The sequence below is a fragment of the Telmatherina bonti genome (genome assembly GCF_933228915.1).
Source record: "Telmatherina bonti genome assembly, chromosome: 14".
Lineage (NCBI taxonomy): Eukaryota > Metazoa > Chordata > Actinopteri > Atheriniformes > Telmatherinidae > Telmatherina > Telmatherina bonti.
The window spans coordinates 20,267,523-20,392,522 of record NC_136612.1 but is presented as its reverse complement, the minus strand read 5'-3'; the positions used below and the strand labels follow the sequence as shown (position 1 = coordinate 20,392,522).

At 39.0% G+C, this 125,000-nt stretch overlaps 13 protein-coding genes across 23 annotated transcripts in view; 8 read left to right on the top strand and 5 right to left on the bottom strand.

The window, feature by feature from the left end:
* Nucleotides 1-2,986, top strand: part of LOC306765095 (sterile alpha motif domain-containing protein 9-like) — a 7,900-nt gene extending 4,914 nt beyond the window's left edge. The window contains exon 4 of the mRNA XM_079252453.1: nt 1-2,986. This exon is cut by the window's left edge and continues 1,741 nt beyond it. Coding sequence (XP_079108579.1) covers nt 1-2,902 — 2,902 coding nt within the window. The 3' untranslated portion in view covers nt 2,903-2,986.
* Nucleotides 2,987-3,722: 736 nt separating this feature from the next.
* LOC306765732 (BUB3-interacting and GLEBS motif-containing protein ZNF207-like) lies at nt 3,723-10,512 on the bottom strand. 4 transcript variants are annotated; one of them, XM_079253224.1, is made up of 10 exons: nt 10,431-10,512; nt 9,960-10,086; nt 9,728-9,866; nt 9,472-9,654; nt 8,587-8,662; nt 8,440-8,492; nt 8,097-8,257; nt 7,709-7,930; nt 7,362-7,518; nt 3,723-7,184 (listed from the first exon to the last, which is right to left on the bottom strand). In XM_079253224.1, exons 1-10 carry the CDS (start codon nt 10,469-10,471, stop codon nt 7,021-7,023), a joined length of 1,323 nt encoding a protein of 440 aa, XP_079109350.1. In that variant the 5' UTR covers nt 10,472-10,512; the 3' UTR covers nt 3,723-7,020. The 4 variants fall into 4 exon arrangements, with proteins under 4 accessions (XP_079109350.1, XP_079109352.1, XP_079109351.1 ...); XM_079253226.1 differs by having other exon boundaries at nt 7,380-7,518; XM_079253225.1 differs by having other exon boundaries at nt 7,709-7,927.
* Nucleotides 10,513-11,314: 802 nt separating this feature from the next.
* On the top strand, nt 11,315-16,060 carry cUnh17orf75 (chromosome Un C17orf75 homolog). Its single transcript, XM_079252887.1, has 10 exons — nt 11,315-11,594; nt 11,892-11,966; nt 12,435-12,560; nt 12,697-12,827; nt 12,946-13,004; nt 13,100-13,219; nt 14,339-14,403; nt 14,503-14,642; nt 14,718-14,821; nt 14,938-16,060. Exons 1-10 carry the CDS (start codon nt 11,452-11,454, stop codon nt 15,151-15,153), a joined length of 1,179 nt encoding a protein of 392 aa, XP_079109013.1. The 5' UTR covers nt 11,315-11,451; the 3' UTR covers nt 15,154-16,060.
* Nucleotides 16,061-21,116: 5,056 nt separating this feature from the next.
* Nucleotides 21,117-35,987, bottom strand: LOC306766035 (mitochondrial Rho GTPase 1-A). Of its 7 annotated transcripts, none has more exons than XM_079253618.1 (20): nt 35,611-35,987; nt 33,938-33,996; nt 33,749-33,830; nt 33,517-33,560; nt 33,359-33,412; nt 33,155-33,207; nt 32,809-32,917; nt 31,945-32,046; nt 31,324-31,422; nt 31,065-31,173; nt 30,837-30,957; nt 30,566-30,650; nt 30,150-30,295; nt 29,862-29,962; nt 29,609-29,739; nt 29,204-29,287; nt 28,918-29,040; nt 28,625-28,827; nt 27,591-27,713; nt 21,117-22,121 (listed from the first exon to the last, which is right to left on the bottom strand). In XM_079253618.1, exons 1-20 carry the CDS (start codon nt 35,645-35,647, stop codon nt 22,004-22,006), a joined length of 1,983 nt encoding a protein of 660 aa, XP_079109744.1. In that variant the 5' UTR covers nt 35,648-35,987; the 3' UTR covers nt 21,117-22,003. The 7 variants fall into 7 exon arrangements, with proteins under 7 accessions (XP_079109744.1, XP_079109742.1, XP_079109743.1 ...); XM_079253614.1 differs by lacking the exons at nt 21,117-22,121; nt 27,591-27,713 and adding exons at nt 23,433-25,743; nt 26,525-26,609 and having other exon boundaries at nt 29,585-29,739; XM_079253619.1 differs by lacking the exon at nt 21,117-22,121 and adding an exon at nt 26,162-26,609.
* A 599-nt stretch (nt 35,988-36,586) lies between these two features.
* adap2 (ArfGAP with dual PH domains 2) lies at nt 36,587-40,367 on the bottom strand (the record flags this gene model as incomplete). The annotated part of the gene is made up of 11 exons (XM_079253047.1): nt 40,246-40,367; nt 39,398-39,522; nt 39,204-39,295; nt 38,870-38,958; nt 38,466-38,578; nt 38,069-38,218; nt 37,863-37,946; nt 37,603-37,665; nt 37,220-37,297; nt 36,886-37,114; nt 36,587-36,615 (listed from the first exon to the last, which is right to left on the bottom strand). Exons 1-11 carry the CDS (start codon nt 40,331-40,333, stop codon nt 36,587-36,589), a joined length of 1,140 nt encoding a protein of 379 aa, XP_079109173.1. The 5' UTR covers nt 40,334-40,367.
* A 927-nt stretch (nt 40,368-41,294) lies between these two features.
* Nucleotides 41,295-51,587, bottom strand: atad5a (ATPase family AAA domain containing 5a; the record flags this gene model as incomplete). Its single annotated transcript, XM_079253046.1, has 21 exons — nt 41,295-41,373; nt 41,579-41,737; nt 41,843-42,684; nt 43,487-43,632; nt 43,755-43,941; nt 44,055-44,119; nt 44,198-44,425; nt 44,498-44,662; nt 44,798-44,975; nt 45,073-45,209; nt 45,299-45,381; nt 45,496-45,592; nt 45,989-46,324; nt 46,590-46,740; nt 47,233-47,381; nt 47,539-47,797; nt 47,899-48,033; nt 48,293-48,448; nt 48,543-48,627; nt 48,740-50,460; nt 51,537-51,587. 21 exons carry the CDS (start codon nt 51,585-51,587, stop codon nt 41,295-41,297), a joined length of 5,409 nt encoding a protein of 1,802 aa, XP_079109172.1.
* Nucleotides 51,588-53,363: 1,776 nt separating this feature from the next.
* On the top strand, nt 53,364-57,756 carry LOC306765566 (GTPase IMAP family member 8-like; the record flags this gene model as incomplete). Its single annotated transcript, XM_079253045.1, has 6 exons — nt 53,364-53,394; nt 54,733-55,446; nt 55,759-56,472; nt 56,576-56,709; nt 56,802-57,483; nt 57,569-57,756. 6 exons carry the CDS (start codon nt 53,364-53,366, stop codon nt 57,754-57,756), a joined length of 2,463 nt encoding a protein of 820 aa, XP_079109171.1.
* Nucleotides 57,757-58,425: 669 nt separating this feature from the next.
* On the top strand, nt 58,426-65,664 carry LOC306765565 (far upstream element-binding protein 2-like; the record flags this gene model as incomplete). Its single annotated transcript, XM_079253044.1, is given in 19 exon segments — nt 58,426-58,554; nt 59,199-59,301; nt 59,407-59,466; nt 59,627-59,663; nt 59,783-59,835; nt 59,937-60,008; nt 60,109-60,166; nt 60,352-60,523; nt 62,969-63,067; nt 63,157-63,255; nt 63,341-63,443; nt 63,603-63,724; nt 63,930-64,223; nt 64,369-64,475; nt 64,562-64,577; nt 64,579-64,669; nt 64,938-65,144; nt 65,331-65,512; nt 65,656-65,664. Coding segments are annotated over 19 exon segments (2,013 nt in total).
* A 4,394-nt stretch (nt 65,665-70,058) lies between these two features.
* Nucleotides 70,059-81,773, bottom strand: rfx1a (regulatory factor X, 1a (influences HLA class II expression); the record flags this gene model as incomplete). The annotated part of the gene is made up of 18 exons (XM_079253294.1): nt 81,647-81,773; nt 79,595-79,976; nt 78,299-78,408; nt 78,105-78,200; nt 77,457-77,554; nt 76,935-77,361; nt 76,040-76,221; nt 75,353-75,472; nt 74,929-75,062; nt 74,471-74,589; nt 73,126-73,232; nt 72,844-72,995; nt 72,348-72,445; nt 71,864-72,013; nt 71,371-71,579; nt 70,434-70,587; nt 70,303-70,348; nt 70,059-70,219 (listed from the first exon to the last, which is right to left on the bottom strand). Exons 2-18 carry the CDS (start codon nt 79,953-79,955, stop codon nt 70,059-70,061), a joined length of 2,724 nt encoding a protein of 907 aa, XP_079109420.1. The 5' UTR covers nt 79,956-79,976; nt 81,647-81,773.
* Nucleotides 81,774-83,758: 1,985 nt separating this feature from the next.
* rln3a (relaxin 3a) lies at nt 83,759-84,800 on the top strand (the record flags this gene model as incomplete). The annotated part of the gene is made up of 2 exons (XM_079253278.1): nt 83,759-83,918; nt 84,523-84,800. 2 exons carry the CDS (start codon nt 83,759-83,761, stop codon nt 84,798-84,800), a joined length of 438 nt encoding a protein of 145 aa, XP_079109404.1.
* Nucleotides 84,801-88,120: 3,320 nt separating this feature from the next.
* Nucleotides 88,121-97,879, top strand: il12rb2l (interleukin 12 receptor, beta 2a, like). Its single transcript, XM_079253043.1, has 15 exons — nt 88,121-88,135; nt 88,359-88,447; nt 92,133-92,280; nt 92,408-92,556; nt 92,771-92,913; nt 93,113-93,254; nt 93,454-93,530; nt 93,618-93,855; nt 94,356-94,544; nt 95,064-95,168; nt 95,313-95,447; nt 96,333-96,494; nt 96,600-96,660; nt 96,949-97,045; nt 97,242-97,879. Exons 2-15 carry the CDS (start codon nt 88,378-88,380, stop codon nt 97,581-97,583), a joined length of 2,058 nt encoding a protein of 685 aa, XP_079109169.1. The 5' UTR covers nt 88,121-88,135; nt 88,359-88,377; the 3' UTR covers nt 97,584-97,879.
* Nucleotides 97,880-100,015: 2,136 nt separating this feature from the next.
* Nucleotides 100,016-116,222, top strand: LOC306765010 (transportin-2-like). Of its 2 annotated transcripts, XM_079252332.1 has the most exons (26): nt 100,016-100,080; nt 101,501-101,600; nt 101,886-101,961; nt 102,852-103,001; nt 103,218-103,324; nt 104,040-104,173; nt 104,748-104,829; nt 104,949-105,071; nt 105,347-105,465; nt 105,601-105,661; nt 105,827-105,998; nt 106,231-106,383; nt 106,910-107,135; nt 107,332-107,503; nt 107,592-107,678; nt 107,801-107,908; nt 108,020-108,178; nt 108,302-108,389; nt 108,548-108,646; nt 109,209-109,244; nt 111,667-111,762; nt 111,855-111,930; nt 114,971-115,070; nt 115,178-115,252; nt 115,736-115,876; nt 116,094-116,222. In XM_079252332.1, exons 2-25 carry the CDS (start codon nt 101,502-101,504, stop codon nt 115,841-115,843), a joined length of 2,706 nt encoding a protein of 901 aa, XP_079108458.1. In that variant the 5' UTR covers nt 100,016-100,080; nt 101,501; the 3' UTR covers nt 115,844-115,876; nt 116,094-116,222. The 2 variants fall into 2 exon arrangements, with proteins under 2 accessions (XP_079108458.1, XP_079108459.1); XM_079252333.1 differs by lacking the exon at nt 109,209-109,244.
* Nucleotides 116,223-120,072: 3,850 nt separating this feature from the next.
* On the top strand, nt 120,073-123,659 carry fbxw9 (F-box and WD repeat domain containing 9). Its single transcript, XM_079252385.1, has 7 exons — nt 120,073-120,334; nt 120,420-120,564; nt 120,717-121,704; nt 121,869-122,017; nt 122,110-122,313; nt 122,400-122,465; nt 122,673-123,659. The coding sequence occupies exons 1-7, from the start codon at nt 120,204-120,206 to the stop codon at nt 122,745-122,747; spliced, it is 1,758 nt and encodes a 585-aa protein (XP_079108511.1). The 5' UTR covers nt 120,073-120,203; the 3' UTR covers nt 122,748-123,659.
* Nucleotides 123,660-125,000: the final 1,341 nt, after the last annotated feature.

The following is a 125,000-nucleotide window of genomic DNA, read 5'->3' as shown; positions in this document are numbered from 1 at the left end:
CATTGTTGACATGCCGCTGAGTCACGTGGATGCCACAGTTCAAAGCATTCAGCTATCAAAGAACCAACCAACAAGGAAACTGCCAGCCTCAAATGGAGGTCTGTGCTTCCTGAAGTCTGTTGAGGAGGCTTCGTTGGATTCCTTGGAAACCATCAGTGTTGATCAGTGTGATGATACAAACAACGTGAGTGAGGAGGAAATTCTGCAAACTGAGCTTTACTTCTATCGAGGTGGAAAGATAGACTGGATCAACTTCTGGCTTGCAGACAAGCATAAGTGTGGAGGGATCATTGAGCGAGACGCCTACAAAGAAGCAAGCAAAATCCTGGACAGTGTGGTTCATCGCAAAGTCATACGCCCCATAGAGAGTGTGAACATATACCATCAACCTGGCAGTGGTGGAAGTACAGTGGCACGGCAGATCCTCTGGCATTGGAAGGAAAAAGTGCGATGTGCAGTTGTAAAACCGAGTAAGGAGGTCACAAATGTGTGTGAGCATGTTGTGAAACTGAGGGAACACAGTGAGAAGGACAAGAACAGCTGTCTACCTGTGCTGCTGCTTTTGGAAGATCAAAATCCAGATTACATTGATGATCTGAGGCGGCATCTTGGAAATGCCATTGCAACCAAAAAGATAAGCTCCTCTGTCTTGTGCTTCATACTGCTGATCTGCAACAGATCAAATGATCCAGAAAAGATGACCAGAGCATCCCCATCTCAAACAGTATCAGTCACCCACAAACTGTCTGACGAGGAAAAGCCTTTGTTCATAGACAAGGCTGGACAACTCCAGCTGCAGTTTAAATCAGACTTCATCCTCACATTTGTTCTGATGACTGAAGAGTTCGAGCCAAGCTACATTAAGGGTTTTGTGAAAAACGTTTTAGATAAAATCGACATTTCAAGACCCGTCATACCCCTCATCAGATTCGTGGCTCTCTTGAATTGCTATGTGAAGGATTCATACATATCTGTGTCGCACTGTGAGGCCTTTCTTGGCATTGCTCTCCATGTGGTTGGAGCTCGGTACCACGCTTTTGTGGATCAACTCGGCGATGATGCTAAGCTTCTTTTCATCCACCTTAAAGAAAGAACAACACACATCCAGTCGATTCGGATCATTCATCCAGAGGTGGCAAAGGAAATCCTGAGTCAGCTCTCTGCAGATTTGCCTCAAAGTGTCATTGCGATGAAACTCGTCAAAAATGAGATTCTGATGAACCACAGGTTTGACCGAGATGAGTACCTCAACGTGATTAAAGCTCTTTTCATTAGACGCAACAAGAGAAGCAGAGGAGATCCTGTAGACACTGCTTTTTCCCCCCTTATTGAACATGTCATCAGTAAAGAAGGTGATGTTCAGAAAGCTGTTGATCTAATGAAGGCGGCATACATAGCTTTGGGAAAAGACGCCTATGTCGCACAACAACTTGCCCGTCTGCTTTACACATATGAAAGGTTTGAGGAGGCACTTGAGTGGGCAGAGACGGCTAAATCTCTTGCTCCACATGATACATTTATCCTCGACACACTGGGGCAAGTTTACAAGAGGTGGTTTTACCACTTGTACGACACCCTCGAAGAGAAAGAACCATCTCCTGAACGGGCTGTCGAAATCATCAGCATTGCACTCAAAGGAATTTCTGCCTTTCGTGCTTCTGAAAAGACTCCAAAGAAAGAAACTGTCAGCCTTAACAGTTCATACTATGGAGAGGTGGATGTTGGCTGCAGACTGCTACATTTTCTGTCAGGAGTGGACGTTTTCTCAAACACAACTGGATACTCAGAGTTGATGAAGTACCTGTTAACAGACCACATACCAGAAGAGGTCAGAACTCCCTGGCAGAAGTTTCATCAGCTGCTGAAAGGGTTGGAAAGGAGTCTGAGACAAGCGCTCGAGTGCATTTCTGAAGACCTGAGCTACTTTCAAACTGACATTAGTGAAGAAGATGAGGAACTTGACGCAAGAGATCCTGAGCAAGTATACAATCCAAGAGAATGGCTAACAAGAAAGAGTGCTGTATATGCAGGATTTTTTTGCAGCACGCCACAAGAGAGTGATGCAGCAGGTGAAAGCAGCAGCTTTGATGTAGTTGCTCCAGGTGAAAAGCTTTCTCCATTTCAAAGACAGATGCAGACCTACAAGCTTGGAGGGGGAAATGTTACAGCTATCCTCTCATTACTCTATGATCAGAAATCCCAAAGAGCAGGGAAGAAGCTTGAAAAAATTATGGCCCTGTACCCAGAAAACCTGACATGGAAAGATCTTGACCAAACAGAACTGACAAACTTCATCTTTTGCCAGATAGCACTTAACTGTATTCTACCTGGTTCCTCAAAGCTATTGTCTCTTCAGAATCTCCAAGGTCTCAGCAAGAGATTCATGACCAAAGGAAGAAACATGTCATCAGCAAGTGCTCTCTTCCTTCTCTCTCTTCTGTTTTGGCCTGAACAAAGCAATGAACTCAGTGCTACCGATGCTCAGATCCTTTTATCTGCTATTGATGCCCTTCAGAGACTTTGTGAGCAAAAAATCCAACACATGGCTCAGAGGAAAAGCAGAATAGTGACACACTTCTTTCTGGGAAAAGGAAGAGGTCTCAACAAGATTGTCCACAGAAGCGATATTGAAAAGGAGATTAAAGGCACTCTGAGCGAAAGGAAGCTAAAGTGGCTCGGTGGGGAAGTGTGGAAAACCAATGAAGTTGTGCAGAAACTGAAACGGGTTGAAGGATGGACAGAAAATGAAAACCTCTACGTAAAATGTGGAGAGAAGGACAAGAAGATTAGGATCATTCCTCGCTATTCTGCGTCCCTGCCACATGGAAATGAAAAGGTCACATTTTACGTGGGATTTTCATTTGATGGTGTGGTCGCCTTGGACATCCAGGTGATGGAATAATGGTCCGAGTGTAACACTTTCAATATCAAAATCTGGACATAAGATGAACTAAAACCAGAGAAAGTTGGACATTTGTTTTGTTTTTTTTCTGTTTGTTTTTTTTTGGGGGGGGGGTCTGAGTCTAGTCAAAATAAGAAGTTACATTTTGATGTTGGAAACTGGCACTTACCTTTAATTTGCTTTGAATATTCTTATTTTGTATTGTTTTGAAAAAGAAAAAAGGTTAACAATTGTGAATTATTTTAGTCAGCATGTTGTAACAGGAAATCTGGCTCATATTTGTAAATAAAAAGCAGATTTGTCACATTAGTTGTATGAAGACAGTTTTGAGATGGCTGTGGAGAAAGTCCATTACTGGTTTATGGCTTTCGGTATTTTTCTTTTATTATTATTTTTTTTTTTTTTTTTTATTACACCCAGAACTCATGTTTAAATGTTTTTCACTTTGGATAAATAAACCAAATACAAACAAAAGCTCTGTATTGTCTTTTATGCAAATATAGAAAATGACTGAATTATTTGTGCAAAGTTTTACAGGAGATCATACATTTGTGTATGAGTGTGTGTCGCAATATATTTTTAAAATAAATTTGTTAAAAATATATAAAAATGACATACTTCAAAGCATATTTCCATTTTAAGTACAAGGCAAGTTTATTTTTATAGCACATTACATGTACAGAGCAATTCAAAGTACTTTACATAAAAAACATTCCAAGCATTACAAGATGGCGCAAATCCCAAAAATCACAGTGAAATAATAGATTAGGATAATTAAAAGCAAGATCAGCTAAAAGTTGCTGTGCAGATGTATAGGCGCATGAGAAAAGATGTTTTTAACCAGGATTTAAAAGTGAGAGGGGTGAGAGTTTAATCTCCACTGGCAGTTTGTTCCACTTTGCAGCATAACAGATTAATGCTGCTTCTCCATGTTTTATTCTGGACTCTGGTCTAGACTAGTTTAAGTCTTTGGATCGAAGAGCTCTGCTTGGTTTATATTCTCCGAACATATAACAGATGTATTCTGGTCCTAAACCATTCTGGGATTTGTAAACAATCAGCAGGGTTTTAAAATCTATCCTGTGACTGACTGGAAGTCAGTGTAAAGATTTTAAAACTGGTGTGATGTGTTCAGATCTCTTAGTTCTAGTTAAAGCTCTAGCAGCAGCATGTGGATGAGCTGCAGATGTTTAATGCTCTTTTTAGGAAGTCCTGTTTAAAGACCATTACAGTGATCCAGTCTGCTGGAGACAAATGCATGGGTGAGTTTCTCCTGATCTTTCTGGGAGACTAAACTTTTAATTCTGTTGATCTTTATGAGTTGGAAGAAAGCTTCTTAGTGACAGCTTTGATGTGGCTCCTGAAATTTAGATTTGAGAATCAATACGCCAAGGTTACAGACTTGATTGGTAGTTTTAAGAGCCCAAGTTTCTAAGTGTTTACCAATCCTGACCATCTTCCCAAACAGAATAATCTCAACCAAAAACCACTGCACTGTGACAAATATGCAATGAGGGAAAGAAAATGATTTCTTTAATTTTAACTGTTTACATGCTGGAAAATATAAACTCCTTTCAACTATTTTTAGCGAAAACTTCTCATGAAGATTTTAATCTTTTATTACCACCATGTCAGTTTTCAGCTGTGCCAGCTGAGCGAGAAAGAACTGGTCCTCCACAGGTCCAACATTTCTTCAAGTGTGGGCTACGTCATCCTCAGTGTGAAATAAAAACTTGGAACATTATGGGGTAAATTATCATGTTTTCTCATGCATTTTTTACACATGTTATTTAAGAAGAAAAGATGGCAGAGAGTAGGGGAAAAAAAGCAGCATGAGCCACAAGCCAGGAGTCAATCTAGGTCTCGCTGCATGAGGAATTTCAGTTTTTATTGTAAAATAAGTTATACATTTTAGAAGCAGCTTAAACACATTTTTCCCCTTCCTCTTTTCATCATAGGAGCCACAGAGATGCTCAATTTTTCTTTTTGAAGCAATGCAAACCATGAAAATGTCACAGCAGTTCCACAATTATATCTAGTAAACTGTACACAGCATCACGTTCGGATCCGATAGTTGTCTCCATTTTCTCAACTTAACCGCATCTATTCTGCTACGCCTCATTGCATGCACCATGGCTGCATCTGATCACTGATCAGTATACACTGTGAGGACTGTCAAGAGGAGGAGGTGAGTTTGAGCTTTTCATTCGTATGTTTAAAAAAAAAAAAAAAAACTTTTGCACACAGGGCTCTGTAGAATTACTATGTGGTGTTTAAGAAATTGTATGAGGCCATACTTACCAGTTAAGGCCCTGTCTGTAGCACGGGTACTTTAAACTCTTTTAACAGTTTGACAGAAAACAATGAACCAGGATTCATGATACACTTCCTACCAACGGCTGACTGTGTAAAAATACATAAGGTTCTTTTCACGTTTAGAAACCCTTTCAGTTTCTAAACCCTTTAAGTCACAGATAATTACAATCTCGCAAGCACAGAGAACACAGCTCCATAGAAGTTAAAACGATGGAGGTGGTACTTACAGTTTCAACTAACCTGTTTTTCAGCAGAGATTTTCCTTCAACTGTAGTTACAAACCAAAATCAAGACTGAGGACAACTGATGACAAAAACAAGATTTATGGTAAAATCATTTTTACAAACATAAGAAACGGCTTGTTTTCCTCCCAACACATTAAATGAAACTAGTTGTAGGAGTCAGACTGGTCCTGGTGGTCCTGATGTGGAGGTATGTGTGAATTAACATGTTAAATAGCATCAAGGCTGTACCACTAACCAATATCTTCAACTTCAACCCAAATAAGTTTCATTTAAAAGCTCTACATGCCCAGCAAAGAGCTACTAAATGAAAAAGTAAAACTTCCTAGTGCTCTCACTGGGAAAAAAAAAAGAAGAAAAGAATAAATGAATGAATAAGAGGAGGCTGATGTGGTAGAAAACACCTTAACATGAATCATTTTCATTTACATGAGTTAACATGCCTGAAGAACATGAAGCCTAAAAGCAACATAAAAAAACAAGGGCCTTCACCAAACTTGCTGCAAGTTTGGGGACATTGATATCCAACAGCACATACGCTGTGAGGGCCCCTGGTAATGAATGAGAAGACAGAAAACAGTGAGACTTGCCTCAGGCTGAAACAGGGCTACACTGAGACAGGGCCTCAGCCAGTCCCCCATGGCATCGCTACAGGGAGAAGAGAAATCTGGGTTTTAGCACTACAGCCACGGTTGAGCCGGATGTTTCTGCAGCTGTACAGTACACTCTGTTTCAAAGGCCAGTCAGCCAGTGCCATGTACAGAGCAAGAATAAAGAGGTTTAATGTGTTAATTTCAGCTAGAGGAAAACATTTACTGGCATTTTTCTTAAACAGCTCAGCTTTTAGGTTGACAATCAAGACAATAAAATTTTAGGTTGACAATCAAGACAATAAAAGCATAAAATCACATAGTTCAGGCTACAAACCTGCTGCAACATCTCTTGCAAAAAAGACTCTTAAACATTTCCCAGACTTTATTAGAACAAAGTTTCACAACAGTACATGTAGCTTTTTATTTTATACTTCATCTATTGATGATTAAGGGGGAGTATTTTCACCAAACGTGATAAACATAAAGCAGAATCCTAGCAGTTACTGGAAGCCCTCACCAAACTAAGTTGGGGACATCAGTCCAACAGCACAATGTGCTGTGAAGGCCTTCCCATTTAGCTTAGAACAGAAATATATTTACATAAAACTTGCCTTGATAAAGGATGGGAACTGCCAATGTAACTCCAGCGCCTTCACAACACTACGAACCAAATCTACTACACTTCTATACACCTGAATGAAACATGAGAAGGAAAAACAGCCACAAAACAGATATGGGTTGAATCAGAATCAGGTGAAACAGTTCAGTCTTTGTTAGACACAATGTAAATGTTTCCCAAGTGCTCTGTGATGCCTTTATAGCTCTTCAGAGTCTCATCCTCATAGCTCAGTAGGAGTCTGATCAGTACATTGTGGTACTATAATACCAATACTTCTTCTCTACTAGCAGCTGAGGGCATTAGAAAATAGTTGAATGTCCAAACCTATAGAAGAGAGGGAGGCAGACTTCAGTAGTGGCCTCCAGGAGACATGGCAGGGGGTCTGATACCCACTGGTGGCCGCGATGGGACTCCTTGATACCCTGGAGGGACCACGGGAGGAGCCTGTCCAAATGAAGCCATCTGGCCCGGTATGTACCCTGGTATCCCCTGTGGTGGACCTCCATACTGACCTGCAGGAAAACATGGAATAAGCAGCAAGTTTACTAAAGAATGGAATGCCATGTGGGGACTCTGAGAAGATCATGTTAACTAGATGAGATGGTGGTTTAAATAATAAGAGGTGTCCCCCAGTAGAAATATCTTGCAGCTCTGCTGGATAATGTTGCAGATGAAGAGATTGACTGAACTAGAAGCACAGTGTGTACCAGGGATGGGACTCCCCACGCTGACTTGCTGAGGAGCCATTATGCTGCCCACAGGACCCACTGACGGGGCAGCAGCACTGGTCTGGCCTTGGTGGGGAATACTGCGCTGGTACCTGGGCAGCTGAGCCCGCAACTCTTCCTACAACACGCAGAAAGAAATGAGAGCAGCAATGATTGGCACTGTAGTTCTGCCACTCAACCACAAGAATATCAATCAAATTGGTTTACGTAACACATCATCAATATAATGCTGACAGAAGCTTTTTCTCAATCTGTGCCTCTCTTTAACTGTCAAAAGCAATAAATACAGTTAAAGTTGGACTACTTACCAGTGAGAGATCCTCATCAGGGTGGATCAACTTACTGGTTGCACTGGAGGTGGTGAGGGTGGCAGGCTTACTGGTCACAGTGGAGGGAGGTTTGGAGACAGTACTGCTGCCAGCATTGGGGCTGGCCACACCCACGGTGCTTGGAGTATATGCTGGGAATGTGGGCTTTGAGGGGTCAGAGGTAATGGATGGGGTGGTGTGGGGGGACCCTGATACCACCTGCTGAAGGAAGAGATGACAGCACATGTGACACTTCTGAGAGGTGTATCACAGTAATAGTCAATAATAATAATAATAATCCTTCATGTTCCTCAGACGGCAACTCAAATGCCACTTAGTCAAGAAAAGTCAAACAGAACGGGGTTATATGGCATCTTTAAGACTTTACCTGTGCAGCACTGGGGAACAGAGGTTTTGTGATATCAGACTGGGTTGATGGGGCAGAAGCAACAGGGCCTGCAGGTCTGGTGATGATGCTTGCAGCAGGAGGGACTTGAGGCATGTGTGTGATGCCAGGACGATGGGCCACTGGAGGAGGAATACCTGATACTAGCAGAATAAATGAATTTGAATAAGACAAAATGCTTGACCAATGTAAAGGTATAAGGAAAGATCAATGTAAAAAAGAAAGTTTAAATAAAAAAAGAAAAGAAAAAAAAAGGTCATGAAGGTTTAGTGAAACAAGTACATGAAGGTTAAGTGTAAGGATAGTGTAGGCTTGTGGGCAATACCTGGTGGCATGCGTGGCATCATTGGTGGTAATATCCCTCCCACTGGGATCATCCTTAATATACAAAGAATAAAAATGTAGTAATTAATGCAATGCAGGAAAATGGAAAATAATACAAAGTGACAAATAATAAAAAGCGGATGTTTACCCTGGAGGCATTCCTGGCATTACACGGGGAAGACCTGGCATCATCGGTGGGACACCTGGTATCATCGGTGGTATTCCTGACACAAACATACTAGTATTTCACATTAATGTGTATTACCACATAATAAAATATTCTCCACTCCTGCACCAACCAATTCAATCCTTAAATTATTTCAGCTTCTCACTTTTACATAATGAATAAGAAAGTTTTATCTTTACCAGTAAAATATCTCTCTAACAGCATCATTCGAAGCTTGATTTGATCATATTTGAAAAGACAGAAATTGTGACCAATCTACTGTAATGTATTTTATTACATTTCATTGGCTCACATCATAAAGTAGTTTATTTTGTTTTGAGTGTTTTTTATATACACATTTTGATCCCAAAAGCATCCTACAAGTAATCATAATAATTAAATAAGAACAACCTACATTGCAGCAGTTTCAAAGCCAAATAGCCAAGTATAAGTACATTCTGCAATTAGCATGACTGACTAACTGTTTTCTGACTGTAACCCAGGAGTGCCCAAAGTCAGTCCTTGAAGGCCGCTGTCCTGCAGGTTTTCAGCTTATCCTTGTTCCAACACGCCTAGCTTCCATGAAATGGCCAATGAAGTTCGGCACAGTGACTGATTCATTTGAGTCTGTTCTGTTGGAACAGGGATACATGGAAAACCTGCAGGATTGTGGCCTTCGAGGACCAGAGTTAGATACCCCTGCTCTAACCTCATATATGGCTGAAAAAAGAAAGGGCAAAGCAAAATGAATGGGCACTGTAAACCCATTGTTATAAACACAAGAGAATTACTTCAGAGGAATTGGAGGTATATAACACAAAAACAGGTTATTTAGAATTTTGCTGCTCGAACAGAACCGTTTCCCACCTGAGTATCCACTTGGTGGTATCCCTGCTGCAGCAGAGCCAGGGGGCACGCATGACAGGTTCATATGTGGGATGTAACCTACTTGAGGCTGACCTACAGCAACCGCCTGGAAGGAAGGACCAGGCTCATCATCCTCATCGTCTTCATCAGAATCATCCTGGTTTTGCTTTTTCTTCTGAGAGTCTGACATAAAGGAAGAGCAGAATCAGACTAGTCTTGAACAAAACGGAATATTTACTTTCTTTCAAATAAATACCTTGATTCTTGTGTTCCAGCACTCGTCTTCTCTCCTCCATGTCTTTTTCTGGAATACCCTCCATGCCGTAAATCTCCAGTTCAATATCTGTTCTTCCAGGTATTGCATTAGGAACTGCATCAATGGTTTCTTTGTGTACCTACAAAAGAAGTGGCACTTTTAATACACAGAAAAGACTTTTTTTTTTTTTTTTTTTTTGCCTTGATGAGAGTGATCTGCATTCTGCACTTACCTGCATACAGTGGATAGCGAGCCCAGGGCCAGTGTACAGCTTCTTGTGACAGATGTGACACTTGAAATGTTTCGCCTTCTGGTGCTGAATGAGAATTTTTTCATCGTCAAAATCTCTGTTACAGTACCTGAGACGCCCGTTCAGGAAAGTTCAGCTAAAAACTTAATAGCTATGATGGCTTTTCATAGCTATATGTGTATTATTGATTTCTGCAGTGATTGTTGCAAAAACATAAAAACCTTTTCACTGACTGTTTTGAATATTCCTCCATAACCCCCGGTGCTAACTAAACTCCCACTCTACAATGCAGACAATGTAAAGATTTGACTTCTTACGTAGTTGAGAGACAAGTGTACTTATTAATGGTTAGCAAGAAGTGAACCTTAGTTAGCAGGTAATAAAATAATCCATCCCAAAGACAGGACCTTAATATGAGTAACATATCACCAAATAGAACATCAAAAAGGATACCAGCACCAAGGCTTCATCTGCTTTTTCTTCTTCCTTCCCATGATTTCTGCACTGTAAGACCCCCGCTTGCTAAGGAAAACACACCAGATCACAGGAAGATGGCGTCAGGTTTCCAACATCCCAGTGGAAAATGTTGCTGCTCACGTGCGTCCTCTGGTGGCCACGTGGTCATCCTTCGAAACTCTTGGTGTCTGGTCACTAATACCTGAATAATAAAAACGGACAACTGGCTTTGTTCAATTATACACCTGAAAACACATACAAAAGAAACATTTTAAATTTAGAAGTATAATCTCTATACAAACATAATTACACCCAATACTTATAAGTTTTTTTACATGCTTTATTTAAACTCACAATATGTCTTTCAGATCACAGTGAATGACATTGCAACAATTTATGAAAGAACTCAATTGAGGAAAACAAAAGAAACCATTGTTTATATATTTAAGACATTATTAAATATCATTTTTAAATTCTTAAAACAACAGAATAAAAAAATAGAATTTTGTTCAGGGGTTATTTTAAATAAAATGTTTAAGCGTGTTCAAGGACATAGGATCTGACAAGAGACTCCCAACACTAATACAGTTGGTCTCCGTGGAGCCCGAGCACGAAAATAATAAAAAGCAACATTTACATAGGATATTTTCTACTACTACGCCAGAGATATATATTTTCGTTTGAAATTACTTTAAAACTACGAAGTTTCCTTCAAGATATGTACGTTTAGTATTAAGACATTAGATTCAGGAATACATAGCAGTAAACTGTGTTTACGTCGGACATATTTTAAAACGTACAAAAAGGGACATGCGCGATACTACCTAATAAGCTCATTGGAGCATTCCAGACATGCGCAGTCGGTACACAAACGAAAAGGTTGATTAATAGTGTACTGATTAAAAATATCAAACATTTGTGGCATTTATATACAAATTACGCCAAATTAAACCATACACTACTTCCTTATATCAAGCATTTTCGCTGATGTTAGCTACCTCCGTGCGGCAGTAGGACCATGTTTACCTCCCAAACGTCGTCGTTCCAGGATTCAATTGACGTGGAAGATAGAGATGACTTTGACAGCGAAGAAATTACTGGATTCAGCCAGAAAATACAGCTGAACTGCTACTACACCATCTATCTTTATCAAGGCACAAGGTAACAGTCAATATCCCTCGTCGTAGTTTCTGCTGGGGACATGTCTCCTGCAGCTTTGTGTCTCTTATCTTCTGTATACATCTGATATGACGGGGAAATATTGTTCTAAAATGTGTTTCTATACTGCCTACTTTGTTCGTGAATGTAAATGGGGAAATCTTTGGTGTAACTGTTGTGTAGCCCATGATTTTCTTGGGTTGTTGGAGATAACCTGCTGGCAGTGACACACACGTAGGTAAAATCGGGATTATGGATAAAAATCTAACCAGGTGATGAGTAAACTGTCAATTGTCTTAGATCTGAGGCTTCTGGGGAAAATGTGGCATGGAACCAGAGACGGGCAGACTCCACAACAAGTCAGGATGACTTTAGGTAACACGGGAGCCATCCACCTACATACCTTCTACTTGCTTTCAGTGGTCGTTTCTCCTTGGCTTTCACTTTTGTGCGTTGGTGTATCCACGGGCTGCCACCAGAAATCCAATCAACATGGAATCAGTGCTTCATTCATGATTTTGTTGTGATTGGTCATTGCTGTACTGCTGAGTTACATTGCTTCCTATCTGAATGGTGTCTCCACTTCCATGTGGCAAGTGGAGTAGGTTAAAAATGAATAAAAGCCCTGAATGTCTGAAGACAGTGTTGTGGAAATGTATCTGTTCCATCAGTGACGCTCGGATGCAGTTACAGCTTTGTGACTCACTTGTGTGTTGTGTTAGATGTGTGACTATTGGTCATCAGCTTTCTCCATCTGTTCTTCATTGACTTGAGTGGCTTCCACATTCCTCATCGCCTACACTGGCTGCTTGTGTGCATACTAACTCTATACTTCACTCACAGCTTAACACTGATTGACAGCAGCCTGCCATCAGAGGCAGAACCAGAGCTGCGGACTTACATATCAAGGCGGCTGAGCAAAGGAGCCCTGCTTGGAGGCATGGGCAACATTGCCACTGTGGAGCTCAGGTATTATTTATATATATATGTATTTTTTATTTATTTATTATTATTATTATTATTATTATTAACAGTTGCTTTTGTATTGAAGCAAACAAAAGTTGAAAGTTTGTGAACAAAGTTTCATTAGATGTCTTCTTCGTAGTATTCCAGAACAGGCAATTGGCTGCTACTGCTGTCTGCTGGAGCAGGAAAGGTCCCCTGAGCAGCCAGATGCTGATGGGAACGGATATGTCATCTGCTTTATGGGTGGTTCTGAAAAAGGACTAAATTTATATCCTTCTGCAGTGTAAAATCATTTGCATAAAACCCTTATGGTTTTGAATGTTTTTGTCCCAAAATGCTTCCCCATCATTTCAAGCCATTTTTAAAAATTCTTTGACCTAGAACACATTTAGATTAGAGCTTGATAAATATGTCCAAGGCCTGCATAGCAGCCTGCAAACCCCAGAGGTATGAGAAGATAACAACTCTGTTATAAAGCTCAAGCTGTATTGTTGTTACTGTAAAATTATTGTAGTGTTTAAGCATCTCTCTTTGTGTTTTAGCTGCAGAATCTTGAGACAGAGGTCCGTCCCTATCTAAGCCGATGGTACGAGGAGTCTGTCATGCACATTTATCGAGTGGTGCAGTTGGTTCAGAACAACATCAGCTTCATGCTGCATGCTGTGAGTCATTGTTTTAGCATCATAATGTCTAAAAGAAAAGTGGTTACTAATTAAAACAACTTTAAAAGAGGTTAAAATACAGTTTAAAATGACTGAAACAGCAATCTTTGTTGTTCCGTGTAATAATCACCTTGTAAATAACTTTCATAAGATGATTATTATATAAACACATTTTATTATAATAAAAGATCATGTCTTAATTCGCCTCTAGTATATACCACCAAAGCAAAACCCAAGCTACTCCCTCAATTCCAAGGCTTTATTAGAGACCCATACAAAAAGATCTAATATTGTCCAAAAAGCTTTTGACTTTGAAAAAATATTATCAATATTAAGGCAAGACTACTAAAGCTACCAACAGAACCTGTGCCACAGAACTATAGCGTGGTTTGTAAAGGTTTACACAGAGAAAGCCTGGGATATTTTATTGCATTTAGTAAATTAACCAAATTTTTTTGTTTTGCTGGATCTTATGTTGATCAGTATATTTCCTCTGAGTTCTGTCTTTAATATTTTACTGTCAGATTATGATCAGGAGTATCGTAAGTAAATATGTCACATGTTTAATGCGGTTGAAATGGGTTGAGCCAAATGTAATAAACTCAAGAATCCCTTTTTATTTGCAAAGCAAAAAATGCATGCGTAGAATCAGACAGGTCTGGTCAAATTTGATGTAATTTATTCAATTTGAAAGTATTACAAATGCAACATGTTACATGGTGAAACTGAAATGTGTTTTATATGTTTATTTTGATAAACATGGTCATTTCGAACTTAATGCCTGCTGCACATTTTAGAAAAGTTTGGCAAGTGTCATGTTTACTGCTGTGTTACATTTTCCAATATTTTACAATAAAAGGATTTCAGTTCCTCCTCATTATACACAGTTTAATTATTCTTTAAGGATATACTTTTGATGTGGTTTCTTTTTACAGTTGTCATTGAATATGACACTTACATAAATTGGTAATCATTTTATACTTTATTTCGGAAAGGTCTTGCTGTAGTTCCAGAATCTTTGCAGAATATTTTCACTGAAATACAAACCAGCAGAGTTTATGTTCTGTTTCTCTGCAAGATGCATCTTTTCCAACCTAAAAGTAACATTTCCTCTTACAGGCTCTGAGTCACACACATGTGGAGGTCATTAATTCAGATGACAGAACTAAGGCTGATGTGTCCAGGTGAGTTCTTTATCAGTCCTTTCATTAAAACCGCATCTGTAAATATCTGCTTGTGCGTGTAGTGCAGTATGTCGCAGCTGTTTTTGTTTTCTGTATCAGGTTCATCAAAGCGGCCAGTCTGCAGGGCCTGTCCCAGCAGGACACCACAACAGCCTCTCTGTGCAAAGCCATCTCAGAAGATACACAGTCTGACCTGATCATAGACTGCTCCACCTGCCCACCCACACTCACCCACACTGGTAAGGCATGTTTTAGGATAGACAAGTATACTGTGTTTATGATTTCTGTCTAATGAAGCTCTTACGTCCCCTCAGTCAGCAATCGTTTCTGTGATGACTGGATTCAGGCATTCCTAAATGCCGCAGAGCGTTGCAATCCCTTCCTGCTCCGACAAATTCTAGAGAACTTCAAACTGAAGGTGAGAAATTGATGCTCTCGTTCGCTAATCTCAACCTTTGAAGTGTAACGTTGATGTAATTTTTTTTATATATCATATACTTCCTCTCCATCCAACTTCTGTCTGTTGGTCTGCAGGCCATCCAGGACATGAACAGCCTGAAGCGCTTTGTGCGGCAGGCAGAGATGAGTCACTACGCCCTTTTTCGCTGCAGCCAGTTTCTCCAGGGCTGTGGCAATGGGGACGTATTGCTACAGAACGCCAGAGCAGAGCACAGTGATCTTCCCGAAGCCTGCAGCATCATCACTGTCCTAGAGGAGTTCCTCAGGGAGCAGTCTCAGGCTCAGGCCTAACTCCATTGCAGCCTCCCTGTATGTCTTTGGTGAGTTAATCGAAACATTTTTTCCTGTATAAAGCTTCAGATTGCCTGAAATGTTAGAAAAAGTAAACTACTGAAGCAAAAATGTGTAATAAATGTAAATGATAAACCATAAGTTTAATGTGGTAGAACTACTGTGGCTGCAGCTGAAATTAAATGGAGTTGGTCAGGTCTGGAATATATGATGTACTGTCGCACTGATGCCTCACACTCAGTTTTCTCTACCTAAAGTGACTGTTTTTGGTTTGTAATAATTTTCCACTTCTGTAAAATCACTACATAAACTTTCTATCTTTTTTGTGTTGTGCAGCTGTGTGTATGAAGATACTAAGAGCCAAATATTATTTGTAACATTGCTGACAATGATCACAACAAAGACTTAATCTGAAAAAGAGTTATCTTTTAATTTAAGAGTTACTTTCTAGTTATTTTAATGTCCAAATATTCCTGTACTCGTGTGTTATTGAATTGTTGTCTTTGGAGAAGAACGCACAAATCACTTTTATTTATCGCTTGCTTACATAGGTCTTGCTTTTCTTTCTTACATTTCGACCCAAAATCTGCACTAGGGTACAATTTATCTGATGTGATATTGTGTGTTTGACAAGCTAAATTCTGTGTCTCTTTAATCGTTTTCTGTGCATGCAGCATTATAGATAAGGTGTAATTTATGGGTGTTATTTAAACATAAATTCCATTTCTTGTTTACAAAAATCTTCACAGCCTTTTCAACGACACTATGTGACCTGTTGCTACTTTCAGTGTCGTTTATCACCTGCATGAAAAAAAATTTAGGACAAAGATAGAACTGAAATGTAGATTACAAGCTCAGAGTAAAAACAAGTCTGCTCATGTTTTATTAACTTTTTTTTTTTTTTTTTTTTTAAATCCCACGAAGTCTATGAAAGTCTATACATTAAGCTCAGATCATTCCCATGAAGTTCAATCCAAAGTATGTAATGGAGCAATACCAGTGCAGATGCTGTGTTCTTAAAGCTGTGACATGTAAATGGGTAATTTTGCTGTTGTCAGCTGCTGTGTGACTTAGTCCACAGTGTGTGCGTGTATACATTTTTGTACAGCAGGGTCTCTGTAGCTATAAAGGATGTTGTGGTTCTCTGACTAGAAGGAGCTTAAATAAACAGTTGAGTCTCGTCGCTGTGGTTTAGCCTTTTTTGAACAAAGGTCAAGTTTTTTTGCCAGCTTAAATGCAGATGAATTTATCGGGTAACAGTGCAGTTTCCTGGGTGGCTATCTTATAACAAGTTAAATGAATGATGCTGCTGATGTCCTTGACCTGGAGAACACCTCATATGCTGTCATAGATTCCTTCGTCTGGTTGTTCATCTGCAATCAGACACAAACAACAGCAGCTTAAAAATTACAGACATAATCATGTTTGGAGTTGCTTCTAATCCAATTAGACCAGATAAATGTATAAGATAAATTAGGTTAAGACTTTAATAAATGTTACCTGTGGTTAGATCACATGTCTTTCTTAAAAGACAGCTTGGTACGTCATAGATGCTGTCTGTGGGGCCTAAAAAAGAAAAGATATTTTATTATTTATACTATACTTCCATGAAAAGCATCAATTCATTTTTTAACTGCTTAGTCCAGTAAAGGGTTGTTGCGAAGCTGGAGCCTATCCCAGCAATCATCAGGCAAGAGGCAGGGTACACCCTGGACAGGTCGCCAGTCCATCACAGGGCCAACACAGAGAGACAAACAACCATTTACAATCACTCTTAGGGGGACGGTTTAACCAACAAACCTAACATGCGTGTCTTTGGATGGTGTGAGGAAGCTGGAGTATCAGGAGAAACCCCCCCCCCCCCCCCCCCCCCCACACACACACACACACACACACAGGGAGAACATGCAAACTCCACACAGAAAAGCCACTTAATGAAAATCACACACAATAGTAAAATAAATCATCTGACCCTGATGTTCAGTAGAAGTCCTGTAAGACACAGGGGTGTCATACACGTCCTCAAGCGTCTCTGTTGAAGGGTCATCACATTCCAGTATGTCTGGAAATAACACATGGCAGGACAATGTGACACATCTGCACATTCTAGATGTCATTGGACAGTTAATCTTATAATCCTGATCCACCAGTCACTTCTTCCCGAAAAGCAAAACCTTCCATGTAATCCCCTAAAATAGACTAGTTCTCCAGGCTTTCTGAAGGTCTTCCAAAGATTTCCTTTACACATTGTGTTTGAATGAATTTTTAGTCCAATTCTTGTACTTTTTTTTTGTTTGTTTAATTCTAAAGAAATATAACGCTGACACACAACAGTCAACTTAGCAAAAACAAAGCAAAACGATTATATATAGTTTCTTTTGGCACTTTTTAAACCGCAGTCTATTGTAAAAACACAGTTATTTATTTTCTCAACCGCTTAGTCCAATTAGGGGTCGCGGTAAGCTGTAGACTATCCCAGCAATCATCTGGAGAGACCCACAAAGAAACAACATTGTTTAAATTCCTTTGATTGTATCTACAACCAAATGCCTAAAATAACACTGTATGAAACCTATAAAACGATATTCTTAGAAAAATGCAACTCCCAATAAGCTATTAGCCAAAACTACTGAGCAGAACTGACAAGAAATGTCAGGACTTTATTTAAGACTTTTTTTTTTTTTAAAGGCTCAGTAGGAAAATGTATTTGGGTCCTCATATGATCCACCTACGCTACACTGCAGCTTCATCAGAAGTGCTCTCCATGAAGAGGTGGTTTTGAAGACAATTTTTTTTTTTTTTTTAAAGTTAGGGAAACAGAAAAAAAATCCTCCTGGATGTCATTATTGAAGCAGCGTGGGATCATTTTTCCAATGAACAAAAGATACCCAGTTTCCTAAGGAAAGCTTTGAATGTCATTCAATAAGCCTCAGGGAGTATTTCTGAAAATATTACAAGAAAACTTGTAATCAAGTTTCAGGATATGTTAAAGAACAAAACTCATGATGACAAATATTGTTTTCATGGTTTAATACTATACAAACTATCTCTCCTTTTCCTGTCAATATTTAAAGATATGATGGATGAATCAGGACTTTTGTTCAATACTAAACGTTGGAAATTGATTTTCTAATCACACTACTTCTGCGAGGTAAAACATCGTAGACTCCGTCTTGGGTCTCATCTGTTGTGCTCATCCCACTGGACCACTGAGGATTACTGAGGCTGTAATCTGAAATCAGAAAGCACAGTGTAGCTGAAGCAACTTAATATGAAACCTGAAGCTGCAACCATTAATGCCTACCATCCAGAATCTGGCCGTTAGAGGGTTTTTGTATGCGGCTGTAAGTTATGTTCTCATTGTCCTGTTCCTCAGGGAGGGAGATGGTGGAGGTGGTGCAGCTGGCCTCAGCGTAGATGTAGTCTGAATTATCAGGAGCAGAGAGAGGCCCAGCAGGCAGCTCCTCCACCACGTTGTCTCTGTGTGAGCTTACGAATGTCCTGCTGTGTAAATCCTCTTCCTGTTCACATACATCAAGGCTGAGAAGCAGTAGAGTAAGCTCAGTATTGTGCAAAGGAAAAGTAACTTAAAAACACGCCAGCTTAGACGTCCCATGAGCCCAGTCTCCTTCTGACTTACGATGTGTCTGTAAAGTCTAACATCCCAGAGCCGGAGAGATGCATGGCCTGCCAAAGGTGTGTAACCCACTCCTTTCTGAGAGCTGCCGTCTCTGCTGCCTGCGCATACAAACACATAGGCCGCGGATGGAAGGCAGTGTAAGCATGATTTGGTTACATTTGACATCTTATAGCCACACCTGCCACATTTAGCTGTCAAAGTGCAGCGGCGACTCACCAACATTTTACTCTTTCCGTTTGTCATTACGATTTCAAACATAAAGTGCTTCCTGCCAGTTTTCTGGACTTCTCGCACTGACTGCACCTGGTCCAAGAGGTACATGGTTACATGGTTGATTAGTTCAGTTTTACACAACAGTCAAGGAAGTACTGAGAAAGCAAAAACATGTCAGTGGTAGCTGCAGTCTGTGGCAATGTCATGCATTCACAATTTTATTTTATGGTTTGTGTGACACTGTGCAAAAGGTTGTCACACAAGACTCTGAGACCTTTTTTGTCTTTTCATTTGTTTCAGAAATGGCTGATTGGTTTTCCTTTTAAATAGATGTGCTTAATTACATTAAATTAATTTCAGATGAATATTTTAGTTGTTTTTTTTTACCTAAAAGACCATAACATATTCAGCAACATCAAGTCAATGTCAAACATACAGAAATATCAGCAGTTCAAGAAAGAACCCAAAGTCCAGCAACATGTTCATTCCTCAACATCTCAGCCATCATAATAAGCACTCAATTAGTGACCACTGGCGCCCACCTAATCTACAGAACAATGGTAGTGGACATTTCATGATACTCATAGCCACCTATCTGCTCAGCTTGATAAAAATAAAGATGAAAGTGGAAAAAAAAAAAAAAAACCCTACTTACAAGAAATAAGCTTTGTGTTTTTTTGTTAACAACTTCCTTTTACTTCTGTCTAAAACAGCTGAAGTCTACTTTAAACAACATATAAACATGAAAAATACCAGCAAACGGAAGTGAAAGTGGCTGTTCTGCAGAATTGCCCACCACAAAGGCATCATTTGATACATTTAGATTTCATATTGGTCATATTAACATGTCTTTACATTTTTTAAAATGTGATTTCAATTAAATATGTCGAAGTAGAGGAGTGAAAGTACATCATGACAGCACAGTCAATCTTCAGGATTTCCCAGAACTTCACCATGGTGAGTACCACATAAATACTGATTTATGATGATTTCACTTCCCTGTCACACTAAATCAGATTGCTAAACCTTTTTTTTCTCAAATTTAGCACATAGTATTTTACGGAAGACAGACTAATGAAACAGAAACACAAACTGAGCTTTATTATACACAAAACTATTTAAAAGTTTACTTGTTATCCTGTTATTGTCTCATAAAACATGGTAATTGCAGTCAGAAATGGTGCATGGGAACATCAGTCCCTGAAAGCGGTCCATTACTTCCTAAAGCAAATTAACAAACTATTAAAAAAAAGAAGAAAGAAAAACTGAATAGAAATAATACAGCTCTAAACAATCAAGCTCCCTTCCCTTTCTTCATCTAAACAGCAAACTATTCAAGAACAATGCAATTCCAGTTTTTACCTCTGCATCCAAAATTACAGCACTTTTCACCTACTTTGGTTACATACATCTACTCTTACCCAGAAATAAAGTAAAGAAAAAGGAATTAGAATAATACAGTACACAATACAGCCTGTTTACTTCCCGTAACAGTAAATCAATCTCAGTTGACTTACCGTGTATATGTAGTAATGTCCTTTTAAATGTGACTGTGTAGAGAAAAACGTTGACTATCAATCGCATGAATAAAAATCTTTAAAAATGTAAATAAACAGTAATGTGTACTTACAGCACTGCCATTCTTCTTAGTATAAAAGAACAAGGTTGTGTTTTGAAGCCTGAACCAGTAGGTGACCCACATTATTTTCTGTATACATAAGAGCATTTACTTTATAAATACTTTGTTTGGTGTAATACCAGTCCTAAAGAGTCTGTTACTTACCAGAGTATCTTTTCTCTTCTGCAGAAAGCCCTCAAACAGCAACTTGGTCCTATCTACAGACATGTTAACTTCACAACGTGGCTACTAGTCGTTTTCACTCCATCTACCTGTAAATCTAGTGCAACTTCCTCCTCACTCAAGCTGAGAGCAGTATTGTGCATGGCCTCTTCACTTGCTCACTTCTCTATTTTAGTCCATGAAAGTTGGTCACAAAACCGAGAGATGTAGCAGTCATGTCACTCACCGTCACAATGACGGCTTTTATGAAAGTGCTCTCCTGTTTAGCTTGCTGTAATTTCCCCATTGAGACACACGCACACACAGCTGTACCAGGTCATACAGTTCTTTATTGTAAATGCTGGAAAAGAACAAGAAGAAACACTTTTATGGGTTTAAGGTGGGAAAAGTGTGCTGAATAGCTGTTAATAGAGTCTCTTGTTTCATGGTGCTGGCATAAAAATGGGGGGAAAAGCTCTTTTTCTTTCTTTGAAAAGCAGAAAAATAAAAACGGTCATTAATAATGAGCCAGGAGGACAGTTTTGAGAATACTAAATACAAAAATACATGAAAAATCTGTTCCATGCGGTGCACTCAAAACAGACAGGTTAATAAATTAACACACAAATGAAACAAGTGTGTGGCATTCGTGACCTTCCTAGTGTTAGATGAGGAGCAACTTGTCCGAGCATGTCCTGTTGATGGCGCAGTCTACAGGTCCTAAAATTCTTAAGAAATACATACATAATATACTGCATATGCATCACTATAAACAGATTCAAGTCCCTTTGCAGTGTCACCGTTTGTCTGCCTCTTTCTGATCTTTAAAATTCTAACTAAATGTACTGACCTGAGGAATAAAAGGAGACCTGGATCAGATGATAAAATCCAGTGACTTTGACTGTCTAATCTCACCTAAGCTAGACCAAAAGATCAAAGAATGTCTGCATCTACAAAGTGAATGATTGACAGGTACCCTTTTCCACCACAGCATACACACAAAAAAAAATAAACCCACATTCCAATAAAAAATACACCCATTACTCTCATTTGTTCTTTGCTCATGTTGCATTATGAGGAAGGGGTGGGGTGGAGATGGGGTTTGAGGCCTGTTTGCTTGGTTTGTCAGCCAGTCTTTTAGAGTCTTTCAGGTAGGAAAGGGGGGGGCAGAGTCAACACAGGGTCCAAGGAGGAAGGAGTCATCTCATGCCGCCTCATCACCGCTGTTTGAGAAGTGCTCTGTACATGGCGAAGCCCAACACGGCAAACACTGTGGCACCGACACTCGCTCTAAGCCAGAAGGTGGAGTTCTTCAGGTCGGCCTGAGCCATGTGCCTGTAGAGCGAAGCCAGAAACATGGAGAAGGTGAGGGCGGGACATGGCACAGAGACCAGCAGGAATCACAGTGTGCTGAGGCATCATATTATCTCTGCTGCTGAAACCAGAGCAGGGTGAGCAGTCCAATGACCTATCCAGCGAAAACTTCTTTAGTCTGGAGCACAAATGACAAATCAGCACCCTGTGATTGCAGCTTGAAACAGGAACATGCTTTGCTTTAACATTTGGTTTTGTTTTGGTTTCAGGAACAGAGTGGGAAAGAGGTTGCGAAGCAGCAGCTCTAATTCACACTAAAAAGGAACTAAACCCAACAATGCACCTTGTATTTAAACGTAGCTCGGGAGTAGTCTCAGGGGAGGAACCGGCATAAAAAGGTAAATGATTTTGTAGTTTTTGCTTTCAGTTTGATGTTTTACTGCTACATTTACATTCAAATGAATATTTAGCATCTCTCTGGTATAAAACTGCCTGATAACAAGAATTAACACTTCACAAACAAAAGAGCGGGAAGGAAAGAGTTTTGGATCCAATGAGCATCCTATACAAAGGGGTCTTCTGTGTAAAAGTAGTAAAAAAAAATGTCAGACAAAGATCATTTTAAAACATCACTTATTGCACTTACTGAAAAAAGGCAAAAACTTTGGCATTTTTAACCATGTGTTTTTTGTCATACACTAATTGAGAAGAGTTAAACCAATACATTCACCTAAAAAATTTAATTTGAAATTTAAATCTTAATTTTCCCCTATGACCCCTCCCATAGCTTCAGATGATTGGGTTAACACCAGAGCTGTCCAGAAACAAAAGCAACGGTCCCCTATGTAGGCTGAAACGGAAGAAAAAGCAAGTAAAGGCGGAAGTAAACAAGAGAAATAGAAGTTCAATTCTGATTCATAAGGGTAACTCTTACACACTGACTGTCAGACTGCATCCAGTCACTCATTCCTTCTCTTGTAAATATAGAGAAACATGCCTGGACACAAATGTCGTAAGTGCTGATATCTATAAAATGACATAACCTTCTGCTACACACAGGCCATCCCTCCACATATACAATTATGAAACACGCCTCTCTCTTCACATCGTTTCGTCCTTTACCTTTCTGGAGAAACTGGCTGCTCACCTGAAGCCTCCATATAAATGGACTCCTCCACGTGGGAGACGTCTGTAACCTGCTGCATCAGGCTGAAATCCTCCTCTGACTGCAAGCCAAAGCAACCTCCACCCAGCGCAGCAGCCTTCCACAACCACAGTCAGTGTCACACAGAGGCCCTGGCTGTGCTCACGCACATTTAAATACATCTGGTGAAGCTGGGAGATGCTGAGGAAAAATAGCTCTGATTGCAACTATTTAGGACTGATAAAGAATTATTTGTGTAATCTGGATTAAACATTTGGATTATTAAATACAGTTCAAATTTTAGTTAATCCTCTGACAGAGAGCAAGACTAAGAAAAAAAGGCAAATAATCAGAACTGAAAACTAGACAACTTTATTATTTCATTATGTACAAAAAGGAACTGAAATGGTTCAGTTGTTAAAATGTCATTGCAATAACATGCTGGTATACAAACCGGTTGTTTAAGTCCTGATGTTACCACTGCTTACTATCAACAACATTTTGCACAATGGTGCATTACCTTATATTTTCATAATTTCATAGTTTGCATATTAATGAATTTAATTAGAGAAGAATAGTCTTTTCAAAGTTGGACCAGAGAACAGATGGTATATTTGTACACCTTTAATTTTTGCTTTTATTGCTATTTGTATCCTTCTTTATTTTGCTAAATACCTTTATCACTGTATAATATTCAGTCTTTTACATTGTTTTATTGTGTCCTTTCCTATTCTGTTCTCTGCTATGTAAAAATGTACACATTTTAAATTAAATTAAATTCATTACCTCCACCAAGGTTGTTATGTTTTTACCGGTGTTTGTTAGTGTTCAAGATAACTAAAAAAGTTATGACATTTTCAGGAGTTGTTGGAAATATGAAAAGAACTGATTTCATTTTGGTGCTGATCCGGATCACCGTTTAGATCCAGGAATTTCTTTTTTTTTTTTTTTTTTTTTAAAAGGTGTCACGCTGAGCTGCTGGGAACCGCAGGTCAGTGCGGAACCGGTGTTATTTGTTGCGCCTGGAGCGCTGGCTCTGATGGATCCGCAGGTATGAAAATAAATGACAGGTTTCATAGTGGCCATGAAGTGTAACCGTGCAAAAAGTACCTGCAAGATTATTGAAGAGGCAGCTGGAAAGGACATCTGTTATGTTTATGTGGAGGCTTTTGATGTGCTTCTGATTCACGTTTTGATGCACTTTATTAGAGCACGATGTAGCATTGCCTGTATTTGGGCTTGTTTATTTATTACCTCCACCAAGGAGGTTATTTTTTTACGGGCGTTTGCTACCTCTGACAACGAGGATATGTTTTACCCTACCCGGCGTTTATCTGTTTGTCTGTTTGTGTTCAAGATAACTCACTAGAAAACTTAAAACAGATTTCCATGAAAATTTTCAGGAGTTGTTGGAAATGTGAAAAGGAAGAACTTATTTAATTTTGGTGGCGATTCAGATCACCGTTTGGATCCAGGCCTTGGCGGAGGTTTGCGCTTTCAATTTCTAGTTTAAAACTAAATTGTGTTGAATTTGAAGTAGAACACTTAGAGACCCAAACTTTTAAAGGTAATTTCATCAGCTTCCCCCAGCTCCATGCAGCCTAATGGTGGGTCAGTCCTTTCCCTTAAAGAAAAAGCTCAACCATGACTGCAACCTTTACAAATCAAAGTTAACCACAATCTTGAAACAAGAAAAAGCTCCTGAAATACATTGTGAATAAAAGCAGAACACACCACATGGAAGCCAAAATGGAAATGTTGACCATTTACTCCTTATATAACTATTGTTGTCATCTGATAAATAAGCTCACAAAATATATTTCTTTATTTATTGTATGCGTTTGTATTAAGAATTAAAGGGAAATCTTCAGCCACTGGTAGGATTTCTTACATTTGACCTTATTTGTTATTGTTTGTAGTTTTAAGCTAAAAAATTTCATGTGACATGCCAGGCAAAATGGCAGAAATCACAATGTCAACCGACCAAATATGAAGAGTTATGAGAATAATCTTCACCAGCTGTTCAGTGTGGTGTGTCAGCCTCATCCTCTGCCAGGCCTGCCCTGTTTAGAGTCATGCTATTAATAGAAACAATTCCCAGAGAAGAAAATGGCAACACAAAAGGTTAGTGCAACATAACACGCAGCTACTCCTGGGTCGTTTTCACAACTAAATTATCACCAATAACTGACAAAGACACTGGCAAACACGCCACATGCTTCTACCCAATTCAAGAACTTAAACATCCACACTGTGTTTCAACAAAACTCCTCCATTTAATTCACAACACCAAGCTCCCCATTAACATAGACAGACAGATGCAAAGCCTTTCCCAACCACCAGCAGATGACAGTATTTCACCTCGGACTGAGACCTTCGGTTAGAAAAGAGTGGAGATTAAGTGAGTCATGCAGCTTAACTGTGAGTGGGTTAAAAGAGGGCGAACACATGCAAAAGGAAGAGGAAGAGGGGCAGCCAGAAACATGTGTACGAACACCTACAGAGCAAAAGAAAAAAAAAAAAACAGACAGGAAATAGCAAGACAGGAAAATCAAGATGAGATGACAAGTGATTGGTGCAGCAGAATCAAACAACATTAAAAGAAACACATTCTGATTTAAAAACAGATTATCAATGTGATTTATCAAAGTCTAAACCAACAGGAGAAGAGCATCTCATGTGGGTTCAGACTTATGTGCTAAGCATGAAAATGAGGACAAAATGAGACTGAAAACATCACTTATAAGCAATCAGGTAAATAATGAAAGATGCTGCCAGAGAATTTAATCGACCCCAAGCATTTTTAAGAGTATCGGACTAGAAATTAAGCATGCAGGCCACAATGAAGTTTTCAGGGTAAATAAAATACAAACAGAAGGGACTGGTTGTATTTCTCTCATTTTGTATGCAAATGATGTGCATGTTAGTCAAAATTTTCTCTTTGCATATCCACTGCAGGTCAGGAGGCAACAAACATGCTTCTAACACAGAGAACAACGCTTTTTCAATTTTATTTCAATTATAACTTACTTTTTTTTTTTTTTTTTTTTTTTAAGGGCTTAATCACTAAATATATACTGTCAAACATAAAATATAAATAAAGCTTGTCTCAAATTAATGCAGTTGTGTATCGCTGTTATTCAGTATTGATAAACTATAAAACACATATTTTTACTGAAAGTTAAATACCTTATCTTTTAGAGTAACTGTGTGGAGTTAAGTTGGTGCTGCACAAAAAAAAACATGCAACAACCTCATGCAGACACACTGGTACTTCCCTGGCTAGCAGCCTGGGTGTTAGCTGGCACAGCATGGTCACACCTCGCTGTGTCAGACTGTACAGAGAACGGCTCGGCTGGCTGGAGCTGGAGCAGAAAGTAAGACACCTGACATGACCAACACACTAAAGGAGTTCCCACTGAAACGTTTACTGCACTTTTACTGGACTGAGTAAAGGAGAATGTCCATTACAATTGTTTTGTTATCATTGTTTTATATATATATATATATATATATATATATATATATATATATATATATTCCCCCCCCCCCCCCCCCCCCCAAAAAATGGTGTACTGAATCAAATATCCAGCTAGTTTGAAATTATGATTTTTATAACTGTTGTTTATAATGGGAGATAAATAGATTAGATTAGTAAATGAGAACCATGTTAACAGATAGTCACTAAGGCCAAAGTACAGCCTAAATTAATCATTTTCGGTATGTGAGATGATTTCCACACATTACTGAGATAGTTAAAGCTTGACAACACTGAAAAGAGCATTCCCCCTCCGCTGCTGAATGCATATTTACTGCATGGTGGGAATTTGTTGGGGATAGTTAATTGTTTGTTTGCAAATGACCAATTTGTGTTCTGTTAAGAAAATATGCTAAATCAATATTTGTTTTAAAAAAGAATTTTAGTTCCTGTTCCTCCCACCATTAATGAAAATACTAATTAATCAATTCTGGGGCAAATGGCCAGGTACCTTATTTAAAACAAAAAAAAAAAACAGTGAACCTCCTAAGAGCAGCAGGTGCAGGACAGATTCCAGCAGCTATGGGAGCTAAAAGTAAAATCTTCTACATCAACAACATGTTGCAGTCGGCAGCAGCTTGACTACCATCACATTTATTCTCTGTTAACACTCCCTTTACTTGCAGTGGATATGCAGTGTAAACCTGACTACTAGGGAAGCAGAGGAGCAGTCACCAGTTACAGAGCTTGGGTAAAAAAAAGAAGCCTCTCAGTGGCCCATCCTGGTGGTCCAACCGAGGAGATGGGAATAAGAGAGGGGGAAGAAGGAGTCTATGTTAAAACACTAGAGTTGATTCTATGTATGAACCTGTTGTAAACGACCCTGCGGAGTTGGGCCTTAACACTGCGCAGCAGCTCCAACTTGAGTAGGTTCTGACACAGGCAATAAGTGCACCTGTTGCAGGAACACATGCAGCGGAGGCGGGCATGACTGCGGAAAGACACACAAAAATGCCTGTATGCACTTTTATACTAGAAATTTGCACCAAACAGACAAAAGTAAGGAGGAGAATGAAGCCAATCAATACATTTCTTTAACCACCAGGTCCAGATCTAGATCTGAGCTGAAACCCACATCACTTCATCTATACTAACTCAAGTATTCCATTAATTAAAAATAATAATTAAAAAAAAGATCATAAAAAGAATTAAAAGATTTAAAATGAGACAGCAAGGTAACATTTACAATTCTAAATGTGGAAATAGAACAAAATGCACTATTTGAGTCAGATCTTCCCCTCAAGCACCAAACAAACCTGCTCCTTGTAAGCCTCATTTCCGATTCAGAAGCCTATCTTTCATTAAGTACCTCTGTTTAAATTGAGATATTGCTACTCAGGCTGATGACTTAAGAGAGCAGGAGATCCACTGATTTCAGATCTGGAATAAGATTCTGAACTGCTACAGTGAGATTAAGCAGGCTAATCCCCTTAACTACTAATTAATCTACATTAAATTCTAATCTGAACAAAGAGCTTTACAGAGTTAAGACACCGTACAGGCCTTATGCAGTTAAAACCTTTGACCCCAAAATCTCTCTAACAGGGAGCTGAATAACTGTCCAAACATCTAACGCCAACTGAGAAATTATTGACGGCAAGAGTCAATTACTTCTGGCCCCAACATTACCAAGCTCAGGAAAACAGTTTGCTAACACTGAAAAAGATTTTCCCAAAACCAAAGTTTGACATTTCTAGCAAGAAAATGATCATATTTACACACTATAGAATATAGCACATTATGTTGGTGGCTGGTATCGTTATAGTCAATGTTTGTTCACACACTAGAGATGAGGATGTGAACCTCACAGTACAGAGGGTTTACTTGGGTTCTAATACTCACGGATACATGGCCATGGTGGTGAGTCTGGTGTAGAGGTCTTTGCTGGGCGCTTCGGTTGTGTTGCATGTGAATGGCTGGGGTGGGTGGAGCTTGTGCTTGCGGCAGAACTCGTGCGCCGACAGGCTGTAGTGCTGCCGCACTTCGTGCAGGTCTGACTTTGCAGCAATAACCACACATGGTGTTTTGCTGTCTATGAAGTATTGCTGGAAAAACAACAAGCATTTAATGTAGACTGTTAAAACATGATTTCAGCACATCTGGTGAAATGCCTCCAACATCCTCAGATTACACACCTTGTACACTTTAGCACAGTATTCAAAAGAGCGGGGGTTGTTGATATCATACACCAGACAGACGACGTCACAGGCCAAGTCTGTCTCCGTTAGGAAGTCGAAATCCGGCATCACCTCATGCAGCTTGCGATGAACAGACAAGACAGGGAACAGGAAGAGAACAACAGAGCGTGCAGATGAACGGATTAACATTCAGCTAGTGCTGATGCTGTAATACACAGAGATTATGTAACAGTAATCCACAGATCAGATGACAAGATGCCCGCTCAAAGTAAATGGCTCTTACCAGCAGGTACTTCTCCTGACCATAAACATAGGTCGTACTAATGGCATAGAGGGACTTGTGATCTTCTTTGATTCGCCTCTGTCGCTGTGGAGGAAAAGAAATCCAACAATATTCCTCCTGACTCCTATACATGTGCTTGAAGGTGTTTTCTCTATTTAATATATACATTGAACAGAATGTTGCATGAATGTATGCATTAATTTATACATGTTTATCATCATTTAGACATAGTTGGGAAACTAATCAACTGTGGTGTATGGCTGTTGTGTAAACAACCAAATTTTACTTAGCATAAAGTCAAGTTTTGCTGCTTTGTAAGAAATACTTGTGGCTCAAAGTAAATTAAACTGTGTCTTGAGACAAGCAAATACAATCAAACACCTTAACATCCTTGATTTCACGGACCTGCAGGTTTCTGCCAAGAAAAGCTTGGAGAAAGCCACTTTTTCCGCTGCCTCGTGCTCCCAACACATTGCAGCGGAAGACGCTGCGCTGGGTCTGTTTCTTCTGCAGATCAATGCGTTTGTTACGGGTCACTGGAAGAGCAGCAAATACACATTTTCAAAGTAATACTAACAGGATAAGATATTTGTAATTTCCTCTTTGAAAAAGAGATTTAAAGCCTACAAGAGGTATGAATGAAGTAATAATCTGTTACCAGTTATAGCAGCTGCTTGGGACTCCTGTTCATAGATGATAGAGTAGCCAAGGTAACCTAAATACTCCAAACTCCGCTGCACATCCAAATATGTTGTTAACCTGCCAAAAAAAAGACTGTGTTGAGCCAGTTAGCAAAACTGTTTGAGATTAGTGAGACTGTGTTGTGAGTATCCATGTGGAAAACCCTGAAATTTGTCCTTGTGTGAAGGCATTTAGGCTGAATATTAAAGGAGGGACAGTCCATCTGTGTGCATTTATTAATAAATCCAGTATGTTCCACACTCACGTCCATTGAGAGAGGTATCCTTGGTATGTGATCCAGCCCTGATCATTAGTGCACACTGTGTTGTTGACATCTGGACCCCAGGGCATGTAGGGAAACACTTTGAACAAGTCCTTCACCTCCTCTGGCGACAGCGCACAGTCTCTATCCTGGATTATAGCAAGAGCACAAACATTAGCATGTAATATGAAACGTACAAGGACATCTTTTAAATAGATAAACAAATGGAACAACAACATTGCTGGCAAGGAAAGAGTGTAAAAATTAACACAGACAGAAAAGAATATTCACATAAGTGAGCAAAAAAAAAAAGAAAAAGGTCTCATCCTTCCAGAAATACAACAGTAAACTAATAGTAAAAATTAACAAAAGTAGCTAAACAAATTAATAGCAATGCAAAGTGTCCGGTTTTCACTCACTTTGTCATGCTTGTCAAAGACACTCTGGAGAAAGAGGTAAGCATTGTGGTTAAGCTCTGTGGTACAATCTGGAGGGATCTTTATCCTGGAAAAGACAGAAAAGGACCAAGAATTATTCTACAGAAAGCTCTGAATCACCAACACAGAATTACTGAATTTTTAACACGCGCGCGCACACACACACACACACACACACAAGGATTTAGTATTAAAAAAAAAACTTTTAAATTGAAAAATAATGATTAAAAAAAAAATCTCAGTGTAAACTGACATGGGGAAGAGGTATTCCTGCGTGAGCTCCAGATCATCATCATAACCAAACCTCCTCAGCACAGTCCACGTGGTCTCGTGTCGACCTCGCTGTATGAAGAGTGTGTGGAGGAACAGGAAGCCTGAAAGAAAGCGTCCATGACAGAAGGAGAGAATCTCCTACTTAAAGGAAAATGACAAGGGTTGCACAAGATTTACTGCTACTATATAGCAGAATGGAGAGTCTGACCTTTGAGCGTGAGTCCATTGCTCTTAACTCCATCAGTCATGTTCCTCCTGACGACGTTCTTCACATCTTCTAAGGCCTGAGGTGCCAACGGTGTATTGAAACATGTCCTCTATAAACATGCACAACAAGAGCTTGTTAACCTGAAGGCACGTTTCAGATGAGGCAGCGTTTTTCAAGTTTACTTCATGTCTTCTCTGTAATATCACACAGCTTACATTTACATTTATGTAAACAGCCACACTTAAAGGAGAGACATTACCTGAAAGAAGTTGAGCTCATTGTCATTAAGTATCCCATCATTGTCCAGGTCAGACACTTTGAATATTCTTGTTAGAGCCTTAATGCAAGAAGATTTCAGCTGGAATACAGGAGAAATATCATTTTTATCATGCGTGTCTATGAAGAACAGAGGTTACAGACTCCTGTTATTACTGCAGCAACTAACAGTACTGCTTCACAGCTGTGTTCTTCCCTAAACCTAAACTGTGAAACCATCAAATAAAAACACATCTGACAATACCACTAACACCCATTTCATTTTTTCACTTCCACTGTCCTCAGTGCAAATCTCTATTTTTTAGTGACAGCACAAAAACTCAATCAGATGAGTAGAAATTACAGACGTCTCGCTTTGCAAAACACCTATATTTATTTATGAACGGGCTGAAGAATTTGAGTTAATACTGAGTTAAATCTAAGTACGGTCAATAAAGGGTTAAAAAAACAAATGAACGTTTTGCCAGCAGATATTTAAGCCTGTTGTAGCACGAGTTGCCCATGTGCAACTCGCAACATCAAACAGGTGCAAAAAGCAATAAGTCAAAATGGCTTCACCTAGAAAGGGTGATAAGTAGCAAGTATTTAACTGTGTCGAACTCACCTCCTTCTCCTCCGGGCAATACAAGGGTCCTGTCGGGTGGAGAACAGCTTTCTGGGCATAGTAGAACAGCTCAGAGATGTTTTTCAGGTTTTTGGCAGAGCACTGAACCAAATAACAGAAATGTCTTAACGTCCTGAGCAAAGCAGATCATCTCCACAGTATTTTACCTCAAACTGTGGTAGATTTGATGAAACTGATCATGTTATTAGCATACTTTAAACCCTAAAATGCTAAATGAAACCAAAAGACCAAAAGAAAAGTTGTAAACTGTGGATAATTATGATAAAATAAAATCAAAAACAGCCAATTTAAATCATCATGAGCCATTTACATGCTATTTTTAAGCCAGCAGTAAAGCACAGGTTCACATATTTTTAATACGAGGTATGTCTGTCCTGATCTGTGCCAGCTGTGTATGAGCCACTCCTCACGTCCACTTCATGTCCCCATTTTAACCTTGTAACTAATCTGTTTGAAGAGGGCATGACTGAGCCATCTCATGCGACGGAGGGAAATTTGAATTAAACAGTAATGCAGACAGATCCCAGTCAAGCCTCTCAACATGCACAGTCTAGCCGTCAGCAAGTCTCGGCCCTGGTAACTCAAATCTACAAATGACTCAGTCAGAATGTAAGTGGAGTCTGGAACTAAACTCAAATCTAAGAGCAACTGGCAGTCGATGCAGATATTAGATTTTTAATCTGAATTTTTAATTTCACTTGCACTTTGGTTGTTTTTTTTGCTCTCTGTGTCTTAACAAAAGCTCATCTTTAGATTTTAACTGAGAGGGACTTTCACACAGCTCTACTTCAGCAGATGCAATAACCTTGTGTGCATGAGGGTGCAAGTGCATTGAGCTTTTACCTCTACACAGGTTTCGATATCCTGGTATTGATTCATGATTGGTAGTATGGTCTCCATGCTACTGTGTTCTACCAGGTCAGACTTGTTCCCCACAAGAATCAATGGCACCCTGTAACAAAAGCACTTATTTACAGTGCTGCAACGCTTCGTTCAACTGACATTATAGAACAGCTAAATAAATAATCAATATATTGACTGATCTGTTTTTTAAAGCCAAATAATACATTCTTAGTGAACTTTATAAATTGCCAAGATGTTTATCTCTGCATCCTGACATTTAATGTACAAAAAATAAACCATTCAAGCAGAAAATATAAATTATACACTATCAATAATGCACACACACCTGCTATCCTTATCTGTTCTGTCAGTTATGAGAGGAATCCAGTGGCTTGTCACCTTAGGAAGAAAAGAACAACACTGAACATTGTAGTTATGCAAACATTCAGTAAAAACAACATTTTCACAAATTAATAAAAAAAATATCTGAGGGAGGTTCCACATCCACTGTATTTCTGCTTAACTGCACTTACACAGGAATCCTGCTCACCTTTTCAATAGACTTCTTGTTGTTAACAGAGTAAACTATACAGATAACATTAGCCTACAAGAAAAAACAATAGTATTAGTTTGTGAAGCAGGTGATAAAACACATGGCAAACTTACACTGTAAGACCATTGGACCAGAAAAATTCAACTTAAACCAACCTTTGAAATTTCCTGATACAGCTGCTCATCTGACTGCTCTGCTTCTGAAAGTGACAAAAAAAAGGCTCATGAAGGGAGTAGTAAACACGTCTGCCAGGCCTTTGTAAAAGCATATCTTTTTTTAAACGAGACAGGGATAATTGCGTGCATTTCTTTTGGTAAAACAATGGGCTGTGCTCAGCTGATGTTAGTGAGACATCTCTTGGTGTGCGACTGTGTTAAAGGGAGTTACCTGAGTAGTCCACAATGTGTGTGGGAACCCTCTCTGGTGTGACATCAGCTGGGATGGTTATCTCTTCAGCTCTTAGGGGAACCTGCAAGACAGACAATATTTATCCGTCTGTCTCTTAACTATGCAACTTATGTATAAAGCTAGGATGTGTGTGTGTACAGTCTCATCTGACTGATGGATGATACACACCTCATCAGGAAACTCCTCACTGACCAGCGACATAATCAATGACGTCTTCCCCACCTTGGCTGTATGGGCACAGGAAAAGCAATCCCATCATGAATACTAAACACAACCTTTACAGGTAATAGGTCAGCTACACATAAACCTTATGACATTTTACTGACAGGTCTGAGTGGTGCATGAAGTGACAGGAAACAGATAAGAGCAGCTGAACAGGGTTAAGAGCTGGAGCCAAGTGCCATTATTCCTGAACGTGCGCGCAATTCATTCCACCACGGATCAGATTCACAACATAAAACTACAACAGAAAGTCTCAAAGAGTCCATCGGCTATTCAAGAGAGATTTCTAAATAGCTCACCAAAAACACTGCCCTACAAACTTTCAGTTGCACCGACACTGTTTTCACTTAAACTACAGCAAAACACAAACACGTTAGTAATGAACAAGTTAAAATAACAAATACTGTAATGTTATTACTAAGCCTTTATGTTGTAACGGTTCACTTGCAGATACCAACATAACATACAATGTTATTAAATCTATTCATCAACTGATCAAAGATATAACTTCACTCTATAGGCCGATACCAGTGATCAAAACGTTGATATCTATATGCAACAAAACAATTTGCTGAAATAGACTATGTGCAATGAAAAATTCACAATTGTGTGTCTAAATGTCTTAAGATGACAGCCGAGTAACCCCACAAACTAAACTCTACTGAACTTCACAGAACACACCAAGTGGCATGTAGCTTTCTGGCAGCACCTCTTCAAGTAACAGTACCAGCTGATCTGATGTAGTAATGTAGGCCATCCTGCTGAGCCACAACTGAAATATAAATAGCGCTGAAATCATGTCAAAAAACAAACAGACCAGATTAAACATAGTTTGATAGAGTCAGTAGGTTGCCTTTCTGGTATAGACCCGTTATCGATTTAGAATTGAGGAAAAGGTGGAAATATTGTAAATCACATATTATGCAAACTAAATCCAAAAACAAGAAATTCCTGATTAACTTTTTTGATAAGTCATTCATAATTTATTAGTTTGAGGAAAGTGGGTGTGTTTGAGTTACTGGCTGTGGGAGAGGCTAAATAAGCAATGTGAACACTTCACTTTGGGGTTTTAATGAGAGTTACTCTCTATACTGACCTTTTTCAACAAATCAGACAAGTAACATACAGACAGTAATATACAACATTTCTGGAGTCTTTGTGCTAAAAAAAAAAAAAAAAAAGATTCAATTTAGTCCTCTATGTATTTAGCTTCTTTGTTGCTTTTGGTAAAGGAAAATGAGTTTCCATACCCGTGCTTAGCATTTCCTGAGAGGAATTACTGACATTTGATTTTACACAAAGGAGCTTGTTAAGTGTTACGTTACCGTGTGATAGTTATCATAACCCATGTGAAAGCTGTGTTGCTAACATCAATTAGTCAGATGCTAAACTCTGTAAAAATGTACCTGAATCATAAATTTAGAATATCTCAGTCAAAATGGATGGCTGAATTAGTTGATCAAATATGCTAACCCACTTTTCTTTTCTTTATTTTTAGTTAGTCAGATTATTAGTGCACAAGTCATAAAACTGTCAGCGTTACATGGCGTGATTCAATGTTAGCGGTAGCCTCTAGCATATTAGCTTCCCACCACTATGGGGTAAGAACTGATACTTACGTTCCCCAACAAGTAGTATCCTCACGTCCTTTCTCATGTTTGAGCTCACTACCCTCAACAGAAAGGACCGTCTTTACTGTTTCATTTAGTCTTCCTCTAGCCGTGCTTCTCCTCCTCCAACAGTTTACCTAACGCTGGGCCCTCCCGCTGTCAAACACCCGCCGCCTTTGTAGGGCAAAACGGACAGACAGTTATCGGCGCTCCTTTGAATATCCTTCGCTGTTTTGTATAGCTCGCAGGTTATCAGCCCGACAGTAATACGGTTTAAAAAGTCGTGTGTCCTACATATCTCTGGCAATTCATGTTAATCACGCTTTTTTCGGAGCCCGCAGAATGTTTCGCATTGGACATTTCAGGAGCATGCCCGACCTCCAGCACCGGGCTACTACGGCAAGCCCGACAGGACAAATTTCAGCCAACCCTAGAAAATGAAATAAGCCAGTTGTGTTGCTCTCTGGCTCCACACAGTGGTGAAAACGTTTTCATTTAACACATCATCTCCAATTTCCTTATCATGAATTGTAAAAACTTTTTTTTTTTAAAATTACATAAAATAAGATTAAAAGCGCAGTCAGTGAATTTATACATATAAATTGTACCCATCATAATCAATAATCCATTAATAATTTAAAAGAGTAACTCTGATCTTATTGTCACTAAACATATTTAATGTTTAATTTAAAAAAAAAACATGTTTTATTTAGGAACAAAATTTAGTGTGTTAAAATTTATTACGTTCAATTCATATGTTGATACTGGAAATCCTCAAAGTACTATCAGGGGACACTTTGTCAAAGTGGTAGATTGATACAAGAACTTGAGCCTTAGGTGGAAAAGCCAGGCCTGCTGTCAGTTCAAATGTCTCTAAGTCACTTTGGTTCAAAAGAGTTAAATGTGATTCAATATAGCAACAAGAGGTAGCTGTTCATCTGCTGAGTTTTCTCATGGTCGTCCTGTTGCAGCACCTCTTTGTTCTTCATCTTTTATACCTTAAATTGGCTTCAGCTGAAATGAGAAAAAATAATGGTAGATTTTAATCATACATATACATCATTAAGTGTTTAAGTGATTATTATGCATCTTTGTTTGGGGGTTGGATGATTTCTAAATAATAAATAAATAAATAAATAAACATGATCACAAGTATGTTGATGCCACAGAAGGTGTGTTATTATTGAAATGACAGATTTACAGATTTAAATTTGAGAAGTAACCATGAGGCAAAAGATGCTGTATGTTTCTGACACATTTCTGGAGCTCCAAAGTCTTCCTCACCTGTATAATCCTGTGGACACATTGGCCTGGATTGGACCTTTCTGATGGCGTCCAGCCACTCCCTCTGTTCTCTCTCCTGCTCGCACATGAACACAAACTGCCGATCAGGTGTCTCCACTGCGACGCCATAGTTCCACTTGTTTCCCCGGGGATGCTTTGGCACACATTCCTTCACAGAGTAACCATTGCTCTCTGTTCCGATGAAAATTACCCCTAACTCTTCTGCATCCTGCAATCAAAACATTACAAATACATAGAAATTCAAACATTTCCAAATCTGCAATCTCAGTAATGTTAAGCATGGGCTTAGAATAAAATAAGATATTGTCTTCACCAGTTGGTCTTTGAAGTAAAATAGTTTCCTGCTTTGAGAATCCAAAATGAACCATCTCTTTTTGTAAGGCTCCTTTTGCTGCAAGAAAAAAAGAAACACTACATTAAAGTATTCATTAAAAAAATACATTTATTTCAAGCCTCATTTCCACAGTAAATCTGTATAATGTGTGTGTATGTATATATATATATATATATATATATATATATATATATATATATATATATATATATATATATATATATATATATATAAAATATATATATATATATATATATTGAAATAAATGTATTTTTTTAATGAATACTTTAATATAGTGTAGAAAATCACACAGATAAATTTAGAAATGATGAAATGTCATCAAACGCATCTATGTAACTTACCATCGGCCCTGTCTTTTCCATGAATCCCTCTTTAAGGTAGTTTCTTGTAATTGTTGGTATCAACTGGCAGAGATACATACAGTAAAAAAAAAAATACTCAAAGCTTTAAACCACAAGTGCAAAGAGGGAAACTTTTTGGTTTTTTTCCTGATGAACAGGTCTCTGATCATTGTGAATGAGCAGCTTTCTGAAACAGCTGAATAAGAGGACAGAAAAAGAGTTGCCAATAGGATCCACATTCTTCTGAGGACGGTACTTACATCTTTGTCACTTCCGGTTGGATATGCTGTCTTCAGGTATGCATAACGACAAGCACGGATAGCGTTGTACCAGGTCACTATTTCCTAAAGTAATATAAGATCAGCAAATATTCCTGTTTCTCGACGTTTTTAAAACTACTAAAACCTTTTTTTTGACAGACAGCATAAAAAATCAACTTATTCTTTGGATGCTCATGCAGTCCCACCTCAGGACTCTCATGATAAACATAGATGTTCCTGGTGTGATTGCCAACTTGATAGGTAATCTGTAGCCCATGAGGATGACCAATCTTCTGTGGCTGAAATGTGACATTTAGGTCCTTAATGGAGATCACAGCTTTAGGTCCTTTGGACTCCTAGGTTAGAAATATATAAATATGCAATTCAGAGAAAAATTCAGATAGAGGTTCTGCATGAATGTTTAACATGAGAAAAATAATAGGTTTTGAACATTAAAGCATACAAACCTATAGTAGAGCCCCCAAATTTCATTAGTGACATCAAAATATCAAATAGTATAGGCTCCCAAAGGGATTTAATTTGTTTAAACAAATCCAGGTCGTGCATTGTGGTTCAGCTATGACAGAGCTGGTGTAAACTCACATCTTCCTTGTTGTAGTATGTCAGGGTAAATTCCTTCTCTGACAGCACGAACTTCCTCTTCAGAAACTGGGTGTTCCCTTTACCTTTTTTCCACAGCATTCCTTCCAAGAAGCCTAGTAATAATCCAAGAAAAATACTACGTTATGAGTACTCTGAAACATACAGACAGTAATAATGTTTTTACTTTGTTAAAAAAAAAAAACATTGAAAATAACAAAAGTGACCACTTCCTGTCTCTTGCAAAATGCATAGAAGTTGTTTTTCCTGCTGTTCTCTGCTGTGTATGCGGAACCATTTTTATTTTGTGAAGGTGTTAAACTTGTTTGTTGTTTACACATTCTTATTAAATGTGAACCATCAGACTTACAAATACTCTTGCATGTCAGGAGCCATGAAAACATCACCTGTGGTATACGACAGTGGTGGATACTTGGTTTCCCCTGTGAATTCCAATCGCTCATATTTAGCTCGAATCCACTGCTCCTTCAGTACGCTGCAGTTGAGAAAGACAATATAATCAACATTAAGATGAAGATTTATTAAATGCTGATTTAATAGCAGACAATCAGACATATTTCACTTCTACAGTTTTAGTTGCACTTCTCTTTGTTCTTGCAGCAACGTCAGCAGGCTTTTACAGCCCCGACTGGTCCACATAATCAAAATATTTCACTATTTAGATAAAGGGATCGCAGTAAAATCCTCTAATGAACCTTAATTTGCTGTGAAAACACTTACCTGTAGTCATTTTGCTGGGGTCGATAGTAGTACGGTGGAACAGCTTTCTCGTATTTGGCTTGAGCGCTGGCATTGCCAGTGGATCTCATGAACTTTCCAGCACACAGAATAACAATTTAAAATGATACAAAACCATTTTAATCTTCCACCTAAAAAATATTTGTTTTATCACAGTAATAACAGCAGCCCTGTACCTCCACTAGATTATCCTCCCAGAAGTCCAACTGTATGGATTTGACCTTGCTGGAGAGATTGCGATGGATCCCAGAACAGCTCAGACACACAAACACGCCCAGCTTGTAGGATCCCCAGTCTGGATCTGAGGAGTACACAGGAAGGGGATTTACATCAATAGTTCAGTTGATTTTTATGTTTTATGTACTGGATTAACCTGTCCAAATCAAAAACAAAAACAAAATGAAACCAAAACGCAAGTTATAAAACACATCAGCTACTGCTAGTCTTCTTAGCAATGAAGAAAAACTGCATGTTTTAGTTGTGCATTTACAGTGTCTTGATGATGCAAAATCTTGCATGAACTAGGTTTGTCTATAACTGCTAATTTTTCAAAAGCACAGATTTAGCTGTTTTGGCTGCTTGTGGAGATTCAAGATTCAAGCATTTTATTTTCACTATCTGAAGAATGTGAGTATCTACAAAAGAATAAAAGAAAATGTTTGTCTACAGCCAACAGTGCAAATACAGAGTATAATTTAGAAAATACAAAAAAGAAAGTTCCTGTGAATGAACATATATCTGAGATACACATATGCATCAATTTCATTGTGATTTGGGGTGACCATAATATTATCCCACAGATTATAAACCGACTTGAATAAGCAAAAAAAAAAAAAAAAAAAAAAAAAAAAAAAAAAAAAAAGGCTGAGTACAAAATAGTCTGTAAAAAAAAAAAAGAAGCATTTTTCTGTCAATAGACTGATTATTAGCTACTTCTATAACAATTTAAGATGTCAGAGGGGGACCACCCTGAAACAAGAAGTAAACTTATTCTTTCTCAGATATAGATAACGTCGTCGCTCACCAGGCGCGCGGCAGTCGGCGCAGCGGCTGTTGTCCGGCTGCTTCACCAATTCCAGTAAAATCTTTTTGTTTCGCTCACAGTTTGACATTTTGGTTCAAACCTTCTTGTCATACAATATCCCGAATCCCGCCGTCGAAATAAAGCATGATGGTCACATAGTAATCAGCCACCAACACGTGGTGAAATGCGGCTAAAAACTGTTCGAGGGGAAAAGTGGAACTTGCGGTAGTGAAGTTGAGGATGTCCCATTGAGCGCACGCACGCGCTGTGCTTCACTGTGGAAACAAAACTTTTTTGTTGTAGAGGCTGGGCTTCACTTGTTAATCTTTCCCCCGCTCATAATCCACCTGTGCACTGACTGCACGTTAGATTAGGACAAATAATGACACCATTCAATTTCGTGGTTAGGGCTTTATTTTGTCACATCAAAAACCAGTGAGTGAAAAATCTGTACAAGTCCACAAATTAAGACAAAAAAAAAAAAAAATGTATATGTATATAAAACAAAGGTGAATGTGACATTTGGTGTCAACAGATGGCGCAAAACTTAGTCCAAAAGCTACCACCATTCTCTGAACTGGAAGAACCAGTATTAAAAGATACCGTTTAGTCCTTACTAATACAGAAACAAATTCTATTTTACATGATCTTTTACAAATGAGGACTCACTCTTGTCCCTGAAATGCAATTTCTACTTGTTAAAAAAAAAAAAGAAAAAAAAAAGACACACACATTGCAATAAGCACCAATGGAAACAAGACACTACTGTACAACACACCCCTCCCCCGACTTCATATACTTTAATTTTACAAATTTCATATAAAGCTTTCAAAGCACAACAACTTGTCAAAACATGAGATTGTTTTAGTTTTGAACCATTAAACATTTTGCGTTCAGCAAACAATCTCAGGCCGAGGTCATGAATCCTGCAAGACTGTCGACAAACACAATCCTGATCTCGCAACACAGCCGTAAATTGTTGTCCGTTGTTCCTTTTGACGCATTACAGGTATTCATCCAGGCCTTTGTGTGATCCACAGATGTGTGGATTAGGGAAAGTCTTTAGCCAGAAGCTGCAGAGTGCTTTTCTCAAGACCCAAGTTGATCGTATCCAGATAGTGCATAAACCTGGAGGAACAAAGCATTTTTTTTTTTAACTTGCATGCTGGCCTTATTTTTCCCCATTCAGTCAAACCAAGCATTAATGTTTAACTGTATGTTACGTTATTGTTGTCTAATAAAATCTACATGTCATTGTCATTACAGCAGCATACAAATGAAAGCAACATTCACTGCTGCTGACTGTCCCAACACATTGACCCAGCATGCTCACCTTCGTTTAACTTTTTCTTGCTCTTTAAGCTGCTCTGATCTGCAGATGGTTCGCATGACTGGCAAGTAGTCCAGAGCAGCTGCTGCTTTGTTGCCAAAAGAGCCAAACACTCCTCTAAACATCAGACTCTCCATCACTTCCCTCCTCTGCAGGATCAACCTGGAACATAACAGACATCAGCTTCATTTATTCAAGTTACAGTCAAGCAGGTTTACACAAGTTTTAGTTTAGCTAGTTTAGTTTAGTTAAGCTACAAAGACTTACTCCGGGTGACAGGGACCCTCCTGAGCGAAGCTGTAACTTTCCTGATGAGCAGCAACAGGAAGGGTGAGTTCAGCAGCAGCCTCCTTCCCCAGCTCCCCCTCCAGTTGCTGGACTTTGTCCCAAGCCTCTGAAGCTGAAGCCTGACACTTGCGGAAGCTTAGAGCTTCCACAACGGCCTGAACCTCTGAGACGCGGTTCTGCACTGGCCAGCTTCCTCCATCGATCTCCAACCTTGACTCATCTGTCATCCCGTCTTTGATAACAGCACTGACTGCTGACTTGTTGTGAATATTTCTACTGTGTGGGTGGAAAAGCAGGGACGAATCAGCGTAGGACATGTTGTCTAAGAAGTCAGCTATTGATTCAAGACACTGTAAAACTGGGAGATTTTTTATTCGCTCTTCTGGAGTGAGTAGCTTCTTTTTTATCCTTTCCGAAACAACACGTTCCTCCACTTCCCCTTCTACCTGAGGTCTGCTCTGCGACTTGCAAAGGGATGGAAACGAATCCTCTGAGTCTGACTCAGAGCAAAGTCCATCCTTCTCAGGTAAACGGTGTCGTTTTTTGTTCTTCCTCATTCTACTGGAAACTTTGACTGGACTTCCACTGTCTGAGCAATCAGCAGACTCTGCAGTGGGAGAAAGTGCATTTGACTGCAGAGGTGTGGACGATGGCTGCTGGTCTTGTGATAAAGAAACACAGTGCTTGGGTTTAGAGGTAGTCAGCTCTGTGAGAGGTAGAGGTAAGAGGGTCTCCATGTTGGAATAGAGCAGGTGAACTCCTTGTTGCCTGCTGTGTGTCAGCAGGTCCCAGCAAACAGCCTCTTCCTTCAAGCTCTGGGTCTGTTGAAACAACACAACCAGTTACAAAACGTAGTTGTAACCTAAAGCAACCGCAGCTCCAACACATGAATACACATCACAAAATAAAAATGTTGAACAGTAATTCTGCATTTTAATGTGTGACAGTTTGCTATCCTGATAATGAAGCCTTTTTTGTTTTCTGATTGGCATTTAATAATAAAGTGCTCAGTTGTAACATCAATGTGTGCAACTAACTTGCCAGCTAGAAAATCTGACATGACTGTACAGACTGTGGCCTATGAAACAATGTATGAAAGACTCATACATTTTCAGGAATATTTGAGCACTGGTTAGATTATTTATACCTTATTCTACTGACTTGTATGCTGCTTTCCATTAGCTTACTGTCACAGTCATGTCTGATGGTGAAGTATCTGTACCTCTTTCTGGATATCCTTTATGTCTCCAACTTTCTCTGCTAAATTTATTCTAAAAAATCTAGCTCATCTCAGCTGATAGACTACACCTGACTGATGCAGAATGATGGGTGGCAATCACTTCTCTCTAGTCTAATCATTTAAGAAATGAACTGATATGAACATCTTTTGCAGTTAGTTGTAACATCAGAGCCTCGTACACATTTGTAATCACCGTTTAAAGCTCTCAGACATCATGGCTTATGATAACAGTGAGGTGTGAAAAGGATTTATATATAAGGATGATTGGTAAGATGTTTTAGTTATGTGCACTTTAAGAGACTAAAAATACATCCTAAATCCAGTTACTTAAAGGACAGTGTCTACTTATGCATGTTAACGTGTGTGTGCTAATTCAAGCTTACCCTGAAAAGTTCCCAAATGTCTCTTTCAGGTTCGATATTAAGCAGGCCCAGTTTGCTCTCAGTGCAGCCTGTGTCACACGGAGGTAGATCACATAGTACAGTCATAGACTTCTCAGCTGACTCTTCAGTCTCTGGCTTCACTTCAGCTTTTGATGCAAATACCAGGGAAAAAAATAGTTATTGACCACAGAAACATTTTTTACTTTTTGTTTTTGTGAAAAAGAAATCTGAACCATTGACACCATGAAAACTCAGCTTGTCTCATCACCTTTTTTGCCAGCACACAGTGATTTTGTCAAGCAGCGGCCTCCTGCGCTGCGAGTCCAGAACTGCAGCTGCAGTAAACTCTGCCTAATGTCGCAGCCATTGAGTCTAAGCAGCGAAGTGACGTCTGATGGGTTTGTCCTCACATCCTCAGCCAGACACAGCACCTGCAGGTAGCTGCCCACATTCAACTGCAGCAAAGAGGACAATCACACATAACAGTTTAACTTTTATCTGGTGTCACCCGACTGAACAACTCGTTTGGAGAGATGATGAGAATCAGATGCAGGAAGTCCCTACTTACAACTGAAGGGGTTTTAAAGTGGATTTCGTCAAAGCTTCCATCAAACATGGCGCTAAAAGCAGGATCTGAAAACGTACATAAACACAAGTGCATAAACACAAGTACACACTTTGCAATATGCCTGATGAACGCTGGACACTAACCGCTGGTGGTAAGAATCACTGGCCTCTTCGTAGTGGTCATGAATGTCTTAATGGCTGCTAGAAAACCGGAGTCGTCTTCAAAAATGACATCCACTTCTTCAAACAGGATAAGTGATGTCGCCGTCTTCTTACTCTGGTCTTCGATGCTCTTGTCTCCGCGGGTTGCAGCTGCGGTGACTTTATGCTTACTGCCATTCTTATTTGCTTTCACCATTTTTTTAGAAGCAGCTACAAAAGATGAAAATATAAGGAAAAGCCAAAAGAACCCAACTAACCGTGACACAAAGAATGCACATTTACCTGTTTGTTCATTTTTTTTACTGTGAGGCGCCTCTTTGTTGGTTGGCTGAGCTATTTTAAAGAAGTTAGCCAAAGAGATGGGGGCCAGTCCCTTTTTAGCACCTCTCGGTGACTGGGGATTTTTCCTGGGAGACGAAACCACCCTGCGAGGCGAGTTACCCTTTCCTGAGAGATGAAGGATAAATGTTAAGCTCAAAGTTGCATGAAGTAACAAGGAGAGCAATCTGGGTAAAAGTGTGTCATGTTGCATCAAATCAACTCATTAAAAAATATTCTATCAGTGTTCAGTTCTGTGCATACTTGGAGAAGATCCAGGCCTGACGGATCCAGCACTGTTGCTTGTACCATAGCTATTGAAGTAGGTGGGTTTGTGAGCATTGACCCCCTGACTATCCACCTGGTGTGACTGAGTAGCTTCCTTCAGCTGGGACAGAATAAGACGGCCACTTCTCTGAGATGAAGCATTCACTTCAAACACCTTTAATAGAAAATTTAAAAATGAGGACAGCATAATGTTATCCATCTAACATGTATTTTGATTTTAAAGTCATCCCGCTGATTTGATGGATTTGTACCTTGAAGCCCAACTCCTGGGCACAAGCGTACACTGCAGCAGTTTTTCCTACTCCTGTAGGTCCTGTAATAAGCATTGTATTACACAACATGTCCTCTCCATCCTGAAGGTCCTCTTCTCCACCCTCCCAGTCTGAGTCTGGAGAGAAGAAAACATGATGTGGTGAAAATAAAAGTGACAAACCAGGAAGGGAAGTAGTAATAAAAAAAAAAAAGAAAATGTCTCACCATTGTTGCCTTCCTCATATTTCTTGTCCTTCTGATTTTTTCTCTCTTCTCTGTCTGCACGGAGTTTCCATTCTTTCAGCCAACTGCACCACAAAGGAAACATGGGAAGCGAAAGTTTTCCAATATTGGGCAATCTTGGTGACTAATAAAGATGATTACAATGCAAATACAGTGCTGAGCTAGATGTATGTCTTCACCTGTGCAGCTTCTTTACTGAGGCAGTGTTGTCTATTATGTCACTAGAGTGCTGGGGCTGATACTTGTCTGTCCACAACACATCCTCCTTCATCAGATCTACAGAAAGTAACAAAGGGTGAGTTTTCTTAGGATAAATTGGGGTTTTGCCTTTGTTATTTGATTTTAAGTAAGTTAGCCAGGGCAAATTTTAAAATACATTAAAATGCATTGCAACTTTATTTATAATGCACTTTAAAAATAAAAAAGTTGGCCAAAGTGCCACAATGTGCAGAGTTAAAACTAAATGACATATAAGGATATTAAAATGGAAAATACTAGAAAAAAGAATAAAATAATTAATAAACTAAAATGAATCAAAATAAAACCAGATCAAAATGGAAACTTTTCATTTTGTACACATGTAGGTAAATATGCTATTGGAATATTGTATTTTTGAAAGGCATCAAGAATTATCTGTGTTATTACATGATTATTACCAGTCTGCTACTGCACCTTTTTTTCTGGCATCCTCGACCATAACCAAGTCATCTAAAACAACCACAGCATCATCATCAGAGCCACTGGGAGCAGATTTCAGTGAAGACTTGTTTTTGTCCTTCAGCCCCTCTTCATCCTCCAGTAGGGATCTTCGAGTTCGTCTTCTACGGCCTCCTCTTTTTGGGGCCTCTGGTTCAGCCACAGAGATGTTCTCTTCTGAAAGTGTGGACCTCTGCTTCTTAGCCACCTTTATCGACTTTCCCCCTTCATCATCTCTCCTCTTCCTCTTCCCCCCTACCAATTCAGCTGGTGGTGGGGTACTGGAGTCATCTTTAGTCACAGCTGCTCGTTCTGATGAATAAATATGAAGGATTATTTACGATAACCACTGCTCTCACCATTCGCTGAATATAACACTGGCTGTGATGACAGTTTGAAAATCATCATAATTTAGTAATAAACAATCACTTTTGAGTCCTACTACTTAAGCATTGTGTGAAAGTTAATCAACAAACCTGCTTAGTAATTGTCAGAAAGCTGATGCTTTGCAAACGAATACATTTACTTTACTTCAGTGTATATACACAGCTGTGGGAACAGTTTGGGAGATGCTGACCTGAAGCTGTGAGCTGCTGCTGATGGTCTGTACGCCTCTTAAGGAGGTGAGAGATGTGCATCTGTGCAGGGAAGTGAGGGTTAGAAGTGCTGAACTCCACAATCAGAAGCTGACGAAGACTTTCAGAAATCTCAGGTCTCCAGCCCGACCCCTGAAAAGAAATATCAATTTAACTCTTTATGAAAAACAAAAACAAAACAAAATGTCTCTGTCCATTGTAAGCTGTTTTACTTATTTAACGACCTTTTAACAGGTATAAGGGCAGCCAAAGATAAATTCCCCTTGGAATAAAGCCTTAAGGCCCATTTGTGCTTGACGCAGAAGATAGGCAGATGAACGGTCAGTTTGGTCTGTTTTCTGCATCCGTAATTTGGTCCAATTTCAAGAAGCTTAGCTATTTGTCACTTGTTGTGGAAAATGGAGCAGTATCACTGGAAATCGGGGGGTGGGGTGGGGGTGGGGGGGTGTACTGAGTTGTAGAGTTAATATGCAACCAACTGGTGTCAACACACAGAACTGAACGCTGAACTAAACACCCCCCTCTACTGAATGTACTGAGAGCTGCAACATATGAAAACTTTTGAAACAGACGTCCCATACATACAAAGGGGAGCATAAATGGACATTTAGACAAACAACACACCTTTTCACCAAAGTTTCGACAGGACGGTACAGTCTTCACACAAAGGGAGCCTGTAACAGATGGAGGTGGGTTTGATGTTGGACACCAAAGCTCTTTTAGATGACTTAATGATGAAGACTCAGGCCATGGCAGACTCCATAAAGGGCAATCTGTAAAGACAAAAAAGCAAAGCTTTGTCGTAAGCCACTGGCTTGACATGCCTTAAACTCCTTTAGCTCTTTACCTAATAATCGCCATTAAATTAAAAAAAACAAAAAACAAAAACCAAAAACCAAAAGAGTCTTCTGCAATGAAAGAGGTGCTTACCATTTTGTTGTGTTGTGTGTGTAACGGACTGAAAGGAGGAACAGGACAACGAATATGCCTCCTTAGTGGCGGCAGTCTTGGCTATCTGTTTCTTAAAGAACTCAGGTAAACCACTTTTCAAGAACTCCCTGCGTGCCCTGAACTGCTCGTCATCCTGAGAGTTTTCTGAGCCTTCATGACTGCTCTCATCAAAGATGGAAATCACAGCTGACACCTTCCGAGCAGACTTCTCTTGGCCAAATGACGCCACTTCGGAGCCCATCAAAAGCAGAAAATATGGAAATTTCGCCTTTATTAGATTATATTAATGACATATGTTCAATTATTTGCAGTAAATTGTACAAGACTACCTGGAACTACTTTGGCCTCTTTGGTGGCTGCTGTAGCTTTGCCCAGAACATCATTGAGACTGCGCAAAGGCTTCTGGATTTTACTCTTCTTTTGTGGACTCTCTTGTGAAGTGGTGGACAAGTCCTCCATACAGATGACAGAATCCTGACCAAACAAACCAGAATAATCATCACAGCTACAGTCACAAGCAAGTAATAACAAGAAAGGAAACACAAAATGAGTGTTAGTTTTAATGTTAAATGCTTAATTTGTTTACTACAAAAATATATTTGATGAGTAACAAACTGTACTTCAAAAGTGAAATAAACAATTTCTGGATGATTAGACAAATTAATACGGACTGATCTTTTCTTTAGATGTTCAAACCTCAAATAAAATCAGAAATTTATCTGTATTGCTGTACCTCATCTTCACAGTAGCTCTTTTTGACAGAAGTCTTAGTACGTGTTGAACGCCTTAATGTGCTCTCCTCCACAGAGGTCTTCTTATTTTGCTGGATAATTTTGGCCTTTTCTACCAATTTCTTTGCCTGCTTCCTCTTTTCAGACTTTCTTGATGTCTAAGAAATAAAAAACAAAAGACATTATTTTACATTTATCATCCGAACACTGAATTACTATATTAGATTCTTCATTTCAAAAATCTAAACTTACTTCATTTGTCATAGAAGTGCTTTTTTCATTTCCACCTTCAGTCTTTGACGTGGAAATATTTTTACAAACTCGACTAAATTTAATCCTTGACAAGTAAAAAGAAAAAACAAAAGAGAACGTCAAAGAAATATTCGGAAAAATACATTTGATTGCATACACGAGCTATTTGTTGAGTAGAATTAAAAGTTATTTGTCACCTGATGGGACTTTCTTTTACATCTGGTGAGCACACAATCTCTGCAACAAACACTCCGTGTTTGGATTTGGGTGTCTTCGGCGCTGATAACTTCAATGGGCTGTCCTGAGATGAGGCAACTTTTGAACCAGTCTGTCTCTTGGTTTTTCTTAGAGGAGTTGTTGGGGTAGCTTGAGATGTTTGTCTAAGCACAGCTTCACGTCTCGACCTCCTCACAGCTGAGGGTGTTGAGGTGATGGGAGGCTCCTTGCTTCTGTTGTCCACATCTACAACTGTGGTCAAAGTTTCATCCACAGCTGTTGCAGCAGGTGAGGTGCTGTCTGACTCGATTTTTTCTTTAGCTTTGCTTCTTCCTTTGTTTTCAGGACAGTCTTCTTTAGCAGATGCTTGAACTTCAGTTTCATCTTCAGCCACCTTGTCTGTAGCATCTGAAATCTTTTCTGCAGGCGGCTTCTGTTTACCTTGGCTCTTAACGGGTTTAGTCTTGGCCCCATCTAGGCTGGGCTGCTTAAAGGCCGCCATGAACTGTTTCCTCTCTGCGTCACTGCACTTTGGAGTGGATTCGCTCTCAAGCACCACCACCTCCAGATCCTCCTCTTGAAGAACCACGTTGGATTTTCGTTTGACACTTGGAGAAGGAAACTGGTGCCCTGTCTCTGCATGAGGGGACGAGGATTTCTCTGCAGGACTACCTTTTTTCCGGGTGAAGATTGAAGCTAAATTTCCAACCGGCTTAACAGCCTGATGTTTAGGTGAGACTGCATGAACCTCAGCCTGGACGGTGACTGTTCGGGGTGAGATCTGGACAGATGGCTCCACACAAACCACATTGTCTTCATCTTTTGGGACATCCAATCGTCCAGAGTTCACTTCCTCTGCTGTGATTTTACAACCTTCTTTGCCCTTGTCTTCCTTCATGTCCTCTTCAGTCTTATCTTCATTCTGGCTGCGCAGAAAATCCTCAAAAGAGATTTTGACTGTACTTTTGTTTATCTGATACACTTCGTGCAAGCTGTCCTCCTTGCCAACACCACACTGTGAAGTCTCAGCTTCTTTCTCCTCTGGGTGCTTTACCTCTCTTTGTTGCTTCCTCCGAGCCTTTCGTGAAGCAGCTTTAACTTGTTTTACTTCACTTTTTGTAGATACAACTGGGGATAACTCAGTAGTGTTTAATGCTGATTCAGGTTTGACAATGTTCTCCTCTAGAGCTTCATGTCTTTCAGTCTTCTCACCATTAGCAGTCTTTGCATCTTTGATTTCAGATCTTTCAGGTTTGACACAATCTTCTGCACTAGTTTTTGGCAGCAGAGCGGTTGAATCATTGTCAATAATCTCACAGCTCTCATCTCCGTCTGTTTTGATTTCATGTGATTCTTCTACAATAAAACAACTTGATTCATCGGTAGAACTGACAGTTTCAGCTGCCACAAGTTTCCTTGCAGCTTTGCTGGTCTTTCTTCTTGGTTTCTGAGATGTCTGTTTTCCCACTTCTGGGTTGGTGTGTTTTTCAGCAGAGTGAGAGCTCTGACGGTTTTCTTTCGATTGTTCTGGAGGGTTTGTCTTTTCTTTAGAGGATGGCGCCTTCTTACTAAAGTAGTCCATGATGTTGTTGGAGCGAGGAGGAGAAAAGGGTTTCTCCACAGGTTTTGGCACAGGAGAGAAATAGTTTGTGATTGTCTTGACCACAGGACTGCCACCATCTTTGCGAGACTTTTTGCAAGGCTGTTAAATGATAGATAAAGTTTAGAAAGTTATTGAAATATGACAAAGTAATGCCTTTCCTTTAAGCATAAAAAAGGACACCAACCTGAAAGGATGACACATAGTTGCATCTACAAATAATAGTACTAAAAATAGCTTACAAACTTACATTGTGTCTCAATTAAGCATTTTGGTTTCAGCAGCATGTCACAAAGTTTTGCTGGATCTACAAAAACTGCTGATGGCAACAGTGTGACCAACTTGAAGTGGCTTTGTTGCACCAACAAAGTAATTCCCAAAGATCTATTAGTAAAAAGGTAGTGGACAAGCTGAGGACAAAAGAAATGACGGGCCAAAAACACACAAGTGAAGCGTCTGGCCCATCAGTTCATTGATCTATTGTTCACTGAGGTGTCATCAGAAATGGTCTCTTTGGAAAGACTATTTCCAGAAATTTTCTCTCTGTGGAAAGAAATTTATCTAATATTGTTTAACTGTGTTGAAGACTAAAGAGGCTCCTTGTGAATATGGGTTAGGGTTAGGCTAACCCTATTTTAAACTTGTACTATTGTACAAACTGTGTTTCCTTTACACAGCACATTTCAATACATTACTGCACAAATTTCCCAAAAATATAGAAAAAACTTAGTGAGTGGATGAAAACAATTGTTGAGTATTATACAATTTTTGTGCTGTTCTATCAATTGAAAATACGTTTGTTATTCTTTTTTTAAGGCTTAAGTGAATTATGAAATCAATGGTTTATACTAAAATAGTGGCATTAAAATGACAAAATGTTCATTCATTTATTAATTTTCCATATCTCTTAATCCAATTTAGGGTCATGGAGAAGCCGGAGAGCAATCATGACAAATTGTTACCATTTTTTAGACAGATAACCATCTTCTTTAGACATAGTGTTACTTTATACATGAAATATGCAATACAAATACCATTACCCCCGCCTTGCTAATATTTGGTGATCATAAAAGCCATGATAACTAATCATTAGAAATTATCGTTTATGTCTGTTCTACTTCTCATCTAAACGTTGTTAGATCTAACACCATCTGCAAAAGTCAGTGTGATAAAAATACCTGGGTGTCAAAGTCCTCAATGACAGAAGCCATAGCCACAACACCAGCCATCATTTGAAGAAATCTTAATCAAAAGAAAATAGTTTACCACAAGGATAAGAGCATTAAATGACGAACAACATAGATTCACACAAGGGTTCGTCTTAATTTCAGATAACTACTAATGTAGGCCAGATCTGTCTTACATACACAAGTTTTCCTGAGAACTTTCTCCACCACTTGTTCACTGAGGGAAACCAATACCCAAGTCATTGTAAAAGTAATACAACATGTACTTATCTATAATCATACAGTAGCAAAACACAAAACGAAAAGTGTTAGTTGATATTAATGCTGCCATGGCGCCTAGTAACTCCTGACGTTTGGTGCTCAAGACAGACGTAAATTAAATGTTGCAGAATAAACTCACCTACAAGGTTGAACTGACGGTGTCTTCAAAGGATGTCGCTTTATAGTTGCTTGCTCGCTTCTATTTTGTGTGAATGATTAGCAGCACAGTTCATTTCGCGAGGGGGACAGCTGTTTGTTGCCAGTAGAAAAGTTTGTAACTAAACAAGCTAGCTTACTTCGCTAGCTGCTGGTCTCACAGCAGCTCTGTGGCTCACAGCTCCATAAAGCACTCCAAACATTCTCCAAGTCATTCACAGATGCGTGAAAAAAAAAACTTACACGAAATTATACTGATATAGCGAGAAGTGTATTTCCAATTTCTAAATGCATTGTCTTGACGTACGCTGCCGCTTCAAATACGCGCCAGTCCAGTCCTTGAATGAAGAGCGCGAAACATTTCTGACCTTTGACAAGTCAGACCTGCACCAATCACGAGCAAGAAAATGACTCCGTCATGACTTGACGTATCTTGCCCAAAACCAAGATGGCGTTCCGCGTCGAACTTGATGGAGAAGAAATATTGACAGCGCCATCTACCGGAGGAAGTGATAAAAATTCACTGAATCAACATTAATTTTATAATAGAAAAGTTTATTTTAGTCTGCGATGGACCGGCGAGAGTGTACCCGGCCTCTCGCCAAAGAATTGTTGGGGTAAGATCCAGCTTCCCTGACACCATGAATTGGACAAGGCAGAAGAGAAAATGAGTAAATGAAGTTCATTTTAATATTGTAGTTAATTAATATTTCAAATTGATCAGAAGTAAATGAAGGGAAAAAAACAATGAAAAACTGTTTAAAAAAAAAAATTTACCAAAAATTATTATTTATGTGTTTAGGCTCCAAACCTAAATTCACATAAGTCTAAAAAAACAAAGTTAGTAATAATTGAATGTGAACATGAATTTTGCCTCTTGGAAAACCTGACAGTGTCCTTAAGATAACACACTTCTAGATTTAGAAAAAATGTTTACCCAACAGTCATGACATGAACTCCTAGAAGACTGAATGTTTTAGTTATTGTCTTCTTGAATTATTTATTGGTTAAAAAACTAATGAAGTAAACTTATTTCATAAATAGTTCAGAATTAGTTAAATTACAGTTGACTTTTGATATCCTGCATATTTCATTATATAATTGTATGGAATAAAGCTAGATTTATTATATCATTACCATATCTCAAAACTTGTAATATTTATCTGTTAAAATATAAATAACCTACCTTTTTGTCAAAAATATAATTATTACATTGCATGCAATTTTAAAATAAAGCTTAGGTGCTCTGCCCTCCTTTTGGCTATACTTTCAAATTACTAAGCCACACCTCTGGTTTTGATGTGCTGATAAAGTTCCCAACCCCTTTTTTTGCTTTAGTTTTTAAGCAAGTTATGCCTTTGCTCACACAAACAAGACGATCAGCAGCATTGAGTGAAAGCAATGGAGAATATAACTCCTGTTTCCAAATCAGGTGAGCAATCTTTTTATAAAACTACAATTATACCATACTTGTGCAGTGGCTGCAGATTTTGCAAAGACAATTTAAATAACACGCATGTCTTTTCTCCTGGAATTCACTTGTCAAATAGATAAAATGTCTGGAATCTGACTGTCTAGCTTGTTTGTCTGCACTTGAGTATTGTGCAGCTTTAACCTTAACCATGTTTTCCATGTATTTGTGAGGATTAAAGTTGAAATGTATCAACTTTAGACTTCAAACATTTCAACAACATACATTTCAGCTTAAACTTAAAGTGTACAGGTGTATGAAAAACTGAATCTAAATGTATCTGTGTAGTTCTCTGTGTAGTTCGCACTTCCTGTATTTCTAACAATAGACACTTAGACTACTGTAGGCGAGCTGTGGCTCAGCAAAGAAACTAATGCCAAGATGCTGATTCTACTGTTTCAACCTCTTTAAGATATCATACATTAAAGGCCAGTTCTTCAACATGACATTTTTATGCATAATACACAATCGGGTGAAAGCCTACGTTATGGTAAAAGGACGTGTATGGGCATGAAGAAAAACAAGTGAATACAAGAAGCATGCCTGCATGGGAGGGGCAGCTTCTCATTGTCCACCAGCAACCAGGAATTGGACAAGGCAGAACAGAAAATGAATGAATGAAGTTAATTTTAGTGGACGTAATTAATATTTCAAATTGATCAGAAATAAATGAAGGGGAAAAAAATGAAAAACTGTTAAAAAAAAAAAAAAAAAAAAAAAAACTTTACCAAAAATTATTCAGGTTCCTTGATCCTTCATTCATTTTCCAAACCGCTAAATCCAATTCTTGATAGTAACCAATATTGACTATATTGTCAATATTGACAATAAATAGACAAATGGGTTTGTTGTAAGAGCATGCAGTTTAGATCTCCTGTACTTAGAGGATTTACTATGGGCTTGCTGTTTTTAGGAAGGTAAGGGCTTCCCTAGATATGATAAGTGTTAGAGTCTACACCCTGTAAGTATCCAGCAGTACAACAGTATGTGAAAAACAATTGTGTTGATTTTACAACATGTAAAGTTTTCAGCTGAATTTTGGAGCGACAGCTTTGCCTGACCAAAGACTCCTCTGTTTTCCTTAACGTGTTGTTTTAAATGAACATATATTTATATAGCATGTCGTTTTTTTAGAATACTGACATTAATATGTCACCTCTTCTTATCAGTATGAATTGCTTTGTGCCTGTTATTAATCATCATCAAAATGAGCTATCTGTGCCTCAGTAATATACAGAACAATCAGTCAGTAGATTTTGCATAAACAGTCTGTAAGTAAATTTTTATCTTTTTTAACAGGACAAAGTCATCGCCTTTCAGAGTTGAGGCTTGTGCTGATAGGAGGAAGAGAATTAAAGGGAAGTAAAAGTTCAACTGGAAATTTTATACTAGGTCAAAATGTCTTCGACACCAGTAAAAGAACTGCTCAGAGTGTGGCGATGCAGGGGGAGGTCCATGGCAGAAAAGTCACTGTTATTGATACTCCGGGCTGGTGGTGGTATTTCACAAGAGAAGACACCCCAAAGCTGGATCAGATAGAAATCCAGAACAGTGTTTATCTGTGCCCTCCAGGGCCTCATGCTTTTCTTCTGGTCATTCCTGTTGATACACATTTGTCACAGATCAGTCAAGCATCACTGAAAGAGCACCTGGAACTTTTCAAGGCAGATGTGTTCAGTCACACCATTGTGCTGCTTTCTTCACTTGGCCCATTTAGTGGTGAAAATGTCAAATCCAAAATCAAAAGAAGCCCAACACTACAGTGGATTCTTCAGCAATGTGGAAACAGAATACATGTGCTTGATATCATTAACATGCAGGACAGCAGTCAAGTCCAACAGCTTTTTGTGAAAATCGACGCCATGGTTGCAAACAACGGAGGAAATCACTACTCCATTGACACTGCTGATGGAAATGCTCTGAGAGCAGAAATGAAAGTTTTAGCTAAAAGAGCAACAAAAAGGTTTGATAAAGTACAGAAACAAAGAAAGGAACTCAAAGCACTGATTGAAGGTAAGTCACAGATTTATCTGCTCTAAAATGGAAAGGAATCCATTAACAATAGCTCATATTACACTGAAAATGAGTTAAATGGCTGTAAAACACAATTGCCTGACAGTTAAACAATAACAGTAATAAATACTAATCATTCAAAACAGCAAAAGTAAAACAACTTACACTGTTTTCTTCCAAAGTGCTTTCTCATCTGTCAACCACAACATTTAGCCATGACTTTTACTTTAACAGCTTTTAGACAATTCGTTTTCTGTTTTAACTGAATCATTTTTTTTTCTTCTTTTTGTTTGTTGGTTTCAACTTCTGCAGATGGCAAAGTCCCACCGCAACATTTAAAACTAGTAATACTTGGTGCACAATGGGCAGCCAAGAGCTCTGCAGGCAACACTATTCTAGGAAAAGATGCATTTGATGTTAACAACCACAACAAAAGAACAATGCATTGTGAAATAGGTCACGGCATGGTTGCAGAAAGACAGCTTACCGTGGTAGATTCTCCTGGGTGGTTCTACATAAACACCCTGCAGGACACCAATGAGATGGATAAACTTGAAATACAGAATAGCATGCATTTGTGCCATCCAGGACCTCACGCAGTGCTCCTTGTGATCGTCCTGGCAACTGCAATCAATGCTTCATACCAGAGAACAGTCCAGGAACACATGAGTCTGTTTACAGATGATGTCTGGAAACACACCCTTCTTCTCTTTACAAGAGGCGACTGGCTGGGAGAGAAGACTGTGGAGGAGCGAATAGAGAGTGAGGAAGGTTTGCAGTGGTTAGTGAACAAGTGTGGAAACCGGTATCATGTCCTAAACAACATAGACCGCAGTAATAGGGAGCAAGTAAAAGAGCTCCTTGAGAAGATTGAAGAAATGTGGGCGGCAAATGAGGCTCCTTATTATGAAGTGGATCCAGACCGTGCACAACAAATCGAGGATGAAATAGAAACAGGAAGAAAAAAGGCTAAAAAGATGAGGAAGATAACCGAGCGACAGTCAAGAATACTGAAAGCTCTGTTTCGTGGGAATCCTAAAATGATTGTACTTTCAGTCTGATATTTATGCGATATTACCATTTTTATGATGACAAAATATATATATATTTTTTTCTTCTTCTTTTACAGTGGAGGAGATGGAAATCACTGACATACGGGTTATACTTGTTGGCCGAAAGGGGTCTGGGAAGAGCGTAGCTGGGAATTTAATCCTCTTCGATGAATTATTTAAAGAGGATTTTCCAACAGCTTGGCTGAAGAAGGTAACCTAGTATACACCCTGCAGTGAAAAATTTTCATGGTCCAAAGTTGTGTAAAATGATGGCATGTTGTGTCATGTTATGTTTTCTTGTAGGATCTCCAAGATCAGAACAGAGCTAGAAAAAGTGTAAAACGTCAAGGCAACTTTGATGGAGTGAAGGTCACAGTCATTGAGACGCCAGGATGGTACATAGACACATCAGTACCTGAATGGCTCAGAGGTGAAGTCCTCCGCAGCGTCTCCATGTGTGCTCCAGGGCCTCATGTTTTCCTCTTGGTTGTCCCCATCTCCAGAGTATTTACAGAGAAAGATCAAAAAGCACTGGTTGAGCTCTTGATGCCGTTCACTGAGCGAGTCTGGAGACACTGCATGGTGCTGTTCACCTGGGGAGAATGGCTCAATGAAGTACCCATAGAGGAGCACATAACTAGGGAGGGGAAGATCCTCCAAGATCTGGTTGAGAAGTGTGGGAACAGATACCATGTTTTCAACCAGACTGATTTTGGAAAGCCAGCTCCAGTCAAAGGGCTGTTACAGAAAATTATTAATGTGGTAACACAAAACAAGGGATGCTTCTCAACTGAAGGGAAACAAAGGAAATTTCCAGCATTTCTCTGGCCAACAAAGCAACCCTTGCTGACAGAAGAGGCGTGGAACAGAAGGGAGCAGACACTGATTGACCGAATGTTGAAAGCCATTGCAAATGAACCAGATGTTTCTCCAGTGCCAGCTGAGACGATGGCGCACAGCATCGATGACTTTTATATTCCAAGCAGTAAGTTTGAATTTAATAGAAATTTAGTTATAATCTCAATAATAAAGATTTTTCCAATGTATAATCTCTTCAACTTCTGTTTCAGTGAGTGGAGATCTCACATCCGAATATGGAAGCATGTCACAGTTTAGGAAAGACAAAGCTCATGACATCGTTGCTCAATGGCTGAAAAGAACAGTACGAAAGTCTCACACTACCTCTGGGATCGGTAGCAGCATCTGTTCCTCAGACAACTATGTGGAACAGTTGGATGAAAGTCCTCTGTTACAGTAAATGACAATTAAACAACAAACTGTTCCTGAAAAAAATGGACTGTCATTTGTAACAGAAAAGCCTTATTAACAAACTGTGCAGGCACTCATATTAGGCAAAACGGATGTAACACAGAATCAACATGGAAAATAAGGCAGCTAGCAATGTTACATAAAAAAAATATATTGATAAGAATTCAGACCTATATATTTTTTTCACTTATGAGCATGATCTCTGATCTTTTTTAAACATGAATTATATGGTGTACAGATTATATTCTTAAATGTTCATTGTTCACAATCAAGTAAGCAAACATTTATTAATTGAAATGTATTATGTAGATGCTTGATAAGTTATGTGGAAATATTCTGTCCTTGATATGTAACAATCCAAATATGTTTTTGATTATGTTAATCTTATTACCAATAGTATGTGGAGAATAATGATAATATCAATGTTAGTAATAGTAATAAATTTGCTTTTCTTACGTGCATTATTATTATTTATATTATTATTATTATTATTATTATTATTGTTAGGGTGGAAAACACAAGCTGAAAAAACCGAATGACCCTTCTCGGCTGCCGTCATAACTCTGGCCGCATCATTTCAGTATTTTCTTTACGGAGACCTGCGCACCTCTACAGCCATTATTTTCTGCTTCTTTTCCCGGCCGGTGTCCTGGTTGACATGTCGGAATACGATGCTGCACCGCCGCCCGGCTCGACTGCACCTCCTGGGGTTCAGGCAGCTCTTGGCAACGGGACAGGCGGTATCAAGAAGGATGCGTTTGCAGACGCGGTGCAGCGGGCCCGGCAGGTGAGAGCCGAGGAGATGTGACCAGCAGGTGGAGCCTGTTTCGATGGCCAGCTAAGTAGTTAGCATGGTGGCTAACGGAATGTACATATATATACTGAGTGTATCACAAGAATGAGAGTTTGGTTGGGATATATTAATCTGTGTTAACTGTAATTCATCATTGTAGGCACGCATATTTTCTTTCGTGTAATCTCTTACCTTTTCTTCCATTTACTGAATCGTTAACAATGTGTTTGACAGCAGGAGAAGTACATCGTTACACCTGCATTGTTTTTTTGTTTTTTTTTTTAGTTTTTTTTTTAATAGAATGAACAAACATCTTAATGTTTTACATTATATCACAACAAAAATCCGAACTGCATTCAGCCTTTTTTAATTATTGGACCTAAACACGACCATATTACAAAAACACTATATCTGAATTATAATCACTCAATAAATAAAAGCTGAATCAAAACAGATTTTAAATAAAATAATATTATTGTAGGGAGAAATATATAAAAATGTTCTGCACAGTCATAGTAATACACTGTAATGCCATATCAGGTTGGTAGTCAAGCAGATATGGATAAACATTGTGCAGTCAGGTGTGGATCAGAGTCCACCGTGTACATTTTCTGTATTAATGGGTACTTTTACACCAGATTGCAGCTAAGATTGGGGGTGATGCTGGTCCTCCCATTACCAAAAACACTGCATCAGATGGCTTTCCCTTCACTGGACAGAAACGACAGCTGGAAGATGCAGGTAACTACACCTCCATGTTGCATCCATCCCTATGATGCAAGTGGTATTCTCCGTCCTCACATAAGGTGGTCACAGTAGACAAATCTCTTTTTTTCCGCCTGACAGATGAACCAGAGAGCAAGAAGCTGGCAGCACAGAGTGACCTGGAATCAGCCAAAGCTCTGTGTGAGTTAATTTACCCTTTATATATTTTGTTGATAGGTTGCTTTGTGGTGTTTATGTCTATACACAGTTCATCTTCTTTGTCACATTTTCATCACACAGTCCGTTAGTAATCCAAAACGCTTCTTTGTTCTGTTTTTTTCTGTCTGTCCCATCATCTCAGCTATCAGTGCACAGTTAGCTGCTCTCACACAGCAGAGGTGAGACCTTAAAACATTCATTTTAATGTGTATTAAGTAGATGTTGGGGTTGTGTTATGGTAATGTCACAAATTATGATTATTATTGCTTATTTTTGTATCTTTGCTTGATGGTGTCAGACCCACCTCCATGTCAGAGGACTACAGTGTTCCAGACAGTATGGTGGGACTCAGTGAGTGCAGCTTGACTTTGTTTGAAGCAAATATGACATTACTCCTTCCTTCCCACACACTTATTGACAATGTGATCCCCATCATTTCTTTTCATCAACAGTTATTGGCCGCGGAGGTGAACAGATCAATAAGATTCAGCAGGAGTCAGGTTGCAAGGTTCAGATAGCTCCGGGTACTGCCTGCACTTTGGTCAAGTTAGCCAAAAAAGCTAAAAATATTTCAATGAGCTGAAAGTTCATTTTATTTAAACTGTTTCACTGCTGTGTGTCCAGACAGCGGAGGCCTTCCAGAAAGGAGCGTCTCACTCACTGGTTCCCCCGAATCCATACAGTAAGTTTTACATGTTGTATAAAAAAAGCTTTGTGTGTCATGGGAAAGCATCTAAAATAAAAGATAGTTATTCTGCTAATTGCGCTTTTTCCTCTTGATGTTTAAAGTTGAAGGTCCCATATTTGTTGCCTATTACACCTATTTTACTTATAACCTACTACATGAGTCTGTTGTTCCTCAATCAGGAAAGCCAAGGCGCTGCTAGATGATATCGTGTCACGAGGAAGGGGTACACCACCTTCTTCTTATCACGAGTCCACCAACGGGCAAAATGGTACAGTTCATGAGATGATGATCCCAGCAGGCAAAGCTGGCCTTGTCATTGGCAAAGGAGGGGAAACTATCAAGCAGCTCCAGGTATACTGCATAGCTTTTTTTTGTTTTCTTTTTTTTTTTAACCTTATTTCCACCTGGTGTTTCTATGTGTCTCCTAGTGGAGGTATATACAGTCATATGACACACAATCAGTTCCTAGGTTTACATATTACGACTTAATATAAAATCATCTGGTCCGTACCAGGGTCTTTACTTTGTTAAACATAACCTCAGATGGACAACATATGACATTTTCCCGGTGTCATTTATTCAACAAAAACCAAAGGAAAAATGCAGAAGTGGTATGTAAATACCTAAGTTGACGTTACAAAGGATTAATGAGCCTCATTCACCAGCGGTTCTTAAGAACAAATTTGTTCTAAAATCCTACTTACAAACTTTTTACAAAAATTGTGACATTCACCAAAATGCGTGCTTATGGGACCAGACTACTGTCCAAGTTCAGGAGGAATTTAGGACTTAAAACTTTAACATAGAGCTGTTTTTATGTTATTTGAAGCTCATCATACAGTTATTTATAGCTAATTTAACACTTAAATAAGAGGAAAATAAGGTTTCAATGCAAATCTTAATGTTATCTTTTTGTCAGTATGCTTCTTATTTCTCATTAGTGTCACAGATGGCTGTGTCTGTTTGCACACAGCCGCAAGTCTCATTACCTTTTATGGGCACTTTTTGGGCATATACTTCTGCAAAGTAGAGCTGGTTGTCCTGTATTAAACTTAACAAAGATCTAGAAAAACGTCATGAATCTGACAGAGGGTTTTTGTACAGGACTCCATTCATCCAACTTAAGAACAAAATTAAGAAGATTCATCAGAAGATGTTGTGAATTAGACCCAATGTCCTTTTGGACAAAAAGATCTGAGTGTTTGGCTATAATGCACAGCTCCACACTGGATGGAAAACAAACATAGAATATCTTCAAAAACACTTCGTAGCGACTGATGATTTGGGCTTTCTTTGCAGTCATTGAGTTACGATTATGGCCAACGCCGTTGCAAGGTTCACTGGAGTACAGGACAGCAACAAAGCTACAGTGCAGCGAATTACCCAACTTTATTTGACACATAACATTGTGATCAGTTGATAAATTAAGCAATTCAAATAATTAAAACCCTTTAAAACACTAAAAACAAATGAAGTGTTGAAGTCTAATGAAGTGGAAATGCGAAAGATAAGGTACACTATGTAAGTGATTTATCTAACTTACTACAGAGATACTCAATATGTTTGCACCATTTTCAGTTGTTATCACTGATTATTCCAAAGTATTTGTAGGAGTGTGTCTGGTCGATTGTGTGGTTAATCAAATGATATCATGGTTTCTCAGCCTTCCTTGATCTAATATAATTCCTTGAGTTTTATTGGCAGTTAGGATGAGATGATTACTGTCACACCAGGATTTAAAGTCTCAGACTTGTAGCACTATGAAGGATCATCATCACTGTGCAGCAAATTTAGATGAACTATATCATCACAAAGTTTTAGCTATAATTGTTTTGACTCTTTCTTCTGCAGTTATAGGTGAGTGTAAACAGTAGAGGTTAGCCCACACAATCCCGGGCTACACCTGAGTTACAGCACTTGTTTCTGACAAGCAGCTGTTCACTTTACCTTGTTGTGTTCAAAGGTATAAAACCATTTAATTGTCTGGAAATTCATTCTCATGAATTTATCTGGTAATTTCGGGACAAGTAATCCAGCTGGATAGATAAAATACGAGCTTAGGCCTTGGTGTCATCCAGATGCTTTCTTATTAAGTGAGATAGACTAATGACAGCATCTGCTGTACTCTTCCCTCACTTATAAACTGATTGAAGAGGATCAATAGTCGCAGCAACCTTAGCCTTAAGCATGCTAATCAGAAGTATTCAATACATTTTATAACAAAATGTTGGAGTTCCTATGATGGACTGGAGCAAAGTAGCAGGACGGTCATGTTACTTCGCCCAATTTTACAACAGCAAACCTGGAGCTGAATTGCTGAAAATGAAAAGAATCGAGTTGTTGCAAAAACTGTTGAAGTTAAGATGTCAACCTGACCTCAATCAGAATCATGTTGTGGCAAATCATAAAGAGCGATGTGTTTTGAATGAATTCCTGAAAACCCAAAATGAAGCTGTGAATGTGGTTAAGAAGACTGAGCTAAAGTTCACCCACAACTATGTAAAAAACTGACAACATTGTACAGAAAATTATACACCAAAGTTAATAAAGTTTCAAAATGAATCTAAAAGCATGCAAGTATGAGTAAGTCATGACTTAGTTTGTGGTTTAGTTTTTGTTTAATAACTTAAATGCATTTTTTATGTGTGTTCTTGTTTATCAAAGACTGTATTTCCATAACTTAAAGCCCTGGGTGAGAACCTGATTTTTATGTGTGTATTTGCTATTTAAAAGCATAGACTTGAATAGAAATGAAAGGTGACCTGATTTGTCTTTCTGATGACTAACTGTGACCAGGAGCGCGCTGGAGTGAAGATGATCCTGATCCAGGATGCCTCTCAGGGACCTAACGTCGACAAGCCTCTCCGCATTATCGGAGATCCATACAAAGTTCAGGTAGCATTCTAAAATCACCACACTGAGGGAAAAAGAAATGTGCTAAACTTTTCAAAATGTTGTCATCACAATGTACTCCTTCTTTTCAGCAAGCTCAGGAAATGGTGGAGGAAATTCTGCGGGACAGAGATCAGGGTGGCTTCAGTGAAAGACCTGAATTCAGCTCCCGAATGGGAGGAGGCATGGATGTAAGTTTCTGTAAAGGGGGATCAGGGTCTTTCAGACAGATTGGCAGGTAAACAAAATGATAAACTGATGTGTTTTCCCACTCAGATCCCAGTTCCACGACCCTCAGTTGGAGTAGTCATTGGGCGCAATGGAGAGATGATCAAGAAAATTCAGAATGATGCTGGAGTCAGGATACAGTTCAAACAAGGCAGGTTTCATTTGATATGACTTATCAGTGATGATGCAACATGAGAGGCTGTTTTATGCCTCTCGTGTAACAAAAGTCATCATATATAATACCCAAGCAACCTTTTCATATGATAAAATCTGATTCTACATTAAAAATGAAGTTCCTAAAATCTTGCAGATGATGGGACTGGTCCAGATAAGATTGCCCACATCAGTGGTCCACCGGACCGCTGCGAACACGCTGCCCAGATCATCAATGACCTGCTACAGAGCATCAGGGTCAGGGAGGAGGGACAAGGGGTACTGATTCTTTTCTTACACACTGCTACATCACTCTAAAATGTGTGTGTGATTACCTGGTAAACTGTAGATATAGACCGATATAGACAATGTGGTATGGAATCCTCTGTAACCTTACAGTTTAATGTTTCCATAAGTATTTCAAATTTTCCAAAAAAATCCAAAATATAACCATGATCAAAAAAATTCTCTTCTCCATCCAAAGGGTCTTCCAGGTCCCCCAGGCATGCCTCCTGGGAACAGGGGCCGAGGAGGAGGCCAGGACAGTTGGGGACCTCCTGGAGGTGAAATGACCTTCTCCATTCCTGCCCACAAATGTGGGCTTGTGATTGGCCGGGGAGGAGAGAACGTCAAGGCTATCAACCAGGAGACGGGGGCTTTTGTGGAAATCTCTCGACAGCTCCCACCTGATGGAGACCCCAACTTCAAGCTTTTCATTATTAGGGGGTCACCGCAGCAGATCGACCACGCCAGACAGCTCATTGAAGAGAAGATCGAGGTACTTAGTTCTATTTTTTTTTAGCTGAAGAAGTGAGAAACAAATTTAAGCAGCTTGATCGTTCACCTGAACAAAACATTTCATTTGATGTTTTGTTCTTTGTCCAGTGTGTTTATGTGATGTGATATCTTATAATGTCCTACAGGGTCCTCTATGTCCTGTGGGTCCAGGACCAGGTGGACCAGGTCCTGCTGGTCCAATGGGTCCCTACAATCCCAGCCCATACAACCCAGGTCCTCCTGGACCCCCTCAGTGAGTAATGCTCAGCCATCTTGGAAGTTTTAGCTATAAGACAAAAACTGCCAGGTGATTTTTAAGTTTTCCCTTTTAATAATCAGCTACTTCTTTTCTTGCAAGTGGAGCTCCTCCAGGCCCACATCAGTACGCCCCTCCAAGCTGGAGCAACACCTACCAGCAGTGGCAGCCACAGCAACCCCAAGACCCCAGTGAGTCACACTACACTGTCGTACCCTCATCGTCCACCCTTTATTATCATGAATGCAGTTATTTATTTCTTTGTTTTTTAACCTGGAAAGGTGATCAGGAGAACTGATGGAAAAGTTGTGATGAGATGCAGCATATTTATCGTCATCAGATCTGGCTAACCCTGTCTCTGTTTCCCCCCTGGTCTCCAAGCTCGGTCTCCAGGCCAGTAGCAGGAGCTCACCCTCACCCTATGAGGACCTCACCCCCTCCACCCTGCATCTTTTCTAGGCAAGGCAGCAGCCAATGACCCCAACGCGGCCTGGGCGGCCTACTACGCTCAGTACTACCAACAACCATCGAGCGCTGTGCCAGCACAATACCCTGCAAACCCAGCTGGAGGTGCCCAGACTTTAAGCGATCAGACCCAGCCTGCTCAGACACCAGGAGGCCAACCAGACTACACAAAGGCCTGGGAGGAGTACTACAAGAAGATGGGTGACTGCACTGTTCATGCTAACTGCAGTATTGTAGCAGCTGTGTTTCATACTAACATAAATTCTGCCTAATTTTAGTTATTAATTGTAATATTTATTCAACCCTGCTAATAAACATGGATGTAGAATGGATTTAAGACCCACCAGTTTCACAGTAAACATGGACTTTACAACACATTTTCTTTAGCCCAAGCAGGTAGCTCGGCGCCTGGAACTGCAGCTCCAGCTGCAACAGGGGGTGCGGCACCTACAGCTGGCGGTCAGCCGGACTACAGCGCAGCCTGGGCAGAGTACTACAGGCAGCAGGCTGCATACTATGGCCAGACAGGACAGGCCCCCGGCCAGTCAGTCCCTCCTCAACCAGGACAGGTTGGTACAGAGACTCTGCTTAACTTTTTATTATGTGTGCATGGTATTTTGCTTTTTGGAAGTAAAAACTTTCTATTTGTTCTTTTTTTTATTATTTTTTAACTATCTCAAGATAACTGTGCTTCCTATTGATCATTTTGTAGACACAGTGAGAGGTCATGGAAGGTGGTCTCTTGTGCTGGAGAGTATCAAGAAGAAAAGATTAAGAAGAAGACCCTGAACTTAAGGCCAGGATCTAGCCATTTAAGTTAAATATGATTTTAATTTATAGTGACGTGAACCTCTCCCACCACTGACTATCAATGGAATATTTTTCAATAGAAATGTGAGCTGAACAAACCTGCAGGGGCTTTGCTGCTGACTCTGTCATATTGGATATAAACCCTTTGCAAAGCTTGTCAAGGCTTCAGCTGACATTTTAATATACACTAAAGGCGTGAAACATAACACCTTAATCTGCTATTTCTGTTAATTTTGCAAGTCTCATTTTATGGTACTCTTTCATAACCTAATATTATACATTACACAGAGCTTTTAGACCTGTAAACCTTATTGTGTATCTGACACAGAATATGCTTTGAAAAAATGCACATAATTCATGAAGTATACATTTTTTATATCAAATTGTCATATTCCCCTCTTCAAAGGCTTGCATGAAGTCTTGTTTTTTTTTTTTTTTTCTTTCTTTTCTTTTATCTATGAATAAATGGACTTGTACTTCTATAATATACCAGTCTATAGTGTATCAGCTGGATTCTGCAGGTCTGATTTCTGCATGTGGTATAACAAGATAAAAGCTGCAAGAAGTGAACAGGAAATATTAATGAAGTGCAGAACATTGCAGTATCACTTTAGTCATATAAGCTGTGTGGAGAAGAAATCTCTAAATGCAGAAGCATTACTGTGGAATGAAGGTGTCTTTGCATAACAAAGGAAAACAGAATATAAGTGCAAGGCTTGCAGCAAGTTTATTTTATATGATTGTTTTATCTATTTGCTGTTACACCTCTTCGGTATCTTGAAAGGTGAAACCTGGAAAGATAAACTTTTGTCCAGTTTAGAGTGAATAACAGTTGTTTTACAGTTTAGAGAAGCAATTGTGTGGGCACAGTGCTTTCTAATGTCACCTCAATAAGACAGTAACATATTTTTGTAGTCTTTTTCAAGTAAAGATTTTGTCAGCCTCTGCAATGGTAACATAGTTAAAGCCAAGATGTGGTTTTGTTTTATTTTGAAGAGCTATGTTATTTTACATTACCCTTTTAAACACCCTTTTGCATTTTGCAGTCTTTTAATTTGCAACATAATAAAACTTAGTCTTCCAATATGTCCTACGTATATATATATATATATATATACATATACATATAAATATATATATATACATATATATATATATATATATATATATATATATATATATATATATATATATATATATATATATATATATATATATATGAAAATAAATGAAGTTAGTATCATGAGGCTGTTGGGTTTTCATTTACAGGATGGTTTAGGTCTGTATTCTGAATGCCAGTTGCGAGTCTTGCCTTTGTTTGCACTGTTGATATTGTTAGTTGATGATCGCCATGGCAATACCCGGAATAATAAAAAAAGGCTACAACTCTGAATTGTTCATTATTTTTTTCCTCCTAAACCAAGCTGATGCAACACACCACTAGATGTCACTGTTTGTCAGATTATTTAGACAAACAAAATTACAAGAGTTGTGATGTGCAAAAACATCAAAAAGGTTTGTGTCAGTTGAAATAAACTCTCATACTGAAACCCATTTTGGCCATAAACTTCCATCCTTTATATCTTAAAAAAAACCCAAGACAAGTTCCATGCTACTATTTGGTGAACAGGCAAGCTGACTAAAAGTTTCATAAGATGAGATGAGTGGTTTTAGTTCCTGTTGCAGTGCTTTCTGTGCTTCTCTGCAGCAGAAGCAGTAACAGCGGGCATGCATGACTCAGGAGGTCACATGGCTTGGTTGAACAGTCTTTTTTATTTGAAAGCTTTCTAAATTAATAAAATAACCACCTAATGTTTCAGTGGTAGTAACTGAAAGAGCTGGACTTTAGTACATCCTTTTTTTCTTACTTTCTAACCTTAGTATACACTAAATTACCCTTCATGAATCACCATGAGTAAAGGCCATTTCACAGTTCACAGTGACACACAGTTATAGTCTTAAACCCACATCATAGCTGAGTGTAAATATGATCCAGATGACCGTGCCAAAATCCTTAGGGATGCTCAGATAAAGATTCAGGAATTTAATTTAAATAATTTCATCATACTGTTTACCAGTGTGTTTGTAGTTAACACTGCACCCCATCCAGTTTTAGGCAATTGCCACAAATATGATGAACATAAATGTGTACTAAAGAAATATACTTCGCTGAGCTTTTAGGAAAATAAACAGACACTATGAAGCAATTTTAAAAATTTCTTTAATTTATATCTTTAAAATTAAAAACATCTGAATTGCATTCTACCACCTCCAAAGGCACAGTCATACTTATAGCAGACCAAATTCATAAAACACTGCCACTGAACATCTTTTTTTTTTGTTCTCAATTAGCTTTTTACATAAGAACCAATGCACTATAAAAATGACTGAACAATTTTAACTGGTCAAACCATTCTGTATGCTGTAAATCAATTAAAGACTGGAGTGATATGTACTCAGCCATGGTAGCATTAAACTCCATATTAAGGATAATGTGCTGGTTTGAAGCTAGCAGTGCTTGTTGAAAACATGAGCACTGCAGCCACTGAATGATGGAAAAAAAGGAAAAATTAAAACATTACATCTGCTGATCTTGACAAACAGTGTTTAAGAAAATGGATGTTTAAAGCAAAACAAAGCCATTGGCAGGAAGGCGGAAACGCAGTGAGATGAGTGGTGGTGGAGGATTGTTCAGAGAAAAGGCATGAACATTTCTCACCTCTCACAGAATTCTCTGCATGACGCTGAGTGGTATGAAATATTTGCATGCAATCTGAAACCTCCATCTCACCACTGAAAAGAAGCCTTAGACTTCAAAGAAAATGATGAGACATTTCAGGTAACTCTGTGAGTTTAGAGACAGTAGTCAACATGTGCAAAGAGGCAGGGCCTAAGCCTGTTTGTAGTAAAGTCATCCGATATGATTTAGGATTGATAACTGAACCTACAATTATAAATCAATAATGCACACAAAGGTTGCTTACAATGTGTGACAACACAGCACCATACACTGCACAAGAGGTTCACTTAGTGACAACAGAATTCAAAACAGTGGATAAATATACAGTAGAATATATCATCGTTCTTGCTGAGGCACGTTCCTCCTTAAAACCGAGAAAGATAATTTCTAAAGAAAAAACATGGGCTTTAGGATCAATGAAAACCGGTTTGGCACACACATGGAAAAATACATTGAAATAAGGCAAGAAAATAATGTCTCAAAGGAATATGAGGCCACAGAGGAACTTATTAGGACAGGACTGAAGCACTTTGAACACAAATATGCCAGATAAGGTACCTCTCTTGAAAAACCACATGTTCAATAAAAGTGAGGATGTTTTTGCAGCCACTAATGGGAGTCCCTATTTCAAAGCTGTAGCGTTATCTTTACAAGTGTGTGTAGCAGCTGCGACAGGCACTCCAAGAACACAAGAAGAAGGTTTCCTTTACAGGCAAATAAAAATTAAAGCGGGAATCTATGCTCAACTCCCAATTCCCAAAATTTGAATGCGTAAGAAAATATCTACAGAAACACTTTGCACGAATTACAATCCCACTAACAAATGCTCACAACCATGGTAAAAGCATGTTCAACCACCTTCCAGAAATAACAGCATAGCGGTGTGACCACAGTGCTCATACAAGCAGACAGAAAAAACACAAACACTCATACAGTAGACAAACCCACCCCCCAAAAAATCCCCCACCAGTTGCTGTCTTACAAACCTATCACCCCTCCTGGATGACAGTATCATGTAGCGCTTGACAAAATAGTAACAACTACACTGATAAGCCACCGTTTAAGGTCCACTTTTTCATCCTCCTCTTACACAAGTTACCTTTAAACACGTACATCACAGTATTTTAAAGACCACTTTGATACGGCAGTGACGACTTCAGGAGGGTTTTCTCAGAGAGGCTATAGGTTGTGACGCAATGACAAAAAAGAAAACATGCCTTTCTTTAGTTCATTTTTACAGATTCAAACAACTGAGGATTAAAATTCTGTTTTTCTTTGCATTGAGTGACTGGTATTTGAAGCCACGTTCTATTGAAATGCCAGTGACTGAAAAGAATCAGTGGTGTCAACAGGTGGGTGTGCCATCCAGGCAGCAGCATTTTCTGACCGAGTGCCGTTTCAATTCTGTATGCTTCAACAACATACACAATCAAAACTGAATGCAGCGAGTGTTTACGCACAACAAGATCTATATACATATATCAAATGTATAAATTAGTGTTCTATGTACAGCTCTGTGTGTGTGTGCGTATAATTAATGTGACCAGCCCACATCTTGCCCGTGGTTAGTTGTCAGCTGACCCACTGGTGAAGAGAACTCGCTGATCAGTTCTGGCTAGCTTGGCGGGTGGCTCCAGAGACTCCTCTCCTATCACGGCTCCATCTGGAGGAAGAGACAGCTCCTGGCTTTCTTCATCGCTTTCATCCTCTTCTTCCTCTTCCTCTTCTGCGGTTGACATGTGTATTAAAGATGGTTAGAAACTTTGTGTGGAACATGATCGTTTTTGATAAAGCAGAAGCTGTTCTAACCTTTATCAGGGTCCAGCTGGCTCAGCCCCCGGCCTAAACTGGCAAACTACAGGCAAGAGGGAAATGAGTGAGTAAATATGCCTATTATTACAGTGTTTATTTATTCATTTTAAATTGCATTTGTATGATACCTCTCCCATAACCGCAATGGGGGTCTCTCCTTTTGCCTGGGCCACTCTATGCTCTATAAGGTAGTACATGTACTCATCGTACAGCAGGCGGATCAAGTGAAAGGACCCAAAACTGGCTGCACTCCTCAGGGTCAGGTCTCTGATTACCATGGAACTGGAGAGCAAAAATGGAGAGTGAGATGAGTCACTGTTACACACATTCTCACTTCTCTAACAAACAGGAAGTACTATGTCTTGGTTCTTTACTGTGACGCCGTTTCCCAATTTTTACATCCTTGATTCCTGTCCTCCCTCCTCTCCTCTCACTCCCTCCTACCACAGATGCAAAGCAAAGGTGACAGAAATTTAACCAAAATGAGATATCTTTCCAATCGAACACCTCAGCATTACTGACAGTTGAGGAAAGGAATTATTTTGTCTCATTGGGTTTTAAAGACGCATTACGTAACTTTCCGACCTGAAAATTTCACGTGCTGGAGTCAGTTGACGGCACAGTGGCAACTATAATGTGCATTTCTGGAGCAGTCGCTGCCCAACAGTGTCTCAAGTGAGAAAAACCGCACTATACAACCTTTTCATCGAGGAGGCTGTAGCTGAGTTTTGCTTTACACACCACAGTACTTAACTAGCAAATGAATATATGTATGTGAACATGCACCATGGCTAATATGAAAGAAGAGTTAATCGAAGGGAAGAGAAACAAAGAAAGAGGGAGGGGAAAAAACAAGAGATAAGACACAAGTCAAGAAGAGACTGTTTTTTCCTGGTTGAAGAGAACTCATAGTACAGGTAGGATGCATGATGGGTGTGAATTAGGGTCTGCATCACTGAAAAAACAGCAAAAGTTCTCTAGAGCGTCTTTAAAGCTTATAGCTTAAACCTAGAAACCCACATTGTTCTCATTTTTTCTCATCTTGTGACTGATATCCAAGCATACCTGTAAAAGGACCACTTGAGCAAGAAGAGCTTGGCAGCCTTTGGAAAGGCGGGGCTGTGCTGGTAGGGCTTTAGAACCTGGGAGACCACACCATCAAGCCACACGGCCCACTGTTCCAAAGAGTTCTGCTGCTGCAGGGTCAGTTTGAAGTCCTGCTCCAGCCGCTGGACAACGCGGTCTTCACAACGGCACACCCATGAAGCCTGCTCCTGCAAAGGGGGGGCAAGATGAGACAAAGGTGTCAGTATCATGCAGTTACAACTACCATTAGTTGTAACAGTGTAGAGCAGACTGAAGGAAGCATAAAAAGTTTCTTAGAAAAAAGAACAGGCTTCCAACAAGCACAACAGAATGATAGAAACTGACTGAAGAAGTAACATTTGAAATTACAGAAAAATTACAGAAAAACCACAAGATGCAGCAGAACTTATGCACAGTTCATCTGAGATCACATGGGCGGTGTCAAATCCCAACATTTCCAGATCTAACCTACCTGAACATTAGCAAAGTCTACACGATTAAGGTCAGACAGCATCTGGTTGATCTGAGCTGTGTTCTGGAGGACAGCGCGGGCTGCCTGGGCGAGGTGGTTCAGACTAGTGTAACGACGCAGTGTCTGGGCAAATGCATTCGCTGAGGTTACCTGAAAAAGGACAAAGAAGAGAATTATAGGCCTTGCATAAAAACTATTAATGAGATGGTTGGAGTTATAAGCCCTGTTAAACGTAGCTCTTTTTAGTATTTGGAAAAAGGACAAAGCTGTATGTTAATACATTTTCCCCAAAGAAAAGACAGCTGCAAGACTTCTTTCATTGATGTGTTCATTTTTATTTATTTAGTAACTTCTGGGCTTTCACTCATACTGGTAATAGTATGATTTTATTAAGTCTGTTCCTCCAGGCCTAATAATATCTTGCTTTTTGTATTAAAAAAATGTGCTTTTCCATCAGCTGTGAGCTCGTCTAAGAAGGCTATACCTTGATGCGGACCATTTCCTCAGGGATGTTCATCATGGCATTAGTCAGCCAGCTTTCCAGGCTCTTGGCAAAGTTACGGATGGCTTGAGTTAAGGCACCTGTGGGCAGTAAAGGGGTTAAAAGAATTCAATTAAGGTTATCATTTAAAATGTTGCTTTCATGCAGATGGCTGTTAGTACAGCTAAGTTTCTGCTTTTTTGTGAGAGTATAAATGAATAATGAAACCAGAAGCATGCTTCAATTATGTGGATGGAAAAAATAATAGATGGACTATTCAACAGCAGAGTGTGCCCACCACAGAAAGCCGTTCATCTAAAATGCCAGGGTGAATTTCACTCTTAATAGTTTTAATTTGTATCATTCTAACTTGTTACTGTTGGTACTGAAATAAATTAAACATATAGTAGGAGATGACTTAACTAAACTGCCTGAAAGGCAGATGTAATAACTTTTGTCAGGACATGATGGTGCTTTATTATATGATGACACTTCTTACTGGGGATGGGTCGTAGGACATCAGGGATGAGGATCTCCACCAGGCTCTGGTACAAACTGTTGTCACAGTCGCGGCTCCATCGTAACACTGGCTCATACTTGCACAGCAGCACCAGACAAGACTTTGGGAGACGCTTTTCTGACTCATCATGACTGCCAAGACACACATAGTTTGACTAGTTAATAGCACTTCTTCTGCTAGCTAACAATTCCAGTTTAAAAAAAAAAAAAAAAAAAATCAGATTCCCAAATAAATGTTTGCCAACAGGAATTAAATCCTTACACAGCCAATGCGGGGTCTCCGGCCTGACTCTGGCTGAACCTCCAGAAGGTTTTCCACAGAGTCTCCACCAGTGTAAACTGCAGGTTGACCATGACATCCAGTATGGCCTGAGAAAACACAGAGTAAACACCTCTCCAGCAGTTGCTGATGATGAATGATGCAGGATATACATATTAACAGTGGACCAACTGAACAGAGGAAAATGATGGAATCAAAGATATTTGGTTTGGATAAGATGATTTTAAGCTTTATGTGCACACAGTAAAGATGGCTGCATTTACAAAGTGTCATCTTGATGACCTGGATTAGCAGTGAATAAAATTGTTAATAAAACATTCATTCATTCATTCATTTTCCGAACTGCTTATTCCAATTCAGGGTCGCGGGGAAGCTGGAGCCTATCCCAGCTGGCTTAGGGCGACAGGCAGGGTACACCCTGGACAGCTCACCAGTCCATCGCAGGGCTAATAAAACATTTATATGTTAATTAAACAATAAATGTGTAATCAACATCTAGATTTTCATTATGATGGTGTAGTTACAGCCAACAGCTTGTCGACTGCAGGTTTTAATCCATGCCTTTGTAAAATGGCTGCATGAACATTTAATGATCTGTAGTTTTTAGAGTCCTGACGGCTGTAAGAACTTTCTCAAAACACCAGGTAAACACTGACATTAGAGACGAAAACCAGTGTCAAAGCGTCTAAAACTAATCTGGCCTTAATATGTTTTCAATATATCTTTTTACATGATGTAATTTTAGTCTGCCATGCCTAAGCCAAGCCTTATATGTTGAAATTTCCGTCAATATTTTCTAGTTTTATCATAAACTCCATTCATTGTTCAGAAGATTGTAACAATCTAACTTTTTAATAATTTGCATTTCTGCATCGTAACAACTCTTTACCTCTCTTATGGGCTTATCATAGTAAGAATTTTTATTTTCAGTTTTTTAGATCTGTTTTATACCAGGTTTACTTGTGAGTTTAACAGTAGCAGGATGCCCCCAGAATGGCAGAGAAAGCTGTGGCGACGTCGCTTACACATTCTCCCTCGTGCCACCAATTAGTTAAAGAGGTTTGGATTCTGTTCAAAGTATTAACTATTTTGGTTAATTTATTACAAGATTTTTCTTTAAACTGGGACTCAAAGACATGTTGGAATCGAGGTTTGCTTGTGATATTGCCATTTAAGGCATTACTACAACAGTCTTCTATCTGACAGTAGCTGACTGCATAAAATGTTTTAATGCACTGCATCCTTTTAACTGGCTGCAAATGGGTACTAAAACTGAAACTACATTGACATGTCATTATAAATCCTCATCCCATGGTGGACAGGTTACCTCACAGTGTTCTCTGTACAGCAGCTGAAAGTTCTTTATATGTTCAAGTTCAATGCCCTCTGGCAGGGACTTCCCTTGGAGGTCGATGTCAGGGAACTCTGGGAGCACTCTGGATGCATCTGGACACAGGCCACAAAACATCAGATACTCAGAAGTATTTGGTTATGCGTGTGTGTTTTGCATGCATCTTCACTGGTACATGTGATGTTTACAAACACAGATAGGAAATGTTTAAATTAACTGTTGACTAGACAGCGCTAGTCAAAGATACTGACTGACGGAGTGGGTGTGAGGTGTAAAAACTTGACTGGTGAGCGTATGTTTTCCTTAAGGCTACCACACTATGAGATGCACAACTTCAATATTCTTTCATTCAATAAAATTATTGTGCTTTAATTTCATTTAATGAAATGAATAAAATTCCATACGAACTGTGTTTAACTAATGACCAAACTCACCTAGGAACTGTTGGTACTGTTGAACCTGGGTGCTGATGTCCACATGCCCTGAACCCTGCTGCTGTTGCTGCTGCTGGCCTGCTCCCGCTGCTGTGCCATTGGTCATTCCTTCAACTTTATGAACAGGCTTCAGCCTAAAAGCATTAAGGAAAAAAGGGTATTAAACATTCAGGGCCAGAAAAACATAACCAATCAAGTAAGAAAAAGGGCAATTCAGTCTGATCATAAGACTAGCATATGCTCAAAGCCATAGGAGGTTTAAAATTAAAAATGTAGTGTAAAGGCAGGGCAGAAAACAAGAGTCAGTGACATAACTACAAAAGGTCATAGGTTCTGGTGGGGGCATGGAAAACAGTAAGCTGCAGCGGTTTAATGATTGACAAGATGGGCTTTAGTGTGTGTTGTGACATGTTTATGTGTATACCTCTGTTTTTGTGAGAATGGCTGCTGCCTCATGGCCAGATGCTGTTGGTCTTCCATAAGACGAAGAAGAGAAGAGCCTGCCTTGATCCTCAGCCCATAATAGTGGTATTTAGAATTTCCCCTAGCAGAATTAGGTGAAATGCGTTTTAACATAAAACTGGAGAAGTAGAGAGGTTTTATGCTAACTCCACTCAAACTACATGCACAGCCTTAATATGTGTTGATATATAATATATATATCCCCCAGATTTTCTGCAGAGGCGGTTAAATAAAAGCATACTTTCAAAAGTCATTTTCATCTGCTCATATTGCCTCTCTTGTGTCAAACTTACTCACCCACACACAAGCTGTCTGTCTCCATCTCTACCCACATTTCTTCCCACCCTAGGCACATGTTTTGCAATACCCCAGTGAGCTTTATAGAGGTTTTGGGAAAATATCCTTCATTCTTTTCATCAGCTGTTTCAACTGGTTATGTATCTACATGCATATGGATTACATTACATAAAAAGGGTGTCTGTTATATAACTTAATATTTAAATATAAAAAAGATCAGGAAAAAAAAAACAGGACAGAAAATTTCGTTTAAAAATCAACACTGGAATTGGTGTAATATAAGCACCCTTTTACATGTATGTAAGGTCTACAAGAACCTCCGTACCTGGGTATGGGTGACTAGTGAGCTTACCGAGTGCCTAGTCGTCGAGTACGTAGCCCCATAAACACGGATCTTATAAGTTTTCCAAAAGAAGCAGCATTAACAGGCTCCAGTTTCTGCTCCTGGCAGTGCAGCAGGTAGTGGCAGTAAAGGGTGGAACGTGGCAGACTTACTCCTTCAGCAGTCTCATAGTTGTCCAGCAACCACTGTACCTGACACACAGGCAATGAAGAAAGAAAATAGCTGGTGCAATTAGTAAAAGTCTGTAGATGCAAGCAAGTAAACATGCCTGAACATATGCGCAAAGCAAATATTCATCTACTCATCAACAAACATATCACATGTGTTATCAACATGAATATATACCGCATGCACAGGCATTTTTTAAATATAATTAGGCCATACAGAGATAAAACCATTGACATTTACAGTTTGGCCAACCATTCAGGAATGGATACATACAGACATCTGTTTGCGTGCCGTGGCAAACAACTTTGGTATGCAATGGATCAATGACCTGGAGTACTGATGAAATGTCTGCCAAACATTTTGGTTATCATTATCATATGAGATTAAATATGATGAATTTAGGATGAGCAGTATAGTACTGGAGCATTCAAGCAGATTATAAATGCCCCTCCATCACATGCACTGCAATGATATGGAGATGATGAGGTCATGGTTTTGTTTTCTTTGAAGAGGAAATCACAGTTAAAGAAAAGAAAAAAGCTGCATCCTTTTAGCCTTATTGTGATCAGGACTACAGGCGTAAGCGTTCGTAATGAACATTTTTTGGTCCCCATTTTTAATTGTGCTTTCCACTTTTAAAAACTCCACTATGACATCATCAGTGCGCGCCATCCAAAGGGTTGGGTGAATGAGAACAGAATGAGAAGAAATTCCTGCGCTTGGCGCCTCTGCATACCTTCTTGTCTGCCGACGGCACGCTACTCTCCTCGCCCTCTGTAATACTCACAGTGGCTGGGGAGGCGCGGGCGGTATGTGAGTAGTTCTGGCTGTTGCCAGCGGTCCCTCCACTGCTGGTGCTGCCCAGCATGTAACCCCCCTGGATCACATAGCTGCCTGCTGCGCTACCGTTGGTGCCCGCCCCATCTTCTGCCCCGTTGGTGGTACCCCCTGCGGTCACTACAGTGGCCCCTCCCCCTGCTGCACTAGTGGGCTGGGCCACAAACATGGACACACCCCCTGTGGTGCCTGCAGTCACAGAAACGGTCAAAGATGTGCCAGGAGTGGAGGCCTGGGTGGCTGAAGTTGGCTGACTTTCATAATATTGAGCAGCAGTAGTCTGGGTGTACAGAGTGGTTTCAGTGTAAGGGAAGGTGCTGGAGCGACTGGAGGAAAGACAATAAACAGCCATTAGCCGGCACAGAAAAACAGGCAAACTGAATATTTTTGTGGAAAATATTGAACTCAGCAATATTCTAACATGGTGCTGGTGGTGTAGTTATTTTCTCCTCCTTCCACATACTGCACTTGATTGGCATACACATGTTGCACTGGCACTGGTGTGAGTTGCTGCTGGACCTAAGGAGAGAGCATGCACACACACACACACACACACACACACACACACACACACACACACACACACACACACACACACACACACATATCCAATAAATGTTCCATCCAAAGTAAGTCTAATTGTTCTTGTAAGATTTTCTTGAGCAATAAAAACGAGATAAAATTTTTAGCCACTGACAGATTTGATGAACCCTCAGCTCTCCCTTGTGTCCCTAACCTACTTGGTAAATGGCAGATGGCTGGAGCCTGAACAATTTGGAATCAATTCTGTCTTCTGAAGTCCACACCAGATAATCAGGCTGTTCTGTCTCATGATGATCATGATGAAGCTGCAGTTCTTCTAAATTCTTATCCCTGACTAACATGGTGAACTCGTTGCAAAGGGGAAGCTGAAAAGTGGCAAATTTGGACCGTAAATGTGACGAGTGGCAGTCAGTCAAAAAGCGAAGAAGCTGTAAAGTTTTCAAAGAGTTACACCTTTCTGATGCATACTTTGTTTATATTGTATACATTTGTGACAGCTGTGGTGCTATGTGTGTGTTTGACTTACCTCCTGGGTGATATGAACAGGCTGTAGACTGGTAACACTCAGCTGCGTGCCTGGCTCAGTTTTGGCTATCTGGGAGGTGGCCTGCACCACAGACCTCTGTTAAAATAAAGATGCTCTCAATACATAGAAGGTTTAAAACTTAAAAGTAGAAAATATATCACTTTTACATTAATATGCTTGCGTGCATACTTTACCTGCTGGGCTGTCTGTACCTGCTGAACAACTTGTGTGGGGACTCCTGTCTGCACTACAGCTGGAGGGGGACTGGAGTCTGACACACTGTCACTTGAGTGAAGAGAACCCTCTAAAAGATAGAGGGGAATCAGTTTGCTTTACACAGGAGGCAGCACGTTTATACAGGTTTTTCAAATGCAGCTGCATCAAAAACAAATCAATTAAATAATTTTCCACAGTCAGGAATACTGTCCATGATCCTCAGTGGACTACAGTATCTTCACGACTGCAACAGAAATTTTAATTTTGGGGACACGCCTATAACAAACTAAAGAAATGTTATTAATTTATTCTATGGCATACGGTGATGCAAGGTTCTCTGATAATTATGTCTTTGATTGATATTACCACTGTAATTTATTATTTAACCGGGCGATGGATATCACTTCTATACAGGGATACTAAGAGTAAACTGTCAGGTTAAAAAATAGGGGGAAAAAAACAAACCAATTCCATCTATCTTCATCAGCAAGTTACATCAGAGTCAGAGTTAATTCCAGATGTAATAGTGGGTAAACGAATGATCTGTGTCAACTCTTGCTGTCCTGGACTTAAAACTTGCTTCCATTAATGCAAACAGGAGCTGAAACTGATAAAAACCCTGCGACTACTGCAGTGTCATCTGACTCGAAACTTGATGTTGATAAAAGATTTTCCCATCACTTTTAAGAGTTTTTTTTTTGTTGTTTTTTTTAAATAAACAAGTGTGACCAAAGCTTCATGGACATTACTTTACTTGTATTACTCTGTTTAGGTGTACCCATTTTGATATCTTTTCAACCTTTTCCAAAATTTGGGTAATGAAATTTAGTTTAAATTGGATTAGACTAAACACGTTAAAGTGACTTAGTTCTGCACAGTTTCAATACTTTTACTCATTTTCTAATTGTTAAATTTGTTACATATGTCTAAGATAAAGGCAAGTTTTTTACCTTGAAGTTACACATATGAAACATTTTTAATTGCTCCAGTTACTAGGCTTATACTAGTGTAAAGTAACAAAACATAATTACATTTACACAACTTATATCATGTAGCATTACAGCAGAATTCACTTTTATTAGCTAGAAGTCTACAATACAAGTCACACATCTACAGTTTCATAAAATCTACCCATTAAACTATTAATTTATTTTGTGAAGAACTGCTTTTAGGCAGAAAATAGTCAGTAAAAAGTAAACCTGTTTAGCAATTTACAATTACATGCAATCAGTATACAAAAAAGATTAGTATATAATGTGAAGGTCAGCCTTTACCTGTGACTGTAACAACAATGTACTGAGGAGTGCTTTGAGCATTTCCAGGTTGTGTGGGGGAGCCCTGGATCTCTGCAGTAACATACTGAGTCTGAGTTGGCTGGGCCGGTGCTGTGGACTGTGACTGACTCCCAGTTGCAGGCTTCTGAGTAATGATGGAGGGAGTTTGTTCAGTGGGGCTAGTTTGGCCTGTTGGAGTGACAACGGTGGGAGTAGCCACAGGAGTCTGAATCTCTGCCAAAAACTGAGTTGCTGGTGCAGGGGTGGATGCAGCATCAGGTTGACCTGGCGTGACTGTAACAGCAGCCCCCTGAGTTTGAGCTGCTGGTTGGATCTCACCTACATAGCCTGAGGTGGCCATTACAAGAACTGGGAAATCACCCTAGAGAAAAAAAAGGAGGGAAGCTATGTCTTTAATTGACCACAGCATGATGGATTTGTGAACTAATCTATAACAACGTAATAGTAATCCTCATTTCAGACAACATCTTCAGATCGGGGACATAACAAATAGTTCATCATGGTCATTTGTGCAAAATGGCTTATTAATGAGTAAAAGCACTGTCTGAAAGTACTGCTGTGGTTGACCTGTCGGTGATATTGCGGAAATGTGGGGGTGGGTGGTGGGACGCTGACAGAAAATGAGTATTATGGTGTCCCATTACCTGTAATGTGATCACACTGCTCATTGTCTTTTATGTACACAGTTCTGCCTGCAGCACAAGTTAGGAACTGATTGGTAAATGAATGGAAATGGTGCAGTGAAAGAGAAAAGAAGTTTGTATAATTTTTTGCCGAGGGTTGCAACAACTACATGTAATTAAAAACATCTAACAAGACTGCGACAATAAGAAACTGCACCAGCAAAGACAATAAATAAATAAATAAAAACAAGAAAACAACCAAAACACTGATTATATCTTCAAACCCTACATCTGGAATTAAAAAGAGCAGCAGCAACAACTAACTAAAATCCTATGCATACTGTAATATGCAAACAATTCATGACATTTCGTGTGCTTGTCAATATGAAAAAGATCGAAAAGGAAAATATTTGTATGAATTATTTCATTTTGCGTATGCTGTGTTTAATCTAGTAATTCAAAATTATCCAGGTACGATTACATTTGATTGATATCAGTGACCATGTCATTTTATCCATTCTCTACAGTGAATTAACTGTCGTTACTGTTGTTATTGAGGGTATGGAGGTTATTCTACTCAAATTAATGTAATCATTTTCATGTTAATCAATCAATCAATGAGAGGAAACCTTGATATACATCCGATAAGTTATTAATTTAGCAAAACAATGAACAAAGAGGCTAAAGTGAATTCAGAACTGCAAAGCACCTGCAGACGCCCTCCTTCACCACCACGCCCCTTTCACGTTAAATGTCTGCCACCTGCCACAGCTGGCTCAACTTTAAGTGATTATTCAAGCCCTTTCCCTACCGCAACAATACACCATAATGTGCTAGTTATTACAGTATACTTGACTGTTTATACTTGGTCTCTGAAATAGGTAGTTATGGTTGTGTGCTGTCTGTGTTAAGACGTCTAAAAGCGAAAACACAGTGTGTTAAAAACAACATCAACAGCGCGTGATGTAGCAAAAAAACGTATAAATGTGTAATTGTAGGAAATCGACACGTAAGTTGCAAGCACTAACGAACGCAAGCTTGTCGTGACAGAAGTGATGCTAGCTATTTAGCGATGTAACTTGAGCAGCAGGCTAGCTGGTCTCTACAACAACCGCCATTTTGTACCTTTTGCATTTGACATCGCCATAACAACGGCCTGCCTGACCATGCATCTGTGGCTGCGTCGTCATGGCAGACAAGAGTCAGTGCTAGCCGAATGAGCAGCAAGCACTACCGCATTAAAGAAACGAAGTCAACCCATTATCTGAGGGACAGTTAGCTTGCAGGCTAACCTTGCTGGGAGGTAGTTCCCTGTTATGGCTACTGAAACAACAAGGGAAAAAGCAATAGCACAATTCAGTGGAGGCATTAGAGAACAAAAAATGCATCTTTTAATCAACAGCTTCACCTTTGATTCCACGTTTGTATTTCCCAGTTGTAAAATATCTTCGTTAATTTTTATGGCGGATTCAGTTGTTGTTGTTGATTCTCGTTGCTGGGTTCTTGTCGCCAGGGCTACCGTGGCTATGGCGCTTCGTCCTCACCAGGGCAACTGTTGCTACCCACCCGCTCCCTTCCCTCCCCCTTCTTTACTCTGATTGGCTGAAGACTGCCAAATTGTCTTAAAGTCGCAGCAACAGTTATATTTTACTACAAAGCCTTCCACGCCCATTTGTGGAAAATCCCCGTCTATCATAGATACCACATTATTACACTAAAGGCAGATGCTATGCCACAAAAAATAACAGGTTATATCGGTGTCTGTCGATATTCTTCTGGTAGTCACTTGGTGATATTTCAGTAATTGTCTAAAATTTTAGATAGTTGCCAAAAAAAAACAAAACAACAACAACAAAAAAAAACATTCACGCAAGTGTTATCTTATATCGATTTAGGTGGTATCATTTTAAATTGTAGTGAACTGCAAGTAAAGGTAGTCTATTCAACTTCTCGCTTATACTATGAAAATATCATGGATGTATTTTACTTTGTCTTATGAACTCATAAATCACCTACTGCTAAGGTCAAAGACAGACCCCCCTTGATTGTTACCAATGTTATTATCATCTCTTGACAGTCATAACATTATAATACAAACACTGATTGCAACTAGCTGGGCAACTGAAATAACAATTTAAGCAGCCAGGCTCTGGGAATCCAACATCCCTATCTCAGTAAAATTCATATAATCATAATACAGGAGAGCATATGACAGACAACATCTATAGTGCACTAAAACTTCAAAAGAAAATTTCACATACTGTTTCAAAACACCACAGGTTTAGTCATTTAAGTACAGTTTATAGCATTTTATATTCTTCCAATGACCTCCACATGTCATGTTAATGAGTGTCAAGGTGGACACCTTCCCAAAATGTCATTTTGTGTGCTTTTTTTTTTTTTTTTTATCATCACATTAATTATAGATTCATAAACGCCATTGTAAATTGCTAAATGAGTGACCTTTGACAATGTGGATACCCTGATAAAAAGGTGTTTCATATTTGTCTGACTCATAATAAGACTTCCATGTTATCTGTCTTTGAAAATGTCACTGGTCTTGTCTCAGTCCTTCCTGGTCACCTTTTGGTGGAGAGCTGGCAGAATTGGTAACTTTTTTCAAGCAAAAAGAAAATGTAAAGATAAATTAAAATTATAAATAGTGAAGTTATATAGGGTCATGTGTGGACTAAAGATATGAAAGTTAATGTAAAGCTTAATATGATCAGGGTTAGTCATTTCACCATGTGTAATAAGATGTTAAATCGACATTGCTGGGGGAATGAGAATTAGTTAATATGTGTGTATTACTAATTTCACATAAAGTACACGTAATACAAGTTATACGTTTGCATGGCTAGTCTATTTTCTACTTTATCAAGCTTGATGAAAATTGATACATATCAAACCAACGTAGCAGACTCTATGCTATATAGTGATATAAAATTATATGTAAAATACAGCAAAGAAATATAGAATTATTAATGTAATGCTTTCAAATAAATTGATAATATACTATAGCATAGTTTAAATCAATTTCTTCTTCTTTCCCATGTGTACAATAATTTCATGCATCGTTATAATGGAGTATTTAATGCACCCAAGAGGAATGTGATGAAATTATTACACTCAGGGACACTAAAGGTGACAAACGTACGTCAGCAACTAAAATGCAATTAAATCACAGCGGCCTCAAACACATTTGTTGATTATGTCACCTTTTGTCCTTCTTTTGTTACCATAAAGGTCTTTCACTTTATCTCTCTTTCAAATCTGTTGTTCTGTAGGAAAAGGCCTGTTGGCACAGTGTGTGTGTATGGGTTGGTGTCTGTATGTGGGTGAGTGTGTGTGTCTCCCTTGCATGTCGCTAAACTCCTTTATAAACCACGCCTGGGTCACCCGCAAACCCATGGCTCATGCAAACAAGAGACTGAAAGGACAGAGGTGGCCAAAACAAAGAAAGCAATTTTTTTTTTCCAATTTTAAGCATTTCTTTCTTGCTTAGTTTATTAAGGTTACCATGTGGAAAGCTCTGATACTGGCTGCGTTTCTGATTGTGGCTGGAGCTCAGCCCATGGAGGACCCAACATATGGGGTAAAGCTCTGTGGCCGCGAATTCATCCGAGCAGTCATCTTCACTTGTGGAGGGTCTCGATGGAGACGGTCAGTCAGGAGTACAAGTAAGACTGAAAGTTCTAAATCTTTACCTTTTCTGTTGTGATGACTGTTATTTAAAATGGTTTGTAGAGCTTTATACTTTAACTCTGGATGTAATTTAACCTGTTTGCTTAAACATCTAGGTTAGTGACAATACAAAGCATCATCATGAACTTGTGTTTTGCCTGACTGTCAATTTATCAGTCATAGGTGGTCTTTCATAACCTGTGCTGCTCATTTACAATTTTGGGCAAATGAACAGAAAATGCCCTTGGAAGACAACTTATGTAATTTTAACTGCATATAGACGATGCTATGGACTAAAGTTTAAATTAATGTTCTTATATTATGGTGACGCTGATTCATATTATATTAATTTATAGCTGTCAAATGTAATGTGTTCAAATTTGCACTGATAAAATCACTTACCAACTGTTTATTTAAACCACTTTTGAGCCCCAGTTGGAATAATCAGCCATCCCAGGAGTTCTGGCATTTATTACTTTCATCATGTAACATTTTCAGCACCTTTTATAACAGTGCTGATGAAAACAAGGTATATCTTACTTATTAAGAAAAAAGCACAAGGATTCTCTAATATATAGTTTTCTCATTTTACCCTGCTAGATGAAGACCGGTTCAGCTCCCATCAGGAGGAGTCTTCAGAAAGTTTGAATCACGGCTTTGTGCCAGACAGCCTCCTCCAAAGAAACAACGATCTAAGCTTTGCATCCAGAGATGACCAGGAACGAGTGTTCAGCAGACCTTCCCGTTCTTTCATCACTGACGAGATCCTAGAGGCACTGCGCAAAGCTGACCGCAAGGGCCGGGATGTGGTGGTGGGTTTGTCCAACGCCTGCTGCAAGTGGGGCTGCAGCAAGAGCGAGATCAGCTCGCTGTGCTGAGAGTTGACGGCTGCAACCTAAGTGTATACACTGGCAGATATTTTTACTCAAATACACCCTTATGTTTATTTTTATTCCATATGATATATGAAGGATGCAGAAGTGTTTTTCTTTTAAAGAAGTGACTTGGTTTTGCTAAATGTACCCTGTGCTTACAGAATGTTGTCTTTTCATTACCAGATTAATCACTGCTGCAACTTAACATAACTCAAGGAGATTTATGTTTTGCTGAAAATAATTTGGGAGCATCCTGGTGAAAAATACTAGTGTTTAAAAGGTTGCTTCTTATTTCCAATATTATATGGACTCTTTTCAAATTTATTTTTGCATTAGTTTCATTTGCCAGATAAAGCTCAATGTGTATAAAGTTCTCATAGATACTGTCATTAAAACCATTATCTGCCTTCCTAAAAAATGTTAACATGTCTTCTTTCTTTAATTGCCAAGCAATAGTCTGACATATAGTGCATTTCACACATCCTTATACATATGAGGATATGTGTTTTTGTTTGGATTACCTTCAATTCTTAACTCAAGCATGGCAATGTGTGGTTAAGGAAGTGGTTAGGTGATTTGAAACCCTTACACTATATGCTGCAACACCACCAGGGTATTTCATGGAAGGAATATTAATTAGCTATTACTCAAATATATTTAAGGCATTCAGGCTCATAATACTTTTCACTACAAAAATTAAGGATACTTGTAATGTTCAAATTATTAATTCAAATACAATACAATACAAATATTTAAAAAGATTTACCACAGAACTAAATCCAGTTGATGTTTACCAGTAAGAGTACCGGTTAATGAAGAGAGAAGGTATCTCAGAAGTCAGTCCAAAACTATGAAGCTTACAAAACACACACATCTGAGAAGGTGTAAGATAGAAGAGGGAACTGTTGTTATAGCAAGGGTCCAACCTGTATGCTCTGTGGTGCAGAAAAAAAAGAGTGAAATGCATAAATAAAGAAAAATAACCCAATAAACAGCTTACATCTGTTGAACAATAATTAAAAGACAATGGAGCTCAATAGCTACAACAGCGGGCCTCCTTTCAGTCAAAATTCAGCAGGACTAAATTACAAAACACTCTGGCTGGCTGTTACACCTGAAATTAGGGAAAGGAACATAAACTTTCCAACTTCTAAAATAAGTCAAGTTAATTTTTGCCCCTCACACTTCCATGTGAGCAGCTCACACCAAACAGTCCTGGCAGAAAGAAGCTTATGATTCATTCATCTGCAAGCAGCACTTCAGTTAAGTAAATGATTTCAGATTTCTTGGACCCTTATGACAAATAGGTGAATCTTCAAAAGAGGTGGAAACACCCCAATGTGACACTTTGTGCTTGGCATTTTGTATCGAAACACAAGCCAGAAATTCATTCATTCATCATCCTAACCGCTTAATCCAATTAAGGGTCGCGGGAAAGCTGGAGCCTATCTCAGGCTCTTTGGGCGAGAGGCAGGGTACACCCTGGACAGCATGCCAGTCCATCGCAGGGTCACACAACCACTCATGCTCACACTCACTCCTATGGGCAATTTAGAGTAGCCAATCAACCTAACATGCATGTCTTTGGATAGTGGAAGGAAGCTGGAGTACCCAGAGAGAACCGACGCATACACAGGGAGAACATGCAAACTCCACACAGAAAAGCCACTGTCCAAGCCTCGCCTCAACCAAGAATTGAACCAGCGACCTTCTAGCTGGGAGGCCACTATTCCACCGTACCCAGCCCACAATTTCAACCAAAAAAGTTATTTTACTTTTTAGATTAAATATTGTGTTGCTATTGTCCTTGTGTGTGTGTGTGTGTGTGTGTGTGTGTGTGTGTGTGTGTGTGTGTGTGTGTGTGTGCACGGTTGTGAAACGGAAATACTTAAAGACAACAGACATGTTATAAAAATCTAGGATACCTTTTTAAAATCTAGAATGCTGAATCTATGTGTATGATCAAATCCCTATGAAAGCCATGGTCAGAGTTGGTTTCTTCTTCTTTATCTTAATCTTCTTGTACTTGCTATTATTATCACTGACCACATGTTAATCAGCAGTTGCATAATTAAATATATAATATGCAATTATAAAAACTGACAGTTAAGAGACAAGTAACATAAAATGAACACAAAATTAGGCAAACCTGAGATTCCACTTCATATTTGTTGTTATTAATGCTGTGAATTTTGTGACCCATATTTTTCTTTGCTCAGGATTAAATTTTTTCTGAATTTTTTTTAATTAATGTCAAAATAGACAGGTATGAATGTGTGATAAGATAAGATAAGATAAGATAAGATAAGATAAGATAAGATAAGATAAGATAAGATAAGATGGCGCTTTAATTGTCGCACACTGGGCACATCCCAGTTGTTTCAATGACAAATGAAAGGCTGAATTTCAAGATTGACAACAGAGGAAATAAGACTAAATTAAAAAAAAAAAGTGTAAAAGGTAGTCTCAGTGTGTAGGCGCTACAGTAAATGTAGGCTACTGATGTGCACAAGAGGACAGTAAAGTTAAGTTACAGTATTTATATAATTCTGTACAGTGTGCAGAAATCAACATTTGTAAAAAGGCAATAGTAAGGTAAATAAAAACTATGTACACTCATATACTGGTGAACACACAGACTTTCTACTGCATAAAGGTGAAGACAGATTGGTTAACTGAGAACAGGACTGATGCTATTGTCTTACAGCAACAGGAAGGAAAGACCTGCGGTTTCACTCCTTCAGACACTGGGGCACGAACAGCTTGTTGCTATAAGTCGGGGATGCCATCATATCATGCATAGATTGAAGAGCATTGCCCATCAGACATCCCAGCTGGCCATCGCTCTCCTCTCTTCCATTCACTCACTCATTCACCATCTCCATCACATCTAAGGAGAACCCTGGCCCTCCTCACACGTTCTTTCAGTCTCTTTCTGTCTGCAGCTGAGTCGCTGCTCCTCAAGCCCACTCTAAAAGAAGGCTGTCAACGTTAGAAGGCGGATGTTACTTTTTAGATAAATTTCCTGAAAGAGGACAAGTGCGTCTGAATGCATCTATCACTTGTAATTTAACATAGTCATTTAGACCGTGGCTTAAACCCAGTGGCACACAAGTCAACACCAGGATCACCCATTAACACTGAATGATAACAGCACAGTCTGGACAAGAAGCACGTGCACGTCTATGAGAATGTGAATGCGTCACTGGCAATTCCTGAGTAGGCGGAGCCCCGAGTGAACGCTGGGTGGAGCCAAGCGGTAACCACTTCTTACTTCACACCAACTTTTATACATTCACAGGATGCCTGGCAGACATCTCAGTGTGTCTCCTGTTCAGGTAAATCATCTGTAATTACTTTAAATACTGTATTATGAATGTTTAATACATACCTAATATGCCTTCATGTATATTATACACACAGTCTACTTTCTGACTTAGTTATTCGGACCGCTGGTTATGGGAGTGCTATCATGCTATAAAGCGCCGCAACACGTCTAGTCATGGTTTTCGCGCTTGTGTGTTTTTATGTTAGTATTCATTTGGGCTTTTCATTTACTAGAGGCCTGGTTCCAAATGTAATGGCCACACCTACAACGAGGTGCCTTCTACTCGTTTTGCTGGGCATCTTACCAACTTGTGCTGCTGCAGGTGGGCTTCCTTACTTATGTGTGTGCACATGTATGTAGTTACTTAATTGTATACTTTCTCCTCTATCTCTGTGGAAAATGGTACGTGTAAAGCCATTCACAGTTACATATTTTGTTTAATGATATACTTTATAATATACTGTCAGAAAAACAGCTAAGAGCAATTCAAGTACAGTATGTACAGTATGTTAAAACCCCAGCTTAGATTTCTTTTTCTGCAGCCAAATTCTGCATCCTTTGTTTTGCTGATGCTGCAAATTAAAAAGTCTCCTGGAACATAAATTCAACTTAATTTCAGGTATCATATGAGAATATGGTCGTAAAAATTGCCAGTGAAAGAACGGATGACATAAAATGAAAACAAAAGTTAGGCACACCTGAGATTTTACGATGTTTTTGTTCTGATTAACTCATTAACATTGCAACACTATGATGTTTTGCTTATTCTTGAAACATAAGTCCTAGCTCAACCCAATTTGATAAAGGTTTCACTAAGTTACTTTTTTCTGTAAAATATGAAGTAATTCTCAAATATATTCTTAATCTCAGATGTGCCGTATGCTTGTTTGTCATTGTCTACATGTTTGGGGAAGTGGTCTTGAAGGAAGAGTACAGTCATTCAAAACTAAACTGCACATTTCCTGTTATTACTAACGCCTTTCTGCTTTCTCGTGTGTGCAGGTATTGAACTCATGACTCCTAAAAGCATGTAGGCTTATGAGAAATGAGTGAAGGTGTCAGGTTTGTGATGAACAAAAACGGATGTACATAGCAGTGCGCAGGAATCTTTTCTTTTTTAAAAATCTTTTTTGTTTCATCCATTCTTTCAGTATTTTGCATCCTTACCTGAAAAATATCAGCTCCTCATCACTTACAGCTTTGATTATAGTTCACATGTTGCATTTATTTTTAAGCTAATGCATTTTTGCAACATTTCTAGTGAAGGTTCTTGTGGTGATTATAGGAAAGTTAAATCACTTAGTAAAAGTCAACTTAGGGAAATCCCAATATTCCCAGCTGGTTAAGTTGGTACTCTGTGCCGGCCAATCCATTTGTAAAAGTGAAACTCATGCCCCACTGGAAGAGTTTGTCATAATTTGATCCAGATGAATCCTGCCATTTTGGTTTTGGAATTGGAAAAAAAAATCTTTTGGTGGAAAATACTTGTCATAATCACAAAGTCAGCTGACCTCATATATTGGGCACATATTGTTGTGCTGCAAATGACTTAGGCCAGAAGTGGCCAACTCGTCCTCAAAAACTGCTTTCCTGTGGCTCTTGTCCAATGACTGGAAAATTTATGGTTAGAAATCTGTTCCCCCCGTCAATCTGCCATTGTCTTCTTGGATAAACTAGTGTATGAGTGTGTGTGAATGGTGGTGTTAGAAAGGCAGTTGATGCAGATTGGCTGCCATATTTTTTAAAATATGTAATATGTAATATTTAAAAAAAAAAAAATTAACTAAAAAATAACTAAAATAATAATTAGATAGTTTTTTAAAACATGTACGTTCCAGTCTGTCCATATTTGATGTGTTATTAGATTACAAGTTTAATTAATGACAAAGACCCTTCTTAAATGTTTCCTACCAGTAAAAAAATGTGCTTTTTGTCATTTGTCATTAATTAAACTTGTAATTTAATAACACATCACATATGGACAGACTGGAACCTACATGTTTAAAAAAAAAACTATAATTATGATTGTAGTTATTTTATTAGTTAATTTATTTTGAAAATGTTGAAAATCTTATATCCATCTTTAATCAGTTTTCCCCAGGGTAGCTATGGCTACACAGGTAGTTTACCATCACCAAGCATGTGACTTAGTAATGGTTACAATCTAAGTTCAAATGAAAGTTTATTTCTATAACATGCTTACAATGGCAAAAGTTTCCCAAGGTGCTGCACAAGTTAAAAATCACAATGATAATAATATATGTATTAAAAAAAACAATAACAAAGCACAAGAAATAAAAACAGTAGATTATGCTGAATGATAAAAACAGAATAAAATAATGCTTAAGAATAGTAAAAAGTACTTGCTGTAAATGACCAAGCCAACTAGCCTTTAAAGACCAAGGTAATAAAGGAGGTTTTGAAAACTGAGAGAGACTGAGCGTTTCTCACATGTAGCGGCAGCCTGTTCCACAGTGATGCCACAGAGAAGGCTTTATCACCACAAGAGGTGCACCAGGTTCAGGGAACCTCCATCAGCAACTGTGAGAAGGGCCTCAGATCTCTCCCAGTGCATGTTTGGTTACGCTTAGACAAATATGAAGGAGCCAACCCAAACAGCGCCTTGAAAGTTAATAATAAAATCTTAAGCTGGACCCTAAAGTTAATAAGAGGGCAGTGAAGCTCAGCAAGGACGGGAGTAATGTGGTTCCACACTCTTTCTCATCAACATTTGGGCTGCTGCATTTTGTGCAAGCTGGGGACAGTAGTGACTTATTTGTCTAACTATATCATCAGCAGCTGTGAGTCCCCAAAAATAATGACTTCAGTTTAATGTTCATTCAGGCGCAATAGAAAATTAATTAATTATTAATGTTGTGGAACTCAGACCTGCCCAACACAAACAACCTTATCTATTGTGAGGAGTAGTGATACTAATGTGAGTCAGATCTTTAGCCATGGATCAAAGCCTCACTGTTAGTTTTTTTTTATGTGCATTTGGCTCTTCATGGCTTTAATAATTCAGCACACTAAGCTGTTAATTGAAACTGTTATTCAGTTTGCATTCTTTTATTGTCAAAATAAATTAAACCTTAAAAATTATTATTTAAGTACTTAAGCTTTACAAAGAGAAAATAATCAGATCCACGTTTCTACCCAGCAGACAGACACTGGAGTGTATAAGGATACATATATATACATATACACATATATATATATATATATATATATATATATATATATATATATATATGTATATATATATGTATGTATATATATATGTATATATATATGTATGTATATATATATGTATATATATATGTATGTATATATATATGTATATATATATATATATATATATATATATATATATATATATATATATATATATATATATAATATATATATATATATATACACATATAAATATTTACATATAAATATATATATGTATATTAGAGGTGGGAAAATCAAATTGAAAAATCGTAAATCTGGATTTTTTGCTTCACAATTTTAAAATCAAAGAATTTTTTTAAATTTAAAAAATAGGGTTTTTTTTCAAGTAAATAAAATTAATCCACAATAAAATTTTTGTAATTTTTTAAATTGTTTTTATTGATATTTTTAATTGTCTTCTTGGGTATTATAGCAGAAGAATGATGATCTGGCTACAATTTAGTTTTTTCCTAATTAAAATCAATAAAAATGACTAGCAAAAAGAAGTTTTATACATTTTTGTTTTTTGTTTTTAATCTACAAAAATCAGCAATATCAAAGAATTGTGAGAATCGCAATTGAAATTGAATCGGCACCCAAAAAATCGGAATCGAATCAAATTGGGACAGAAGGATATCGTCCGTAATGAAGCATTGTAGTTCAGAATTCTCAGAAGTCTGAGAACGTGTGTGTTTTAGGAAGAAAACAAATGTGTGAAAGTGTGTCTCACGAGATTTGAAGCGCTATAATCATTTTTGTTGCACATGTCTTTTCTCTTTGTACTTCTCCAGGTCCCCTTGCTCCCCCATCTCTCCCTGAGTGCTTTCGAGGATGTGATGAGACCGAATGTTTAGGTGATATAAAATGTATTTGGGACCCAAAACCAGACCCTAAGAGCTCTACTACCTACAGCCTGCACTGGGAGACAGCAAATAGCAAGTAAAGACACCGACCTCATGTCCTTTGTGTCAGTCATCTGACAGCTTTAGAACGATACCCTTCTAATTTGTTTGACTTCTCTCATTCTGTCTTGTCCCGTCATGCCTTTTCTTGTTCTCATCTGCAGGGATGAGCACCAGAATGGAAACAGTTCAGATGGGGTAATCTGTCGTCAGAATATTCCCAGTCACAAAGAACTTCGTGTTTGGGTCCAAGCTAGGAACGAGCACAGTTCTGTCAACTCTTCAAATGTTGTCTTCAGAACAGAAGATATCAGTGAGTCAACCTTTTTTCACAAATGTCGCCACAATGATAGTAGAAGTCCCTGATGGCTTCTGGACAATCAACAATTGACTGTTTTTTTCCAGAAAATGTTGCTTTTGAACTGTATCCAGATTAATTTACAAGGATTGATTTTTATCAACGTAAAATTTTTTAGCTAAGCAGATATTGAGAATCTACTTAAACTCATTCTTTCCCCCCTCTTTAGTAAAGCCTCTTCCTCCGACATTCTTATCAAGCTGTCAGGATCCATTAGAAATAAACTGGAGCACAAATTGTGACAAGCTGCAGCGGAGTCTTGGAACTTGTGATGTCCGATATCGAACTGAGGACCAGCAAGATTGGCCCATGGTCTGCTTGGTTTCTTTTTTCCCCTCTGTGTAGTTCGCTCTTCTTCCTCTCAGCATTGTCAGTATATCATAGCAGATCACATCAACTTTACATTAAGGATGAAGTGTTTATTAAGTAGAGGAAAATTGCATAAAATATTAAAGCACATGAAGCTGTACTCTGTTAATTGACTTTGGTGATTTTATTTATTTCTCCACAGTATGACGACGGATATATTGGCATTTATGAAGTCAGCGACCCCCAGCCTGCCACGGTCTATGAATTTCAAGTTCGTTGTGCTTGTGACTCAGGGCTGAAGAGTGACTGGAGTGATATCTGTAGAATAAAAAGTGCAGAGTCAAGTAAGTCTTCACTTTTTTGTACTCCAAAATATGCAGTATTTAGAGATGATGGTGCGAGTTTGTTAGCTGCAGTGGCTCTGGTGAAGATGGAGTCAGCAGTTGTTTAACTTTTCTTGAAATTCTTCTTATACGGACAAGTTTAGACAGGTATCTGTATGAGCATATTTATATTTTTCTCTCTCATTCTTCTGTTGTACAGCTCCAGTTGGAGAGGTGGATGTTTGGAGGGAGTGCAGCGTGTCCCCCTCAAGCGTTGACTGTTTTCTGACCTGGAAAGTAGGTTGGAAAATTAATTCCATGAGCTTCTCTCAGTGAAAACAGATTTATCCCTCACAACCTACTCTTTCTCCTTATCCTGTCAAGAATCTTTCCGTTTCCCAGGCGCGAGGACTTATTCTTGGATATGAAGTGACCATTTCTTACAATAACGGCTCTAAGATCCTGGTGAATGAGTCAGCAGTCGAACCAAGCAACCTTTTGGTGCATGTTGGCTTGATATGGCGGCTCGCCACCACTCTGAAGGATGTTTCATTCGTCACTGTATCAGCCTACAGTGCTCTTGGTGCCACCAATGCCTCTTATCTAGTTCTGCCAGCACCAGGTATCAGTTACCCAGAATTTCATATTAAAACTAATAGCTTTGTGTTTGAGGCGTCATGCATAAACATCCTCGTGCAAGAAAAGTAGTTCCTAATAGTTACAAGGGGAATATTTTTAACCTAAATATATGCAATTTCGTACATGTCAGTTGTGATATAAAGATATCGTGGATTAAGATAATTTTCCCTTTTAGAAATTGCAGCAACTTCCCAGAAGAACCATAGCAAACATAGTTTTAATGGTAGCCAACAGAAATGACGTCAGTTCAGCACAACTTGATTGACACATCGAATAGGAAGAGTTGCACTGGAAAAATGAAATGTGCTGCAACCAGAGAATTTTCTTTTTGTCTAAGACTTTTTGCACTTGCTAAAACTGAGCTGAGTAAACCACTAAAGTTGTAGTTACTGTTTCAAAATGACAGTTCTCGCATATGCACAGCCCGTGTTTTTCAGATGTCTTCCTCGTACATGTGGACTAAAGCATTTGTCTCCTGCCAAGGTAACGAAGTTAATGTTCAAACAATTCACCTCGACATGACAGAAGAAAACCTGACTGTATCCTGGGCTTCAGCCTCACAATTCTCTGATGACCTGAAACAATACGTGGTGCAGTACAAAGAGTGTCAGCCTGGCCAAGGATTTGATTGGATCAAAGTGGACAAAAATCAGACAACTGCTTTTTTTAAAGGTTGGTTTGGTTTGGATGTATGATTGTACGCTGATAAGCTTTAACATTATGAGTATTTATCTTCTATTGAACAAGTTCAAAACATCTTTATCTGATAGTGTCTGGATCACCAGGGTGTACCAGAAGCTTGTGGGTTGAGGGAAATGGACTTAATTCCCATAGATGGCATTGGATTTAATCTGTGACATTTCAGGAGTTTGGGAAGCCAGTCCAACACCTCAGACTTTTTTGTGTTTTCTGAGCCCTTACTAAGCAGCTGTTGTTGGGCTCACTAAAGTCTGGGAGACACCAATACAGCTGGGATGGTCTGCAAATCTTAGGTAGATAGCAAGTGTCAAAGTACCAGTGATGTGAATGTCAGGATGTGAGACTCCTAACAGAGTGTTGCACTTTAACAGTCAGTGGTTTAATGTAACCGTATAAACCCTTTATTAATGTTGAATTTATGAAGATACGTTTTGGTGGTTTTTAGCTATTTTATATTGGTTATATTATCCTGGTGTGTGTCTCCTCCTACAGGTGCATTTCGGAAGTACACACAATACCGTGTGTCATTGTTTGCAGAGTTGAGCAACAATGAAGGTCATCATCTGTCAACAGCTATTGGATACTCTGTTCAAGGAGGTCAGTATTAGTATTGTTCCAGGTTTCAGTAGATATTTTTAAAGCTGATTTTAGCTCATTTTGACCCATTTTCTTTTTATGTAGAAGATGATAAACTCATAATCAAAGATGATAAACTCATAATCACCATGTCTTGTCCTTTAGTTCCTTCAAGAGTGTTGTCATTTAAGGTGCTTGATTTTGCTGCCACTGAAGCAACTCTGTTTTGGGAGCCTGTTCCCTGCTCAGAGCAGAATGGAGTTGTCTTGTACTACCAGATAGGAGTTGGCACGCAAAAAGGTATAAAACAACAATATTTGCAGTACATAAGTCATTGACACTTGCAGTATGGGTAAAAAATTAGGACCATTAACTCTGAAGGAGTATGTGTGTGTGTTATGTATAAAAAAAAAAATAGATACAGATAAAACAACAAAACAGTCGAATCTATAACCTCGGAGTGAGGCTTACATACATTTCATCAACAAGGATTATGTTTGTTTTGCACTTAGTCTGATCTACTGATAAGAAATTATTCTCATGTTGTGTGTTATTCATTTAAACAGCAAGAATGAACCATTGCCGTGCATGCATGCTGATTATGAAAGGTTTTATGTGAATGTGCAGGTTATGTCAGTATCACTGCAAGATAGCTTAAAACTATATGCGAGAAATTTTTTATGACAAAACCAATTAATTATGTTATTTAGATTAACTATTACTGAAACACACCTGTGCTATAAGCACAACATAGAAATTAATACACTTTTTTAAAATTGAAATAATTGTAATTTTAGTAAAGTAATCATTATGTGGCGTAACAGAAATATTCTTTTTATGACTATTTGTAGAAAGCACTGGTCAAGTTGGGACAAATCTGTTTGGTTTCTGTTGTAGGCCACTGATGTGTAACTGGGTCAATAACTATTCTTTTCTTTTACCCACAGTTAATAAGTTTATATCAACTGATAAATAAATATTTTTAGAATTTGAAAAAATAGTGCTTTTTATAATTCCAAAATTATAATTGAAATTAATAAGTAAATACTGTTTATTAGCTATATTATGGATTTCTTTATAAACTGAGAAGCTTGATCAATTTAATACTGTTTTTTTTCTCACTGAAATCATGTAGATTTGCCTTGCTAACACATTTTTTAACCATATACATATTTTCTGCCCTAGTTTACAATTTCACTGTAACCCCACAACATAAAAACAATACTTGGAAGCTGTCGGATCTTAATCCTGGCCAGGACTACGAAGTTTGGATCAGAGCTGTGACTGCTGTGGGACCTGGTGCAAATGTCACCACAAGGTTCAAAACTGTGCAAGATACACACTCAGGTATGACTCAAATATAAAGTTAATGTTGGTTTTGTTGCTGAATTATACAAAATTCTACATTTCTTTATATTGATCGTCTAAATGTTTATAATTTCTTTTTCTCAGAAATCTTAACTCCACTTTTGATCATTTTCATGCTGGCACTCTTTTTTATTTTTTTTCTCAGGTAAGATAAAACAATTAAAATGTTTTAAAAAAAAAAAAAATTTTTTCAATTTGCATTGCTAAATTTTTTCTTGTATTTGTATTATTAATACCCTTTAGCATGGAAATACTTTGAAAAGTGAATAAGATGCTGAATGGGCACTGTTTTAGCATACAGAGAGGATGTTAGATGTTATATCCTCATCAGTATTATTTAAGAAAAATCTGAATATTAGAAATACATGTATTACGTAATTGACCTCCGTGAGTTCATATCTAATGTCTCCTTTGCTGTCACACGTCTGTCAAGTCTTTTTTGTGGAGGAAAAACATGTCCACTTCAGTGTCTCTATAACAAAGTGCCAGATCCCGGCAACAGCCGCATCTTCAAACATATGAAGAATCAGGTGAGTCTGGCCAACATTAAAGGACATGTCTGTCTTCTATAAGCCACCATCCAGATTAGAAATGTGAATTAGAATGATTTTTGATCCTGAGTGATGCATTTTTTTCCCACTGGCTTATTCTGCTCTTAGCTACATTTGTTATTCTGTGTGAGCAATATGCAAAATTACATGCCAGTTCTGTTTGATCTTACTGTAGATGAATGAACCCTTGGCTTGGATCTGCGTTCCTTTCTCTGAACCTCTCCCCAAGATCTCTCTGTTAGAAGTTGTGGAAAGAAAGTCCATAATTTTTTGTCCAAACGAGTTTACCAGGCCATTGACGGAAGACGTGTTTTCAAACGACAATCAAATTGCTCAGGGGGAGGATGTTGTTGCAGAAGAGTGTGACAGGACTCAGCACAGACGTCAAAGAGAGGAGTACAGCAAGATGATTGATTCCGATGAGGAGAGAGCTGATAGTTGCAGCTCATCCGAGGAAAATCAGCTCACATCAGGTTATGAAAAGCACTTTATGCCCACTGCTTTTGAAATACTTTAAGCTTTCTTGAGACAAGCAGGATCGGGGACAGTCGTTTTAACTGTCCATACTTTTTGTGCATGTTTTTATTTGTTGACAGACTTCACAATGCAAATGTAATATTTGTAAATAATTTTGGTTTATGGCGCTCATCTGTGTAATACAAGACAGACTGTAGAACCACACAGGTTCATCTTCTCTTTCATCCCTCTCCTTTTGTTAATGGCCTTAATTCATTGCACTTGTTTACATTATCAGAATGTTTGAGTTGATCTCACTGTACATTATCCTCATTAAGCTTTTTTTTCTTTTACTTATGCTGTTTCATAGTCCATGTGTCATATGAGGACATAATAGATTACTGGATAATGTTGATTCATTTTTGCAATGTACAACTTCTATTATTTGGTTTAATACTCTAAGGTTTGCAGAGTATTGTGATATCAGAATGAGCTGGTAAAATATACAATATTAATAGGACACCTTAGGAAACAAATCTTTAAATTGTTCTGTCATATAGTAAAACTAGAACTAAATTTGTTTTATTTCAAATGTTTGGAAAAATTAAATTAATCTTTAAAGTGTCAGCAACAACTTCATTGAATAAAAGTGCCACATAAATTCTTGAACCTTACAATGTCAGTGTATGGACCCACTGGACTTATTTGTATCTGTTTTTTTACTATGAGACCTTTTAATATTTCAAAACCACTTTATGTAATGATGTGATATTAGGTACCATTTTAAGTGATGCATGTGCACACGATTTGTTTGCTTATGTATTATACTTAGTTTTATATTGTGGTGTAACATTTAATTAGACATGCACACAGCTGTCATAATTACGTAAACGATTATTATGCTCAATTATAGCCTAAAAGTAAAAAAAAATATATAGGTTTGGTCATGTATTTCTTGCAAAAGCATTGCTAGCCAATCAATCCTACTCCATCAGAGAGCTTGTTTATTTCTGTTTATTTCTCTTTTAAATGGTGTTACTGTCACATTTGCAAGAAACAAGAAGTTATGTCTTATTCTGATTTTTGGGATGAGCAACAGAGTTGAGCATGTGGTTTTTGCCCATGACAATCTTCTCTACAAATGACAAACGGCTTATTCTGATATTGACTCTATTTTGGTTGTGGTTATTGGATTGGATGGTCAAACGAGGAGCTTTTTCACAAGTTAGCCAGTGTGGTTGTGTTGATCAGTCTGGTATGAACACCTAAGTTGATCAAACAAGATCGAACAAGTGTCAGCTAATTTGGAAAGCTTTTCATGGGCACAACTCATACTCTGCTGCTCATCCCACAAATGCATTTCCCTTACAAATGTGAACGTATTTAAAAAGAAAACAATTCCCAGAGCAAGTGGAGTTTGCATGCTCTTTCATGTGTGGGCTCTCTCTGGGTACCCTGGCTGCCTCCCACTGTCCAAAGACATGCAGGTTAATTGGTTACTCTAAATTGTGAGCATGAATGGTTCTTTGTATTAGCCCTGCAATGGACTGGCGACCTGTCCAGGGTGTACCCCTCCTCGTGCCCAAAGGTTGCTGGGATAGGCTCTAGCTCCCCTGCAACCTTTGATAGGACTAGGCTGTACTGATAATGAATCAGTAAAAGTATTGTTGCAACAAAGAATCAACACAAAATTTTTTCTTTTTCAAATTTGTTTAAAGTTAATTATTAAATGGCAGTACAGCTCTGCTGGAAGAAGATGTGTTCTGTGTGTCTTTTAGATAAAATACAAGATACACACAACTCAAAAGGATTTTGACAGCAAAATCATTTATTTAATTTTTTACTTAAAAATCTATTGTTGAAATCACTTGTCAATACATCCTTCAAAAATATTTCAATAAATGCAGGGCAAGTTCAGTTCCCTGTAAATATCTTAAAGGGCTACAAACAACTGAGTCCAACAAAAACTAAATTAGGGAATTTTCATTTTATGGTAAGAATATGACTGTAAATCCATAATTATGACTACATATGTCCTAAAAGGTTTTTGACTTTGTTGATTCTGTATGTGTGTTTGGAAAACAGTAGCGGTCTTTTTCCAGCAACAGTGTTTAAGAGACCTTTGATTAATAGTGCCCCTTCGAAGACTACAGACCAAAACGAATGAGTGCAAAATGGTCACTTTGTTACAAACTTTTCATCAGTTTTACGACCAACTTTCATCCTATAGATCCCTATCGCCTATGTTTAGGTAAACCCTGTTTCCACCGGGGTTAAAAAAAAAAAAAAACACAAAAAAAAACCCAACAACAACGTTTTCCCCTTTACTTAAGTGGCAAAGCTGCTCTTGGCGCCATGACTTCCTCCTGGGTCATTATCCGGTTGACGGAAAACGAGCGGACCCACTTGTAAACACTTTTGTAATCTCACGTAGTTTCCAAAATGTCTTTTCGACGGAAGCCGTTGTAGGTCAATTTCAGTCGGCGTGCTCATTTGAACAAGAAGAACCGCTACGAAGAGCGGCCCTGTACTGATTGTCTAACTTTCAAATCTTTATTGTACGTATAGTTGCTTAAAATGTTTGTTTTAAGAAATGTTTAATTATTCTGATCATACCTTCTCAGCGGGTAAGGTGTCGATAGAGCAAATTTTAAACCACAAATTGGTTTAATAGCGTTAGCCCGGTTAGTAGCTTTAGCATTAGCTTCGTTAGTGGAAGTCTATGCATAGTCAGCTTAGCGGCTAACAGCAGTCTGGAAAACGTGTTCAGCAAGTTTGTAAGCTTCATGGTTTCTTAGCAAATGTATTCAATGTTATATAGCACACAACCACATGAAGTAAATCTTTTTCCAAAGAGTGGTCGGATGTAAGGTTCTTCAGGGTGGCAACAGGCAAAATTTGTTAATTTTCGATGCACATTGTGACCACCCAGCCGGGAACTGCCCTGCCGACGAGGCCTGGGCAAGAAGGGCGTCAGGTCAGCTGTGTAAACCCCAACAAACAGATAAATTAGCTGATTATACTGTCCTTAATCGGAAACAAACGACTCGAATCGGTAAAAGGAATTTTAATGTAAACCAGATTACTGCAAGGTTGAGCGTGGACACGTCCTTTCTGCGTCGCGGTTGTCTTATTTCCTGACAACTTTTCACACATACCTACACTCGCACGCGACCCCCTCTTTTACTCGCGCGTCTCGGGCCTACGCGTTGATTCACACTGCTGAGATTTAAGCGTAAAATATCGGGACAAAAAAAAAAAAAAAAAGCTTTTCCGTAACAGACCAATGGACGTGGGGGTGGGATTATCTTGAGGCGGTTAAGCCGGGTCACAGAGATTTTAGCTGGTCGTGTTGTCTGATGTCCTTGTTTTTGTGCCGCGAGCAGATTTCCAATTACACTTTTAGGTTTTTGCAATTTTGGCAGTCTCTGTCTGAACGCGCTGAGTTTTGATTGTAATTCTCTCGCGACTTTTTCACTTCCCTCGTGGGTTCGTATCCGCCGTGGACCGTAAACGCGTGCTGCTGTTTCTTCCTGCTTGTACCAGTTGTTAGCATGCAAACTCTGCTTCAGCTCTTCTACAGTGTTTGATGAAGTGAAATTGACAGCAGACCGTGTTTACAGAAGACTATACAATCTTCTACACTACTAAAGGAACTATTAGATTACACTGGTCCAGTTGCAAAACTTATACTTTATTAATCAATACTGAAATTAGCTTGCATTGAGGTTTGCCCTTCGTGTGAGGAATCATTTAACATACCCTTATGCATTGTACACAAACCATCTAAACTATACATGTGGACTGAAGATGATGCATTAAAACCACCTGATTGCTACTGATGGTTTTTGTATTCATACTGTCTGATTCAGAGACCACATGTTTTCATTGTTGTCTTTATTCCTCCTTTAATTTCTGAAAGTTGGAACAATGTATAGATCTTTGTGATGGTAACTGGTTTGTGTGTATTTTTTATAGGATGGAGTGGCAGCCAGATGAGCAGGGACTTCAGCAGGTCCTCCAGCTGCTCAAAGACTCACAGTCGCCCAACACTGTCACACAGAGAGCTGTCCAACAAGTATCCTGCTGCAGTCAAAGGTTCTGCTTTGTATAAACAACTATAATTACATTTAATTGTTCGTTTTATGCAGCTGCATCATCATCATCAAGCAGCGTGTAAAATGTAGCTAGGGTTTGACTTTTATGAGCAGAATAGATGAAGATTTTTACTGTTGTTGGAGCTTCACAGGTACGGAGTCATGTACAGGGGCTAAGAAATAAACATCTATGAATGTTATCATGCATGTACAATGAAATATTGTATTTGTCTGGCAAATGTAATGCTCCTTAACTACCACACTAGAAACTTGAACAACTCAACCAGTTCCCCGACTTCAACAACTATTTGATCTTTGTCCTCACACGGCTTAAAACTGAAGGTGAGTGGGAGCCTCTCGTGTCTCAAATCTGAAGTACACAGGTGACAGTAGTGTAGGTTCTGTACAGTCATTATAATTAAAAGATGAATGTCCCTGATGTCTTTTATTGCTTGTAAGTTTACCTGTTTTTATTTTACAGCAGCTAATCAATAAATTTGAGAAGAAAAATCATCAGCACATATAATCTGTAGGCATGTGTACCACAACGTGGTATTAAATGGATTATATAGTTGTATTTTGATATGTTATTAATTGTTATTTTGGTGTTGGGAGAAATAGATTTCATAATCGTTAACAATTTTAAGGTATCAATCTGTTGTAGCTGTTAGCATTTCAAGAGAATTCCAGTTGCACTAGATACAGTGTATAAGCAGTGCTACCTACCTGCTGCAGTCGCGGTTTCAGTAAAACTTTCTTGTGGTTAAAATGTACATTAGACAACTGAGTGGCAAAGGATTGGGTTTGTCCCTTTATGGCCATGGTAATACCTACTATTCCCTGTCCCAGATATCAAGGCGTTACTTGAACATTCCACTTAGTTATAGGTCTGTATTAAAACTACCCAGTTTTTTATACCTCGCTTCTCTCATACCTGTTAGATAACATGTTATAAATTCTAAGAAAATTTAGCTAATGGTGTAAATAAATGTAAAGACTCTGAACATCAGCAGACAAACTGAAATGTTCAGAAGTGTCCTTATAGAGCAATCCCAGTACGGGGGATTAGCAAGGTAGGAGCAGTATAAGGTGTTATATCACATGCAATATACATATATATCACATATCACTCCAGTTTTGCTTCAACCCTGAATTGGACTAGCATGAATGACCTTTGGCATTTTTCTTGATTCTTACATGCTTGGAATTTGCTTTTCTTCTCATCTTCTCAGATGAGCCGACTCGGTCTTTGAGCGGTTTGATACTGAAGAACAATGTTAAGGCCCACTACCAGAACTTCCCCCAAGCTGTGGCTGAATTTATCAAGCAGGAATGCCTCAATAACATCGGTGACCCCTCACCACTCATTCGTGCCACCATTGGTAAGTTTCCAGTGTTGTGCTCCTACCAGTTTATCTTGGCGCCCACCCAGTCATTTGCCACTTTCTGGAAATGATGCATAACCACATCTGAGTCTCCATGAAGGTGTTTGTATTCATACTGTCTGATCCAGAACTGTCTATTCCGAAATGATGTGTACTGTCATGTTAATTATAAATCTGATCTGAAGGCTGTTTTCACCCGTCGTGCTTCTCTAGGCATCCTCATCACTACTATTGCCTCCAAAGGAGAATTACAAACATGGCCTGAACTGCTGCCCCAGCTTTGTAACCTGCTCAACTCAGAGGACTACAACACCTGTGAGGTCAGCATTCAAGTGTTTAAGGATTTATTTATTTAATGCACTAAAGACCAAACCGTGCACAGAAATGGCTGCTTTCACCTCGTTTGATTGATGGTATATCTTCTGTTGAGATGGAGTGTAAGAGTTGAATGAGATATTTAAACTTTAATTTAAAAAAAAAAAAAAAAAGACATGATGGATGTTTAGTTTCCTTCCTTTGACAGGCCCAGACAGGTGGAGAAGTGAAATGAAAATGTTAATGTATCTGCACAAGATCTTGAGACAACCTGTGCTTTTTAGTGTGGAGTTCATTTAACAGCATTTACTGTATGATAAACAACACATGTTACCAGTAACATGAGCTTATTGCTCTGTCCCAGTTTGATGTCCCCATTAGAGATCTGGAAGTGGAACAGCTAAGTGTATCATAGGCATGATTAGTTTTTATTGACATCTCTGTTGGAGTCACAGAAATACTGTTTTGGTTGAAGCTAATGAGGCTTAATTTGATTATTTGCACATTTTTCTTAACATAAACTAAAGTCCCCAAAGAGAGATGTCTGCTGTGTTGGCACTGAACATTTTCTGTTCAGATTTATTCAAAAAGCAAAGTCTGTACAATGCAGTCGTTGCTTTGACTCCAGTTTTATCGTCTGATCCAGTCTCATTCTCTCCTCTGTGTCCGTGTATGTTTGCGTTTGATTTGACAGCCTTTCTATGTATGTCCGTGTCTCAGGGCTCATTTGGCGCACTGCAGAAGATCTGCGAGGACTCATCGGAGCTGCTGGACAGCGATGCTCTGAATAGACCCCTCAACATTATGATTCCTAAATTTCTGCAGTTCTTCAAGCACTGCAGCCCCAAGATTAGGTACAGGAGAGCAGCAGTCATGTTTTATTAGATTGTTGCAGGCATCTAGGTGTGACACATTTTACATCTCACTCACAGTGAAGCTACATCTTTCTGAACTTGTTCCCTTCACTCTAAACCTTTCACTTGGATACAATCTTAATAGAAAAACATCCATTTAAAGTGCTTTGGTATTAACATTCTCATTTATATTGTGGCCAAAAGAGCACATTTTTGCACAGAAAAAATAACAAAAAGGGGCTTTTTAATATATTTCTCTGGCCTTGTGGCCAGGTGCTTATGGTTATTAATTCTTAATGGGTGGGAAAAACAACAGGATCAGCTGTGATGCATCAATTTGTCAGAGGTTAGCCAGGGGATCTGCTTAAAGCCAGTTGTCTTCACATTTTCATTTGTTCCTTTTTGTTTTGCTACTTTGGGTACAGTCTTACAAATGTATCATCTCTACTTAGTACTTTAACACGTATGTGTTTTAGCCAAATTGAATATTCTTTTAGTACAACTTTTTACTTTGATGTTAAACAAGGATATTTTGTAAAGACCATCCTAATGTGTCCTACTGTTGCTCCTGCAGGTCTCATGCTATTGCCTGTGTGAACCAGTTCATCATTAGCAGAGCACAGGCCCTAATGGACAACATTGACACCTTTATAGAGGTGTGTTGAGAAAACGGATTAGTGCTGTTTGTCCAAGTTTGTAATACTTACAAAAAAAAAAAAAAAACCCAACAAAAAACATTAAAAAATATATTTAACTTTTTTTTTCTGTCTCGTAGAGTCTGTTTGCGCTGGCAGCAGATGAGGACTCTGAGGTTCGAAAGAATGTGTGCCGAGCTCTGGTCATGTTGCTGGAAGTCCGCATTGACCGTCTCATCCCCCACATGCACAGCATCATCCAGGTAAGTGTTGGGAAAACAGTACGATGTACTCTACATAATGAGTCGTAACATTTGGGATGAATATCTTGACTCAGGAATAACTTGAGTTTAAGTCAGTCTTCGATTCTGGATGTGATGAGAAACCCAGCTCATTGATTTACAATGATACCTTAAGTTCCTATTGTTTCTGATCCAGGTGTTTTTTTAGTCCCCTCTGCGGGGATGTTGCAGTGTATTATGATTGCTGGTCTTATTTCTGATCATTCTCCCATTCTCATGCGTCTCATCTTCTGCAGTACATGCTGCAGCGAACTCAGGACCCTGATGAGAATGTGGCTCTGGAGGCCTGTGAGTTTTGGTTGACTTTAGCAGAACAACCCATCTGTAAAGAGATGCTGTCTGGACACCTGGTGCAGTGAGTTGCTCATCAGTTCTTAATGTAATAATTGTCTACAATCAGATGCTGTACTAGGTTATTTGTAACACCAGTTAAAAGCAGGCTTTAACAACTTGTACAAAACCATTAATCTTCTTCTCTTTGTTTCTACAGACTGATCCCCATTTTAGTAAATGGGATGAAGTATTCAGAGATTGATATTATACTACTGAAGGTGAAAATTTTTTTTCCTCAATGCTTTGCAATCTAGATATAAAAATATCCTTGACACTGAGATTAGAGGTTTGTTTAGTAGGAAATGCATTTCAGAGAAGGAAGATGATGATGTTTGAGCCAGAACTGGTGCTGATGATGAAGCTGAATTCTTTTGGTTTTCCAGGGAGACGTCGAGGAGGATGAGGCAGTACCTGATAACGAGCAGGACATCAAACCCCGTTTCCACAAGTCGCGCACTGTCACCTTGCAGCACGACGGGGGGGAGGGTGAGGAGGGTGAGGACATTGAAGACAACGACGACGATGATGACGACACTCTGTCTGACTGGAATCTGCGTGAGTGATTTGAGCTGTTCTGCATGTTGTTCTGGCTTTAAAGCAAAGTGCCTTTTCTGTGCAGCTTTTTTCTGTATTTTAAAACTATATGTGCTGGCAGATACACGTTCTTGTAAACTTCACAAATGTAGCATGTTTTCTAAATGTGTTGATCAGGATAGTTGCCAAAACATCTCACCAGTTAAAGAGCCAAATGGATTTTACTGTAGCTGATCTTTCCTTTCTCATGTAGGGAAGTGTTCTGCTGCAGCTTTGGACGTGTTGGCCAATGTGTTCCGCGATGACTTGCTCCCCCATCTCCTGCCACTCCTGAAAGGGCTGCTCTTCCACCCAGACTGGGTCATCAAGGAGTCTGGCATCCTGGTTTTGGGGGCCATAGCTGAAGGTAAGATTTCTAATACAGTTGTTATTAAGCTGTAAATCTGTTTAGAAACCTTTCTAAGACAGTTGGAATCTTTTGTGGGCAGGTGTTTCTGCAACAGGATGCAGGGATTAAATTGGTAATGAGCAATGATTATAGTTTAGTAAAGGGTCTGTTTGCAGGGTTTCATTTTCTGGAACATTGGAAGTGGAGCTAGCAATGCTTCACATATCTGACTGGTTGAGCGCAGAGCTTTTGGGGTCAGCTGCCCCAACTCATGGTCGGTCTCTGTAACATACAATCGTCACATTTTAAAACCAATGTGCTACTTTATGTCATCAGTGGTTTGAACTGCTGTGACTGTAAAGTGCCCTGAAACAACATTGTTGTGAAGTGGCGCTATATAAATAAAGCTGAATTGAATCAGCATCTCTGTACTGGTAGGCAGAATCTGACTGTAAACATCTGGATGTTATTCCACGGTCTGATCCAAGCTGACTATTTAAATGAAATAAAACCAACTCTGATAAATTGTTTCCTCCGCCGTCAGGCTGCATGCAGGGCATGGTGCCCTACCTGCCGGAGCTTATCCCACACCTCATTCAGTGTCTGTGTGACAAGAAGGCCCTGGTTCGCTCCATTGCCTGCTGGACTTTGAGTCGCTATGCACACTGGGTGGTCTCCCAGCCCCCTGACTCCTACCTCAAACCCCTTATGACAGAGCTCTTAAAACGTATCCTGGATGGCAACAAGAGGGTGCAGGAGGCGGCCTGCAGGTGAGCAGCTTCACCCCACTCCCAGTTGGCCCCACCTCATGTGGATATGATGAAAATCCCAGCTCATTGATGAACAATGATACACTTTGTTCCCATGATTCTGTCTGACCCACATCCTATATTCTTGAATAATCTGAATGACATTGATTGAGTATTGATGATCTGATCTTGTTTTTTTTTGTTTTTTTCCCCTCAGTGCATTTGCCACCTTGGAGGAGGAGGCGTGCACAGAGCTGGTCCCCTACCTGAGCTTTATCCTGGACACGCTGGTCTTTGCCTTTGGAAAGTACCAGCACAAGAATCTCCTCATCCTGTACGATGCCATTGGAACGCTAGCAGATTCAGTGGGTCACCACCTCAATCAGCCTGTAAGTTGCCTGAACAGTGGAATATTTGTTCAAGTATTTAAAAAGAGTCGAATACGTCTTTATTTTAACATCTTGCACGGTTTTCAAGGAGTACATTCAGAAGCTGATGCCCCCCCTAATTTCCAAGTGGAATGAACTAAAAGATGAAGACAAAGATCTTTTCCCACTACTGGAGGTGAGTACTTTAATGGAGTTTGTGTAATCTGTCTGAAAGTCTGACATATAAGAGCCCACACAGTTGCCTGAGGCCCCTCTTTTTGCTTCAAAGCACAAAAATTTCCTCTCACTGTGTTTCAGTGTCTGTCATCGGTAGCCACAGCCCTGCAGAGTGGATTTCTGCCTTACTGTGAGCCTGTTTATCAGCGCTGTGTCACACTAGTCCAGAAGACGCTGGCTCAGGCCATGGTGAGAACGCAAACATGCAAACCTGATAATTATTTAGACGATGCATAGATTTTTTTTCTCAGCTGGCATAAAAGAAACTTTGGAACTGATCGCAACTCCTTCTTTGTCCAGATGTACAACCAGCATCCAGATCAGTACGAGGCTCCTGACAAGGACTTCATGATTGTGGCCCTGGACCTCCTCAGCGGATTGGCAGAAGGTCTTGGCGGCCATGTGGAGCAACTAGTGGCTCGCTCTAATATCATGACCCTTCTTTTCCAGTGCATGCAGGTGTGACGGAGGATATTGTTTTTACTGCTTTCTATATTTCCATAAATGTAAAAGCTGCAATATGATATCTATCGGTTCAATTTCCTCTTATTAGAAGTTTAACTCAGTCTGCTTCTGTTGCAGGACACCATGCCCGAGGTGAGGCAAAGCTCCTTTGCCCTGCTGGGGGATCTAACCAAGGCGTGCTTCCCCCACGTGAAGCCTTGCATTGGTGTGTGAACCAACATCCACTGCTTTCTATCTGGATTAATTTAGCTGAATAAAGTTTAATAATGACAGGGTGTTATTACACACATAAGGATGTCATAAAGTTGCATCTATGTTGCTATGCTTGTGTTTTAACTTTGGCTTTTCTTTCCCCCCTTCCAGCTGAGTTTATGCCCATCCTGGGGCTCAACCTGAACCCAGAGTTTATCTCTGTGTGTAACAATGCTACCTGGGCCATCGGAGAGATCTCCATGCAAATGGGTGAGAATAAGAAAGCAAGCCTGGTTTTAGATGCCCCCTTTGTTGTCTTTTCCTTAATTTTCTTCTGATATTTTACTATAAAGTGAAACGGAAACAAACAGTTTCCAGTATCTGGACATGATGAAACACCCAGCTCATTGACACAAAATGATACATTTTGTTCCTAATGTTTTCTGATCCAGATGTTGCTTGCTGTATGTTCTTTGTGGGGCAGTTGAGTGCGTTAAGGTTTACAGGTGTGCCGGCTTGTGTGATTCAGAGGTTCAGCAGGTGTGGGGAGGCAGCACGGACTTTGTCCTGGATGCCGACTGTTTCTTGGCTTTTGGCAGAGCTTGGCCTGCAGTTCCTCATTGCGTGTAGACTTTTAACGTGTAACCCTGTGAGAAACTTTGCCTGATTGCAAACGTGGGGTTTCCAGTGTGCTGTTTGTCCTGAAAGTGGTACAGTAAAAAAGGCTACTGGCACTCTTGCTTTTTTGAGCATGTCTGTGGGTGAGTGCATGTCTAACTAGACATGAAATATGGCAAAGTCAGCATGGTAAACCTGTGTGATATTCTTACAGGGAAAGTTGCCAAGCAGCATACAGGGAATTGTCCAGGTGAGCGTTGAGACACAAAGTAGTCGTTAGACTACTGTGCAAAAATTGATGTAGCTTGAAGTATTTTTACCATTCGCACTGGAAATTTCTGTCCACTGGCATTTTTATTGTAGAACCTTAAATGTCAATAAACGGTTCTTCAAGTAGACCTTGGTGATGCAGACTATAAAATATGTCCAACTCAGGTGTTTTTACTTAACATCTCCATCCCTGAAATTAATTTAAAACAGCTATGTTAGCAAGGCTGTAGACTTCAAATTTAGCCTAATTCCAGGATAGGCTTTGGTTTGTGGTGTTTTGGTGAGTTTTAACCAGAGTGGAGGCAGACAGACTGCAGCTGGTATCTGTTTAACAAGATGACAAGATCTTAGCCTCCTGCTGGAGTGACTTATGCTTGAAAGTCTTACAGTTTGTTGAAGCACTCGTGACGAGTTTTAGTTGTGCTCCAAAGCTGTCAAGTGTCTAGATGGGGTCTGTTGTGTTGGACATGTGATTGGGTGCTATATGGCACAATTTAATAATGTGAAAAATGACCTTTAGAAATGTTAGGTGACCTTCAGTGTTGCAGATGGGAGCCCACATGCCAACAATCCGAGTCATTTTTCCACTATAAAAATGTTATGTCACTCTATTTTGTAGGTTCCTCTGTCTCCAACCACTTCTTAGTTATGGCTCTTTTTTTTTCAGAATGCACTTTACTCCTGGATTAGTCATGTCCTGCTTTACTTTTCCCAAATACAACACTTAAAATATAAACGGAAATTTCATTTTCATCACTTTGTTCCTGCGTTTTCTTATGTTCTGCCAATGAGGTATGAAAATCCATTCCCAAAAGAGATAATGGTTGGTTTTATTTTCTCTACGTGATCTCAAACAGTTCATGTCGTGATATTTCTGTTGCGTTAGTGTTTATAAAATATCCCACAATGTTTCCCCAGCCATATTCTCTCTATGTAAGAGAGCTTGTTGTTTTCCATTGTTGCTCATTGATCTTTTCTCAGTCTTCCTCTGATAATGTCCATCCTGCATCTTTCTCCCATTTCTCCCAGTTTTCTTTTATATTCAGTATTATGACCTTTTAGATTTTCCACTTAAACTTTGAGTAATTTCTTGCTCAGTTCTGACTTACATGGCAAAATAATTGAATAATTCCTGTCTCTGTCTCATCTAAATGTAATTTTTTGGTAATTTGTACCATGTAATACCTCATCTGAAGATTACTGTAAAAGTCCTGACTGAGTAACCTGTATTGATGCTTTAGATCCTGAAAATGTATCATAACCCCCTTTTAATCAAGTTCCCATAATGTCTAGGCCCCCCACCCTGTCTACTGAACCCCTTATCTTCTGTATTGGGAGTAAAGTCTGGCTCATGCAATCCGGTGCAGAACCTTACTTTGCTTTGTCAGACCATTCTTGGATATAATCTCAAACCAAATATTGACAAACCCAACCGTGGATTCTGCTCACCCTCACTTTTTATCATTAATAATAGCCTGTATTGGAATATTGATGGATGTCTTATCATTTAACTCCATATGTATGATTCCACACAACCCTGATACTAGCTCTTAAAACAGCGCAAAGCCAACCTGCTTTAACTCTGGGTAGCTGTAGGGTTCTGAATCTTGTCTGTGGTTTTTTATCCTTACCAAATACATTTTAAAATGATTTTGTCCCATTCTTTAAAATTTTTGTTCTCCTGGAAGAGTTTGGAACAGATAAAACAAGCTTAGGAGGACATTTGGTTGCCTCAACTCTTGATGTTAAACTTGAGAATGGAATCAGATTCCATCTTACGATATTTGATTTTATTTTTTACATTATTAGAGCACAATTTATAGATTTTAGTTCACCTAAATCTTGGGATAAATTTATTCCCAGGCATTGCATAGATTCTGAATTCCATTTAAATTTGTCATTTTCTCTTATGTTCAGAAATGGTATTGAAGTCTCCCTCCTTCCAGCTGGAGAAGCAGAACAGAAAATGTGTTTATGTATATGTCAAAGATCAGCTTGAGTTTATTCAAACCTCTGCTGTTTGACTGTTTTGTTAAAAAACAACTTAAAAGCATTCATTAAAACTTGTATTTTTGATTTTTATCCTGTGTTGGAATTAGGAGTTGCTGCAGAATTGTTCATAGGAAGTCCAATACAGAGGTTCATCTGAAACTGTTGAAACCAGCAGCAAATGACAGATAAGAATAATTACCCGGATCTTCTGAACAAAAAGCTCATTTGCAAAAGTTTTAAATATTTTTCCTTTGACTCCGTTGTACTATTTTTGTCTTGCTCATTAGTTTGCAGAGGTTTGATTTTTCTCCCACCTCTGACTTCCAGTCCAAACTTTAACCTTCAGATGATCAGTTATCCTAAAAAGTGTTTCATAGTGTGTCCATTCTCTGCTCTGTGTGCGTGTCTAGGTGCAGAAATGCAGCCTTATGTGGGGATGGTGCTGCCCCACCTGGTGGAGATTATCAATCGACCCAACACACCAAAGACTCTGCTGGAAAACACAGGTAATATGAGAAGCACACAAATCCTTACAAACTGCATAATTGTCCCGAGTCACATGGATGAACTAAACTGATTTATTTATTCTCTTATGCAGCCATTACAATTGGCAGACTGGGTTATGTCTGTCCTCAGGAAGTGGCACCACAGCTGCAGCATTTCATTAGACCATGGTGAGCTTGGAGTTTGAATAAGTTTATCTAGTTGTAATTTGTTTAATAAAATGCCTGAGTCTGAAACTGATTCCTTGTGTATAAAAACAGGAAATTCTCTCCCTAGTCTTTCCTGTGACTGTTCAGTGTCTGCAAAAGTCTTTTGAGAAGAATCTAATGCAGGAGTCCCCAAACTTTTTCCTGTGAGGGCCACATAACTTTTCCCTTCTCTGATGAGGGGCCGGGGTCAGTTTGTAACAGAAAAAGTGTGATGATTGCAGGAGTGCCTAAATGTAAAAATGTATTGTTTTCCAGAAAGCCACAATCAAATAACCCTTTCTGGATTCTTCACAGAACAAAAGTCAGAAAATAAATAACACTATTAATGAAATAAATAATAACCAAATAACCCTCTCTAGGCTCTTCACAGAAAAAAAGCCAGGAAATAAATAACACTATTTATGAAATAAATAATAACCAAATAACCCTCTCTGGGTTCTTCACAGAAAAAAAGTCCATGGAACATAAACTTTCTGTTGTGCCGTGCACAGTCTTAACAGGTCCAAGTTCAGCTTAGTTGTCAGAGCAGAATCTCTTACTTAAATGACTCATATGAGCAGTCTCTCAAAGTTCTTGTGTTCCTTCCTTATAATCCTTTTGTAGGTTCCAGTAAGCTTGTAGACCTCGTTGTTTGCAGCTCTCTCTCTCTCTCTCTCTCATCAACTTCCCTGTGAAAACCACCAAGCAAGCAGGCTGAGAAACTGAACTAAGTGATACAGGACCTACACAGCACAACCAGTACCACTACCAGTATGGTTGTGGAGATGGATTTTATCCCAGTAGATTTTATTATGATTATATTTGTTTATACTCAGAATGACTCATTCAAGTCAGAAAAGTGAGCTTACCTTTGTATGTTCATCAGTGTGAACTGTGGGCCTGCATCTGGCTGGTGAGAAGTTGAATGTCAGGTTCCATTCTAGTCACTGCCAGTCTCAAACACTGATGCAGATGTTCATCTGTCAATCTTGATCTCATTGGAGTTTTCAGCAGTTTCATGCGTGAAAAGGTTTGCTCGCAGATATACGTGCTGCCAAAAAGTGTTGACATCTTCATTGCGTGTTTTCTGATGTTAGGGAACCTGTCGTTTGGGAGGGCGGCATAGAAGTCAATGAGACTGTTGGGCTTGAATCCGTCTTTCAGAACATCACAGTTCTGTAACTCGGCCAACTCAAACTGATAAGAAGGCTGGGCTTCATCAATGTCAGCAACAAATGGGTTCTGGAAAAGACGGATTTCTTTTGCATGAACATGTAGTTCATGGAATCGCACACCGAACTCCGCCTTCAGCATTTCCAATGCTTCCACACACTTTTCAGCTGGAAACGGGACCGCTGGGTTCTCTGCAGAGAGGTTTTGTGTAGCAGGGAGATGGATGAAGCTGTGCTTTTTCACTTGTCCCAAAAGCAGCTCTAGTTTCACCTCAAATGCTTTTATGTGGGAATACATGTCGCAAATGAGTTTCCCCTGGCCTTGTAGTTGCAAGTTAAAGCTGTTCAGCATTTCTGTCATGTCTGTTAAAAATGCGAGGTGCCATTTCCATTCTGGGTCCGTCAGCTCTGGCACCGTTTTGTTTTGTGAATGAAGAAATGCGTTAATTTCAGGTAGCAGCTCGTAAAAACGCCTCAAAACTCTGCCCCGGCTCAACCATCGGACCTCTGTGTAGTACAGCACATCTCCGTGCGCAGATTCCAGTTCAGACAGGAATTCTTGGAACTGCCTGTGTTTAAGTCCCTTTGCTCTGATGAAGTTTATGCATGACACCACAACCTTCATGACAGAATCCCACGTCAACACTTTGCAGCACAGTGCTTGCTGGTGAATTAGGCAGTGGACTTGTAGCAGGGCGGTGAGACCCCGTTCTTCCATCTCCCGGTTCATGCGTCCTATTAGACCCCGAGACATGCCCACCATACTAGGAGCCCCGTCAGTTGTGATGCTGGCCAGCTTTGACCAGTCCAGGTCCAACTCTTCCATGGTTTGGTACACTTTGCCGAAAATATCCTCCCCCGTCGTAGTCCCTTTCAGACTTTGGAGTGCTGCCAGCTCCTCGCACATCTCAAAGTTTGCACTAACTCCACGAATAAAAATGAGCAGCTGCGCGGTGTCCTGCACGTCTGTGCTCTCATCCAGTGCTAATGAAAAAAATTCAAATTCTTTTGTCTTCTGCTGCAGCTGGGCATATACATTACCCCCGATTTCTTCAATGCGTCTGGTGATTGTACTCGCTGATAGACTCACGGCATTAAAGACATCTTTCTTCTCGGGACACACCTCCTCCGTGACAGCGTTCATGCATTTCTTGACAAACTCTCCATCAGTGAAAGGTTTACCACTGCTTGCTATCAGTTGAGCAACCCGAAAGCTGGCCCGAACAGATGACTGGTTCAGCTGAGCTTGGCGTACAAATGTATTCTGCTGAGCTAACAGTCCACTTTTTAGCTTTGAGAGTTTGTCTGCTCGCATTTGGCCTTGCAAGCTATCATACTTGTCTTTGTGACGGGATTCATAGTGTCGCCGCAGATTGTATTCTTTGAATACCGCCACCGCCTCTTGACAGATGAGACAGACAGCCTTTTCTTTGCATTGAACAAAAAAATAATCGTTTGTCCACTGCAGGTTAAATGCCCTGCATTCTGAATCAATTTTTCTCTTACCTAATCTTTTTGCCATCATTCCGCTCTCTCTTTGAGAGGGGCGGGTTTAGGATTTTTTTTCTGGGGGTTGCCAGATAGGGGCACAGACTGCACAAGGTTGGAACAGAATGTCACGTTATATGCGTGTATAAAATAGTTACTAACTAATAGTTAATAATGAAAATAGTTCATAACTAAGGAACATTTTATTGCAAAAGTCCAACTTTATTATCAAATACAAATACACATATATGAAAAAAAAAATCAAAATGCTTTCTGGTATTGTTCAGGGGGCCGGACCAAATGTGGAGGCGGGCCGTAGTTTGGGGACCACTGATCTAATGGGTCATTTAATCTGTTCTAAGGTGTTCGTCATTGAGGAATATCAGAGATAATGAAGAAAAGGACTCTGCCTTCCGGGGAATCTGTGTGATGATCGGAGTCAACCCAGCTGGAGTGGTGCAGGTGAGGTTATAATGCTGTGAGGCTGCTGGGGGGTGTGGTGCTTATCTTTCTTTCCATGCACAAAGAAGAAGAATTTAAAAAAAAAAAAAACTATCATCCACCTTTAGGATTTCATTTTCTTCTGTGATGCTGTGGCATCGTGGGTCAACCCGAAGGATGACTTGAGAGACATGTTTTATAAGGTAAGTGTCCCATTAAAAAAACCAAAACAGAATGTTCTTTATCAAAATGTTTCCTCTCCTTATGACACTGCCTCGCCACGCTCGGTGATGATCACTCATCAGACATTCGAAATCTGATCACATGCTGCGGATGGTTTTTGAGTCTGAGAAGTGTGGTTGAGCCTGCGTAGAATGAAAATATTTACACTTGAGTCAGAGAGAGCAGGTTGTTAGGTAGCATTGACAACTTGGTAATTCTTATATGCTTATAAGGTAATACTTATAGAGCAACTTCAGGGTCAAAGATAATTGCTTTTCTTTTTTTTCTTTCTTTTTTTTTAAGGTAAAAGGATAAAATTTGATGTTGAAGATGTGGATTAAACGTATCCACATCTACAACTGTAGTGTTGTGATGTACAACCAGCCTTAACTGAGATGATCTGCCTTTTTTTTGTTTGTAATAACCTACTGAAGAATTTATTAAGTTCTGTTTTCTTTTCCAAGATCCTGCATGGCTTCAAGGACCAGGTCGGAGAAGAGAACTGGCAGCAGTTCTCCGAGCAGTTCCCCCCTCTGTTGAAGGAGCGCCTGTCAGCCTGTTATGGCGTCTAACCCGACCCCTCCCTTGGTCCACTGACCTGTTAGGTAGGCATACATTACAAGCATGTAGCTTACCCTTTAACCTCGTCTGGATGTGATGAAAATCCCAGCTCACTGATAAACAATGATACACTTTGTTCCCAAATACATTTTCTGATCCAGAATGCGTTTTTCACCTGCACAGCTCCGTCTTTTGACGCCGCAGTCAGCTTGGCCTCCATGTGAACTGACTTGTCTTTGTTTTCCTGTTTCTTTTCTGCAGGTTCATAAAGGGGAGGGTTTCAGGGGAACTCATTGCACTGCCCAGATCGTGGGGAGAAACTAGAGTCGGAGGGGTGTGTCTGGCCTTGACCCTCCACTCTGCAGATGGCCTCCTTTTCCCCCCGCGCCCTGTTTGTCTCTGTGAGGGAGGGAGGGTGGGAAGAGGGTGGTGGGTGTGGGAGGGTAGACTGGGGATTTACACATACCTCTCCGATTAAACGCCTCACTAAATCCAACACGCTCAAAAGTGACTTTGGCCAACGACACCGCAGGGATCCTAGGTTGGTGAGGGCAAAATGGGGGCAGTTTGACCTCCCCCTCCTCCATTGGATTTACTCTTATGAGATAGATGACTGCTGGGAGGGGGTTGCAGATGGGTACATAAAGGAATTATCTGAACCAGCATAGGGTGCCACAATCCCACGTACCACCATGCACATAGAATGATTCGCATCCAGATGTGTAAACGGGCTTGTGCCAGAGGCCAAACAGCAAACAAATGCTTTTCCTATATAGGGATGTGCACAAAACCTTTTGCACCTTTTACTGCAAAACTGCATAAACTTTTTGAAGTGCATAAACTCTTTCTTCATATGTAGCTGTATTTAATTACCTTCCTAATCCCATGGTTGCTAAATTCCTCTTAAACTTCAGGATTTCATTTCTTCCCCCTCATCGGATTCAATGAAGATGCAGTACATCTGTCTAGGGTTAATATCACGACAGTATCAAATTATAGCATGGCATATGATCACTTGAAGTGGCATGCTTGAGTGAATGTCCATTATCTTGATTAACTGCGTTAGTCATCATCAGTGTGAGGAGGCTGCCATAATTTGAGGCTGTCAGGTGCTCGTTTCTTTTCTTTCATGCTGTCTGAGCAACTTCTCCTATAGTTTAATGGAGGCAGTGTGTTAAGACCACCCGTAGGTAGATTCATTCAGGAATTCGGCACGTGTTTGATGGTGGTTAATGCATCAACAGTTCAAATACTGTAGGCAGATCAAGAATCCTATTTGCTGCTGTAGCTTTGTTTTTAGTATATTTCCATAATGGACTTAATGAACGCGATAAGACATCACCAAGAATGATTTGGTTCTTACTGGTATAAATGCACTTTTTCTGTTGTAAGAAACCTAGAATTTCTAATGTAAGGCGTACAGTAATAATATACTGAACTTGAGATAGGTTATTTTGTTTTTGATAAGTGATTTTAGGACTGTTGTAAACATGATAATGTTAAGCAATGTAAAATGACTTGGTAAGACTTCAGGCTTCTTAACATAGTTTTTATTATGCAGCTCCTTAAACGGACTGAATAGGACTTCAGAGGAAGAAGGTGTATTTAAGGTAACTTGGATCCATGTCCCACTGCATCTGTCACTCCATACCTGTGTTTGAGGTTATATCCCGCCTTAGTTCTAAATGGCTGTATTTGAGCCATCCTTGTCATCATTTCATGTATTTTGTCAAGACCCCCAGTCCTTCTCTAACCGTCCCTTTGCAGTGATCTACCATGTAAGAGTTTTGTCTCTGGCAATGCAAGTTTCTGCTGGACTAATAAGGTACTTCTCCAGCCTCTAATCAAACTAGTGATTGATGTTGCCATATATTCACCTGTCGATGCTGTGTAGGGTATGACTGGGATACAGAGTCTTATCCATCCTCCTCTGACACTGGTTATCTTTTGCAAGATGGCGATCTTCGATTTTATCTGACAATTTTCTGAGCAGACTGTAATGAAAGTATGGATGGCTTTTCACAGATTGGTGTTTTACATAAGTAGACAGAATTTTGCAACAGTCTCACTTAAGTTGTTTGAAGGATGAACTGGGAGGATAGTTTGAATCTAGCCTGCTGTGATGTAGTCCCCAGGTTTAAGAGCATTTACCTGCCAGTTAGCAATCTGTTTGTTGGGTTGCACCTAATGTGAGCATTATAAGGAAAGAAGTTTCTGTCCATGGATTACACATTTCTAGAATGATTTTTCTTCAGCAAATGTGACATTATTTTTTTTTTCTCATTTTTTAATTTTTTGTTTATGCTGATGACTGATTTGAAATTTTTTTCCCTTTAGATATGTTAATGTTATAAGCTGTGACTACCACAAAGAGAATACCGATGTGCTCTGTGGGTCAACTGGTAGCATTGAAATGTGATCACAGGCTGGACTGATGTGCAAGGTGGAGCCTTCAATAGTAAGATGTTCAAGAATAAACTATTTCCCCTTTTTAAAAGTATTGATATAAAAAGGAAAACCAAATTTAAGCTTTATCACACCGCCTCATGTTACACAGGATGTACACAAAATTTGTATTAATTGTAATTGTCCACAAGTTCTATATTTTGTTTACTTTTGTTTTATTACAAAATGTGAGGGTTTTTTTTTTAATTTATTTTTTTATTTTTATATTTTATTTCTTTGTGCTCCAGTGCACAAATTTTTTTGGACTTTAAAAGTTTTTTTTTTTTTTTCTTTTTTCCTTTTTATTCTTTTTATTTAAAGAGGTTTTTGTTTTCGTTGTTTTACAGCGTACCATCTAATGTCAAATTTGACAATGTATTGCAGGTGAGCAGTGGTGGGGTGCGCACCTTGGGGTAACAAATTCACAACTTGTTTAAATCTGATCAAGGCTGGCAGATGAATTTAAATGTAGAATATTTCTTTTGCTGAACTGTGGTGCAGGTGGGATGTAATCGATGTATCCCTTTTTATTTAATTTTTGTCGATAGGGGAAAATAAATTTTTTTTCTATCAAGTTTTGTATGGCTGACCATTTGTGATCAGTATGCCTAAATTACCTGTCTAGAACAGACACCCAAGAACTATATCATCCCGTAAACCTGTCGCACAAGGCTCAATGAAGAGCTATGAGACATGTTACAGTTTTGATTTAGCTGTGGAAGAAGACATCTTGCCTGAGTATTGCCTGAGTAAGTATCTTTAATGTCAGCCTGAAAATACAAAGTATATCCTATTGACTTCAAGGAAAAATGATAAATATTTAAGAAACAACAAAACGTCAAATGGTGAAATTAGGAATATAATTGCTTAATTGAATGTGGTACAATAATAACGAAAGACATACGTTTAACGTTTTTTTTTTCTTCCAAAGGGAAAAGATTGTTTAAAAATGCATTTTGCAACAGCATGGCTTAGCAGGCAGCGTCCCTCGTTTGTACTGCCTTCAAAACTCAGTTGTATCGATATTGGCGAAAATATTAACAATAAATTGACTTTCTCCTGTTTTGCCAGTTAACATTCAGTGTATTTACGTGTACTCCAGTATTAATACTGGCATTCGAGAATTTTAAATCAATTTATTTTAACTACATGTTCTTTTGCACGGTCACAACTTTATATAATATTCACCTACAGCTGGAGTCAGTAAATGGAAAACCTGTCAAACTGAGCAGTTTCTACAAAGTGCACTACTCTAGGCTACATTACCAAAGCTCTGTATACCCATCTTAATGATTACAAACTCAGTAAATACACCACAAGTTTTAAAACTGACTTTATGAACTTTCCTGACTGAACATGAACTAAAGTGAGACGAATCAAAACGCATTCATTCTGCGCAGGTTGATGACGACATCATTATTCCGGAAGTTGTGTTTTGAATGATTGTAGACAAACATCAGTTGATACTGTTTATAGCGACAGATCCTAAAAAGAAAAAGGGAAGAGACCATTTCACAAATTCGGATGACATACTTTTAGCACACTGACAGCTCAAACAGTAGGAGTTGACGTTAACCCACTGTCTTTACAGCTTTATCTGCCTCTGTTGGTTGTTATGACTCGATAGTTTTTCTAAACATTACATCTTGCTGGAGTTACGGATGTCCAGCAAAGTGAACTTTTAAATTTAAAGAACTATATTTAATTTTAATGTTTTTTTTTTCTTCTAATTGTGTCTTAGAATTAAAAATTTGTCTTTAAATTAAATTACGAATAGCTAATATCGGTGAATCAGAGTTTTATCGTCAGTTTGGTCTTGTATAAATTTGTAAAACGACCAGAAACACCACAAAGGGGTGTCCTTTGAAAGTAATGGTATTTTTCAGTTCGTGACTTAGTGGTCTTGTTTGGAGAGAAGGAAAAGTAATGTCTGAGGTTGGCGTTAACCTGCATGAAGCGGGTGTAGAGACTAACGACGAGCAGGGACCCTGCCCCGATCCTCTGATTCTTACTGCCGATTCTTCCCATCCAAAATCGGATCTTCCGGACCTGCAGGGGTAACAGTGTTCTTGCAATTCTCTCTGTTTTATTCACAAAGATTACTTAGAATTTAGGTCACATTTTCCTTTGTGTTCCTTTCAGTCTTTTGTCTGCTGTCAACTCATCCTCACCTGATTTTAGCCCCTCACCTTCTGAACCATGTGGATTACTGTCATTACCATGGGAGATCTTAACCTACATTGCCTCACACCTTCCTGCACAATGTGTCATCAATGTGCTGCCAAAGGTTTGTTTTAAAGATTATTTTACATTTCCACCATATTTGATAAAATGTAGGGTTATCTTCTAAACAAGCCATTGTCACATTCCCCACCTTGGCTGGAACATGTCAGTCGTGCTGATATTTTGAAGATACTGAGTCACTCTTCCTTGTTTCAGGTGTGCCACGCATTGGGCACTGTAGGTAAGGACAGCACTGCTTGGCAGCTACGGGCACAGAGGCTCATCGGCTCAAGAGGTAGCTTTCCTGTTGGGCCGAGGGAGGACTTTGACTGGCCTACTGCTTGCCTAGAGATGGAGCAGCTAATAACCTGCTGGACAGGAGAAATGCATCATGTAGCCAGACAGACCCAAGAGGATGAGGTGGAAAGGAATCAAGAAAGGCCACAGGATGGAGAAGTGGTTGCTGACAGACAGGAATTTGGAGGGAATGAGGTAGAGGGGGTGGGAGTGGCAGCGCAGGAAGTTGCTTACGGTGCTGATGAGGGTATGGAGGTAGCAGTGGAAGGTGAGGATGGTGAAATGCAGCCTATCTTAGATGGAGACCAAATAGAAAGGTTAGAGGAATTTGAGGATAGATTGGAAGATGGTGCAGCACCATTATTGGAAGACAGGGGGGTGGGTTTTCAAGCTGAAGCAGGGCAAAATGCAGATATACATCACCCAGAGAACTTGGCAGATCCTAGGAATTGGAGACAACAAGTAGAGATGGTGAAACCCCCATCCTCCAGAAGTCCCAGCCCACACCCAGCACTGGAACACATCACCCTTCCTTCAAGTCATATTGCCCAGGTCAACTCCGTTCTCCTACTTGGAGGAGAAGGAGCAGTTTGTGCCACAGGTTCCAGAGACTGGAATGTAAAACTGTGGGATCTTCAGGCGGGCTCCAATGGTGCACTACTCTACACACTGGGGAAGCAGGGTGACTTTAGCACCCATCGGGGCTGGGTGTGGTGCCTTGCAACTGAAGGTCCTCTGTTAGCCTCAGGGGGCTTTGATAGCACAGTGAGACTGTGGGACCTACAGGCAGGTGGTGCAGAGAGAGGCCTTATCAGGACTGGGGCTGCTGTCCTCTGCATGTCCTGTCAGACAGATGTACTGCTGACTGGCACGTTTGACAAGAGGGTCAGCATGTATGACACTAGAGGTAAGGGGTTTGACATATAGATTCTGTATATAAAATATGAATGAACACATCTCATTTTGTAACAACTGCATCGTGTTAAATTTGGTCATTTTTAAAATGAATAGCAATCTTATTGTTTAGGGAGTTTATTCATACAATTTACTGATACTTTCATTATTTTACAGCTTCTAAACCATTGATTAAAAGCCTCAGTCTCCATAGTAATGCTGTAATGTGCCTTGCTGCTGACGACAAATACATCATCTCTGGGAGTAAAGACTGCACTGTGGCTGTCTACGACCGCAGGGCAAGCAAAGGCTTAAAGAAACTCAGGGTAGACAAACATGACATTGCTTGTAAAGTTTACATACGTGATCGTATGTCCTCACATCCTATACTGACCCTGACCAACTTTCTTATTCCTAGCTGAGCTCGTATCTGCTGTCCATGAGCCACAGTGGTTATGAAATCTGGGCAGGAGACAACAGAGGCATGCTCCACTCATTTTCCATGCAGGCAGGGTCCTTAAAGCCTCTGTCCCAGTTTGATGTGGGACACACAGCTCTGGTCACTGGCATCCACAGGTCCCTAGGGAGCCTTTACACCTGCTCATCGGATCGGACTGTCAAGGTCGGTTCAGATTTCTACTTATTTTCTCTATTAAGTTAACTCTGCTATTAAACAGTCTTTCTTCATGACTCTTGTATTTGTTACAGATGCATATCCCTTGTGCACCTCCGAGGACTTTATATACCCTCCATTATCAATCTGGAGTACACGGGGTCAGTGCTTTGTATTAAATCTGTAGCTGACATCAAAGTGCTTATCTTCTTAGCTTAACTTTAAGGATTAAAAGATCCAGTTTGTACACAGAAGTTGAATGTTAGTTTGATTATTGGCTTGTTTGTGTAGCTTATCGAAGTGTTCAACAATCTTTTTTAATGAATTTCTGCTCTTAAACCTTTTCTGCCATTTTCTTCAACTGCCAGCTGAGTGTGGAGGCTGGAGTCCTCGCTGTGGCCTCTGGGGATGTTAGTGTGGAAATCTGGAGGCCCAGAAAATGAAACTGCCAGATCTGCTATTTTCATCGGTAAGACTTGAATGCAGGTGGAGACAAGATCTGAAGCATAATGGCACCTACTGCCCAGTAGTGATGTGCGGCTTCAGAGTGAAATATTAAGACTTTTGAATAATAAATACATGCTATTTATGTTCTTGAATCTGTTTTCATCTTGTAATATTAATATGTTAGCAACTTGAGGTAAATCTGTAGTTTCTTTGAGAAGAAAGCAGTGACAAGTTACTACACAACCAGTTGTTAAGAGCTACTTCTGCCTGCCATAGTCCAAAGCAAAATAAGGCACAGCTTAGTGTTGCAGCAATGATTTCACTTCCTCAGTGCTTAATTTGATCTGAAAGGCCGTTTTAAATTGATTTTCCAAATATTTGTAAGTTTGCTTTAGGAGCTTGTTAAATTTCAAGAGATATACAGAAAGAGATTATTTAACGTGAATCCATATTGTTACAACTCGGAATGAAAGCTGGACCTCCTGACGTGTGTGAAATTGACATTTTGGAAATGTGTTAATTATTGTAGATGTTATGCCATTAAATTTTGCAAATGAATTTTTTTCTTACATTGATATTTTCATATGGCAGATATGATTTGGAAAGTTCCTGCAGTGTTATTATAACTAAGTTTATTTATTTACCATGTTTATTGTGTATGCCTGTACACATTGTTTTTCATAGCATTGTGTTTAAACAACTGTCACTTTTTATTTTATTGTTTATATGTGGAGATTACAGACAAATTATTTATTGTGAATAAACAGAATACATTACAGTAACTGACCAGGGAAAAAATAAAAAAAACATTAGCTACTGGTTACAGTCAGTAAAATGTTCACTTCCAACTCCCCTGTGATACACTGATTGTACTATTAAACATCCTGAAACTATGTGTCTTACTTTCTAGCTGGATTTATAAATGATAATAAATCATTTTATGAATGAAGATAAAGACTAACGACTTTTCAGACTAATTTTGTGCACATTTGACAGGAGGCAGTCCTCCACAGTCGTCTGAACCAGAAGGATCCTGTGTCAAACTTTGGTTGGCATCTTCTCACATCACTGTCAAAGCAGCACACAGGTCTTCTTGTCTTTGAAAGGATTGGACGAGGCAGCTATGCCGGTGATCAGAGGGTCACTGCGCCTGTGCTCCTGACAGTAACAGACTAAGTCTGCCGCTGTCAGTGAGATCTGCTCGGACCAAGGACATTTCACAGACTTCAAATAGTGTTACAAAATAAGTACAGCTTGAAATTTGAATGAAAATAAGACATTTTTAAAAAATAAAAATATGTTCTTCAGTTCAATCTTTGACAATATACAGGTTAATGTTTTTTTTTTTTTTAAAAACATACCTTGAACCTTTCCATGCTTGCCTCCATTCGAAGTTGATCCACCAACTTTTGAGCCTGAACAACACTGTTGCTGCTGCTGCACATCTTTCCTGACATCCCCTTTAGCTTGTAAACACAGAACAAGAGAATCGGTTATATAGACTGGACAGCTTTGTTCGCAGGCAAAGTAAGGCTCGGGTAAAATAATCACTCTGTTTTACCCGATTCAGATAACTCCGGCTGAGCAGGGAAGTCTGTGCAGAGAGGCTCCAGACTGCATTTTAACCTGTACCCCCTTTTATTCACTGTTGGTGGGCAGTTCAAAGGGTCTGTGATGTAAAATGTCATGCAACACAGTGGTGGAAATGTCACAAACATCACACATAACTTCACAGCTACTGGTGATGAAAAGGCATTATGCTGGAAAATCTGTTTTAAATATGCTGTAAGCCATAAAGCTATGATTATATATATATATATATATATATATATATATATATATATATTATATATATATATATATATATATATAATATATATATATATGTAAATATATATATGTATATATATATATATATTATATATATATATATATATATATAATATATATATATGTATATATATATATATTATATATATATATATATATAATATATATATATATATATATTATATATATATATATATAATATATATATATGTATATATATATAATACATATATATAATATATATGTGTATATATTATATATATATATATGTATATGTATATATATATATATGTATATGTATATATATGTATATGTATATATATGTATATATATATATGTATATATATATATATATGTATATGTATATATATATATATGTATATATATATATATATGTATATGTATATATATATATATAT

Bases quoted from the DNA above. Each gene is read 5' to 3' on its own strand.
- LOC306765732 (XM_079253224.1), bottom strand. From the start codon at position 10,471: ATGGGAAGGAAGAAGAAAAAGCAGATGAAGCCTTGGTGCTG. The intron at 10,087-10,430 runs GTATCCTTTTTG...CGGGCGTCTCAG, and splicing joins CAGATGAAGCCTTGGTGCTG to GTACTGTAACAGAGATTTTG. The intron at 9,867-9,959 runs GTAAGTGCAGAA...CTTCTTTTGTAG, and splicing joins TCGCTATCCACTGTATGCAG to GTACACAAAGAAACCATTGA.
- cUnh17orf75 (XM_079252887.1), top strand. From the start codon at position 11,452: ATGTTTACCTCCCAAACGTCGTCGTTCCAGGATTCAATTGACGTGGAA. The intron at 11,967-12,434 runs GTAACACGGGAG...CTTCACTCACAG, and splicing joins ACAAGTCAGGATGACTTTAG to CTTAACACTGATTGACAGCA. The intron at 13,220-14,338 runs GTGAGTCATTGT...TTCCTCTTACAG, and splicing joins TCAGCTTCATGCTGCATGCT to GCTCTGAGTCACACACATGT.
- LOC306766035 (XM_079253619.1), bottom strand. From the start codon at position 35,647: ATGAGAAAGGACGTGAGGATACTACTTGTTGGGGAAC. The intron at 32,918-33,154 runs GTGTGTGTGCAT...CTTTTGTTACAG, and splicing joins AGAACAGATAAGGATAGCAG to GGTGCCATTGATTCTTGTGG. The intron at 29,740-29,861 runs GTAACAGATTAT...CTGCTCTTCCAG, and splicing joins CCAAGCAGCTGCTATAACTG to TGACCCGTAACAAACGCATT.
- il12rb2l (XM_079253043.1), top strand. From the start codon at position 88,378: ATGGCCACACCTACAACGAGGTGCCTTCTACTCGTTTTGCTGGGCATC. The intron at 92,914-93,112 runs GTCTGCTTGGTT...ATTTCTCCACAG, and splicing joins ACCAGCAAGATTGGCCCATG to TATGACGACGGATATATTGG. The intron at 93,531-93,617 runs GTAGGTTGGAAA...TATCCTGTCAAG, and splicing joins ACTGTTTTCTGACCTGGAAA to AATCTTTCCGTTTCCCAGGC.
- LOC306765010 (XM_079252332.1), top strand. From the start codon at position 101,502: ATGGAGTGGCAGCCAGATGAGCAGGGACTTCAGCAGGTCCTCCAGCTG. The intron at 104,830-104,948 runs GTGTGTTGAGAA...TCTGTCTCGTAG, and splicing joins ACATTGACACCTTTATAGAG to AGTCTGTTTGCGCTGGCAGC. The intron at 107,679-107,800 runs GTGAGTACTTTA...ACTGTGTTTCAG, and splicing joins ATCTTTTCCCACTACTGGAG to TGTCTGTCATCGGTAGCCAC.
- fbxw9 (XM_079252385.1), top strand. From the start codon at position 120,204: ATGTCTGAGGTTGGCGTTAACCTGCATGAAGCGGGTGTAGAGACTAAC. The intron at 121,705-121,868 runs GTAAGGGGTTTG...ATTATTTTACAG, and splicing joins CAGCATGTATGACACTAGAG to CTTCTAAACCATTGATTAAA. The intron at 122,314-122,399 runs GTCGGTTCAGAT...TATTTGTTACAG, and splicing joins CATCGGATCGGACTGTCAAG to ATGCATATCCCTTGTGCACC.